Genomic DNA, 102,838 nt, shown 5'->3' with positions numbered 1-102,838 from the left:
AAAACCGAACTAGCCCAAAGACAACACAACCCCTGGCAATTAGCCAGAGAGCAATTAGCAGTGTCGTTGAACGGCAGCCACTGGGCCATCATTTACTGGCTGATCACAGAGCGGCCTGATCGCAGACCAGACCCTGACCGCCAGACGTCAAAGGCAGCAGCCACCAGCCACCAGCCACCAGCGAACAGCCACCAGCCATGGAAACAATATAATTAGCACGAAATATTGAACCAACAAAAATACAATCATTCGTTTTTAACTGCACCTTAAATATATGAGGTATATTCCTCTGGTTTCGGTGGGGTGCCGTTAACAGAGGCATGGATTGTCAACGGGTTTTATGAGCATGTTTGCTCAGCTTTAATAGCTCGCCGCCTGCCAAGAAATATAACTCAACAATAGCCCGGACGGTGTCCATTAATTATAATTAAGCTCGCAATTCATGGCCTGAAAAGTGAGCCAACATCATCAGCAACAATTTCTTGGCTTGCAGAACACACTAAATGTTAAATTAAAGGCAATTTTTGAAGCTTTAAGGTGTTTGTGTAGTTAAATGGAATTTACACGATTGGAAAATGGAATGTGAGTTAACGGGAGAGATGTTTGTGTAGTCTTTGTTTTTCTGAGGTGCTAAATCTCTTTTGAACTCCATCCTAAAGTTAAAGAATGGTTCTCCCATGGTTCCCATTTAAATGCACACCTCTTCAAATAAACCTCGATTCACTTCCAAATGATTCATTCAAGTTGATTAATTTAATATCTAAAATGATGTACATTTTATAATTCATACAATTTTACGTTCAAGTTTGGTGTACTCCTCCCGAAATCAATTTAAATTTCAAGTTCGAAATTCACTTAAAATTTCAGCGAAATCATTGGAAGACAATTAAACATCTTTTGTAATTAACGGATGGGCCAGGGACCGCTTTTGTGGTCCGGTTTCATGCCTCGGGCACCTGCCACTAAACCACAAATGCCACAGGCTCCGCCAGGGCCAGGGGGCGAGACGGCTGCTTGCGCCGGAACTCCAGGGACTGATGTACTCGGCTGTGGGCCGTTCGCTGCTGAATGACAGCCCTAAAGCCCTGGTGGGGTCCGCGTACTTCGTAGTGGACGCTGCGTATGTGTCCCCCAGGCTCCAGGTGGCTGTAGGTCCCAAGGACGTGATCTCCCTGACGCTGTTCTCGATGAAGGATGTGCACTTGACTCGTCGGATCGGAAATGTGATATTGATGGGAGTAGTGGAGCTGCTTGGGTGACACAGAGAACGAAGAGTCACGAATGGATTGATGGTTCCCACACTCACCCTTTCCTCATCATGATTGTGGCCATAATCATTATACGATTCAATGTATGTCGCCATCACACGCTGCGTATGCGCAATCTGTAGGAACAGCCACAGCCGTAGACAGAGTAAGAGGTAGCCAAATGCCATCCTGACCGGACACGTGGTCATGAGTTGCTGCCGAAATTAATTTGATTAGAAACGTAACGAAACGACAGCCGTGTCAGAGGGGTGTCCAAAAGGCTGACCAGGAGGTGTGGCCGGGGTGAAAATCATTTGCACTTTACAGCAGTTGCAGCCGTAGTTGCAGCAGCAGCCGCAGCCGCAGCAGCAGTTGAAAGCTCGAAGCGGAGCAACTTCCTAGCGCTGATGCAGTGGCTGATGCTGATTACATAGTCACGTTGTTAACTACATCTTCACGGTGCAAGCAGCAGCAGCAGCAGCAAGAGCAGCAGCAGCAGCACCGGGAGCAGCAGCAAAAACGAACCTTGCAGCAGAGTGTGGTGTCGAGTGGTATGGAGTGGTATGGAGTGGCAGTGCGGTGCATGCCACAGTTGGGCAATCAAATCGAATCAAAGACCAGCATCTTTCACACTTCGTTAGAGGCAAAGCCATCGCCGCCATGGACATGGATTTAGTCAAGGCAATTTAGTGTCAAAAAGCGAGCACTCGATAAAAAAACAAAAAAACCGCAAAGCGAAAAAACTCAACGGCAATATGCACATTATGGATGGATGCCCAAACCCCATCTCAGGCCCGATCTCTGGCTGTTGGCTAACATGCCCTAACGTGACTCGGGGGCCTCGAATGGATTGGCTTGACCCAGGCGCCTGGGTCCCTTTTTTTGCTGAGATTTTCATGGGTTTGGCTTTGGCTCTGTCCGGAGATTGCCGTTTATGAGGCACGAGTTGCAACTTTCTTTCTCTCTTGCATCATGATGGTTAACGTTTTTCTTTTTTTCTTCTCCACTTTTTGCAGCACGTTTCACTGCAAATGCAAAGATTTGAACAGCAGGTGACGCCATCGCCGTCGCCATCGACGTCGCCATCGCCACAACCATCGTCCACGTTCAGGTCTTCCATTTGGGATGCTCAACAGTTCATAAAAATCAATGCCCTTTTGATTAGTTACAGCTGTAATTGTCCGCAAAAGGTAGATCTTTGTGAAAGGAAACCCCAGACTCGCAGCTGGTCCTCCTCTCCATCGACTGCTCTTCAGTAATAGAGAAATTGTCTAATTAGGAACCCGACTTTGAGTACAACTTTCGATTGGCCATAGGCTGCATTACGCATACGCCCCCTTGTCGATTGGGCAATGGTGTCCAGATAAATCAGCCTGAAATCCCTTTGGGCTACAACATGAAGCACCTCAAAATGCAGTCAAGCAAAACCCCAAAAAAAAAAACTTTCGTTAATTGCAGAGTTCGGGTCCCATAATTCACAGAATCGAACGGATAATCTATGGTGGGTCAGGGCACGTTTTTGGCCCATCTCCGACGCTGGTTAAATGCCAAATGCAATGGGCAAAAACGGGCAAAAAACTAGACCTGGAACTGGGACTGGGACTGGAGTTGGACAGGACAAGTTGTTTCCTTTTGACTTGCTAATTGCTATGAAATGAAAATGAAAATGAAATGGAATGAAATCAAATGGCAAGAGAAATACTATATCGGACGACAAACGATTTTCATTTCTCTTACGAGTCCAAGCCCAGACGCACGCGCTCCATTAAGCCAGACAAACATGCGGCAAATGTTTATTCATAACTGGATCGACTCCGACTTGGACTCCGACTTCGAGTTGGAATCGGAGTACGACGAGTGGTACGGTACGAGTCGCAAGAGTAGTCCAGAGTCTGGGTCTGGACTAGCAGCCTGATCTCCGATCTCATTCGGTCAGTCAGTCAGTTAGTGTCTGCTGGTCGGAAACCGAGTTTGCGAGTTTTATCTGGCTCTCTCGTTGTTCCCCATCAAATAAAAGCACTTTTTTCTATTGATTTGTTGCCAGATTTCTTGTTTTCCTTGCTTTGTTTATATAATGAACACTGCCACCGAGCGGCACTTCCCCTCGAAAGAGTCCACCGCCCTCCCATCCCCCCACCCGTTCGGTGACCATTCGCAAATCTCAGTTATGCGGGTGCTTGTCTCACATAACGCTGCTCAACGTTCGATACGTTGCATTCGAGATACGATTTGATGCGATGCCTGGATCCCTCCCCTCCGTCAATCGGAATAATCGGAATCGCAAAGGGGGAGCGACTGCGACTGCGACTGCGACTCTGACTGCGACTGCGACTGCGATTGTCGCCGGCGTCGTGCTCAAGTGGGGGCCCAACGCTATAACCTTAGTCGCGGTGCTACGAGTATTTGCTGCTATCTTTATATAAATCATTATGGCTGTTGTTGTTATTGTTGCCGTCGCTGGAGGCTGCCTGCTCCATCGTTGCCAATGTCGTCGCCAATGCTAAGCTACCGTTAGGTTGTAAATGGGGGAAGTTACGACAAAGTTCAGTTAATTGCCCTGATGGTTGGAGGAGGGGAAGGGAAGGGAAAAGAAATGTGGAAACTGTGAGCAGAGAGCAACAGAGGTGTCAGAGAGAGCGACTACTTAAGAGTGGGGAAAGCATATAATTCAAGAATAAAACCGGAAATGAGTTAATGTGCAACTAATTGTGGAGTAAAAACTGGTAAAGAATGAAGATCAGGAGAATTGGCTGGAGAAGGATCGAATCTATATAAAAAACGAGAAACTTTTGGAATTCTCAAGACTAAAAGGCTGTCTTAATCGATTGCAACTGGAGATGCCTATGATTTGAAATGGTTAAGACTTTGAAGTGGCAAGAAAACCAACTCGCGGAATGGTTATGAGCAATGAGAATGGTATCTGCATGAAATGCATCTTCTTTTACATATTCGTATATCCTGTTAGGTCTTACTTATTCCTTTGTAGTCTATGTGCTCCTGCTCTCCGCTCTAAGCGATTAAGATCCATATATGAATAAATGTTTGCCTTAAACGGGACCTTAAAAACCGTTGCACTAATCATATTCTGGTATTCCTTCCGCATTTATACTCCACTTCAAGACCAGTAGCTCCGCCAAATTCCCCTTCTAAACAGCAGCACTCCCTCTTGCGAGTCGCTTACATAATGTCAGGGGTACAAAGAAGAAGATGCCGTTCAAGGCCGCTCTCGTGAACACGTTCACCGTTCGGTTGTGGGGACCTTTCTTTGCCATCAGCCAAGTCAGGGACTGTCGCGGCTGAAGGCCTTTTAAGGCCTTTCCTGGCTTGGTCGTGTCGCTGCACTTACCAATTAAAATGCATGGCTAGGACAGCTCCAAAAAAGCACTCGAATGCGATACGAATCGCGAACGGGAACGAGTACGGGAATGGTCGAAACAGAGAGGCAGCACCAGAGAGGCAGCAACAGAGAGGCAGCAACAGCAGGCAGCAACAACCGACAAATTTTAAAACGCTGCGAACCCGTTTTAAATGTACAGAAATTTACATAATGTGCTCCAAATGGGCAGCAGGCAAATATAAATCTCAAGACAGGCCGAACGCCGAAAAAAAGCGGCTAAAAATAATGGAAAAAATAGGAGCCCCCAGCAGCAGCAGCAACAACAGCAACAGCAACAGCAATGACAATGACAATTGTTTGCGACAATTGCGGAAAAAGGCCACAAGTTGCCGAAAACTAAAATAAAATGAAAAATAGAAAAAATGTCCGATCGAAATGAAAAATCTGGCGGGCATGCAAAGTGAAGTTCATGGAAAATCATGGAGAATTTTGCATATGAAAGTTGTTGCCTGGGCCAATTGAAGGGGAACTGCAAATGCAACTGCAACTGCAAGTGAAACTGAAACTAAAACTCAAACTGAAACTGAAACTGATTGAGCAACCCCAGACGATGTCTGGCGATTTATGTTATTGAACCTTGCTTTATGCTTTATGCAAATTGAAATTCAATGAGTAATTGTTACAGATTTCGGGGTTTGTTTTAATAAGATTTTTCATCATTATTTTTGAGTTTTGTTGAGAAATGAAAGTCCCAAAAGATTAAAGAGTTTGTTTCCCCGAGATACTTCCTTCAAGAGGGTGCCACTTACTTTTGCCCAGTACGGGTTGCACGTTGCACGTTGCGGCAGCGCAGTGCAGCGCAGCAGACTATGTGTAGGCAGCAATATCAATGGCAAACACTTGAAAACTGAACCACTTTGCTTAGCCGCCACGCGGGCTCTGAAGTGTTTGGAGTGCACTCTGGGTTTATCAACGCTCACCCAGTCCCCAATTTTGCGAAGGCAGATGAGATCTGACTTGAGATTTTAGATTGTCAACTTGGGGACTGGGGACTGGGGAGAATTCTCTGACAGCACGAAAATCGTGGCAAGACATAATTACATACCCCTCACATGAACATAACATAACTCTATCTATGCCTCTATCTGTATCTACATATATCTACGAGTACGAGTATTGGTAGTCGTATTTGTTTGGTAAATTAGATCATTCTCTGGTGCAATTCTTCCTCGCCTCGATGTGATTTAATTAACTTTTTGCGCTCTGGCAGCGAACAATAATTGCAAGTCCATAGTGCCTCATGCCCCGAATCGGATTCAATAAGCACCCAGGCAAACAACAAAAGGGCATGATGCCGCACTTTGGGACCCGGACTCAGGGTACTCCGGGCACACACACAAAAACGAGCGCCGACCGCGCTTGTAACCGCAAATTAGTTTCAAACATCACACAATCCAGCAAAAGGCACAAAAACAGGCAACAAAACTGCACTCTGCCTGTGCCGCTGCCCCTGCCTCTGTGGAGCAGCCACTGGTGGCAGGCAGCCAGGCCACATAAAGCCTTGCAAAATTTGAAAATCCATTGCAATAATAACCATAACCCAAAGCCCCCTCTGCTATGTCTGTCTTTCGCTCGTCAGCTGTAAAATCGACAAACGATGTTCGCCTTTATTCTGTATTATTTTTGGTTTTTCTTCTCCTTTTTTTTTTTGTTTTCTCAGTTTTGTATACTTTTCAGATTGTTAGTTTTTTTATATTTTCCATAGATTTTTTTTGTTGGTCTCTTTTTTTTATTGCAAGCAAAACGAAGATCTTTCAATGCTGATAGTAAAAGTGACGCATCATATGGAGCTGACGGAGCGACCAGGCTGTGAATGTAACCAGAGGGTGTATGGGGCATATAAGACTAGGGGATAAAGGGAAGTTCTAGGAGAGAACCAATGCTTCAGGTTTCTAAAATCGTATAGCTGCCAAACTGAATGATTCAGTGCCACTTTGAATGGATATAGTAGCGAATTTAATCCCCTAGACCTCACTTGTTAAGCACCATATTCCACTGTTAATTTCCCACTAATAAGTACCACCGCGTCCATCACCCCGCCCCAACGTTCTAATACGTTGTTTCATGAGTCAATGACAGAGAGAGACAAGACACAACCATTTCGTACATGTTTACAACTCATTTTGCAATATTCACGTATTTACAAATACACACCAAAAACGTGCCTCGGGATGCGGTGCCCCGCGACGACAATCACTTTGAAAGGGTCGTGTGGATTTTTCAGATTTTGCATGCTGAAAGCTGTCCAGCATCTAAAAGAATCGAAAGAGGTGTTTTGCAATACATGAATGCTAAATTTGGTAACCATCTAGGCAGCAACAATGGCAGCCACAATAGAAGCTATAATAATCATCAATAATACTCTAAGATGGCAAAGAGCTTTCGGCTTAGCCGGTTTTCAGAGGATCGCAGCTTAGTAAACGATTATGGCTTAATTTTGTAAAGCTTCTCATACAAAAAAAAACACACACACACAAAACAAAAAAATTTAATCTCTATAGCATAATATTCGAAAAACCGCAAAACGGAGTTCATGAGAGTTTGAGAGATGAAAAACAAAAAAAAAAATTAGATTTATTTGCGGTTGCAGAAATTGTTTCAAATGCGAATCGTCTTTGAGTGGGGCACGTGGTTGGGGGCACAATTAATAACTTGGTTTGTTTTCGCCTGTAGTCGGAAGTAATCATGGCAGATTATCTTAAATTGGCTATTAATAAAATTAGATTGAAGTTTGCTATTGAGATTTGTACTATAATAAATAAAAATGTAAAAGAAATCCATAATCATTTGATTGCTGGAAGAGAATTATCGCCAAAATTGTGCCAGCTAAAATTTAATTTATTTTCCAATCTTTTTCCTGTTCAGAATACCAGCACCCATCAGAAATATTTCTTACCATTGAAAAATGATGTCTGCATTATTTGTGAGTACACTTTTCCTGTACAGAATTTTCTTGTTTTAAATTGTGCAATTTGTCTGCAATGTTTCTTTAGGACCACCACCCAACTGAAACATTTCTTAGCCACCGAAAATGAGGCTTAAATTATTGGCTGGCATTTAACATGACAGCCACATTAAATTGTCCACTTGGGCAACCTGTGCCGGTGCCATATATACTTATATATGTACGAATATCCAGCCATATATACTACATACATATATATGCCCATATGTTTTATATAGGAGTCAAGCAGGCTGCTGCTGCTGCTGCCGGCGTTAGCTATAATTGAGGTTTGACGTATCTGGCCGGACCGTGCCAGCCCGGGCTCGGGTTCATACTCTATCTCTGTCTCTGTCTCTGGCTCTGGCTTGAGGCCTAAACCTCTCCTCTGGCTGGGCGCGCGAGGAAATGCAAGCGACGACGACGAGCCGTCGACATCTGGCAGTGGCAAAAAAAAAATTAACTATTTCTATTTATTTAGTTACAGTTACAGTTTTGGTTGAAGTTTTTTTTAATTGTCACTTTCATTGGGACCCGAAAAATCTCAACGATTTTAATTCAATCTTAATGCGCCCAAATGAGTGTGGGGATTGTGTAAGTCAATGTTTGTATCTCTGGCTGGACTCGGGCTGGTCCGTGGCTGATCTCTGGACTCTGGTCTGGTTTCTGGCTCTGGACTCTGGCTGGACTCTGTCTGGTTTCTGGCTCTGGACTCTGGCTGGACTCTGTCTGGTTTCTGCCTCTGGTGTCCCGCCTGATGTAATCACATACTGGAACAAATTATTTTAATACTTTTTACTGCAAATGCATCTCATAACTCATTCCACTCAGATAGCATTTACGCTTATTGAACGATCTAATCTTAGTTTTATGCAAAGCAACGGGCTATGAGAAGTCTTTGCGGCCGGGGACCAGTTATTGGTCTGGATCTAACCTTGGGCCACAAACATGACACTAAGAAGACGCATCCAGTTTGTAAAGAAACCAACATCCGTTGTGCAATGGCTCTGGCCGTACAACTGGTTGCAATTACATCTTGGCCAGAACCATTAACAGTTATTAAGATCAAATCGAAATTCAATTTATTTGTAAATCCAACGTTTAGTTAATACTATGCTGTTTTTATGTACGCAGATTAGCAGCAATCAAGATTATAGAACGGGTAGGCCATAACTGGCTGCGGTGACACCCCCAACGTATAAGTGATATTACGCTGAAACATTAAGTGCACGTTGAAGTGTTGGCATGACCAAATATGACAGCAAATTGGCCAAATCAACGGCTTTGAAATTTCACGGCTTAAGCGAATTTAGTAGTAGTAGTAGTGGTAGTAATAGTAGTAGTAGTAGCAGTAGTAGAAGTGTGTTCCTTATCTAATTTGTTTTAAAAATAAACTGTTAGTTAATAATCGTACAAGTTCAAATAAATAAATTCGTATATACATACAAATTATTATAAAATATTAGTATATACATTTAGTATACATTTTAGTTGAATAGTTGGCATTTTTTTGCCGCACTTGTAAACGCCCTAAAGTAGTCTATGAAAATTGTACAGCTCAATAATTTTAGTATAGACGCAAACCCGGCCATCAAGCCAAGCATTTTACTTGGCCTAAAGCTTTTATTCGTCTACCAGCTGTTACCACTTTTGACCAACTCGTGGGTCAGGCCAAAACCACCGGAAGAGTTGTCTACACAATCAATTAAGCCACAAAAATGGGCCATCCAAACGAATAGCCAATAAGAAAGCAGAAAAAGAGAAGCAAAGCAGTTTATGCAAGCAGTTGAAAATTTGGCAGACTGTGAAAAGTTTTTGTCAACATAAGCTGTTAAGTATTTTTTGCCTTACTACCACCACCCACCATTTTTCAAACGGGACTTTAGTGTATTTGTATGAGCAAAATCGAACAAAATTTAATCACAATAAAGTATGATTTGAGCTATTTCTGTGCATGTGCTACTCATTTTGTGGCTGTGAAAGCCTTGCAAACCGATTTTCATCAGAAAAAATAGCCATTTTGTCAGCTTTTTTTGTGTGTGCTACACTGAACATTGCCGTAGGAGGGCCCAGTTGCACTGTCGAAAAAATAACGCAACAAACAGAGTCGAAGGAATTCAACCAGATAACGAAAATGTGCGTGTGAGACAAGTGCGTCGTTACGTAATTGACACTCACAGAGAATATGGCGGACAAATCCAAAGAGTACATCAAGCATTTACATCCGATTGATTTCTTCGTCTCGCATTCGAGTATGAGTAAAACATTGAATATTCCGCTCATCCGAAAGTTCTGTTTGGTGCTATGAGAACCATATATGTATGTATGTGTAAACAAGAGGATCACGATTCAAACATGTTTCTGAAGTCCATTCGCACATTCAATTCATACTTCCAAATGTCATCGTTTAGAGCAACAGAAATAGTTCACAATACTGCGCCAAATGATTCGGGGCCAGATAGTATTAGTATGTACATTTAGTATACATTTTAGTTGAAAAGTTTGCTTTATTTTGTCTGTCCTCGCCTTAAAGCAGACTATGAACATATTTCTGCTCAACAACTTTAGTGCAGACTAAACCCTGACTTCAAGCCAAGCTTTTTACTTGGTCCAAAGCTGCTGTTTGTCTACCAGCTGTTGCCACTTTTGACCAACTCGTGGGTCAGGCAAAAGCCACCGGAAGAAATGTCTACAGAGCCAATTAAGCCACACAAATGGGCCATCCAAACGAATAGCAGAAAAACACAAGTAAAGCAAACAGAAGCTTATGTAAGCAGATGCAAATTTTGCAGACCGTGAAAAGTTTTTGTCAACATAAATCTTTGTGGGAAAGCCCGAAAGGAAACAGCAAATTTTGAATAAACTCATAGTATGGCTATATTTTCCATTGCAACCGCAAATGAAATAGAGCTTTCATCGCGTTCAATTGGCCATGAGACACATCGATTTAGGCCTGGCCCCAATGGGCCGCAAACTGAATTTATTAATGCGAAAGTGTAAATTGTGACGCCAACATGGAGCGCTCTCAAAGCTGAATTTCGATTGAGACATCTGCTCATTACAAATGTCAGAGACGTAGAAAAGTATATATTATAGAAGCATGATGTTGGTAAAATCTATTTGGAAGTAGTATCCAGCTAGACAGATATTAAAGTTGTGAACGCAGTCGGCAGACAAAAGATCCACTATAAAGCCAGTGCAGATCCTTTGGCCCACTCCAAAAAAAAATCAACATACAGTCTGAAAACCCGTTTTGAGCTATCTAAATATGCGACACTAAACAATCGAAAATGAGCAGTCCCAAAATTCCACTTCCGAACACTTAAAAGGGTGCAGCAGGTGCTTCACAGAAAATAAGCGATTGCAGAAAGATAGAGCCCGGCTTCTCCGTTAACCAGAGCCATGGCCTGGCACCTATCTATATAAAATGCATGGCAAGGAAGGATGCAGGCGATTCAAAGGAGGGATACGATTCCATTTTATATTCTCTGTCTGAGGTTCGGACTCAGAGTTCGAATTTCCTTGGATGATATTTATTTGATTCTAAGAGTCTATGTATATTCCTTTTATTTTGGAATAAAGGACGAGAGTAGTCTTTTGTTTATTTATTAATCGATACGATTTGTAAATATAAAAAAAGATATTCAATAAATCCATCAGAATTTAATGTTAAACAACGAAGTTTATTATCTTTTTCTCTTGAAGTTGAAAGAAAAACACAGTTATTTTCATATTTCCACTTACAAAAATATCTTTTCCGAAACTTTATTATACAGAAATTTTCACATAACTTAAGTAAGATTAACCTCGTCGTTTTCCTCTTCGTTTGTGGTCCAGATCTCGGCGTAGATCTCAAAGATCTTAATGCAAGCTACACTGAGAAAAGCCATCAAAATGTTTTGGGGAAGAGTTAGAACTAAATTTGCTTAACAAAACTAAGAAAAAAAATCGCGGCGAGTGGGCTGTTTAGTAGTGGCCCGCATAAGGACTCGCATAGTGTCCGTAGTTTCCGGAATCGTACTGGGGAATATACTCGTACTGTTGTCCCTGGTTGTAGTAGCCATCGTCATAGTCGTAGTGGATGGGGGCAGCAGGCGCTGGGGCATAATGCTTGGACACTTGAAGATTGAATATATTCAGGCATTAGCATTGGATGTGGGGTTGGGGGCTGGCTTAAATTTATTTCGATTTCTGTGGCTCTTGTTGCAATAATGACCGACAAAAAAAAGTCAGTGTGGTAACAGCTGTTGCCGGCTGTCTTTCTGCTATTGCTGGTAAGTAGCTCCACAAAGCAAACAAAGCCAACAAAATACTATTTCAATGCTGAACAAGCAATTTTCTTGGCAATTTCTTTTGGCTGGCTACTTTTTTTTCTTTGCCAATAAGTTTTTGTGCACGAGTTTTGTTAAGTCAATTGGTCACAGGTGCTGTTCAGATTGAGATATTAGTTTGTTGTACTCTTAAGGAGGGTATTTATGACTTTGATTAGATGTTTGCCATGTAGAGTACTATTTCCCAAAGGTGAAAAGATATACAGCTGAAATTTTGTACAGATTATGATGACAATATCCTGTGTTTTTAATAGGAAAAATGTTTTTGGAAGGGTATCGAAGTCTTCGGGCCCTTTTTTCTCGTTTTTGCTCATTTTTCTAGTTGGCTTTTCTTTATCGTATTTTGTATGCAAAAAGCGTCTGTGATTAAGTTCGCTGCCTAAGTCTTTTGTTTGGGCGTTGGTTTCTTTCGCTGTGCGTTTCGCTGTGCGTTTCGCTGTGCGTTTCGCTGATAATTCTCAATTAACATTGCACCGCAGCACCCACAACAATTATGAGTTTTCACATGTATTCACCATGCATCCACCATGTATTCGTTTCCCAAGCCTCCAACAACAAAGCATTGCGACATTGAGAAAATTATGTTGAAGTCTTTATGGGGGAGTACTGCTGGGACTGGGGAGAATGGAAATTTTTGAAGAAGAGGCAGCAATTTTCCATGAAATATGTGTTGTGGCTGCTGTGTGTGTTGTTTTTTTTTTTTGGAAAGATGATGCACTGACATAATCTTTGTGGGAAATACGAACCGAAAGTGCAACCTGCACAAAAACAAAGCCAGATCTTTGGCTCAGATCGCAGTAAAAGTGAGGTAACCGTTTGGTGGGCGTGTCGTAGATTAGTCAACCATGTTATGTTACACATTCGTGGGCCAGTTCCGCCCCTCCAGGCCATTAGCAAGTGATTCAGCTTAGCCGCTCGAGTGCGCCGCTCGCATATACGTATGATATGTGCAATTTATTGAATGAATTTGACAATGCAACTGCCACCCAAGCTAGAAATCGATGATTACAATGGAATTATGGTAAGATATTCAGTACAAAGAAGGCAGCGACAAACTCAGACTCAGACTCAGACTCAGTAGGCTGCATAGTAATCAACTCCAAGATCATCATCATCAGCATCGTCTTCGTCTGGGCGCAATTTGCGATATTGATTGTTCAGATAGTTGGCATGACGCCTGAACAGCTTTAGCATGCGATAGGTGTTCATGCCTAGAAGAGCAAGCAGAGATCAGGTGGAATTGGGTGGGTGGAACCACAATATCATCAGCTACTACCTACTACTTGGGTGTGGGATTGGGTGAGAAGAAGAAGTGCGACCAAGGTGAAATTGAGGTGAAGGCCAACTAGGAAGGTGCTTCTAATCCCCCAAACTAAGAGCTGTAAAATCTCCTGTTGCAGAAAACTCACCATAGGGCGCCGGGGAGGCAGCCACCACCAGTGGTGCAGCGGCCACAGGTGCCACATGATTCACATAGTGCGGCTGCGGCTCGTAGTGGCTGAGAATGGGCTTGTGGGCCACAATCGGCTTTGCCACCAAAGCCTGGGCATGGACAGTGGGTCCGGACTTGGTCACAACAGCATTGAAGCCATGAATGGAGTCCGCCGTGTAGTCCACAGTGCGGATGGAACCATCGGGCTCAACCAAAGAGTACTGGCCTAAAGGAGGAAAATTTAATGATTAACAAACTGTTTTGATGGAGCTGTTCCACCAGTATTACCCTTGACAACATCTCCATCGCGGGTCTCATGCTGGGATTTCACATCTCCTGTGGTGTGATCGGCCACGCCATAGTTGAAGGCATATTTGGGATGATCCTGATGCAGAAAAAGATAGGATAATATATAGCAGTGTAAGAATTACTTAATTGGAAAAGGAAGCTTAGCTTCGAATTACAAACTATATTGAAATCAATATGGATAGGGATCCTCGGTACACAGAAAATGGCTTCGAAGAGTCCTTGCATTTGAATCAACATTTAATACTTCAAATTTGGAATCAGATTACTTTAATTTATATTTTTTAATTGTGGTTTCACTTTTGGAGCTAATTTCATCTCATGAAGGTCCTCAATTGGCTTCCCACATTCTTTCACATTGATAAACCATTTTTTGTTTGTTTTCATCCTTTATAGTCCTTATTTTATTCCAATAATAACTCACATAGTAGTCCAGAGCATATCCTGGTCGAGCTACAGCAACACTGGCGAACAGAGCCAACGAAAGGATCACAAAGCACAAGATATTTGCCATTTTATATATTGGGCTATTTATTTTCTGTTTCAAAATTGATTTGAGATGGAGAAAATATGTGCTAAAAAAAAAAACACAGAAACAAAGTTCGTTAAAAAAACTCCACGGGGATTTTTAGTCTTTGAAGATTTACTTGGAGTATTTCAACGGCACTAGATACAAACGCTGCGAAGTTGCCCGGAATACTGTGGCGGTTCTGAAAGCCAGTTTCCATTAAATAAGCGCGAAAATGTGCGAAAGCCACTGGCAGAGCAGTCGACAGAGCAGTCAACGGCAGAGCAGTCGACAGAGGCACCACAATGCCAAGACTTTTGATTTCTCAGTCACTCAACTGTGGCGAATGCTGCCCCCACGGCGGTGCTCCAGCTCTGCTCTCAGGTCTGCCACAGCGCTGCTCCAGCTCTGCCTGTCTTTCCGCAACAGTCTGCCACACTCTTCCACACTCTTTGTTCCAGCTCTGATCCACTCTGCAACAGAGTCTGCCATGGTGGTGCCATGTGAATGAAGCTGGATGTTACAGCATGGAGTGGCAGCCATGGGATGTTGCCCCACTGAATGGGGTGGCACGGCGGCCCCCGATTGAATGGGGTGTCGTTGTTGTTTGTTGTCTACCAATTGGCGACACATTTCTCAAAATCAGCTACCAATCCCATGACGTTTCTGAGACAAGACAGTCACTTCTCTTCAGAATTATGCGAGATTAATCATTCGAGTTAATCATGAATTTCCTTGATTTCTGCAAGAAATGATTGTTGGCCCAAAAGCAAGACCAATTGAGTTAACAACTTAATTCTCAATCAAGTAACAAAAACCGAAATCGAAACCGAAAATTAATCGTTAAGTCTCCAAGAACCGAATCTCAAACTAAATCAAATACGAATCGGGTCAAGTTGCAACTGGCAATTGCAGTTGCAGCGTACAATACGAGGGCCTAGTTATTTGGCACATGCGAAATTCTCAGTGATCTACTTCAATGACAGCAATGGCAGCCAGCAACTACAGTAAAAACTGCTGCCACTGGACCTCTCTATGGGGTCTCTGGCTCACAGCATTCAGCCGAAGGTCAAGCGCATTATGCCAGACTCTAGACGTGGCTGCCATTTTGGCCCAGGCCTCAAATGAAAGCAAAAGTCGCTTAGAAACGAACGATTTATGACAATCTGCAAATTAAATGAATCGTATTCCTTAGCTGGTTCTAGAACTGACCTTTCGGTTAGCATTAGGTATTTACTGTATTGAGGGAGAAGGGGTTTCAGCAGATCAAAAAGAAGATACTTGTATGATGTGGATACTTGTAATTCAAATAATGTGGATACTGTGGATTAAGTAAACCTAAAAAGATGTTGCTTGAGATGTCATGACTGTTGCTTAAAGATTCAAAGTTCTAACATCTTCCAACAGATTTTTTCCAATCCCAAACAAAAACCCCAAACTGAGACAGATTTTCAATCAATAATCTTTACGTTTATGCACATCCTTGAACCGCGACGAGAACGTGCCAATTGCGGTCTGTCCATTAGACAACAAACCAATTTTAAATATTGTCGAACCGCAAATGAGTCGGCAGTGATTTGTGCAAGTTTTTGCGGCTCAAATAGTACTCGTAATGTTAGCTGCTTTAATGCAATGTTTAGGTCAACATTTCTTGTGGATTTTCACATAATTAACCGCTGCGAGGGGCGGTGCTAGAGACTCTAATTAAACGCGTGGAGGGAGAGCTTCAGCCATAATCTGAAACTGACCTGACCAGAAAAAAAAAGAAGTAAACCTCCTATGGAAACCAGAAAAAAAGCCTGAAACAACCTTCGGAGTGGCATGAAAACAATTGTCTCCAATTTTTTTTGGCTTCGACTGCGGTTTTTTTAAAACTAAATACTAGATTAAGTCAATTTGCATGCCGCCAAAGTATTTTGCTACCTAGACTTGGGAAAATTCAACTAACCAACGATTGTCGGCGTTTTCCGAAGGTTTTCCATATGCAGTCGGAGTCTTTTTCTAGTTCTTTTTGCTGGCCTGTAAGTAGACATCATGACACATGTGCGTGGCTGGGTATTGTTTCGCTTTTTTGGGAATTAACTTAAACATACTCGCGTTTAAGTTGCGGTAAAACTTGGCAAATATTCATAAATAGGGGATATTTATGACGTTAAATGGGTCTGGGTGAAGGGCAGTTTAGAAGGGGACTCAAGAGTGGTATGCGATCAAGCTGGAATGGATTTGAATGGAGAAATTACTTGAACAAATATCTGTTTGGAGAAATCTTTTATAGATTGAAGTCCTTTGAAGTAGCTCCAGAACGTATTTTCCATCAGCCTCCACCAGCCTCAATGGAAAATCTCTCTTCTCTCTGGAAACCCCGCCTTCAGAGTGAATAGCACCTCATTGGCAAACCAAAGCCATTCTGCAGTCAAGTGCGACACTCAAGGGAATCGGCAGTGCAATTTTTGCCATGAGGCCGCACATTTAGCATTAAGCAGCTTGGATCATGGCTGAAATGGCTCCCCCCCACCCTGAATGGTGACTTTGACTTGGTTTACTTTCGGTCACCTAATTCCAGCTTGTTTGCACACCGACTAATTTGACAATGGAGCGGACAGGGCACCACTCGGCAACGTTCGACAAGGGGCTTGCTTGCAACATGGGGAATGAAATGAGTCTGGAATGACTATCCGGCCAAGGTGCGAATGTTGCAAGTCAAGCGCTTGAGTGTGGGCGGATGGTGTGCTACTCTTTTTCTCTGCTTGCCGCTGTCATTGTTGTCGCCCTTAGTTGGCCATGGTTGAGTGCCCCAGCGCACTGCCGCATCTCCAATTGAGTGACCATTGTTAGCCAGGTAGCCGTAGCCCTGTGTTACAGTATGACCCGTGGCAAATGCGTTCGCTGTAATAAAATGCAAATGAATGGAGCCGCGGGCTGGGCTGAGCTGGGCCGGGCTCCATCTCTGGGCCTGGGCTCTGCTATAAATTTCAAGCGAATTCTTCGCACCTTTTCAGCCAATTTGTTGCAGACTGTTTGCCATGCATCAAATTAACGGCTCAAATAATCCAGTTAACATTGTTATATAATTGACTCTGACAGTCGGTGGGCCGTGATTATGCACGGCTCTCTTCTCTCCAGCGAATAATGGCATGCATTTTCCATTATTTATGCGCGCTTCTACTTAACTTCTATTTGATTATGTCCGATCGGTACTTGTACAACATTATTCACTAATTAATGGAATTTTTCAATTACGCAGACAGCCAGACGACATTTAGCGTTTTTACAGTGGTTTATAGAAGGTTTTCAAAGGGAGATTTCGAAATAAAAGCAGCTCTGAATGAGTATCGCTGGATGTGCGTAATATGGTAAGGATATTTTAATTTTGAATCATAGCTTCATAGTATTTTGTAAAACATATTTTTTCATCCATAGAAAATGCCAAATATGCATAATCAACTTTCATTTCGTTTATATTTTATGAAGTTTATTAAGTTTTTTTCATTGTTTGTAATTCCATTCATAATTGATGCAAATGCATGCCATATGGAAATCCAATCACAACTCCTTTAAAAATGATCTCCATTTATAGAACAAATTTACATGCTCGAACAAATTTTTCAGCAATAGTTTCACACTGTGCCACACAGCCACAAAACAAATCTCTCGACACGACAAGCAAGAGTACGTGTATCTCATCCTCTTCTCGCCGAACGAAACCAGTAGCTATTTTATTATCTATAAATTGTATCGGCATCGATCGATGCATATCTTTGAGGTTGTATCTTAATGCTGCCGCAACAGAGAGACTAGCACAGAGAGATATTCGTACAGAAACTGCAATCGATACCATATAGAGAGCACGTGTTGGCGACAGTTTATTGAGGCAGTCATCTTGAATGTCAACTAGTTATAGTCTCTCGAAAAAATAAACAGCAAAATTGAAAACTAAAGCTTTAGTAACTGTCATTCATCGATGAAGAAGTTGGTGGCTAACTAAAGGTTATTGGAGCACTGCATGTAGATACACATACCGGTACGAGTACTTTTGAGTCCGATTCAAGTTTCCATTCCATTTGGCATTGAGCGGAGTTACATGGGAGTTTTGGCATAGCAGAATCAGTGGATCTCAGGGGGGAAGTAGAATTACTCTCCATACTCGAGTTGGATCTAGTTAGCCAGCGGAAACTTCCTTCCGGCATTTCCCATCAGCCTGACCTTAACTGCTGGTGAATCCGCACCCCAAAGGCGGCAACTGTCGGATTCGGTTCTTCGGTCGCATTTAGACTCTCTAGCTAATTAATGGACTCCACGTATGAGATATTTACCCTTTTGTTTTTTCTGTTTTGCGTACATTTAAACGCTTCGCTGATTCCAGATCTCGGATAAACGCTTCTTCCCCCAACCAGAGCATTTGCACTGTTTTCATGGGTGTCTCTATTCGGATTGTTAGACATTTGTTTAGCCAGGTCCACGTTGTGCCCATTAAGAGATCAATATTTCGCTTTGTTGCTGGCGTTCGCACGTTAAAAGTGACGGAAATGACAAGATTTGTTGCATGCGGAAGCATCTCTTCTGACTTAAATGTTTCAAAGTTATGGTTTATTGTCTTTTGTAGAGAGAGTGACGCCCCCGAACTTGTGACCGCATTGGGTGGCAGCTTGTTTACCAACAGAAAAAGCAGGGGCATCTATTTGTGGTTTTCTTCCAAGGGGAGAAAAATGAGTAAGATGATATATAAGGGTTTTGTGAGTGACTGTAATAGTTATTGACGATTGTTTAGAGTGGTATATGAAATGGAGTTTGGAATTAGCAGCAAAAGTTATATGAACATCTGATGTTCCGATAATTATCGCGGTATTGTTTTACGCAGACTTTTCAAAACGTCCGTGACATTTTGAATTTCCCGCCTATTAACTGATAGACCAACACTGCTTATGTCAACAGGCATCTGTCAGTTGGCTCCTGTCAAAATTTAAAGAAGCTGCGTTACTTAGTATGTGTTTGACAGCCCTTGATAGCAGACTTCCGATAATCACCCCAAAAGTTCCCATTTTTGTGTATAACCCACACAAAATTGGTGAATATAGGACCACCATATCATAGCTGACACAAGAACGAAATATTGATTATAGATATCACCCTTTGGCTTGCTGAAAAAACAAATTTTTTGAACAGGGCGAGCTTTTGAAGTTTTCATCTCATTTAAGTCGGCAATGTGCGCACTTGCACCGGTGCAACGTGTCTGTTTTTCAGAGCTTTTAAATAAGTTTTCCGCTCGGCTTTCGGCTACTTTGTGCGGGTGGCCTAAGTCTACCGTACTCATAGATTGATATTTTCCAAGTCTTTGGCTAAAGCTTTTGGGTCCTCTTATATGATATTTCATTAACTAAAAATTCAGTTATTCAAAAGCTATCTTAGAAAATAGCCTAAAAGTATACAAACATATCAAACACGTATCTAACGGTCTTGCAGAAACGTTTTAAAGCTCAAATTCATCTTTTGAACAAATGATGCCTAAAAGAAAACTATGGATTCCGCTTTAAACAGTTAGAAGGAAATTTTATCCCTGATCCTTACGAATAATCTCGCTATTTCTATATATTTATTAGTGTAATTTGAAATATTGTCCATTCTGTCATTTCAAAAGCAAGTAAGAAATGTATTAACATAAATACCATTGAATTGTAAACCTGAATATAATATGAATATTTGAGCACTAAAGAATCTATGCCAAACTAGCTTTGATAGTCACAATTTGAAGATCAATAGTATTTCCAAAATGTATGTCAAGGCGACTCCAAATCCATCTACCGATCAACATGCACGTGTCTCAATTTGACGGAGACATTACCAGACAGTGTTCTTCAATTTACAGATAATAATAGCTTGTTATTTATTAATTTAATGCTAATCAATTGGCAGTGCTTACCTTCACCTTTTATATCTACCGCCCACAAATTATCCAAGCCGATAATTGTCAATCAACGGACATGATCTCTAGCCAGTCGATCTACCCATCAATTTCCATAACTCTCATAAATTATTGCAATCATAATTAGAGATAGTAAATAGAATCGATTGCTAATCGAAAGTGAATGTGTTCATGACTGTATTCATGATCCAATCAGTTCCGTTGAAGGAAATCTTTGAGTTTCTTGGGTTTTTGTCATTCACTAAATTTTGTATTCAGCTTTAGACTTAAATTAGACAGAAAATTGTTTTTTTTTTTTATAATACAATATATGTATAAATTGTTCATTTTTTTATTGGTTTTTGTTCATTTTTTCTTCATCTTTTTTCAGGTTGGTGTCGTGTGGGCGTGGCATGATGGGCTGCGCTGCTGGGGCTTTCATCGTTCTTCACTCGCTTTTTTTTACAACTTATGTACAACAAAAAGAGAAGTTTAAAATATTACAAACAAAAAGAGAATTGCGCGAAAGCTGAGACAGAGACGGCAATGGTGTGGTGTGAGGGAGATAGACAGATGCATAGAGGTGATAGAGTGCGAGAGAGAGAACAAGGCTGATTATACCTTCTCCCTCGCTCTTATTTACACATGGTAATGATGGACATGACTTGATTCTGTTCTGAGTATTGGAGCAGGCTTCATCAGTAGATCGATCATCCGTTTTCCATTCGGTTTTTGTGAGGTCGTCAACGTGCTTAATAAATTACAGAAGAGTGGTGTGGTGGTGGTGGTGTGGTGGTTGCATGGTGGCAAGTGGGTGGCTGGGTATCCTCCCTCCATTCTCCTTAGTAGTGGGCCACATGCGCGTGGGCGTTGTGGGTGGCATAGCCGTAGGCGGGCACGGCGGCATGATGCGCCAGAGACCCGCCATAGGGCACAGCGGGAGCGGCAGACAGATGGTGAGCAATGGACGGGCCATGGGACAGCAGTGGGGCGGAATGGGCCAGCACTGGAGCGGCATGAGCGACCACAGCTGGTGCGGAATGGTGGATGGTGGGGGCAGTCTTGTGCACCACTGCGTTGAAGCCGTTGTGGTCATCGGCGGTGTACTCCACGGTGCGCACCGAACCATCGGGCTCCACCAGGGAGTAGGATCCCTTCACAACATCACCGTCGCGCACCTCATGCTGGGACTTGACATCACCGGTGTGGGAGTCGGCCACGCCGTAGTTGTAGTGGTACTTGGGGTACGCCTGTGGATAGTACAAGATCCAGGTGTTAATTTAATGTGCATGCCACACGCCACCATCAACACTTGCAACACCGACGCCGCCGCGGGCTATGCTAATGGACAGTCGTGGGAAAATCTCCAAATGTCAAAAGCAAAGGCCCACGACCCTGGCCCACAGGCCAGACCAGACGGTGTTGGAAAGTGTACCAAAAGAATGGTAATGGTCCCATTCTTACATGATAGTCAATTCCCTCATCCTGATGTCCATGGCCAGCATAGATGGCTGGGGCAGCGGCGTAGAGACCAGCACCGCCGTGCAGGACACCGGCGGAGGCCACGCTGAGGACAGCCAGGCAGATCAAGGACTGTACACAGAAAAAAAAAAAGAAAAAAAGGGGTTAGGTTCGAGCACATGAACACGAGAACAGCGAAAGGTTATTGTATGTATATCGTTCGATTGATCCTTTTTCACTCACTTTGAAGAAAGCCATTTGAATGGTTTTGGATTTTTTGGAGTTCGGTTTGTTAGAGCCGCGAGTGTATGCGATGTTGAGCTGGATTCAACTGATAACTAGAACCAGAAGGAGCCCGCTTTTATATACAAGACAACGCCCGAGCTGCCTCACGAACCACAGCGAGCCAAACCGAAGAGAGCCAAAGTTGAACGCAAAGCGAGCGAATCGGTCAGCAAAAACAAAAACAACGAAGCAACGGCTGCCGCTGCGCAGACGAGAAGCCCATGAAGTTGCTCTCCTCTCCTCTCTCTCTGTACCAACAGTAACGTCGAAGCCGACGCCAACGCTGGCTCACAATCATTTTGTGCTTTATGAAAAACGAGAGTGAAGTTCAGTTAGATGTAGAGCACTGCTGTCAAGGTGTGCTAACTAAAGGTGAGGTGCACACTGCACTCGAACAATATTCTTGTGCATACAAAACAGAGACGGAAAGAGGGAGACCGTGTAGTGGCCATAATTATCGAATCGAAATGCATTAGTATCCTCACCTTATTTTAACACACCTTGTGGATGATTACTGTCTCTGCTGCTGCGCTGCTGTGGTTTGCTGCTCTCTGCTTTGGCTGGAAGCTGTCTGATTTGTGAGATAACTGTTGATCGACTCAGGCTGGAAAGGGAACAATAGTTGGGAATTGTGTTGACAAAAGGGAGTACTATGGGAAAGATAAGACAGCCCAAAGCCTTAATTAAATAGGTAAGGAATTTCTACGAAATTAACCCATGAAAATATAATGGAAGCAGGAGTAACAAAAACAATCCCCATTTATTGTGCATTAACAAATCATATTAATTATAAAATCATGATCAGTCTATAACAAAAAATTAGCTTAACTATCTATGAGTATTCGCTTCCATCTCCCATCACGATTAATTGAAATGGCCTCTCTAATCTCCCATCTGGCTGCTCCCTCGCATAGAAAAATCCTCCAGCACGAATAAAATTAGCCACAAACTAAATATATTTATGTATAAAACAAAACAATGGCTTCTATGGCAACTAAAAATTGCATTTTTGGTGGGCGGAGGTGTTGCCCCAGCCGCTGCCCCTGTCCCGCCATCAGATTGTTGCATGTTGCAATTTGTTCGCCGCGGCTCTCTGGCTCTCCCATACAATATTTTGTCTATGTTCTATGGATTTTTTTTCCCTCCGCCCGAATGCTGGGCGTCGTCGATCAGAGCTTCCACGTAATGTTGCTAATGCTAAGAGTATTTTTAATTTTTTTGTTTTTTAATTGCCATGTAGGCCGTTTTGCTTATTAAACCAGAGAGTGGAGTGGGGGGCCTCTGTTGAAGACGTTGCCGAAGTGGGGCGCAGCATGGCGCCACATCATTATGGCCAAAACTCCTCCAATGCAACCCTGACTCATTACCAGGCCAAAAAGTACTTTGTTTTGTCATATTTTGAGCTCTGCCTCGCTTTGTTTTATGTTTTATGGCATATTTTCTGGTCTCTAGTCTTATGCGACGTACTTGCCCTGCTTTGCCTCATTTTATAAATCGTCTCGAATTAGTAAGCTCGACTTTGACTGTGTTTTTGTCTCCATCTACGTGTCTGTCTGTCAGCCTGGCTGTTTGTCTATCTGTCCCGCTCTGGGCTGTACTAAAAAAAATTGAAGCAATCATCTCAAGGTTATCACGACAAAGCGACGACCAGCAGCAAACGACGTGTAACGGATCACTGATCACTGATTACTAACAGTTGTAACCGACACAGGAGTGCAGTAAGAAAAAGGTGGTTAAAAGGGTTTATGGATACAAAAAGAGGGTACAGATTACAGGAGGTATAAAAGCTCTAACAGGATCCCCAAAATGACTCACCACCACTTGAAAAAATTTCAAAAATTGATGGACGATTGACCCATGCTTATTCAGCATTAAATTAAGTCTTTGATAGTTCACAGACAGACTCTCATGAAAAGTTCCTATTTCATACTCTAAACGAAACAGGTTCTATTACCGATTCACTTCCTTGGCAAGAGGTTGCATTTCCTAGATTCAAACAAACCCGTTACTAAAATGTGTGCAAATTCCTAGACAATCACCAAGCGCACTCTTAGTTCAGAGCATAGACCAGACCAGTGCTGACCCAACAATAACAATAACCAATTTTTGAATGCGAAACCTCTTTGGCCATACTGCTCGTTTCCTTTTTGATTTAATTATTCACCCCATGCTATTCCACTCAAGATTGCAGTACTCCACGTAGATCCGTTCCACATATGAATCTATGAGTCAGGCGAGAAGTTCCAGAAGCCGGGAGACCACCCAGACCAAATCCGATCCAATCCGATCCGATCAGAGCAACAGCCGGATTCGCAGAAATGCAACGCCCAAGTGGCCCGAAGCAGTCGCAATCTTGGCTCAATCTTGGCTCGTCATGAGATCTCTGGGGCTGGCTGGTCACTTGAGGCTGACTGGAGTGCTGTAGAGTAGAGTGGAGTAGTGCGATCTAGGCATATTTTTCTAGCTGCAGTCGTCGTGATTTGGAGGTGTCAGGTAAAAAGTCAGAGAGCATTTGCTTAGCCCACACTGAAAGAAATCTGTTACTAAATATAACAGAACTTAACAGAAGTTAGCTAAATATTCCCCATGTTCATTTACATCCTTATATAGTAAGCTCTTTCAAATATATCTGAGTATTGACTGCACATTTACTTAAATATATTTTTTCTCAGTGTTTTTTGCTCAGAAATGCCTCTAGTTGATATATATTCAAGCAAATTTGTTGTAATTAAAGCAATTTGTGTGCGTTGCCTTGTTGCTCAGTCTGTTGGCCACTGATTGAGTGGCAAATGTTTGCAGCTTTCTAGTTACAGTTTTTGTTTCTGTGTGTGTGCAACATGCGGCAGCAATATACGAAACAAGTTCGTTGCCTAAGTCATTCGTTTGATTTGAATTTTTGTTCTGTCAGATCTTTTGCGCAACATTCCCCAGATGGATGTCGGTTCACAAGTCAACAGCAAGCATCACCAGAGTATGAGTATGGCCTGGGCTATAATTTAAATTAATTATGCAAAATTCCAATTGTAATTAACGTATTGAGCTAAACAATACCTGCGATCGACTCATGGCAATTAACATTTACTCATGATTTTTGACCAGCGGCTACCGATCTTTACAAATGCCACAAAAATTGTGGCTGTGGCTTTTGCTATGGCTGTGGCAACCACAATAAAAAAGGGGGAGTAAAAACTGAATAAAAAATGTATTAGCTGCAATAATTGAACAAATGTCTGACCTTGACCAGAGCTCGGCTTGGTATTCATTGTAAGCCAAACTGCAATCACTGAATAAAGAGTAGGAAAAGCTTAATTGATTAATGAAATCATGGAATATGCTTGTCATACAGATTCCGGGGGAATGGGGTTCCATGAAATCTTTAAAGAAAATCTTTCGAACTTCCTTCTGCACCACTTTGAGCCACTTTTCAGCTCGAACGGTAAAGTGCACCCACAAAAATACCTAAGACAACCGCAAGGTCGAATTGTCTATGGGTTTAACCCAAACTTTGATTTCAATTTGATTGAATTTTGGTATGGTTGTGGCTGGCTCCACGCTTTTCCTTTACAAATTGTAATTCCAGTGGAAACAATTTTCGAAAAATTGTAGATTTTAATGCGGGATTTGGGTTCTCTGACAGCTCTTTCAGTGGGCGTGTGGCTTATCAGCTGTCCAATTATATATATTTGGGGGGAGGAGGGGTGGTTAGAGATCCCAAACAGTCAGCAAACAGACAACAGCTTAATCCATGCAATTATGTCGCTCGAAATTTACATAGATCACCTCCATTGTTCGACCCAAACCAGAGGCTTGGACTGGAGACCGAAGACCGACCTTCGGGCCTCGGCCAGGCTTAGAATGGAGACACTCCAAGGCAATTTGCCATGACCAGAGCGGAGCTGGAGCTGGAACAGGCCTGCTCTTAGGTCGAATTTGGCTTGCATTCGGTGGGTTTTTTGCCCCGGCATTTTCGCAATGCATTCACCACCGCCGCCGCGATCCCACAGAGCAGAGTGCAGTGCAGTGCAGCCCCAGAAAAACACTGGGGCTCTGGGCTGAAGAGGGGGCGTGGCAGCTTTACAAAATTTCCGCTTTAGATTTCTCGTATCGAATTCGCTTTTATATGGTTTTGTAATTGTTTGCCCATTGTCATACTCGTACTCACAGTCGTACTCGTAGACGTAGTCGTAGTCGCAGTTGCTGTTGCTGTTGAAATTTGTGGCTCAGTTTGCTGATTTATTGGCTCTCGATAATGTCGGAGATCTCTGTTCATTGTTCAGAAAGGCATGTCCATAATGTTTATCGCATTGTTCTCATTGCCATGTACATATCCGGCTTAGCATTCTAGAAACCAACTTATGATCCTGCCTCTAAAGAGAGATATAAACCGATTGGACTTTGTGTTGTTGCAACAATTTTGAGTGGCAAAACCACAACAGAGATGTCTCAGATGCCGCTTCTTATGATCTGTCTGTGCAGCGCACTCACTCCCCACTCCTCCTCTCTTTGGTTAACCGCAGCACAATTGTTGGCAATCGCTTCTTGCACAACTGACGTGTGGCTGCCCTGTAATCAAAGATTGAAGTCGGCTATAGTACTCGTAGTACCTTTTGGATCTCTGGGGATCTCTCTTGCTCTGGCTCTGGATGCGTGGGTGTCGACGCCTTGTTTCTATCGCCATCATCCAGTAAATTCAATTTTCAGCCACAACACGGCAGACATCAGACAAGTCTGCAAGTCCAGCTACTCACATAGGGTTTAGCCGACAGGAGTACATGCTAGAGGTGGTCCGTGTCTGGCAGAAGGCGTGTTCCTGGTTTATGAACTTCAAGGTGTTGATTTGACTGAAGATTCTAGAGAAACTCACAAAGAACAATGGGTGCTTGAGCTCCATCATGGCTGAGGGAGTGCTGAAATATCTTTAATGCACAGAAAAACCAACCATTAACTACCAAATTTCCTATAATTTCCTTCAACGTTGCTCAAGTCTTTTGTTTGGTTTTGCATAACAAATATTTTGCCACTTGGCAAAACTACCAATCCAACGGGTTAGGCCGGCCCGAACCACTAACTGATTATCCATTGTAATGTAGTTCAAACAGCACATTCACCCATTAACCCACAATTGCCAGCGGACAGAGCCTTTACCCCATTTTTCCCCCATTTTCCATGTTTTACATTTTGACTGGACACACCCCACAGCCCAAGCCATGATTGTCGCTCCCTACAGACTCCCTCCCCCCCCTCTCTTGGAAGATCTATCTATCATATTTAGGCTTGGAAACGATGGCTGACCATTTCTGGGGCGCCCCCAAGGAGCAAATTCGTGAGTTTTTACTATGCACAGCAGATTGCTGGCTGGGGATTATTTATTTTTAAATATTTTAATGACTTTTTTATATGCAGTCGTAGGCCAACACCCTCGCGATAATACCGCTGTCGTTTGTCCCCTGTCCCCTGTTCCCCTGTTCCCCTGTACCCCTGTACCCCTGTCTGGGTTATGCAAGTCCTCTATTTCTATTCTCTACCCCCCCTCTCTGGAGGGGGGCGGCAAAAGACTTTCGAAAGTGGCGGCTGGAAAGACCAGGCGGCTGCAGCTGCTCTGTTGGATTTCGGTTGGATGCAGGCACCGAGGAGATCGAGACAGTTGAGTCGGTTACTCGGTTACTCGGTTGCTAGCAGCTCCACATGACACAATTTGTTAACTAGATTATTATGTAAGGTCTCTCACTCTCTCTCTCTCTCTCTCTCTCTCTCTCTCTCTGTCTGATCAAACAACATGCAAACAGCCGCCTGAATGCATATGCAAAAATAACAATTAGCCATCATTTTGATGCCGGTAACAAGAGTTTGGCTGACTCCACGCTCGAATCTCCACTCCAATTGCAGACAGGCGGAGATGATAATTAAATCTCTTGCGTTTGATGGGTTGCCGGGCGAAATTGAGTTGACATTTTGTGTGAGCCTTGGCTAATTGATGGCCATTCACTTTGATGGAGTTGTGGGGCATAGAAATATATAGCTTTAATAATTAGAAACGCAATGGATAGCCAGTAATATCCTTACAAGGAGCTTCATTCTGTCTTCTTGGTGCATTGATGGATTCATAAACAGTGATTCGCAGTTATTTGCGTGCAAAATTTAGAAACTCTTCTTTCCGCCTATTACATTTGTATATTTTCGAACAAAAATATATATATATATATATTCCAAAAATACCGGCTATAATTAAGGTAAAATCTACTAGTATGATAGACATTCGATAGACATTCATTAGACACAAATGCGGAAGCTGTTTAGTTCTTACTAGAAATAACCCTAATTTAAATTGTTTTTTTTTTCACACTTAATGGATCATTAATTATATGAAAAACAAAAGCCGAACAACACACCTTCGAACATTCATTTCAATTTCGTGCAGACAAAAGTCATAAATAAATATACTCGTACAGCGTATCGACAAAAATCTTGACCAAATTGATCGACAGTTCTTGGCTTATAATCTTTGATATTAAAAGGCAATTCATTTTGGTTTTTCTGCCGAGTGTGTGAGAAGCATTGCAACTCCCAGGCAGCCATGGACAGGCGGTATGATTAATGGGGCTACGCCATTTGAATGTGCCCCATCTGGGGATGGGTCTAGTCTCTTGCTCCCCCTCTCTAATGGCCCGGCAATTGTGGCAATCGCTGTAATTAGCCATCAAGTATCTGTTGTGCAATAGTCCCCGTGTCTTAATTAGTTCATTTGCACAATGTTTGCACTGTCTGAAGCTCCGAAAAATGTGTCAAGTTCATTGTGGAGCACCAGTGGAACACCGGTGGAGCGGAGAGTTCCACGTTTGCTCGGGAAACTTGCTAATCTTAACTGTCGGTTTTTTTATGGGTTTTCCTCAGAGTTGTTTGACCAGCTTGACATTATTTTTCCTCGTTCGCCAACCGAAACGAGTTGTGCGTTTACGCACGTTTTGTGCCATGAATGAATGAGTAAATGAATGAATGAAAATGAAAATAGCTGCGGGCAATTCAATGAGTTGGACAAATGCGCGGCACACGTCGAGCGGCTGGGGCTGGCGTCTTGGCAAATGTCATGTGCGTCGTTAATTTGATCTTAACCAATATCTGGTTTATCCTTCACATTTGGTGGCTCTGCAAGAAATGCTTTACGGAATCCGGCTACGAAAATTACACATTTTAGAGGCAATCCAGCAAAACACTTTGCCTAATGCATTCACATGAGGCACCACCACAGGGCACTGGCACTCCATCATACTCCAACTCCAACTCCGACTCCGACTACAAGTGTGGCCTTGTCAATGCCGTTTCAGAACCATACAAATAATAATAAAACCCGCGCATATCTGGTGCAGACAGCGGCCCGAAACAATTGCGATTGTCTTGCGGCTCTGTGGCTGTGGCTGTGGCAGTTGCAGTTGCAGTGGCACTTGCAGTTGCAGTCTAAAATTTTCTCACACGAGGGATTGAGTCAGGCCCCGCAGAGTGTGTGAGAAATGCCACGATCCCCACCCATCCAACCCAGGCAATTTGTGTTACGATTCCAATTTAATTCTGAACAGAGCCCAGAGCCCAGAGCCCCAGAGTTGAAAAGTTTATGAACATTTTTGCCAGGGCTTAAGACGGCGCTATTTCAGATTTGAAAGTCCAATTAACAAGCAACTTAAACAACTGAATTAAGTTAATTAAATGATCAACTCTATAAGTATTCCCCCGTACTCACACTCACACTAATACTCATACTCGTATTTGGTTTACTTTTACTTTCGTCAGTTTACGTGGCTCTGCTTTGGCCCGCTGATCAATTAATGTGTGACCTTGACTCGGCCGAAATCCAAAAATATTGCCCAGCACTTTGATGCTTAATTATCCGTAAGGTGTGAGGTGTGAGGACGGTGTGGATGGTGAGGGACTCCCCACGGGGGAGTTTAAGTGTAATTTTCAGCCCCAAGTTTGTTTCGGCGGCACTGGGGATCCAAAAACTGATTGTTGTGTCTGGGAAAACTATTGAAATGATTTGATTTGAAAATTGTTTCTATAACTTAATATAAGCAGGCAGGTTGCGCTTTGATTGATGAACTTGGATTAACAAATACTTGGAGTCTTATAAGCATTCCTATCCAATTAGCTGAACGCATCATAAGCTTCCATTTACGCCTGTGTGTGGCCAATTATCATTTGCCACTGAGCTTCGTGGGAAGCTTATCCGATTGGCTGCGATCTTTACAAGTATATTGACATGTTGGGCTCATAACTCTCGAAGTCAACATCTCCGACAGCACCAGAAGCGGCAATCAAAAGCAAGCCAAGCAATTTGTCGAGTGCCGCGCAACGAATCAGGCAAAGCACGTTTAATTGTAATAGCCATAGAATTTGCATTCGAATAGAACAGACACAACAGATGTATTGCCGGTAAGTACTATACATGCATATACTCGTAGTTATAGCTGAGCATGAATCACTTGAGAGTCGTTAATTGCGAACAGATCGAAATGCATTTCGTGTAAACTGTTAAAGAGCATAAAAGTGAAGCACAGTCGAAGGTCTCTGGCGGTCAGCTTCAGCTACGTCAGTACTACTCGGATTTGGAGTCAGATTCCGATTCGATCTGCCCAGCTGTTTAACATTTTCCCACAGCCCGCGAACGCGTTTGGGCGTTTACTACCAGAACTACGAGTACTCGTACCACCAGTGGATTGTGCTGGCTGTTTGCTTTCTGGTTTAGTCAGCGTTTCAGTTCGTTCCGTTTTTTATGGCTAACGGCGCCGCCATGACATTAAGTTGCTAACCATAAACGCGATCGATTTCAATATTTCATATCCTGTAGCCAGAATTCTGATGGTTCCGCAAACGCCAATGGAAACGTGCAACGCCCACTAGCTTCTGAGCTGACTTTTCCAACAAATTTCAGTGGCACTTGGCCTTTGCAACCGCAGCCTGGGGGTCGGTCTATGCATGACTCGGATTATGGGCTACTGCCAGAGATGACTGCGTGATATTATCTGAGACTCAGAAACAGATACTCTGAAGAATATTCTTGGAAGTATCTATCAGGTATCGGTCTACTATTGGTTCTCACGCCTGCATATTTAATTAATGCAATGAGCAACTCAATCAAAATCTAATATGTAATTAAAACATCAGCGAGGCGGACTACCAAAAACAATTAAATCAATTTAATTGGTTCTCGGTGGTCCACATTATAATTTACATGTAAAGCAATCGCCTGAAGGGCAACCACATCCGTAAGATACATATCTGTATGACGAAAATGAATGCATTCGAAAAGAAAAACATCTACAAGAAGTAGAAGAAATAGTGGTATATGTATACAAGGTTACAAAAGTATCTGAAGATGCAAAAAAGCCTGAAAAACAGAGAAGCACATACAACTAATAGGAAATTCCTAATCGGAAAAATTCCACAAAAAATCAGTATGAAGAGCTTGAAAATCTATCATCAAATAAAGTCTCTTAAAGTAGTATCTGTGTTTTTTTAAATGTGTCGTAAAGCTGCAAAATCAACCATTCCATTCTATATTCCACGCATCGCCTAAAAGCAGACTTTACTTTTTTACACAAAAATTCGTTATTTTCGGGAGCGTTGCCTGCTTCTGGGATACACCATGATTTGAATTAAAAAACGAAAACGATTCCGATAATATTTTGGGCGACCCCTTTCGGGTCTTTGAATACCATAATAATATAACATTTATTTATTCAGGAAACTTGGCAATATAATATATCATTCATTTTTGTTTTTCTTTGTTGTTTTTTTGTTTGTTTTCAATAAATATTTTGTAATATATAGGTTTTTGCTTAATATCTAACAACATTTTGTTGGTTATTATAATTGAATGTATTTCGAATACAAAAAAATTCATAGATAATATTCATATAACTAATATGGAAATACTTTGTAAGTGTTCATATGGGATGGGGGAAAGAGAGACACAATCGCTAAGGAGAGGTGTTTTGGAGTTGTGTAATGTGTGTCTGTGTGTGTGTGTTTGTGTGTGTGTTTGTTTGTGTTAATGTCGAGACATTTGTTAAAAATACATTATAATCATAATTACTAATTCTCAAACTAAATCAATAGACAATACTTGGCATTTGAACGCGTTCCACAAATCTGTGATAATGCAAATTCTGTTAATTTTTCTGCTTTTATTTTACTTTGGCTGCTTTTGGTTTTTCCATTTTTGTTTTTTTTAGGGTGGAGATGGGGTTTACTTTTCAGTTTTTTTTTGGGGGGGTTCTGCTCTTCAGATCGCTTCAGTAGGGTACATAGGAACCGGCATTGCGTTTGCGGCCCATGTTGCAGATCTTAAAGTGGCACGGCGACATGTCTAAGGAAATTACAAATACATACAAATGTTAGTTAGAATAAAATAGATTTTGAATTGCTTCATGCAACACTTACATTGTTTACGAACTAATTTTTGGGACCAAATAATAAACATGAAAATAAAAATGTTTCGAATCAAAAAATTAGTCAATCATGCCACATTGAAGGTAGTATTTATAGATATATCTTAATAAATATAGATTATAGATCATTTACTTACATTGCACATTCTTTTTGGTGTTGTGCTCCTTGAGAGAAGGACTGGACACCACCTTCTTGGAGGGCATTTCAGTTAAGTCGTTGACCAGGTTGTAGCGCAACTCCTCGCCGCCTCCATTCTCGCTGAGCTTGTGCAGACGCGCCAGGAGACGGGAACTGGTGACCACTTCTCGCTCATTGCTGTCCTGTGGCACGGCAAGGTCCTCGTAGTCAGCGGTCAGCAGGAGATCCCTCAGCGAAGGCCATTTCCTGGCAAACGAATGCAGTCGTTGCTGTTTCTGTTCCTGCTGTTGCTGGTGCTGATACTTCTAGAAGTCAAAGTGGAGCAAGCAGGTGGTTGAGTCTCCATGTAGATTCCTCAATAAACCCATCTATCACTCACCAGTTGCTCGCCATAATAGGTGTTGTCCTCATTACCCGCTCCAAGCAGTTCGCTGAACAACAACTGCGTTGGCAGCCCAGTACGTGGCATGGCATATCCTGGCCCGGCAGCGACTGACAGCAACACAATGGCAATGCCCCACTGGACGATTGAGCAGCCGCACGTTGTGGACATCATGTACTGCGGAATTGAAAGGCCACAAAAGTGTGAATATATTGTGTTGAAAGTGCAAACAACAATTTGGCTAGAACAATTAAGCACCTCCCTCAAGCCAACCCTAGCCCATTGAGTGCTTACGCAAAAGGGTTTCCCATTACAAACAACACAAAGTTTTCAAAATATGCGCAAATGTTTCGAGGGGTTTCGTCGGCCCTCTCAAGGTGTTGGCTTCACTTTAAAACAGTCACGTTGCATTTTTTCCCATTCTCAATGAAATCTAGGACACGCACCAGTTGAAAGTTTTGGCTTTCGCAAAAGTCTCCCCCTTTCCATTTCGGTCTATAAATGGAAAAGGCTTCTTTGATGACTGCTCTTGAAATCAGGTCACATTGCAACATCATCATTTGATATGCCACGGACTATACCCCTCTCTCAGTGACTTTGTGTGTCTCTCTCTCCCTGTTAGACATCCCTTAATTGACATTTATGAAATATTAATGCCTAATTAAGCTCAAGCTCTGACGCCACAAGCAGCCACAATGTTAAAGGTGAGCGGTGAGTGGGTTAATGTACGTGGGTGGGTTGGCTTTTGAGTGTTAAAAATTACAAGTCATTTAGGGTGTTCAGTGCTTAGGGGTTGGCTCATTTAGAGGCAAGTTCAATTGTGATTGATGGAGTATTTTAAAAGAAATGAAACTACTTAAAGAAGATGCAGTGAAACGGTTGCGGACAAACGAATGAAACTATGTGGGATAATGGGGGAAAATATTGGTTACAAATGAGAAAAACTAAACCTAGAAAGAAATAAGAGAACTCTTTCCAACTCAACTCATTCATACTTTTTCTTCCGTTCCTCCCCAATCAATCCCCAATTTCGTTTTAGAACTCACGGTTTTCCTTATAAGTCTTTTTGATGTCATACAACATACATACATATTTCATCTACGAATTCAACTTATCAAAAATCCCAAAAATACTTTTCGTCTTTAATTTTTGTCGTTGCCGACTGAGCTAGATTTGACCGCTTCTCCTTCATGGCCCTCTCCCTGAATCGTCGTCCTCCTCCTGAATCGAATCTCAAGTGCACGGCGATAATCTTTTGCCAAGCAATGTCATCCGTTCCGTGACTTACACGCTCTGCGATTGCTTCCAGTGATGATTGATGATTGATGGGGGCAGCGTAATCGCAGCAAACGCATTTTAATGGCACAATGAACATTAAAATGTTTGCGTTTTCGGCTTTGAACGTTCGGCGTTCGGCGTTCGGCGTTCGAGTGGTGTCGATAATGAGCTGATAATGCATTGGGTGTCGTGGCTAATTCATGGCGATCCCCAGCCAAGATTCATCTCTATATCATTTATTATTAGAGTCAAGGCCAGGCGCGTACAAGTTTCATTGAACTCTCGAGCGGTGCAAGTGCCACGCCCAGTCGTTAAACAGTCCACCATAAAAACTATGCAGGGAAGAAGGTGAAATGGCGATGGGAACGGGAATGGGGATGGATGGAATGCCGAATTTATTTGACAGCTGCCCCAGGTTCGTGAGTGTTCGATTTCGATGGTTATTAAAAAGCTGAAACCGAACAATGATCAATAAGCGATAAGATGATGACAAGTTAGGGCCCAATTATGCTATTATAAATGCGACAACAGGCAGAAACTAGTTTTATTTAGCTATTCAGAGAATGAGAGCAATTTCCGAGCAATGTTCTATACGAAGCGCCGCGGGTTTCGCTATACTGAGAGGATGAATTTCATAAAATGTACTTTAGATTTATTCCATGAATAAGCTGAAGATTAAACTGCGAGAATGTAAAAAACAAATCACCAACAGAATTCGCATCATAACCAGGCTGGGGGGTCTTTGCTGCTGTGACCCAAAATCGTATCATCAAGTGGGGAGTATATAATAATAAAATCGTATAAATGGGTTTCGTTCTTTTATTTGTCCCACAATAAAGTGCGTCATCAGGCACGTCATAAAATATCGGACCACAACCAACCAACACACACAGAGAGAGCAGAGCTTTCAGTACTTTCTTATCAACGACAATAAGTTCACATCTACGATTGACACGCCCTCTTTTTTCTTTTGCTTCGTGTAAACAAAAGCTATCTGGATCTGAACCTTAGTTGGAATCCCCCCAACACCACTAAACCGTTGCATCGTCAAATCAAATAAAAACTACGCATTTTATAAATGATAGATTCACGAGACTTTCCATTGAACATCTATCTCTGCCACCGTTCCTGCGCTGATAAGCCGACTACAATAATTTCTTTGGGGCATAAAAGAATTTTAATTGAAATAATTTTAATCGAAAATCCCGCAACGAAATGACATTGTTGAAATGTTTGCTGATAATTGAGTGTCGTAAAAAAATATAAATAAATATATGAATGTTCGTTATCAATAGGCGAAAAGTACATTTTCTTGGCGCCAGTAGAAAAATGGAACTTAATAGATCGCTATTGCATATTTGAGAATTCAAAGAGGACAGGATTGGACCAATATAGAACGGCTTAAAACTAATACTAAAAATGTATTTGAATTGAAAGGAAAGTTCCCCCAGGTCATTATTTTTACACTGAGAGAAAAATGGCATAGTAAAAAGCAACAAACCTATATTTAAATTCAATATACTGGTCTTAGATTGAAACATAGTGAAGTTAAATCTAGAATTCACTTTGATTGAAATGTAAATGTATCTAATAGTTTTTTTAACCATATTTAATCAAAATATTAAACAAAAAATATTTATTTTAAATATTAAATCTATTCATTTTAAAATATATTGCGATCAGAAATTTGCATATTAATATACCGATATATATCAAGACTTACCTCTTAAAAATTCAATTCCTTTTCAAGTAATTCAAGTTCTTTTAAAGAAATTTTCAAATTCTTATTTCTCAAGGTTATTTCTTCTCTTTTCAGCACTTTTCACTGTAACTGTACTTTTTTACTATAAATGTACTTTTTTACTAAGTATTGTGGTACTTTTTTTGTCTATTGAAATTTCCAAAAAAAAATATATAAAATAATTCAGATTGAAAGTGTTCTTTTTTTCTTGCTCCGCTTTGGGAATCTTGAGCGTTAGGTGTGACAATGCAGAATAAACGCAAATCCGTTGAGAGCACTTGTTTATATAGGCGCTTGACCGACGCACAAAAAGGGTAAGGCAACAGGTAAAAATACTCGTAGACCTGGCTAACAACGCGGTAACACGACCACAACAACACCATACAGCCGTCGGAAACCCGACGACACTTCGGATGCTACAAAAGTGTATTGGGTGTTTTGGGAGGAGGCGTAGGTAGGTTCCAATGTTCTTGTGGGCGTTTAGTTATTCCAACCGAACAGAGGTTCGGTTTTGTGGGGGTGTAAATGGGTGAATGGGAATGGGAGCACTTGAAAAGTTCTTATAATTATACTTTTGTTCGCCGAAATGCGAGAGTAATCAAATGGCGTTCGCGACGTTCTTCTTTACGGTGCGTTCGAAAACTAAACACATCGGATCAGATCAGATCGGATCGAATCGGATCGATCTCGTAGTACTACTGTTCGTGAGGCTCTCTCGGCTCTGGCCTCAACAGAAACTGAATTATGTTGGTTCTAGTCGCGGTACTCGGGACTGCGCGATTGTGTACCATGCCACGCTTTTGACAAATCGTCCGATAAAGCCAAGATTTATGATCAAGCCATATAGATTTAAGCAACCGAAAAATTAGACTGCGCTACAGCGTAGAATGTAAGGTATATTAGTTTGTTCAAGCTCTGTATATCAAGAGGTTAAATCTCATTTGTCCCACTCGCTGATCACGCTCTGTCTTGGAGCTTGCGTTTACTCCCTCGCTTGGTTCATTGACTCGATTCCGGCGGCAGTTTGCCAAGGATCTTGAGTCAAGGCTTTGGACACAATCTACAAACTGTACGATAGTAGGCGTATATTCGTTGAATTCCCGAAGATCAATGCCCCCATCACTTTCAATTATAGGTCATTAAACCCGCAACGATTTTGCTAGAACATTTCAAATTTAATTGGGTCAATGTCGGTTCGCAGTTTTTTCCACTTAGCGGATGCTGAAATGTTTAGCGGATATTGCAAACTCATGAAATTTCGCCCTAAGAAGCTATGGAATCACATGATTATAGGTATTTTGGGTTCCATCTTCAGTAGGGGATCTCTGGCATATGTACTTTTAAATGATATCAACAAAAAGTGTTGACCAAACAATACGAATTAAAATAAATTCGCAGTTACGGAAATTCATCTAAAAATAGAGTGGAAATTTACACTTGTCCATCGCAGAGATAACCAAGCTGATCTTATCTTTTATGCTATAAGTCAGACCTCCGACCCTCTCTCTGCTCTGTGAGATTTTTTGGCAGAATAATGTGATGCAATATCTACCAGAGATTAAATCAGACAGAAACCCAAAGCTAAAATAAAATAAATGGTGGGTGGCAGAATAATTAAAAAATAAAACTTTTGCAAGTTTTGAGTACATTTTTTAACACCCAAAAAGGTTACTTCTAATACAAAGAATTTCCCCTAGTCATTTGCGTTTCTTCGTATTCCAGTAGACAGTAATTAATTTTGTCTAGAAATGTTCCCAAAAAATGCTGATTATTCCAATTAAATCTAGTATATTGACACGCCTAACCTTTTGTCTGATCCGAAAATATCGAAAGGTTGCTGGCTAATCTCTCGCCCACGCTTCATTTGTAGACAATGTGATTAAATTAATTTTTTTTGTTACATCACCCGGAATCGATGGGGGTGGAATAATCGGAATCATCACTTGTCTGACAGATATGATATACATAGATAAGCGTCTTACTTTGGAAGCATAGTATCGCTGATAGAGTATCAAACGACAATCATATCAGTGCTAATTGACACTTATTAAAGAGCGGCAGACGGAACTGGCTTTGCATGCCGGAACCGAAGCAAGCACGTGCCGGACAATTATCAGCAGTTGAGACAATCACGTGAGGGTAAGGCTTCCACCATGCGTTGATAAATGTTTATTGACTCATTTGAAAGTGTAACTGTACAGGAACCCACATAAAAATGCATTTGATTGTGATTTATTGATACAGTCATCAGATTTAAATTTGATTTCCCGCCTTTCCTGCCCAATGACTTACTACCACGCAATATGGGTTTCAAATATATTTTTTGAATAGCCCGAAATTTCTTTAGGGCAGATTGGATATATGTATATACATATGCACATTTAAACATACCAGCAATACTTACAAGGAATGAATCATGCTGAACGAGACCGGATAGGAACATGGTCCGGTGGAGACTCTATTGGCGGAGTGCGAAACTGGCCTATCTAATGTATACATTTACAGACCTTTCCCAATCTATACCAGAAAATAGTATTTTGAGTCACAGATGTGATTCAATTTGAAATAACAACTCGACTCGAGGTATATTTCATCGATTCCGTCAATATTTTAAATTTCATTTTTACAGTTTTACCAAAGAACGGAGGGTATTGAAACATACATATGCACGTTGTTTTTAATTTTCGCTATGTCAACTCGTGCTTCTTTTCATCATTTATTCCACTGGTTTGCATTCATATCCTTGTCACTCATTCACTCTCAAACAATGCCACTGTGGCGCGCAGCTCTAGTATCCTGTCGTGCACAGTGCATACCCTTGAGAAAAGGATATTATTGAATTGAGGAAATTTTTGTTATCTAGTCTCCTATGAATGCAACTACCTACGAAATTTTGCAGTTAATGGTCCTCTTACAGAGACGGAATCAAGACACATATGCATATACATATGTATGTACATATGTAATATATAATCTGCACAAATCAGATGCATAAATAGGTCCATAAATTTAAATCTGTAAGAAGGCATTATTTATTACATTTCAAAGCAGGTTGGAAAAAATAATTTTTGCATTACCCAAAGGAAACAGGATATACAAATGTCCATATCATAACTGATACCGGTTGACCAGCAAGAATGACGTATCATTCCAAACACACTTGCATTAATTCCGTACATGTGTACGTTTTGTGCTGTGACCTTTTTGGTTTAAAGCTTATTTTAGACACAATCAAATAAAAATAAATACTTAAAATTAACCAATCTTGTAGGAAATTGATTCATCAATCGTATACAGTTATGTGTTTAGGGCTGAGGGTCCTAGATAGCTAGTAATATTAAGCCGAATATCAATATCGTGGAATATAATTTTCAATCATGGGACAGAGAGCGATTAACCCATTGTAGACCAATGGGCATTCAAATACAGTGGTTATTAAACATTTTTAAACTTGAAGAATTTAAGCGCAGTTCAGGTGAAAGATATCGTGATAGCTTTTATCGTAGGGAAACAGAAAGGATGGATTTACAAGAAAAATTTACAAACGGTATTATTTTCCCGATTTAACTCAAGCTGTTCACCTATTTAAAGAGAAGGGGGTCAAGTGGGCTAAGTTCGTTTTGTCATTGGTATATTTTAAAAATTATACGGTATTTTCTGAGGGTCAGCTGGAATATTTTAACGATAAGTTCGCGGGGTCACACTGGAGGAGCCAAAAAATATTTTTATTTTTCGAAATGTCGACGCTGCAACTGGAATTTTCGCAGGCCATGGCCGATTTCAAGAAGATGTTTCCCGACATCGATCGCGAGGTAATTGAGGCCATACTGCGGGCAAATCTGGGCGCCGTGGATCAGACAATAGATGCCCTATTGGCCATGTCCATAGATAATCAGGTAGGGGTCCGTGTGTGCGTTTGTTTGTGTATACTAACAGCAGCTACTATACTAACCTAACCGCATGTGACAGAACGAAAAACTGCGCAATGAACTGGATGCTAATGTCTCCCCACAGCAGAGTCTCATCAATCTCAACGATTCGGACAAAGACCTACGGCGCAATGTCCAGCTCGTTGACACCACGGATGGCATTGGGGACAGTGGTGCAGCCGCAGCAGCAGCCAGCGCTGGCGCTTTACTAACAACCGCCAGCGCTTCGCCGAATCATCCCAACACGGGTGCCTCGCCCAAGATGCGGCCACTGGGCACCTCGAATCGGATCAATAGCCAGAGCAGCACGCCCACAAAGAGGAGTCAGAGTAGCAGCACAGCCCGTCGCTGGAACCCACCCATTTTGGGTGTGCTTCCGCCAGGCTTTCTACGCATTGCACCTGCTGCTGGCCAGCAGGACTTTGAGCTACCCGACGAGCAGTTCGCCCTCATGCTGCAGAACGAAGAGTTTATGAATCAATTGCGCTGGAATCAAGACTTCATGAACGCCCTCGAGAAGGAGCAGACGGGAAAGACCAAGGGCGAGGATGATGCCCCGTTTCAGGAGCGTCTTAAGAACATGGGAAAGATGTCGCGCAAGAAATTCCTACAAATGGCACGCGTCTTCACCTGGCAGCGCAATAAAAAGGTAACCACCGCCAAGCAAATCGACTCCTTACCGTTGCGCGAGGAGCCCAGCGACGATGAGGACCACCACCATCATCAGCAGCAGCAACAACAGCAGTCGAGCCAACCGCAATCCCAGCAACAGCAGCAGCAGCAGGGCCAGTTGCAACTACGCAAGTGAAGCGCGTACGGGTCCAGCATTTTGTTATCTTATCTCAATGGCCATACCGTGACGATCACGTGCGCTTGTAATCTCCTTTAAAGTAATCTCTAAGCAAGAACGAAATCTCCTCCCAATCTCAAAAACAAGATGCGAAAAAATTGTATTATTCTAGTTTTTAAACACCCCCACACATCATAACCAAAGTGCAATTTTTACCCCTCGTAAACATCCCAGTGCAATATCTCGTTTTACAATATGATTTGTATAAAATTTTTTTTCAACTTTCGTTGTTGCCAAATTAGCAAAATTAAGTTTTATTGATAATTTTTAAAGAAGACAAGAACCGGGCGTTTCTTTAGAGCCCTAGTTTGCAGCACACAGTTGGACTGATTATTGAATGCGTTAATTAATTGAGCATCACACCAAGAATATAAAACTCTGTAGAGCACCTTGCTTAGCCCAAAAACCTAGTCATTATAAAGAAACCCAAAACAAACTTATTGTACAGTAATCGAAGCTAAATATTCATGTAAACGAAAACTCTTTCTCCCCTTTTAAATCAATGTGGTCCTGCGCTTAACTGGCTTCCACCCTATGCATGGCTATATTATATAAATATGTATCCCGACAAGTCGAGTCTCTCAAAACTATGCATTCGTGTCCAGACACCATATCAAATGCAGTTTTACCAGCCTACCCCCCATGGATGACAAAACTTCAAGTAGCTCCAAAGCGGACCTATGGAAAATCTTTCAGTGAATATGCGTGCTATAAAGTAGCAAAACATTATTATAATTATAAAAGGCGGCTATTTGATTGTAATTGTATGTATAAATATTTGAATAACTACCTTGTATTACTATTCCAAGTATCAAATACAGATATTTCAAAATTTCAATTTAAAGTGTTTTTCCTCCCAAATGACTGTACCCATTCATATTTGAATTTATTTAATTTTTATTTTGTTTTTGCATTTCATTTTTAATTTTTTATAAACATAATACATTTATTAATAATTAAAAGATGCTCGAACCTGTTAAGTTACTTCACCCTCGACTTCAGGACTGACAAAACTTCTGTTCTGAAGTATCGCAGATCCTGAGCGGACGGCAAGTAAGGGAACAAGTTCGAAAAAAAATTGTTTTTCAATTACATTCATTTCACACGCTCATTATTACATTATGTTATTGTAACGGTTGGTTTTTTTTTATTATATTCAAAAATGATTTGTATCTTTTATCATATATGTATATAATATATACGTTTGGGCTTAGGTTTTTAATTAGTTTCAATGTTGGTTGTTGGCTGTGTTTAGACTTTGATTTAAGGGCATATTGGTTACTACGCGAAGTTTATGTTTATGTTTATGCAATGTTTATTATGAAATATTTATAAATTTACTTCGTTTTAATATTTCTTTTCATTTTGGGATTGACACGACCATTTCGTATGCATAAATATACTAGAATTTGTGGCTTCCTTTCTTTTTCTATGTTTCTGCCGAATATTTCTTCTGATCCGCAAAAAGGGTGCGGAAGTAGCTATCGTAGGTCAATGTATGTTCCGTCCCACTTCCGCCTTGGTATTGGCTCTCTGAGAGCGTGCCGGAGTGTATTTGTGTGTTTTGTATATATGTTGGGATGTAGCATGCATGTGTGTGTGCAGGTGTGTTTGTGTGTGTATGGAGGTGTTTACAATTTTGGATTGATTGATCGTATTAAACAATTAGTTGTAAATTTGTTTTAAACTAGTTACTAAATGGATCTCATTACTCTTCTGGTTGTTTGCAACATTTTGACATCATTTGCAGACAATATTTTTATAAAATATGTTCTTATACATGTTTACTTGTTGTTTCTCAATTTTATTTGCTTTTATCTGGATTCATCATTATGATCATCATCATCATCTATCAGGCTAGTACAAGTTAATATTTAGCTTAATTTGATTTTGAGTTGAATTGGTTTTCTTTTCTTACTTCTTTGTTTTTGCAATTGGTAGAAGAGCAACGACATGACATTAGGTATACGGCTCTATTTATAGATATTACTTGTTGTTTCTTTGTTGGTTTTTGCTTTTGTTTTGCTTTGTTGTATATAAGACGTATTGTGTATAGAGTATAATCGAAAAGAATCAATAAATACGAATGTTTTAGTTTACGAATGTTTCATTTGTTGCATAATTTAAAAAACGGCTCAAAAAACGAACGACAAATATGTATATATATATATATGTGTGTGTATAAGTATATTAAATAATTCCCCATATTGATTAATGGTTAATCAGCGAAAAATAGTACAATCATAATAGTAGTAAATAGTAATAATTACAAAAACTTTAAACAGTTATAAAACATTGTCAGCATATGTACGTTTTTTGCTCATTCTCTTGTATTGTATATATAGTAGATTGGTTATTTCAATTTTTTGTTTGTTTGTTTGACAATTTTTATATTGTGTTGTATTGTATAACTGCATATTGCATTCGGATCGAAAACGAAACAAGAACGAAAAAAAAATTGAAAATGTTTTTAACTTTACTCTTATACTTGTTCTCCTCTCCTTCCCTCCTCTCTTAACCGCTCTTCTCCTATACCCTTTTTTATTTTGTTTTTCCTTTTTTTTGTTTTGTTGGAAGTCTTATAGCAGAACACATAGGGACTTTTTCGGTTTCTTTTGTTTCTTTTCGGGTGACTTCTTATTGATCTGCCTAACCAAATCGTAGAAAATATCGTTCACATTCACTTTGGCTTTGGCTGAGGTCTCCATGAAGGCGCAATTGAACTGATTGGCCAGGCTCTTGCCCAGCTCCTTGCCGACGACCCGCTCTTCCTCGAGATCGCACTTGTTGCCCACCAGCACCATGGGCACATCGTCCGTATCCTTTACCCTCAGTATCTGCTCGCGCAGGTCCTGTAGATCATTGAACGTCGACTGCGCTGTTATCGAGTACACCAGCACGAATCCCTGGCCGTTCTTCATATACAGATCCCGCATGGCCGTGAACTGCTCCGTGCCAGCCGTGTCGAGGATCTCCAGCATGCACTGCTGCCCGTCCACCTCCACCTGCTTGCGGTAGCTGTCCTCGATGGTGGGGTCGTACTTCTCCACGAAAATGCACTGCACAAACTGCACTGTGAGGGCGGACTTGCCCACGCCGCCGCTGCCCAGAACCACAATTTTGTATTCACGCATTTTTCACTGTAGCTGTCTGTAGTTTGTGTAAGACCAAAAAGCAGGTAGGCGGTAGGTAATACTCGGGTTCAGGTGGGTTTCCAGTTACAAATTCCTCTTGGAGTTATTGAAGTTGCAAATGTTTAATTTTAAAACGCGGGGCGGCTCTCTCTCCTCTCTTACTCTCTTACTCACTTCTCACTCTCTCGTTCTCGGTCTTGGTCTCTCTCACAAAAATCACTAGTTTAGGCGTTGTTCGGCGATTGCTTTTCGGTTGCAGTTTTGTGGTTGTTCTTTTAGAACGTTTTTTTTTTTGTTTGTTTTTTTGAACGTTATATATGTATATATATTTATATTTAAAGTAATTTTGTTGTTGGTTCTGTTATTGATGATAACCTTTGTGCCGTGTACGAGTGTGTGTCTGTGTGTAGTGTGGAGAGAGTACTTGTGTTTGTGTCTGTGTGTGTGTGAGTGTTTGTGCCTCTCCCTCGCTCTTTCCGCTCAGGTTCTCGTGGAGGTGCGTGCGTTCCGTCAATTGTTGCTTTCAGCGATAAAAGAAATTTCCGCTGGCGCTTCTGCTTTTCCGCTGCCACCGCTTTGCCACTGCCGTTGTCACTGTTGCTGTTACCGAGAGCGCACTGTGGGAATAAAGAAAGCAATTTTTTGTATGTTGAATAAAGCTCGATTGCACTGTAAATTCGTTTGTTGCGTTTCGTTTCGTTTTTTGGTTTGGTTTTGGGTTGGTTTTTGGTTTGTATGCTGTGCTGGCTTCAAGAACTGACTGCACTCTTCTTTTTTGTTGCTCGTTCTCGTCGCTCTATCTTGGTCTTTTATGATTCATTTTTAGAGTTGCTAGCAGGCAACTCTATTCGGAGTTTTACCTTTTCTTGTGTGTTAGCTGCGACTCGAGGGCAGATATGGTTGCTGGATTCTCGATAAAGCCAAGAAAACGGTAATGGCCGCGAATTCCTGTACTTTGTTGTATTGATAACGTTTTAATTCTAGGCAAAGACAATTTTTCTCGCCCGTAACCCGCACCGAAAATGTTTGGTGCAGTGTGACCAGAGGACTTATCGAACAAATATACCGTCTGACACTCAGAAATATACCGTCAATATACCGATGAAAATCATATTCCTCAATTGTGTTATTCAGTTTAATATTAATATTACTAACAATTTCACTGCTCCAACGACTTTTAGAACTGGTTCAACTGTTTGTTTTATATTTAGCAAAATATAAAAAATATGTAACTAAAATTTATAAATTTCAGCAGCCCCCTCAGCTCAGCGTATCTTTGTGACCATTCCAGCAGCAATCGTCACACCAGCCACCCGCAACATGATGCGACCCAGTTCCTTGAATTCGGCGTACCGCTCTATGCAGATGGGGCGACTCGTCTCCAATTCGACCAGGGCACACGAGTTGCTGCCTAGGCAACGGGGCTTTTTCTTTACCACCTCGCCGGTGCTCTTGTGTATGGATGCCGTCAGTTTGCAAACAACAGCCGGCTCGATGAGCGACTGGTGGTGGAGCAGCACCGGATACCCCATGGTGATGGGCACCTTGACACTGAAGACGATGATGCGGGCCTGGAAGCGTGTGGTCACGGGAATAGGTGTCTGTGGGTCACTGATGATGCAGCCGACGGTTATGTTGTTGATATCCACGCCGGCCAGCGTCACCGAAATCTGATCGCCAGCAAAGACGCTCGTCTGGGTGAACTCATCCATGGTCAGGGACTTGACCTGCGCCTGCTCCCTGCTTGCGCCGACCAGCACCTTATCATTCACGCAGATCATACCAGTCTCAACTCGTCCAGAAATGCAGAATCCCGAACCAGTGCCCTTGTAGATATCCGAGACTGACATCCGCAGCGGTCTGTCGATGGCCCGCTCCGGTATTTTGAAATTCTCAATCACGTCCAGCAGGTTGCGACCACTGTACCAGCTGGTGAGTGCGGCCTCCTGGGCTGTCTTGGTGAGATTCTCGCCGGTCAGGCCAGAGCACGGCGTGAAGCTTACGTCCGACTCCTTGAAGCCCGCCTGTTTAAGGAAGGACTTTAGTTTGGTGACAATCTCCGTGAATCGCTGCTGGGACCAGCCAACAGTGTCCAGCTTGTTGATAACCACGCCCAGCTGGTTGACACCCAGGGATCTCACCAGGATGGCATGCTCGCGCGTCTGTCCACCCAGCTCAAAGCCGGATTCGAATTCGCCCCGCGTGGCATCCACCACTAGGAGGGCCACATCCGCCTGTGTGGCACCGGAGATCATGTTGGGTATGAAATCCTTGTGGCCAGGCGCATCTAGCAGAGTCACAATCTTTGTCTTTGTCTCGATGCGAGACTGCCCCACGTCCATGGTGATACCTCGGGCACGCTCCTCGCCGGTCTCGTCCAGAACCCAGGCGTACATGAAGCTCTGCTTCCCAAGCTTCTTGGACTCTTGCTCGTGCTTGTGCATCACGCGCTGCGAGACGTTTCCTGTGTCGTAGAGTAAGTGGCCCATCAGGGTGCTCTTTCCCGCATCTACATGGCCGATGACGATCATGTGGATGTGGCTCTTTTGGTCGGATCGCTCCTTCTCGTACAGTTGCTGGGCATTGCGTTGGGCCTGGTCCTTAGAGACCTTGAAGAGGCTGGCGGAAGTGCGGGACAAATCGCCTTCTCCCACCTCGATGGGGCTATTCCTGCCAGAGATTACAGGGGAGGACGGTAACTTGGGAGAAGCTATTTCAAAGCCACGCCGCGGCTCCTTTAGGCTGATTTTTGCCGGGGGCGGGGGCTTGCTGGCAGACTTCACTGTAGTGGCTGCAATGGGGACAGGCACCTTCGGTCGGAGCGTAGGTTTGGCCGACTTCTTTGTCTCTCCGTTTAGGATCTCGTCCAAAATCTTCTGTATGTCGTAGTCAAATTTCATGGAGGTCTCCACAATGCGGCGCTCGGACACGGTGTCGCCCACCACACTCCGCACCTCGTCCACGCAGGAACTCAGCTTGGCCTGGTCCATTTCGTTCAGTTCGGGCATCTGGAAGCTCTCAGAGTCGCGTCTGGCCTTCTCGTAGGCCTCGTCCTCGGCGTCCTCGTCGTGCTCCCCTTCCTCCTTGATGTCTTTGTTCTTGCTAATGAAGGCGGAAATGCTCTGCCTGCCGCGCTCCCGGTCGTACAGCCATTGTTGGGCATCTGTGGGTGAAATGCAGTGGTCATCATCAACGGAGTGTCCGTAGACGTCATCGTAACCATCGTATTCGTCTTTGTAATCCATCGTCCGAACAATCCTGTGGCGCGACATCTTGGCGGGCCTTCTATTTAACAGTCGCTCACTATTTCACAATTTTTTTTAAATAAAAATTAATTTCATCAAGAGAATGAAAATAAATTAGAAGTGGGATCAGGGTTCCCCTTGTTTCATGTATTAACCCACTTAAGCCACCTTTAAAAAACACCTATGTATTTAAACATGAGAACAACTTGACTTAAGCCGCGGAAAATAATACTGTTTGTAAATTCTTCTTGTAGACCCATCTGATCCTGCCTCTTTACTTACTAAAAAAAACAACGATATCTCTTACCTGAACTGCGCTAAAAGTCTTTAAGTTTTAACATTGTCGTAGAGTATATGTATTTAAATACCATTGGTCGACAATGGGCTAATCGAGCTCTGTCCATGATATTTTGATATTCGGCTTAATATTACTAGCTATCTAGGACCCTCAGCCCTAAACACATAACTGTATACGATTGATGAATCAATTTCACACAAGATTGGCTAATTTTAGGTACTTCCTTTTATTTGATTGTGTCTAAAATAAGCTTTAAACCAAAAAGGTCACATACATACAACCGTCGTTGTTGCTGGTCAACCGGCATCAGCTATAATATGGATATTTGTATACCCTATTTCCTTTAATAATTTATAAAATTCTGCTGTCCAACCTTCTTTGAAACGCAAGTAATAATGTCTTTTTTACAGATACAAATTTTTGTAAATATTTATCTATTTTATTTGTGTATATTACAAATTATATGTACGTATATGCATCTCAATCCCGATACATACTAATCTCTGTAAGATCGTAGCTTTGAAACAAAGACACTAGTCATAGGAGCCTGAGAAGAAACACATTTCCCAAGGGCATGCAGAGTATAGCAAACTTTAATATCATAGCATAACAAAATTATCAATATTTTCGGCACCGATAAGTACAATCAAAAGTCTCGGCCATACATGATTTAGAGACGTGAAACAACAGAGAAATAGTTTCGATTTGCCCTAAATTAAAAAAAACCAGTTCCATGACATCTCACATTCATAAAAATATTTTCGACAGGACAAAAAATATGCACCCTATCTATTTCATACACCTTGTCATATTTATTTTTTTAAAGTATTTTTCTAGCAGTACAACTATGAAGTACTTCGTATATTCTGTGTGTTCAGTATTTCTAGTGTTCATGAGTCACCTTGTTGTACTAACGCACCCAAAGTAATGCCGGCCGTTGTAAAATTCCATGTAGAGCCGCCATACTAATTAGTGAAACGATGCTTCAGGAAGAATTGGGTGATTGGGTAGGTCCTATACGAATTTAATGACCTGTAATAAATTACAGCAAGAGGGACGCCGCCGAGGAGGAGTTTGCCGAGTTGGCTGAATCGCTAGAAAATGATACCAGAGCTTCTAGACCGTTGGGTGAAGAAGACGTCCAAAGAGCAGAGGCTGGGGGCGATATTGGGGCTGCTCAAACTGCTAAACAAAATTTTTTAAACTTCACTGGAAAATCTCGAAAATCAGTTCATGTAACTATCAATAGATGGCGCATATGATGCGTGAAGGGTGACTGTTTTCGGTATATTATATTCTTTTCGGTATATACTGAAAATGAGATGGTATAGTTTATCGATAAAGGTCACACTGATGTGCTGTCTTCTTTTGTTAAAAATAAAAAAATAAAGAAAAAATCACTTTCGGTGCGGTTACGGGCTACAGAAAAAGCGTCGAACAGAGCCCGAATACGGTGTGCGGAAAAATGAATTCAAAGTAGCATTACAAGTGCCGCTTTTCTCTCCCCCAACGACACAGTGCGCCATCGTTGGCACCTACAACGTACATCGTTAATAATACACAACAATAGCAGCAGAGCAGGCAGCACTAAAAATATGTACAATAACGGGGCGAGGGGCTTCTCCATACACGACGCGTTCGAGGAGGAAACAGACGAGGCGATACGCGTATATGGCTCCACAGTGATATCCACACCCATGCGGGGCGGAAAACAAGGTCGCTCCACCGAAGATGTATCCATACGCATACAGGATCCAAAGTGAGTGGGGCAGTGGTCATGCCTTGCGATGTGATGCCAAAAACGGGTCTCGTTCGCTGGTCTCATTCTGATGTGTGATCTGATCTGTGGTTGTGTTTGCATGCGTGGGCTGTTATTGGCACCATTTTGGAGTTCGTTCTCTTTGTGAATCACAAAAGACAAGAAATTCAGGCCTACCCAGCTGTTGGCATTGCCAGATGCGCTGGCTACATTGTAGTCTCTGCCGTGCTCAAGTCGCACTTCCTTATTCCCGCCGGAAGCACCTAAACACTTGAATAATTTACCTAAACTTTGATGCCGCAGGCGCGTGCGTGCTTCTTGCCTTCCTTCCATTCATTTCTTTTTCTCTCCCATTACCAATGCATGGCGTGTCGCAACAGCAACAGAAACACCAACAACCATATGTATGTAATTATTGAGATTATAAATGCAGACGTCCAGCCTAATTTGGCATTCAATTGTAAAAAAAAAACATTGCGCATAAATTTCGTCATAAAGGTTTCTCATTTCTTGAAGAGATTGAAGCGTTATTGCGCGAAGGGGGGATGGCCTTCGCCTGCGGTCAGCTGGAACCAGTTAACAGCTCAACAACCAGCCTCGTCTGCACTTGTCGGGTTTCGTTGCCAATATAATCGAGTATAATATGCAATAATTGATTGCGTCTTGCTTTTGGCGGCAGTCCAACCCGCGATAACCCCTCAATTTGATTGATAAGAGCTTTTTAAGTCGCTTTAAATGGATTTTTTTGTATTGTATTGTAATTGTCCTCTCTATCCTCCCCAGGGGCTATAACAAATACGCCGAAGACACAACCTCCAGGGACAGCGACTCACTCATCCAGGAATATGGTAATCTGCCCACGGAGGAGACCAACACATATTGCTGGCGACATCCGAAGGTGCGCGAGAACTGGCGCACAGTGCTGGCCGCCTTCACGTTGCTGATTGTGGGCACGGGCCTCTTTGTGATGGGCACCTTTGCCATTGCCGATCCGCAAAACACATCGCAGGGTGTTGTGTTCTTTGTCGCTGGACTTATTTGCTTTATACCAGGAGCCTATCATGTCGTCTACATTTGGCTGGCAGCCAAAGGCTATCGAGGGTTCGATTTCTATCACCTGCCCCTGTTCACATAAACAAAGGAGAGCAGCTGCATTGGAGTGAATTGGTTGATCCAACAGAAGAGAGAAGAGAGATAAGCAGTGAAAGAGAAAGAGAGAGAGAAAGAGAGAGAGAGAGAGAGGGAATGGGAGAACCCTGTCTATAAATATAAATCTAAACATTTGTTTATATTTTCTGTAAGCGAATCTTATGTTCTATAACGTAAATAACTCCAAACTCGTTTTGTGTAACGCACGTTTTTTGTTTAGACCAAGCTTCCCGAGAAAAACCCCTCAGAACCCGAATCGAAATTTAGCAATATATTTATATAAATGATATATACTTTACAAGAAATTATACTCAGTAAACTGTTTTTGTATCCCCTCGAATCCCAGAAGAAAGTGCAAAACAATTCATACCATACGTACCCTCGAAATTGATTTAAGCAAAAGAGATAAAAGGTAGTAAACACACAAGAGAAAGACTTTGTATATGATGCTAACACGTTGAGGAATCGCTAGAGTTATAACATATTATATATATCTATATATACGTATATATTGTAATGTAATTTATTGAAATTTAATTGCACCAAAAAAGCAAACGATCGCGAGCGTAACGAAAAATGTTTTACGACTTTCCAAAAAAGAAACTCACATAAAACTCAACCCCAAAAACCCACGAATCTATGTACTATACGATTAGTGAGCGTCTGTCCAGGGATGCGCCTTAAAGAACTAGAACTAGACTTTAGTCAACGTCGAATTACGAATATAATTTAGCGGATTGTAAAGCGAAAAGAGAACTCTTAAGCAAAACCCCATGATAATACCTAGCTACTACTCGTTCTAGTGATGTAAGTCGATGACCCGATATTGCAATACGTTCTTTTTATGAATATACTGATGACGCGACTCTATTCCGCCTTTATCCCATTTTATCCCCCGCATTCTTAAAAACCTTACCCGTCCTCTAATGAAATTACATCTCACAGTCATTAACATTTCCTGAAACTGAAACTGATTCACCTCTTCACAACACACCTCTCATCCGTTTAGTTCTTAATGATGTATAATTTCTTTTTTAAGAAATGCTGAATATGGTTGTATTAATACGAAAAAGAAACAAGAAAAAAAACATAAAAACACAACAAAAACAACAATAAATTTAATGAACAGACACATAAATACGATTTATGGATAATCTATCTAATCTAATACAGGACTACTTTATCTTTTCCAAAATTTACACGAAATTTGTATGTATGTTTAGTTTTGTATATCTCTGTAGTTTTTGTGACTTTTGTATGTATATTTTCCTATTTAATGTTGGTTTTTATGCAAATTAAATAATATTTTTTTTGAAAAACCTGATTTTAATTATATTCATTTATTATACATATACAAATGATATGTATATCATTTAAGTTACTTCATCCGAAAACCGAGATTTGACTGGGTTTAATTTATTTATGTTTTCTCGCTATCGAAGTTATGATAGTGATAAAGGTGAAGTTTTTTATCAACTGTTTATGGTTTTTTCAACGTGATTTATCATTGGTTCAGTCTTTTTTTGTTTTAATTTCTGCCCTGTCTTCGGGAAATTGATTTCTTTTACTGGCTAAAAATATAGCGATAACATTTATCTTTAATTTGCGGCATTCCCACTGAAATTCATCATTTGCCCCAAGAACACAGTGCGTTTCAAAGCTGTAAGAGAAAGATTTAGACTCCATACTGCCCAAAACTGGTTGTTCTGATAGATGCAATCAATCTAGTTTATTCTATTCCCAAAATAGATCAAGTTCTATTAGTAAAATTTCGAACACTTAATTCTGTAGCTTAATAGATTTCCTTCTTGTTCCAAACCTGAACACAGATCGAACTATGTATAACATAAGATAAACTCCCATATATGTATGTAGAGAGCTCCAACCTGTTGTCCCACACTTATGAAACGCACTGTGGACACGCTCCAGTTCCAGCTCTAGCTCCCAACCCAACTTCAAAGCCCCACTCGAGGGTACTCTTAGGTTAATGGATATTTCAGTTGCCTTTGGCCAATGGCGAAGCAGATGAAATGAAGTGAAATGATATTATATGAATGTATGAAACAATCAAATTGGCAATGGCTTTGGAAAGAATGAATAGTACTTTTGCTCAATACAAAGTTAACGACGGCTCTAATAGGTTTAATTATATTGGTGTTGTGCGTCTCCCCCTCGAATCGAATCGATTATTTTTGTAGCTTCGAACTTATTTGAATTGAATTTGAATATTGTACGTATAATTGTTGCCTCGACCCGACCCGATCCGACCCCGACTCGGTGCGGCCGTTGATGATTAAGCTTTAAATGTGCTGCTTAGGAATGTAAGTGTGGAAATGATATGGAATAAAGTGCATGGAAATAAAAGCCAAACAGCAGTGTTCTTGTTTCTATCCAACCATCATTCGTAGTCCCCATTCAATCACTTGCCGAATCCCATCCAATCCAACCCCTGTACAGAAGAGACAATTTGTCACCAGGCATCGATCAAACAAGAGGACATCCAGAGCGTGCGGCCGCCTGGCAACGGGCGCCATTGAAATGCCTGATGGCTGGCCATAACCGCAGCGGCAGCGGGAGGTGCCGGAGGAGCAGCCGCTAATGTCTGGAGTGCACATCCCCATATCCATATCCAAGTTCATTAGACTTTAATGGGTGCTTGGCCTGTGATGGGGCCCTGAGCGGGGACTGCGGCTCCTCTGTGCTGTGCTTTGTCGCTTTTGCACGCCACGAAATGGAAAGTTTTGGCGCCTGCGAATCATAAATCCTGTGTGGCGTCTAAAAATATCCCAACACTCGAAGGGAATCGATGCGAAAGCCGCCACCGCCGCCGCCGACAGAGATGAGCGAGCACGAGGCGGAGTCGGACGAGGATTGCGAGGTCTATTGTAAGTCGCCACTGCTGGCAGCAGCATGTCTCTATTGATGGATTATTCCGCAGTCCTGAAGCCCGTCAACGAATACAACATTGTGGACAAGATCAAGGAGGCCAACAAGGAGCTCTTTGCACCCGACGAGGCCGCCAATGGCAACGGAAAGGTGACCAAAGTGACCTTCGCCCTGAACTTGGAGGATTACGAGCCTACGGGGGAGCAGCCGAAGGAACAGAGTCCCAGTCCACCTGACGAGCTTCTAGAGCAGTTGACGCAGCTGAAGCTGAAGCCCATTGCAGAGGAGGAGGCATCGTCGTCGCCGCCGCTTCCAGCTCCAGAGGTGGCCATGAATCCAGTTGAAGCTAAGATAATTGCAGAGCCTTCAGCGGAAGAGTCCGAAGTGGAGGTGGAGGAGGAAATATGCGAGGAAATCCTAGACCTCACGGAAGTCCCACATAAGCCAGCCCCCGAGGAAGCCATCGTTGTGGAGGAGGAAGACGACTTCTCCGGCGTGGATGAGGCGGATCTGGATGATGACACGCCCCTCAAGAACGATTCCTCCACGGTTTCTGCACTTCAACGTCGCCAGAATACATTCGAGCACGACTACGATGATGAGGAGTCGGATCAGAAGAGTCTGACCAACCTGCTGACCGAATCTGACTGCGAGGAGGAGGAACGCACTTTGAATGAGGCGCGCCTTAAGCTGCGTCAAGCCTACAAGAATCTCTACAAGACCCTGGATCCCAAGGGCCAGGCACAGATCGATAGGCTGACCGGAGTGGAGGATGAACATGAATTTCCTCCACCAGTGCCGCCAGCAGAAGACCATGACAATGACGCAGAGGAAGACGACGACTTGTCCATCATTGTAGCCAGCTACATCCCGGACGACTTTGAGCTGAACGAGCAAAGCATTTACTACAAAAGGGAGGACTCAATCCCACCTAACGAAGCTAACGAGGCCACCGCCGCCTGCCCCAAGTCCAGCTCCAAGACTTTCTTCAATTCACGCCGCTTTAGCTTCCGTCGGAGGGCCAAGCCCACCCCAACACCTTCTTCGGCCTCCGCTTCGACAGCATCGCCCTCGATCCGGATGAACTACAAGACCTGCTGCGAGCATCGACACTCGCTGCAGGAGAAACTGCCTCGCTACACCGGCTACATGTCCGAGTACGGGCTGAGCGCACAGCAGCTGCAGCGAAGGGAGCAGAAGCTCTGCCGAAAGCAGCGATACGTGATGGAGCAGACGCTCAGGAGCAACGAGCACGACCTGAAGAAGATGCAGGACAACGAGCGCGCCTTCACCACGTGGCTGAAGAATAAGATGCGCTATCCCATCAACAAGACCCGCAACATGTTCGATGCTCATCGTCGTAGAGGTAGTGTGGCCGCCGCAGTCACTAGTCCTCACTCCCATTCCCGGCAGGAGCATCCGCATCCGCATCAGCATCAGCGGCAGCAGCACTCTGGTCTCCGAAGGGAGGACAGCGATGACATGCTCCATGTCTATCGCAAGCTCTTGGGCAGCTGGAACAAGTAAAGCCAGCGACAGATGGTATCTTAAATTAATTTATTACATGTATTATCGTATTATAATTATGAAATTTGTAATACAACTTTGAAGCGGTGAAAATGAATGGGGGATTAGTGCAAAAGAAGTTGGAGATGGCCAGAGGAAGGGAGTTCGGGTGGGGGTGGGGGTGGGGGTTTTAACAGATAACAGGAAAGTTTGAAACAGACAGCAGTTGCTAACATAAACCACATTTAACGACGAGACTTCTTCGCCTTGTGACCATTGTCACGGCTGTCCTCCCGCGAACGCTTCCGATCATGGTCCTTGCTCTTACTGCTGCTCTTGTGACCAGAAGATGAGGAATGATGCTTGTCCCGATTGTGGTACTTATCCTTGGACGACTTCGAAGGGCTTTAAAAATAAGATTGAGAGTAGGTTTTGTTATTATTAATATATTATTGACGCAAGCCGCATAACTTTGTTTTATAATTTTGTAGCAAGCAACATTTGAAGATGATTTGGTTTTTTTTTGGAAAAGAAATTTCGCATTAATTTATGAAGTATTTTTAAGAAGCTATTGGAATTGTCGTATTATAAGTAGGGGGTTTTTTTTGGGTGCAGTCAAAGAAGTTGGGCATTAGAAAGCTAAAGTCATAAAAAAAAAGAGAAAACGATAAAAAATGTAGAATGTAAAAGTCTATCCCTATTTCAACTCTCTTAGTCTTCAACCTTTTCATGTACTTCATAAATTTCTTAATATCAAAATCCAATCTACAAGCCAATCGTATTGTAATTTTCCCATTTTGTATGGGATTTGTTTTGTGTGGAATGCGAATGTAGGTGTATGGTATGCGATGCTCTTGCGTTATGCCTGATGATGTTAGAGGTTGGTTGGTGGGTTTTCGTTAACAAACCTAGATGAGCTGCCATGTTTGGAGCTGGAGGATTTTAAATGCGAAGAGGAAGAAGAGGAATTCGACTTATGCTTTTTACTGTGCGATGACGATGATCGCTGCTCCTCGCGGTCTCGTCGACTGTGTTGGGTGTACGTGTGCGTAAATGGGGGGAGAACAATTGATAAAGATAAAACAGAGGAGAGCTGAGGTTAAGTCACATTCGTGGGGTGGACGCCATTCTGGGGCCATTCGGCTCTCTCTCATACCTGTGTTTGGAACTCATGTCGCTCTTTTTCGTCTCGAATTTCGTGCCGTTGCGCTTGTCATCGGTGGGCTGGTAATCGTGATTTCGATCTTCCTCGGCCGCCTCACGCTCCAGATCGGACCAGTCCTTGCCGGATTCTTCATCGGAGCCAAGATCTTCTGCAAAACGAGCGTATGGTTTAATTTGGGGGAAAACTATCATGAGAATAGAATCAGTATATTACCATCGCTGTCATCGCTCTCATCTTCAGAGGCTTCTGAGTATTCGGAATCTTCTTCGGACTCCTCATCTGTTTCGGCATCTGTGGGATTGTAGGCTTCATCCTCTTCCGATTCGGCAGTTTCATTGTCCTCTTCGCCATCGGATTCGGGGTCCAAGAAGGACCAACCGCCCTGCTCGAAGAAGCCCTGCGGATCATCTACAATCGTCTTCATGATCTTTTGCCAGTTCAGAGATTGAACGCCCTCCGAGTAGCGAATATCGCAAGAGCTGAAAGAATCAGCACAATTGAAACACGAGGGTAAACAAAGTCAAATTTTAGACCCACTTTAGCCACTCCTTGACGTGGTCCAGCATATTCATGGGAATGGCATTGACCATGGCAACCTTCTTGTTGTACTCCTTGAACACAAATATCATGTCGAAGTTGCGCAGATGGAATTGGACACGCTCAAAGTGCACCAGCTCGACATCATCCAGGGTGATGACGAATGGCGGCCATTCTGTTAGATTAACCAGCGATCCAGAGGTGGGCTGCAGCGTGACGGTACTGCGGAAGGGCGCCCCGGGGAAACCCAGTTCACGGAATGGCGTATCGAACTCCACAATAGACTTGGTCATGGTCTCCACCTTCTCGCAGAAGCTCTTAAAGGCCGTCTTCAGCTTGTGGCGCAGCTCTCGCTCCGCCTGCTCCGCGGCCAAATCGTCGCGATCGTGCATGTGCTGATGCTTGCCCAAATCCGTGGTGATCTCGCCCACCTCCGTGTAGAACTGGACATCCACGTGCTTTTTTTTGCCAAACATGATGGCATACTTGAGGTGGAAATGGAGCAGAATGATCATTTCACCGTCGCAGGGCTGGAAGAAGGCGCTCTTGATGTTGTTGTAGAGGATATCCACTTTGTCGCCGCGCACAGAGATGTAGCGGAAGCCATTCGTGTGCGCCTCCAAGCTGCCCGTCATTCGTTTCGTTACAATATTGGGACGAATGTACAGATCTTTGAGCTTGGGATTTCCCTTGTTCTGGGACAATATCAGCGTATCTTGCTTGACCAGATCCTCCTTTTCCCGCTCCTCGGCTTCGCGCGTTTTAAAGCGTTTCTGCACCTCCTTGATCAAGCGGAAAGCGTTATTCAGATTGGCCGACGGAGCAACCACCTCGCCATGCTCCTTCAAATTCGAGCTGCGGTACGTCCTGCAAGGGAATGGATGGAGATGGTTAGCCAATGTTCAATCTAAGCAGGATCAACACTTACACTTCCTTAACGAATGTGGCCTCTGGCTGGGGATAGAGACCACCCTCATTGCGCCCCATTGTGGCACCCGGATGAAAGAAGTTAATACGCAAGTAGGTGTACTCGCCCTCCACGGACTGTGAAATGTTCTTGATGGTGGAAATGTGGAAAGGCACCTGGATGCCGAACACGGGCATAATGACTGTCTCGTATTTCTTGTCCACGTACAGCTTCAGATCCTTGACCTCGGGCTCGCGTGGCATTTGGCTGATGGACTTGTAGGATACGGTGTTCTTGCGCACCTTCTCCACTTCCTTGGAATTTCCCTGCTTCGCCAGACGCTCCTTGGCGCGAGCGTTCAGCTGCTGGGCTAGCTCCCGTTGATGCTCCTTGCGCTTCTCCTCTGTGTTGATCTCATTTCGCAGCTTCGAGTCCAGGACGGCGTTCCTTTTACTGCGTCCCAGGATTTCAGAGCCCTGATCCTCTTTGGAGGCCTTTTTATCATCCACATCCTCCTCCTCGCTGTCGTCCTTGATGAAAATGCCGACATTTTTTATCTTCTTTTTGGAAGGGGTCATCACACTGGCTGGCGATTGCTCGCCCACCAGCACAGTGTCTCCTATGAACAGGGCATAGGTTTTACCCTCCTTGTCGGCAGCTTCGGGATTGGTGAGATTGGAGATGCCGACATGCAGATTGAAGACCATATTCTTCTTGATCAGCGCCTGACACTTGGGTCCAATGACAATGGAGTTCTCCCGGAACTCCAGGCCCATGGCAAAGCCGAATGTCTTTGTGAGATTATCCACCATATTCGGTTTTTCCTTCTTCACGTGGGCCAGTGTCTTTTCGTAGACCTCGCACAGCTTGGCACCTGGCACGAGCAGCTTGAGAATCTCCTCCTGTACATTTACCAGAAACGTGTAGTTTTCCTGCATGGCCTCGGTGGGGTTGACAAGGAAAGTCCGTGATATATTGGAGCAATACGATTTGTAGCGGGCGCCCAGGGAGCAAACGATCACGCCAAAGTGCAATACATTCTTATCAGACGCGGCAGAGAACTTAAGGCTGTAGGATCCACCCGATTGAATTATAGGCGGATAGGCCATGTCCAGTAGCCTGGGATCCAGGCCACTGGTGTATTTCTTTTCGGCAATAGCGGCATCACACCCATCCGACAGCTTTGTGTGCTTTACTTTCTGCAAGGGAATTGGGATGATTACAAGAGTACTCTTGGCATGGCTGATTCTAGAAAAGACCTCACCCTGTCTGAATCGATAATGTCCATAATTTCATCCTTGAGATATTTGTTGAAAATGTCCATCGACACCAGTGAGGCCTTACGTATATTGTTGATTTCGGACTCATCTTTGGGGCACATCAAGTACGCGATGATCGTGCTGATGTCCACGTGCTCGAACTGTGACTCCATTAGTATCTTTTTCCACGACTCGCAGTACTCTCCCGGATAGGAATCTTTGCTGAAGACGCCCAAGCGCTTGCCCTTCTTCGAGTTCTGTATGCTCTTGATGAGCTTCTCAAAGTTTCCCTTATCCTTGTCGGTCTGCCAAGCGAAGTAAGCATGAAATCGAATTGAACTTGGAAAGGGTCCCTCTTGTCCCTTACCCGGTCCCTCACAAGCAGCTTTATTTCAGGCACGCCCTCTTCGCTGATGTTCTGGGCCTGCTTCAGAAACTCGATCTTCTTCTTGCTTGTGAGAAAGTAGATGGCATCGGAGGCAAACACTGAGATAGTGTCCGTCAGTTCGTAGCCAAGCAGCCAGATCTGAAGGGCCAGGGACTTGGAGTAAATCACATCTTCGTCGCAGCCGACGACGCTCATGATACAGTCCAGATTGCCCAGGGCATCGTCGTGTCCAGTGCTTGGTGCCTGGGGATGATACACACACAGAAAAACATATATACTTAAGCTGATTTGCAAATCTCCACAAGGCAGCCGCGATAGTAATCTCCGCACGCCTCCTAACCTAACTCGACCCAGGGATATGAAAATCCAGATTCGCTTGTGAATTTCACAACAATATTCAACTGTTTCTTTATCTCAGCCACATGTGAAGGCTATTTATCACTGGAGAACTGACTCGGGCGCTCCTGTGGACACAAGACAACAGACTGAGACGCGCCAGAACCGCACTCACCTTCCATTCCGTGTAAAGCCGCTTTACGCGACGCACAAACGCCTCTTTATCCAGCACAAAGCTCGACATGCTGCTGCTCTAGCCACACCAACTAGTAGATAATTCCGATCTTAGTTATATTTCAGCTAAATTCTTTTTCACACATTTGCGAATTCCGCCGGATGAAAAAATTGCGCGGCAGCGGCAAGGGTAAGAAGAAGAAACAGCGTCTGCAGTGCAGTGCTGCCAGATTTTGAGCGCCAAAATAAGCTAGATTTCACAAAAATACAAGCTAGAATAAGCTAAAAATTGTAAAAAACAGGAAAAAAATAGGCTAAAAATAAAACAACACATAGATATATACATTTCTAATTGTGTTATTATTTCATCCAATTCGCTATTGCTTGAATCGGTATATTTATCGCTGGAACGTATTAAATTTAAATATTTCTGCGGTAATTGATAGTTGTGACAACATTTTCCATGACGGCGCAATCCATATCTGTAAAATTCAAAAGAATTTTAGTCATATTCATGAAACAATTAAATATTTCTAAAACAAACCTTATATTTAATATTGAGTTTAAGGATTTAACGGTCATTTTGTTCCTTAGCTTGGTCTTAACAATATTCATTTGACTGAATACACGTTCAATAGCAGCATTTGACCACGGTAGACTTAAAATGCCAATGGCAAATAAAACGATTTCTTCAAAAGGCTTGTTTTTGCCAGCATCTTTATAAGTCAGTACTTCTGACCAAAATTGTATCGTGTCATCTGTACTTTGCCAAGGGACTAATTGAATTTTGCCATATTGGGCAAGAATTCCATCTATATTCTTATAGTTAAAGTGTTCCAATATGGAAATGAGATCATTATGATTTTTATTATGTTTGAGTACATTTTCTGCTGCAAAAACTTGCAGTTTTTCTAATGTCTCAAAATTATCTGGAAGTCTGAAATTAAGCATCAGATTATTATTTATTTTTAATATCAAATCCAATTGAAGCTTACCTTTCTCTGAGTTGGATAATTAGCTCCTTTATAAAATCCTTGCACATCTCTTTGATTTCGTTAACTTCATTATTATAATTTTTCTCTTTAATTTCCTTTTCAAATAAATATCCCATATATAATGAAGACACAGCAAATTCATCCAAGTCATCTTTCAAGACATCAATCTTTGCATCAGGCGGTATTATTTTATTTTTGAGGAAATCGATGCTTTTCGATGAAAGTTTTGTTTGTAAACTGTTTTTGGCATGTTTTACACATTAACACATTAACACATTTCACGATCACCAAGCAAGTTTCTGTATAGACCGAAGCTTTTCAACGAAAATAAACCATAAATAAATTCTAAAATACCATGATACACCAAAATATGTACTACAAATATACTTTTTGTTCGATTTGTCTTAAAAAATACCAAAAAATACATGTAGGATATAAAAAGGAAAAAATAGGCAAAGTGAAATAAAAAAGGCTAGATTTAAAGCTATAAGCATTTTCATAATTTTTCAAGCTGTTCCGTTTTCAAATAAGCTAGATCTAGCCTTAAATAAGCTAAATTGGCAACACTGCTGCAGTGTGACCGCGGATTTATCGATAAAATATACCGTCCGACCATCAGGAATATACTGAAACATACCGTCTCATTTTCAAAATTTACCGTAAATATACTGACGAGTTCAAGTTCTATTTTACATATTCCGATTTTGATATTCCGTGGAATATTATTAGATAGAACATTTAGCCATGCCCACATAATTTTATACAATTTATGAATACATTTTTTACTTAACTGGCTTATTATAAATAATTGCTTTTATTGGATTTCTATATACCGTTGAAAATGAAATTTAATAGATTGATGAAATTGACATAATATACCATTATATACCGATAAAAAAAACGAACTAGCTCACTTAAGCTCCCTTTATTTAAACAGTTCAACGACTTGAGGTAAATGGCGGAAAATATTACCTGTTGTAAATTATTCTTGTAGATCAATGCCATCCTTCCTCTGAACTTAAAAAAAACCGATGTCTTTCACCTGAACTGTGCAAAAAATTATTCAATTTTCATTATTTGCGGTGGAATTTTAAAATCCTTGACCTACAATGTGCTTATCGTTCTCCGTCAAAGATTGGAAACCATATTCCTCGATTTCGTTATTCGATTTGATATCACTAGCTAGCTAGGCACTTCAATATCTGAACACATAATTTTATCCGATTGATGAATCATTTTCTAAAAGATATTCCCTATTATTAAATTTGGTCTTAATAAGGTTTAAACAAATATGGTCAAATCGTAAGTGTGAACGTCAGTCATGATTCTGGATACTAAATATAATTTTATAAGCGCAAAATAATTTGGTATATAGGTAACTCTATACCCCGCGGCAAGGGCATGAAGAAAAGAAGAGATCGTTAGGCGGAAGAACTAGAAGAAGAAAGTTTTTGTGGCACACTAATTCCAAATATGCCAAATTGGCCCAACGTTCCGATATTTGTTATTTGTTCGATATAATGTTATCGCGCTTATCGATAGCAGCCCAAAAAACGATAGACGGGAAAAACGTTTCGTTTAAATATATTTAAGTTTATTATTGTATTCATTCAGTATTATCAACATTTGCAATTACGTACTGTGACGGCTAATATGTATTTTCGTTGAACTAATTCATTTCGTTAGCAAATTCTACGAATTTAGAGCTGGGTTAATTCTTTGTGGCCGTTGGACTGCCGGATGATTCGTCTGGTCTGGCTACCTGTAGATACTCCTGGATATCGTAGTCAAACAGCTCGAAATCATATCTTGGAATAGAACAAAGACTGTTAGCGCATTATCAAAAGGGGTATTAGATTGTCCCACTCACTTGTAATACTCGTAGAGCTCCAGCATTTCGTGCCTTGTGAGCTGAGCATAGAACTGCTGCTGGAGTTCGTGCGTCTTGCGGCCACCTTTGCCCATGTTGCGCCACACGGGCGCTATCACCCTTTTCAGGCCAGTCTTTTCGATTAGATATAATTGATCCTCTGTGAGCGACTCGAACTTCAGTATCATGTCGAAACGAATCAGACAGGGTGTGCAGAACGACGTGGCCGCCACAAAGTGCATGTCAATGAAGCTGCCCCGCTTCACCTGGTCGAGCAGCCAGTTGACAAACTCCGGAAACGAAGGATACTTGGTGTTGGGCGCTCGGGCCACCAGGGAAGGCTGTCAGGAATAATAGATGATAGATCAGGGCAATAGTTCAGGGGGTGTTCCGTCAGTCTTTGATTCCCTTCTTACCTTCTTGCGATAATTGCGCACAATGCTGCGGCCCAGCTTGTCATGGAAGGAATAGGGCAGGGCGAACACCATCTTATCGCGATAAGCGCTCAACAGCCTCTCAAAGGGATTGCGTGCAATGATAAAGGTTAGCGAGTCATTCTGCGCCTCGCGCAGCTGCAAATGAAAAGCAAAAAAAAAAAATGTATGATGCAAGTTTCCTTTCCATTTCCGCACTCACCTCGTCGAGGGTCACTCGCGGATAGCGTTCTCTGGCCAGATTCAGGAGAATCTTTTTGGTTTTGCGCAAATAACTGGGTGAGTAACCGGCCAGAACATTGAAGTTGAACATCCACGATGAGGAGGCAGCCTTAAACACATTGCACCTACACAAAATTCGTGGCTTTAGTGGAGGAGTTCCTGTGAATGTGATGTGATGTGTAATTTGTATACGCACCATATAATGTGATACTTTTTGTTGACCAAAAACTCCCATGTGTTTGGGGTGTGCCACGAGTCGTGACCTGTAAATAAGATTGATGTGAAGGAGAAGTTCGTTCTCACACTCTCACTCCTCCTCTCTTTCTCTCTCCCTCTCTCTATTTATCTATCTCTCTCTGTGGCTGTGGCCCCATGACCCACCTAACACATCCAGGCCATAGGCCGAGCACTTGTCCTTCAGTCGCTCCCTCCGCTGATCCATTCGCTGCTCCACCTGAAGCATTTCCTGCGGCGAAAGTGTCTGCACGGCATACTCGGGAATGAGGGGCAGGCGTGTCTGATTGATGTCCTGTTCGGATAAACAAATTCAGAAATAATGAAACTTAATGGCAGCCATAAGATATAGTATGGTTATGGCTATGGTTATGGGGTATGCGAATCGAATGCCGAACCCAAAAGGCCTGCCAATATATATTATAGTACAACCACGAAAGAATCGACTCTGTTTGGTTTTTTTTTTTAGAATTTTTCTCCGGTTACATCATTAGTTATACTTTTTCCCTGTTTGTGCGGTTGTGGGTGGGTGTGCTTGAGTGTTTGAGTGTGTGTCTGTGTGTGTTTGTTCTGGTTACATATTTACTTTATCAACATAGCGCCACTTGTTCTTTGTCTTGCCCGTTGCCACCACGGTCAGATCCTTGTTCTTGTTCTTGTTCAGCAGCAGCACCGGATATCGAAATGTTTGCCCCTGCGACTGCTGTTGTTGCTGCCGCTGCCGCTGCTGTTGCTGTTGCTGCTGATGCTGCTGTTGTTGCTGCTGCTGCTGATGTGGCGGCTGCTGCTGCTGCTGTTGCACATTAAAGGCCTAGAAAAGCAGTGGCAGTTTGGGTTTTCTTTGTATTTAGTAATAGTGTTTCATGTGGTGGCTGTCTGTATTTTTCTAGGTTAAGAGCTTAGAGATGACATGGCGTATGCGTATTATGAAAGCGTTTCTAATGGCCAAGCACTGTCAAGGTCGCAGAGAGTCGCAGTCGCAGTCGCCCACTCGGCGGCCAGCAATCTCAATTAAAACTACCAGACAGCAGTGTCAACTTTCATCTAGAGATCGCCACATGAATCAAGTGGCACTGCGGCCATGGGACTGAGAAGCCACTGGACAAGCTGTCAGACAGTCATGGCAGCCACTTTGCATTTTACTCGCGTACGCGGGAGCAAACTCTTTAGTTACATCTACTCTACTCTGCCTGGGGGGTTGGGGTACATTTGTTCTCGGCAGAGGGGTGGGAAACATATAAATCTCTTGGTTATATATGTAGGGTCTATCTAGATTGGTGAATGAGGAACGCTTTTGGAATAATGATTGTTATGGAATACTACTTTACATACTCGTATATTGGCAGATTAATAAAAGCTTGAGTGCTCGAAAATGGCAACTTCTATCAAATATACTTAGCACATTTTCGTAGGGATACCATTGAGGCAAAAGAGTATCCCACCATCGGCTTGTCAAAAAATCCTTCAAATTCCTTCTCATCCCCATCTAAAGTGGCGCTATGTGCATGACGTATACTGTGCGGAAATGGGTTGGTAATTTGCGATGGGGTTGGAATTTTAGGGGAGGCGTATCTACTGCCTTATCAGCGTGTGTGTGTGTGTGTGTGTGTGTACGCGTGGGTGTTTTGTGGAATGCTGTGCTTAATTATGCGTGTACGAGTATGCCGGGCAAAACAAAAGCTTCGAATAAACTAGAGCATACATCGCGCTGTATGCCGTATGCCCTAAGCCGTATGCGTGTTCTGCAAACTTTGCTCTTTTTCGGGACTGCCTAAGCATTTGTCATTTGTCATTTGGGTAATGTTATGCAAATTAGCAGTGGGAAAGCGTTTATTGATTGTGGTATCCCACCAGCAGAGCAAGTATTAGTACCAGTAGCAGTCCTAGTGGTAATCCTAGTAGCAGTCCCTCCGGATCGATTTTCATGGGACAGCTAGCCAGGCAGCCAGCATTGATGATTTTTTTATGATGCCACAAGTAATTAAGAGTAATTTAAGCAAATGTTTTTTTCTTCTTCCTTTTGCCAACCATTTGGCCAAGGCCGGGCACGGGCGCCTCCAAGTCTCCGGCGACCACGCAACGCATTGCAAATGACGGCAAAGCGGATTAACCCGAGCCCCCTTGGCAAAAGGGGGGAAAGGGTTGGCCAGAGGGCGTGCCCGGAGGCGGTCCGGGCCAGCTTATGTGGTTATAGGCCAAGAAAGTTGCATGCTTGTGCTCTTAATTGTTGCGCTATTAGAATACTCCCGCTTTGTTCAGCGTTTGTTCAATTTCAAGCACAAATAGGCGATAAAGCTTGCGAAATCCCCCAGCTAATTTCAAATTAATTTGCACCTAATCAGGCGGTCTAACAAATGCTCTCGGATCTAACTAGTCGTATGTATAAGCTGTTCAAAGATCGCAGTCGTGCAACGAAGTGTGAAAGGCAGAACAATGCTAAAATTGCTAACAACTTTTATAAATAAACAATAAAAAAATGCTTTCAATTTCAAATATTTGGTTCATTTTCATTCGCCTCTCATGTACGAATAGTATTTATAGAGATTATACCGATTGGAATAATGCTAATGCCCTTCACACAACAAATTGTTTATAGAATCGGAATGATTGTACAGAGATAGTGGACTTATCTTTCATAAATATAGTAATATTTAAACAATTTCAGATGGTTTCTATTTCTGGTTTTCTCCGTTTCACTGACACGGACACTTGGGGCAATCGATTTGCCTGCAATTGGTTTGTAGTCAGGCGATATGAAGGGTAAAAGGCAGGCGTGCTGGGCAGGGCAGGCATTCTCTACAAGCTGCTATATATATATATATATATATATATATATGTATATATATATGTCTACAATCTATAGCTAAAAGCAAGGGCACATGTTTGCTGGCCACTCAAAGGGCTACAGAACTACAATATATTCTCTACCGAATTGGATACTGGAGTGGTTCTGGCAACCCACACACTCACTCTCTGACCCACTGCGCCACTCACCTCGAATCCACGTATTTTCTGCAGCTGCTCGTTCCACACCAGGTAGACCAGAGAGAGGGGCAGTAGCAGCAACGAGACGGCCGTAAAGATGAGCAAATATCGCCGGATGGTGCGACAATTTGCCAGGCTCTTGCTCAATTTCATTTAAACTCGAATGTAGCTGCATAGGAACTGATTTCTTTTGGATCGTTTCTTCTTTTTGTTGGTTGTTCTTTGGTTGGTTGATTGGTTTTCTTGGATATATATAGTATACACTATATATCTATTATTGATATTCATGAGACATTTCCGGGGGCTACGCGACCGCAAATTTGGCCTGCAGTTGGCGACAATATTTGTAAATGTTGCTCATGGCTTCTAAGCGAAAGCTAAATTTAGTTTTTCTGTGCTAAATGTTCTTTAAAAAAAGTATAAAAAAAAGCAACAACAAAAAGTGGGAGAGGAACAGAACCGAAGAGTAAATAGATCATTCAGCAATGGAATCCGGCGGTGTGTGTGTCTGACAGTCTGATGACAATTCTGTTTTATGGTCGAGTGCCTTTCGGGCCAAATTGTGTCACTGCACTGGGCCTGATATTTCAGGCCAAACAATTGTACGCTTTTCTCTTGGTTTCTGTCGATGGGGGTTTGTTTTCCTCTTTCATTATTTTTTTTTGATTGCAAGTCCGGAAACAACAAACAATACTTATTTTATTGATTTTCTACTCCATTTCCTAAACAACTCCATTCTCTTTCGTAGATGGAGGGGAAGTGCCCAACAAAGAGTGCAACCAGAGAGGGGACTAAGTGACGGGGAGGCAGGGTGTGATACTCTAGAGGGGTTTCTCGCCAAACACATTTCAATTGTCGATGTTCAGGGCCTTTTATTGTTGTTTTTTTTTTTTTTTTTCTAATTTATTTATTTTAAATTCATTAAAGGCACTCACACGCACACAGTCTCACACTCTTCCACACACACTCTAACACTCAAACACACAAAAGAGACCAAAAGTTGGCAAACAAAATGCTAAATGCGGGGCGTAAGAGGCGTATACGTAACGTGTTGTCCATTGCTTTGCTTTTGCATTTGTGCCTTTTGCCTTTGCCTTTGCTCATTCTTCACCTCTCCCGTACAGCACTCTCTCTCGCTCGTTGTCTCTCCCCCGCAACAACAACCACAATGGAGGGCAAAATTTTGTTAGTTTTTTTTATTATTCAATTGTTTGCCAATTGAAGAAAAGCGCGCAATCAATATCAATTTGCAAAGCGTGCCGTGATATATTCCTCCTCTCTCATTTTCTCTTATTTCTCTCACTCTTTCTCTTATGGTTTCACCAAACAAAAAATATAGGTGATGGGGAAGGGGTAGGGGGTGGTGTGATTGTAACGGGGGAAAAGTCACCAAACACAAGCCGTCGCCCGTCATCACCGAACGACGCACATTTCACGAATGAAATCAAATGCGAAAAATACAAAATACGAAATGAGCAGAGGCCCAGGCAGGCATGCCCTCTCTGCACCCTGCACTCTACTCTCTATCAACGAGAACGTGGCAGTTTCAGTTTCATGCTGCCGCGTCTCTGCCAGCGCATGCGATTCCTTGAGCTCGGCTTTTTATGTTGTCCACCCTACCTCCCGTCAGAGGGTATGATGGCTTGGAGCATAGTTTTGCGAAGCAGAAAAGGATTCGCGTGCGACCGAGTAGAGAGGATAAACTCTATCTACCTACCTATCTATCTATCTATCTAACTTTCTATCTATATATCTATATCTATCTATATCTATCTACATAAATAATTTTGAGATTTGGAGCTCCATCTGCTAATAAAAAGATTGTCAAATCGTTCTTTTGGGGTAGATTTAGGGTACATCATAAACTGACAATGGTGGTCGTTGAACTCCCAGGGTATTTGTTCTTCGGCTGGATAACTTTCCTGCATATTTGTTTATTTACGGTTGTTGTAGTTGTCTCCCCGCCAGGGTGGCGGGACAAACCCTGCCGGGGGTGGTTGGGTTGGTTGTTTGGCCATTTGATTTGTTTATCGGAGAGAGAAAAAGTCGCATTCTTAACAGCACGCAGGGAGAGTGAAATGCGCAGTGAGAGAGAGTGAAATGCAAGGGTTTCTTTCTCTTGCATTGGAGCAACAGCAGGATGGCGTGGGTGGTTTCAAAAGTTATCGGTTATTGCATACGATTTAGCTGATCTTTTCAAAGTTTTAAACTTAGAAGCTGAATAAATAAGAGAGATGAATAGCTACATTTGGCTAGAGTCGCCAGACATTTGATTCTGAGCCTTATTTAGATCTATTTTATGTGGGCGGAAATGCTTACTTCGTTGCGTTGCAAACATCTATTCAATATCATTGTAATCTTTATAATAAAAGGCATAACAATACGGAAATTACCTTCATCCTTAAATAGAACACGCTCAGACGATTCCATTTGATACAAAAATATTTTACTATATCACACTCACTAAACAGTTAAATGTTGGTAAAAATATTGCTAGTTGAACAGGACCGCTTTGAGGTAAGTAAATGCAATTATGGAAGGCCGGCAGTAACTCTCAGTACTTGATCAGGGAGTGTACTTTGCAGTCCAGCTTCTTGCGGCCGTCGAGGCCGACCAGTTCCATCACCACCAGGCTTTCTAGCACAACGCCACCCACTTTACGAACCAGCTCGGAGGCGGCTAGCAGGGAACCACCTGTGGCTAGCAGATCATCCACAATGACGACTTTCTGGCCAGGCTGGATAGCCGTACGCTGCAGCTCAAAGGTGTCCTATAAAGGGAATTGTTCTCGTATACTCAGGAAATATATATAATCATATGAGGCTACTCACGCTACCGTATTCTAGTTGATACTCAACGGAGACGACCTCGCCGGCCAGCTTTCCCTTTTTGCGTATGGGCGCACACCCCACGCCCAGTTCGGTAGCCAGCAGCAGGTTGAAGAGGAAGCCCCGCGAGTCCAGTCCCACGATGACTTCCACCTCAGGCTGGCTCTGCCTGATGTACTGCACCAGCAAATCCTTGAGGTAGACACAGGCTTTGGGATCAGTCAGGGCGCCGAATATGTCGCTGATGGGATAGACGGAAGAAGAGTACAACACATGTTAATGAAGAGATAAGACTTTAGCAGTCCATAAAGATAATAATCACACTGTCGCTGGCAAACCTTGATTGTCTGATAACCTCCAACCCACCGAAATAGTATCCCCTCTTTGGGAAAGTTGGGATATTCGCCAATCTTGGACTTCACATAGTCCAGTTTGTCTTCCGCACTGATTTGGCTCATATTTCTTGGTGTTTTAATTGTTAATAAGGAAAATTTTTAAGATTTATTTATTTGTATTGTTGTTGTAAAATTGTTAACCTACTTAATCCCCCTCTATTCAAACAGGGGAACAACTTGAAAATAGTACTGCCCGGACAATAGTACTGTTCGTAAATGATTCTTGTAGATCTATCCTAACCTTCCTCTTCAATATAAAAAACGATTACTTTTACATGAACTCCGCTAAAAAGTCATACAATATTCGTGTGTGCATTTAAATATCCAATGGTCGACAATGGGTTAAACGATGAACAGCTGATTAGCTGCTTATCGATAAGCTAGAGATGGTAGAAAGCTGTGCGATGAATTCAAGTTGGCGGGGGATTTGAATTGTACTTGAAATACAAATTTGAATTTAAATTTTAGTTGAACTCGAATGAGGAGTGAATAAGGTGTGTTTTCTTATAATTAATATTTATGTTGAAGATACATTTGACTTAATGTTGTTGTGTTTACATACTTTATGTGAAAATGGCTATTTTACCTGCCCTTTCTCTCATTTTTCTATTAATCTTATCTTGTCACGACTTGTACAAACACTATCAGATATTCCCAGGCCAATTGTTTGCCTGGCATTTCCTTGCACAAAGAAAGTATTCAAAGGAATTCGTCAACATCCTGCAGGTAGCAAGCAGTCCCGTCCCTCACCAGGTATTTCTCTTGCATCTCTCTCTTTTCTCTATCTCACCGATAGCAGGAGAAATTTCAATAATTCTTCGAGGGAAAAATAATCATTCGCTGCATTTTATCATCAACAAAATAATTGAAAAGAAATGCCAACAATTTTCGCTGCACTTATCCAGAGGCAGCCACGATCTTGCACTCTCTTTAGCACTCTCTCTCTTACTCAAAAACTCACAGATATACTCAGGTATGCCTCAGTTATACCTGTGTGTAGCTTTGTACCCCAATGCCAAGCCCGACCAGCAACGAAAACCGTCTCACACGTATTTCAAGCGCTGAACGCGACGGTTCTTTTAGCGGGTTTCACCAGAAGAAGCGGATCTATCTCTCCCTAAAAATAAATTCAGCTCACTCGCGAGTTTTATTTTTTTTTTTTACTAAATTAATGCAAATAGAAACGCCAAACAATAGCAACAAATTATAATACCCACAACCATATAGTATATAAGCCGTGATACAAATCAACCGCTGTCCAGGCGAAACCTGTTCTCGAGCACTGTAAGCAAATGTTGTGCGAATCTCGAATTAAGTTCAAACTTAACGGCAAAAGTAAATGTCAGCCAAAGGTGCCGACAAAACTGCACTGCGCCCCTTTTTGCCATTTTAACATTCTGCAACAAAAGCATACATATATCAGAGCAACATAAAAAATGTACAATAGCCAAGGCAACCATACAGCCATGCCGCAGAAAGCAACAATAACTGCGGCAACAAAGTTCATCCAACATAAAAACGTGAAAACCTTAAAAAAAAAAATACAACATTAGGCACAGCAACAATATTGCAGAGGTGCAACTGCAACTGCAACATTCACATTCGCACACAAACTATCACACACAAACACACACATACACACATATATATGTATACATGTATGCATATGCCTTGTGGAAGCCATGCGTATTGAAAGTGCAACAGCAGCAGCAGCGACTGCGGCAGAAACCGCGCGCGCGCGCGCTCAAGTAACGTGAAAAACCAGAAAGAGGCACAGTTTTTGTTGTGTTTTTTTGTTTGTTATTTGAGGCAACGTACATCTCCGTTGAGGCTTCTGCATCGGCGCAGTGGCGGCGGCCTTCGTTCTGAAGGGCACCGAAATAGGGCGCTGCAAATAATACCCGTAGAAAGAAAGAGAGATAGAGGGGCTTGAAGAATAGCTAAAACTTTGCCAATAAATGTTTTAGAAAACTCTCAAAATACATATTTTGAAATAGAATAAAAGAAGGGCTACAATTCTTAAAAACACGATTTATAATCAAATAAAATTGTCTAAATGAGGATTAGAAAAATACTTGGGAGTTCAAGTTTTTGTAAGATGCCACAAGAGCACCAGAACCCTAATGCACCTTGGCCCCAAGTGCGCCCCTGTCTCCGGTAGGCAAAAAGCCGAGTGAAGAATCTCTCGGTGTGAGTTACTATTATGTATGGACCTGGACCCCCATTGAAGTTTTTTAGTTGTTTTTCTCCTGGATAGCCTACGCTCTGTGTTGGCTTTTGGTATGCGCGAATGTTTGCCAACATCAAAATCGTGATCTAATAAAACAGCACAAAAAATAGAGACACATACCTTAGCACACAGATAGACCTGGGACAGACGGACGGGAATGAATGAGTGAGCGGACCTGATTGGACTCGACTCTGGCAGTCGAGAGTGGAGAAAACAAACCTGAAGATTCTCCAAGCCCACATTTGGATGGATGGCTAATGGGTTGGCAGCTGTAAATGCTGTCAATGTATTGAATAACTGACTGCAAAATAACATTTGCCGGTTCTCCGGTTCTCCGGTTCTTCAACTCTCCCTCCGTTCACTCCTTCGCACTTCGATACGATCCGATGCGATCCGTTCTCCCTATTGAAAAAGAAATCGTCTTTCCATTCAAGATACTATATGTATATGTAGTATGCAAAAGGGGAACCAAAAGAAATGGGCAAAAGCGAAAAAATTCCAAATAAAAACAAAAATGTTACCACAACAACATTCTGGTCGAACACAATAGCCATGTTTATAAGCCATTTCCGCATAATTCTGAAATGTTTGGAACCAGTTTCTGGTTGGGTGTTTTCTGTTTTGGTGCCTGAAATTTAGCAACGGACAATATTTGTTTTTTCTTTTTTCCTTTTTTCCCCGAGCAACTTCTGCGAGTATGAGCGTGTTAATCAAGCCATTGGCAGTCTTCCACTTGTTTTAGGTTCCACTTTGATGGCCAAAACCAGCCCCATAAACACATACGATGCGGCTATAACAAGCCAGTTACAAGACTCGTCCAAAAAAAGCAAACAAAAATGTAGACTCCCCTCGAAGCGGTATGCGGAACAATGAATACTTTTTCCTCCGCTTAGACATAATTAGCTGAGCAAAGGAGGGAAAAGCTGTGAAAATGTGAAAATTAATTGTCGGTGCGTGGCCAATTGGGGTGAGGGGTGCCGTGCCGCCACAGACATGGGTCCACTCACCTCACCCTCACCCTCACCCCGTGTGCCTGTGCCTAATGTGAGATTAATGTTTGACAAAGTAGAAAGTCATCTCGGTCTCGGTCTCAGTCTCAGTCTCAGACTCGGGTGGAGATTGAATGACCAATGTTGGATGTTGCAAAAAGAAAGCCCGTCGTCCAAGGCAATTTTCGCCAATGCAATTGCACTCGCAGTGGCATATTTCACTTAGCTTTTAGCCACGTTTAAGGTAACAACCGCCAGCGGCATTACCCAACTGACCTTATTCCAATTTTTGGCTTCTGAAATTTCATTAAATGCTGTGCCAGCGCTCAAATTCGAGTACTGGCCCCTCTGTTATTTCTGTTAATTTAACTTTGATTTTTCTGTACGTATATTTCTTTCCTGTATTTCTTGGCTGTAAGTGAAACTCGAAGCCGAAGTCGCAGCTCAAGCTGAAGCTGAAGTCGCCGCCGGCCGGTGAGCGGATGTAACCCAAGTCTTGCCCATATATGTGCTTCGTCATAGCAGAGTTTCGTTGCTGCTTTGGTACTTCCACTCGAAGGCTTTTTGCTGGTCACTTTCTTTTTGGTCACGATCGATCCCATGGAAAAAGTTATGTACACCCAAAACCCATCTGAAGTCGCATCGAATGAATGCACTTACAAATTACACCACAGAAAATTCGAACAGAAATAAAGGAAATTACTATTCGTCTGCGGTTTGTCTGCATTTGTGACAGAGACTCCGACTCCGTCTGCGTCCGTGTCTGCGTCCGTGTCTGGGTGTGCGTCTGCGTCTGGCTCTGGCTCTGGCTCTGGCTCCAAACACCCCACTGGTCCACTATAATTTTCCAGAGGCCCGACGCGCCTCGCCTCGCTTTTCATGTGACTCACGGACACGATTTTCCAACAAAACCATCATTGACTTTATTTATCACGTGCCACTCGGGGAGTTTCTTTATGTTACTGGGTTGTGTTTGTTCTGGATCGACTCTCTCTTTTGTTATTAGTATTATAATGCTAATCGATTAAGCTTTGCCTTGGACTCGGACTTGGACTCGGACTCGGAATCGGACTCGTAGTCAAACTCAAACCATAATTGAGTCTCATTCTCTTTGTTTGCTTGGGTTTTAATTCACTTTAATGAACTAATCTTGACCAACACCAAGAGAGCGCTTGTTTCTCACAGTCTTTTGTGTTATAATTTCCACAGTTCCCTCATGAAAAGAAGTGTAATAAATTAAGCATACGCAATGGGAGTTTGGGGCTGGGAACGCTGAGAGACAAAGCTAATGAAAATGCATTTTAGTCGGCCACATTTTCTCTCAGACAAATCTGATTTGACTGAAAGCGAAACACGTTTATTATTGATAGGCAGCTTGGCTCGATTGTGGCTGTTGGCCAGCTAGAGCCATGAATCATGGCTAAAATTAGACCCTCAAGACGGATTGCCGCAGACTCGTTCAGCAATATTTTGCATAATGTCTTTCGCTGATCTCTGACGCTCTCTCTCTCCCTGTGACATAGAATAAGTGGCAGATGTGAGGCAACCGTGGAAAGCTAATGGCTTTTAATAATTATCTGCTTGATTTACATAAGCCACTTGGCCGTTGAGAGAGTAAAACCAAAAACGTTGCCCCAAGCTGTATCTCTATCTTTTTTTTACGATTGTTGTTGTCCGCAGCTGAATTGGCAAATGCGAATGTGTGTTTTTTTTTGGAGCTGACTTTTGATTGAAGTGAAGGGGAAAATTTCATAAAAACCATGTTTAATGATTTGAAAATGCTTTTGAGTGGCTATGACAGATGTGGTATTGCAGTAGTTGCATAGAGAAAGGGTATGGGTGATGGATCATCATCAAAGCATCCTCTTCTTGCATCATAGACGGAGATGCATGGCTCCCAATTACAAGCCCTAGATACCAGACGTAAGCCCATTACTGGGAGCGAGGTCATCAAACCGAAAGCTGGGCAATTTAATAAGCTTAAAAACCGATTTATGACCGACAAAAACGCAATTGTTGTGGCTGCTCTGGTTGCTTTGGTTTCCTCTTCCAACATCGTTATTAAGCTGAAGTCAGACTCCCAACATTTAACCATACTTAACTCCATTCACAGACACAGTAATCAAACAAACAAAGAGGCTCCTTAGTCGACTTTGCAAAATGGGCACAAAGATCGAGTACGTGGACACCACACATCTGTACGCCTCCAAGTACATACGCAACTCGAAGGCGATTGGAGTGCTCTGGGCCATCTTTACCATCTGCTATGCCATCATTGGCATTGTGGCATTTGTGACGCCAGGTGAGGGGGGCCTTCGGCAAACAATAAATCTGCCAGGCTCTGGCCAATAATTCAGCAACTCTCTCCATCTCTCCCGTTTGTTTTTCTGTTGCAGAATGGATTGGGGATCCGGACAATGACGGGGCTGGCCGGCTGGGTCTGTGGCAGCAGTGTCAGCGCGATGAGATCTTTGACAATTGTCGCCGCCGCTGGGAGAACGTATTGGTGGTGCCAACCTTCTCGTTTCAGGTGAGTGGACTGGCCATCGCAGCTGGAAAACAAATAATATACGACTCTTTCTATTTTTTCTTCATAGTTGGCCACATTCTTCATGATGGGCGCCATTGGGCTTGCCTTGCTAACCATCTTTTTCTTAGTCTGTTTGCTGTTTATGAAGTCGACGCGTGTTTTTCATATTTGCGGATGGATGCAGATAATATCAGGTGCGGCTTACGCTTACCTTCCCCAACCTATCTCCCAACCCCAAATCGAATAGGGCACGTTCTGTTGTCAGACACATTTCTGTATTGTACATTCTGATGTCTCTATCATGTCTTTGCTTTTGTTGGTTCTAGCTCTGTGCATGATTGTGGCCTGTGCTGCTTTTCCCTTTGGCTGGAATTCAGATGATTTCCGCAAGATCTGCGGCCCGGAAGCGAATCGATTCGAGCTGGGCCTCTGCGGAATTCGTTGGGCTTATCCCCTTGCCATAATCGGCTGCGTGGACGGTGTCGTGCTGGCCACTCTGGCATTCATCTTGGCCACGCGGCACGTGCGTCTTCAGCCGGATCCCCTCTATCAGACTTCGCTATACAAAGGTAGGTCGGGAATTACATTGCTTTTGATGGAAGTGTCAGCATCTTATCTTACCTTAATGTTTCTTCTAGGTGAAATCAATAATGCCTATCTCACGGATGCCATTAGTTTGGCAGGGTCCCGGAAGTCGAATCCTCATATTACGGGTCTGAATCTGCAGCCCATTTTGTTGGTGGCGCCGCCAAATGAGGACAGCATATCGCAGTTTTCCCGCTATCATTGAGGATCCGATTATTTTTTCGAATCCCAACGAATCAGTCAAGACAGCTACCATGCTTAGCACGTACAACCACCTGGAAATGTTTCGCTTTGGTTAAGAGCTTAGCTAAGCGGTTATTTAGCGGTTGAAAGCTTGCAGCCGTTTCGTTTTGAATTTGAATTGTGGGTTTGTTTCTCTGTTTTGTGCTTGCCCCTCTGTCTCTCTTCCTCGTGTGTGAGTATCTGAATGAATAGTGTGTAATTTTTTTTGAGTGCCTCTGCCCGACTGAATGCCAATCTTTAGTTGTAAGCTCCGATTAATTTAACACCTTTGTATAGCTTGTGCCTAAATGTAAACTTTGACTAAGAAAATGCAGAAAAGCGAATTCTCTGCCTGTAAATTATATACCCATAAACAATAAAAGATGTACAAATATTAAACATAAAGCACAGACCGATTTTCATTTCGACCACAATGGCAGCCTCAATTATGCCATCATCATCATCAGCATCAAGGTCAGCCGCTTTTGGGCAAACAAAAATGAAATTATGCCCTGGCTCCGAGGACCCTGTTCTTATTTCTGTCCATAAAAACCAATAACAGCCAACTTAGCGCCCAATTTGTTTGTCCCTGGTCCGAGATCTCCCTTCTGCCAATAACCATTTGGCACATACTTTTCCAATAAAGTATTTACAGCAAAGTTTTCCTTCTTTTCCCGCTTCTTCCGTCTTCTACTCTCTCTCTGTGTCTTTTCGGTGGCTGTGGAGAGGGGAGGCAATTGAAATATTTCAAGGCGACCAAATAGAGCAAACAGATTCGTGGCAAGTGCAAGTGGATCTCCAGGCACGTTCTAATATTCTTGTATAATTCATAAGCAATTCCATCAACGGCCTAAGTGGCCAACCAGCTGGCGCCTGAAGCGAATCAGGGAGGCATTCGACAGCCAACGAAAGAAAGCAACCCCCAGGCTGTGCTGTGATTTCCCGTGACTTCTGTGGATACTCTATGATGGTTGGGTGTGATTCATTTATCATGCTGCTTGTTACGAGCATATTTCAACATTTTAGGGACAACCACATTACCATGATGATCCATATCGGTGCATATATAATAGCTATAACATCTATATATATCTCAGCTATGTGCTAACAGCTGAATGTTAATGATTTATTGGTGCGCCTGGCAGACAGCTGCAGCCTAAAAGTATGCCAAGCACTTTTGATACGGCGAATGCGAAATCGAAATCCATTAAGAATACATATTTCCACTATCGTAAGAAGGTATACCACCTCTATATCGTCCATATCGGCTTAGATACAAGGGAGTTGAATCTCTTCTATATCTGAGAGTATCACAAGCTTCAACTTGGTCAGGCTATATTCTTCGATTGTTTTTATTTACTTCAGCCATTTCTTTTGGCTGCTTTTTGCCGCCTGCAACATATGGCCAGCATTTTTTCAATTGTGCTCAGGCATGGCATTTTCCATGGAAATCCTCCATTCCGACACCCTACTCGAAGTGGCAATGAAGATCTCTGGCATTCGGTGCGGATTTTGATGTGCCAATTGTTTTTATTCGATTTTATCGCTCGCCATAAACGAATTTTTAACTTTTGTTGTCCTTGAGGTTTGGCGGCCATTTCATGCGATGATATTGCTCTTGGATGATGGGGATGGTGTGGCTGTGAGGAGCCATGCAGGATGGCAGTGGTGGTGTGGCAGTGTGGTGCGGTGTGTGTGTGTGGCATACATTTATGACGCATTTGGTAGCACATGCTGCTGGCGAATATTAGTTTATCACCCGGCTTTTTATGCATTTCCAAGTGCCTGGCGGAAATTAGAGACGTGAAACAAGTTTTTTCATGGTTCATTTTCGTGGATAAACTGTTTCAATTATATATGATAATAGAAGCAGGCTCTTTGCCGCAGCACTGCGTTACAGTTCTGCCAAGGCAGCCCAACCCCAACCCCCTTTCGCAGGCAGCCACCCATACCCCCGGCCACAAACAAACACACAAAAACTGAAGAGAAAACTGAAAGAGATGGAGGGGAAATGAATTGCGCCTTAAAGGTTTTCGTTTAAGTGAAATGTCAGCAACAGAAATTGAATCGAAAATTGTAAAATTGGTTTTGTATAAACATTTTTGCCAAATGAAATGAAAACGCTTTTCTTATAGCTGCCACATGCCGCAATTGTGCCGCTTGCCGATTGCCGTTTGCCTCCTGCCTGCCATGAAATTGTATTCTCTTGATATGCTCTCCTTTTTCCTTTTCCGTTTTACTTGACTTTTGAGGCAACATTGCAGAACATCATATTTCTTCTGACTGTTTTTTATTCCACTTTGGGGCCGAAACAAAAGCACTGCTGCCTGGCCAGAACTGGCCAGAACTAGCCATCCCATCCAGCCATCGAGCCACCCACACGGCGTCCCCTTCTCTGAGAACTTGTGTTTAATTTATTGCTCATACGACCCGTGTGGCTGTGTGGGAGAGTAGGAAACTGCTGCGCTGTGTGTGGAATTGTGGAAACGTCAAAAGTGCGTCAATCAACAGAAGCTCGAGGGCACTTTCCTCCGTCCATTTGCCAGTGCACTTTTTACAGAGTTCTTTCCTTTATTTAGTTTGATTTATAAGATCTGGAGAATTGTTTTTGCAATTGCCAAAGTCTGGAGCAGGAGAATCTGCTGTTAACAAGGAGATTTATGTTTAGGCAGCAGATTTATTGGGTCTGAAAAGGAGTAGATTCTTCGAGAAGGTTTCAAGAGTTTGAGAAGAGCCAAAGTCATAAAGAGACTTGTTCTAACTAAAAATTCAACCAGAATCTGTCCAAATCCTATTCCAAGGAATAGTTTCTTTCTTCTTTCTTTCAGTTTACAAATTCATATTATCAATTATAATTTCATACATCCTCAGCCTAAAAATTATTTAACATATACATACATACATACATAAAATAATTAATATCTATGACTAAAAGGTAGTTACGTCTAACGAAACTAGATATGAGCGCTCGCATTTTTCACATTGTAAACTTTGACTAGTGAATTATTTGTAGCATTTAAAAAAAAAAAAAAATATATATGTACTCTGACATCTATCTACAGGATGAACGAATGAGTAGAAATGAAAACTGAGCTGAGTCATGGTTATGCATATCCAGTGGCAAGAACTTGAAGTATATGCCACAATTTTGGCCAGAACGAAACTAGAACTAGGTAAAAATATTCCCAGACACACACACAGGTACACAGGTACACAGGCACACCCACTCAATAAAAAAAATAAACACACACACTCTTAAATCACTATCAAAATCTCTTGCTCTAACTATGACTCCTGACTGACTGTCCCGCTGCTCTCGAGGCTGCCGTCGATGATGGGCTGGGCGTCCTCTCCATCGTTATCCCCCATGCAGGCCGCCATGGGTCCGTGTCGGAGAAGTGAGTAGCTATCGCGATGGTGCACCAGCAGTCTGTGCTGCTGGTGGGCAATGAAGCTACTGCCACGCCGCAGTGATCGGCGTCCCATCTCGAGGATTTCCAGCGTGGGATCGCGGGCAAAGACAAAATTCTGGTAGGCCCGCACAAAGCTGAAGATCACAGCAGAGGCACCGCCCACTATCATCAGATAAGAGCCAATGGGTACGGCATTGGGGGCTATGACGGTGGCAAGATATATCCAACGCTTGATGGCCGGCGTAAGCTCAGAGATGCCCTAGGCGATTGGGAAAAGATACAATAAAGAATGATGATATTACGGGAGCGAGTGTTGATCTCTTACCTCTTCCAGCCACATGACCGGAAACACAAAGTCACGGAAGTCACGCACTGGATAGACGTCCTTGGCACGCGTCACCTTCAGATTCAGCTGGATCCGCACCTTGCCCTCCAGGGGTACTCCAAGTTTCTGGGGAAACATTAGAAGAACATCATTACAGGAAGGTGTTTAATGGAGTTTCACTGTCTATCCACTTACCGGTTGTATTTTGAAGTACGTTTCATGCTTCTCGCGCTTTGGTTCCAGACCCTCTACAGAGTCAAGAAGGTCCGGATGGGCATCGTAAAAGTGCGGATTGGATATGTAGACAGGTGCACCGTACTGGCACGGACTGATGTTCTGCAGACCCCGCACCGGTTCATACTCGTTCGAATCGAAGCATTTGTTCTCTGGATTGTGGGCGGAGTCACCGTACGAATTGTTTGGCAGTCTAAACAGATCCGCGGCAATGCCATCCTTCTCCAAAGTCTGATCATATTTGAGTGGAATAATGCGGCACAGATCCTTGTCGTAGATGTAGACCATCTCCGACTTGGTGATGTCCCGCGGCGGGAAGAAGGATCCCTCAGATCCGGCCACACTGGTGCAGGGCTCCTCGTTCCAGTGCGGCAGGCGATTCATGCCATTCAGGGAATCGATGTAGCCAAACTGATCCATTCCCTCGTAGCCCGTCTTGATGGTGGATACCTCGGTGAGGGTGCCATTGCGGCCCAACAGGAGCCCCATCCGCTCCATGGGCCGCATGTGTTTCGGGTAGAATCGATGGGCGAGACTCACTAGGGCGTCGTCATAGCCAAAGACCAACTGATCTGCTGTCACGTTGATGAAGGGCTTGAAATTGGCTGCCGTGATCACGACGGAAATGGTTTTCGACAGAAGATAGCCCAGTTTCGGACTGAGGCTGGTCAGGGTCTGTCCGTTACAGAGAAGGGGGGCATTAACAATGATTACAGGAAGCAGGTAGTTAGAGCTACTTTCACTTACCAGCAATGGGATGTTGGGCGTGACTATGGGCGTGTTCTTATCAATACTCAGTTCAGGAACAAATTGCAGTATCTTCTTATGCTGATATGACACGGTGTAGTTATTCTCATGAAACTTTACATTCACCTTCTCCATGTCTTCCCTGTAATAGATAAAAGCAAAACATTATCACCGATCGTCACGTGCTGCGGTCCCCGCTTCGTGGTCCAAAGTCAGGGCCAACAAAAAACCAAGCAATTGAATGTCAAGTTCAGTTTCGTTCATGCCAGAGAAAAAGACGTTGAAACGAGGCGAAACGAACATAAAAAGGTACAGGTAAAAAAAAGTAACAACGGATGACAGGCAGTTTGAAGCATCTTTTTTGTTAGCTACCGTTTGTCATTGTGGTCCATCAACGGCGCCAGTCCGAGTGCCAGTCCCAGTCCCAGACCCATCCCCAGTTGTCAAACAGATTAATCTTTAAACTGTGGACAATGCGATGATTGATCACTCGGACTGACTGCCAGGTTATCCTTCATTTAAACGGGTTCGCAACTTATGATTATATATTGCATTACATTTCCATTACGCGATCTAGATGGTGTAATCCCCGTTCAACGGAAACAGCATGCATATCTCAAGTGTAGCCCCAGGCTAGAGAGCCTCGGCTTGATGTGGGCTCATGGTTTAATTGGCCAACTAATTGCATGGTGGTTCATGGCGCATGATCGCCTTGATTGGGTGTTAAAATAGTTAAGATCTATTCAATTGTTTCCCATTCGTTGCGGTTCAAACGGAGTTTAATCTGATTTGGATTAGGCACTTTTTGTTTAAGTGATTTATCAAACAAAATTGAATCATTTGGGAGAAATACGATTATTTAGGGCCCTTCTAGATGTTCTTTGAACCCATAATCGAAACAAAGCAATTTTAAGCTTTCTAATAAACGAACTTTGATTTATTCCGTAAGTTGAAAGCCGCAATTATTCTTCCTAGAATCGAAACATTTATTTTTGTTTTTTGGCTAATTTCCCAACAGTTCGAGTATTGCATTACTTTAAGCCACTTTTAGCTATTCTAATTACAGTCATTAAGGCATCAACTTCCCAACAAACCATGACCAATCGAGCACTTTGCCAAAGCCACCATGAAAATGTATCCAAGTATACCCCCCAAATAAACTATATATATATAAATATATGTATAAATGTGTATGTAGCTACTTTTAAAGACCAAAAGGCGTAACGAATAACTCAATTGCAAAGATGAATGGTGCTTTGGGGCTTACCTGTAGACAAAAGGACCAACCTCTTGGAGCTTGGGCTTCTCGCCGCTGAGGAAACCATCTGGATTGGTCACATTATAGATGTAGACCTTGGTCAGCCGTATGACGCCGGGTCTTTGCCAATAATGATAGCTCAATGTATCATTCCACAGCCTTAGGTTCTATAGAAGGGAAGCGAGAATGTTACAGAGGTACTGTATGTCCTTTGAAAGGTTCTTGCTTGGGAGACGGGACCTACCTTTAGTATGAAATAATCCAGCCAGGGTATGGAGGTTAAAAGTATGCCTAATATTAAGGTTATTATACCAATTATTATCACAGCTAGTCTATCTGAAAGAAGGAAGATTTAAAATTGGATTAGTATATCAAGATTTCATCGAGTCGATGCAGGTACCCCATGCCTGGCCCTGCCCTCAAGCTTCGCTTGATTTCAGTTGTAAATGAAATACGTATATGTAATTTTGATGCGAATTTCATGGATCAATTTAACGGATGTCACACGCAATTTACAACGGTCAACAGTCTCTCATGCTCTTGGCCGACTTATCGCCAGGGGACATACAGACATACGAGTGTGTACATATTTCTGACAGCTGCGGAATTTACGATCCTCTCTTATCACTAATTGAAATTGAATCTGTTTTCGGCTCATCTCTCAGAGACAAAATGCAATGGCAATGCATTGCTAATTGGCTCATGCACTTAGCCCCCGACTTGGTTTTGGTTTTGGTTTTGGGCTTGGGTTTGGGTTTGGGGCTTCCTTCCATCACCTTGTTGGCATTTTGTGGCAGTGGGCGTGGCAAGTCGCATATCGAATCCGTTGACGAATCCACTGATGTTAATGATGATGATTATGATGACTGCTATGATGATGGGCGTACAATGCCAACGGGTTCTCCGGCACGGCGTCGGAGCGCCCCAAAACAGTCAACGAACCGATCGCCAAACCGATCAAGAAAAACTGTTTTCGCCCATAGCCGAAAACCGACAACCGAAAACCGAAAACCCACTATCGGGAGATAAAAAGTGCAAGGTGAAGCATTTTTGGGGAAAAACATAAATTTCAATTTTATATATATTTCATTTTTATGAAATGCAATTTGTTGGTTCTCTTTCCCTGTTTTATTGCTCGCTGGCTCGCTGGCAGGTTGGCTTGCAGTTCAACGCCGTCAGCGCGTTTCGATAATGTCGAAAAAAATAAGTCAGTGAAAGAGGGAGAGAGGGGAGAGGAGCAGGGAGGAGATAGACAGAGCTACATACAGAGACAGACATCTACATTGTGAGTGCCATAAATCAGCTTGAAATTCATTAAACTCACATTGGAAATGGGCGCGATAATTGCTGTCAAAATACCGTCGGATTATATATTACATACATACATATGTATATGTATATGTACGACATGTATTTTTTTATGCTTTTTTGTTGTTTTTTTTGCCAGGCAAAGTTCAAGCGGCTTCTTTTTGGTGTTCCACTGACCCTGAGGAGCTCTGACGCTCTGAGGCTCTGTTTGAGAGAAAGTTACGCAAAAAAAAAAGACCCCAAAAAACCACGATACGAGTAACAACAACGAAAAATTGTCATAAAACGAGGCACATAACATTTACAGCTCCAGTCGCAGTCGCAGTCGCAGTCGGGGCTCAAGGTCAAGGGAAGACCCTGCCTTTGCTCTTCCCGCATCACAACAGAAAAGCTCCATTCATGTCTGAACTCTTTCGCTCTTGCGCTCTCGTTGCGCCAGCGTTAGCTATCGATAATTGTACATGTTACTGCAATCGAACATCGCGATTGCAACGTAATCGGTGCGGCTGGCGGTGGGGGCAGAGTGGGAGTGGGAGTGGGAGTGGAAGTGGGGGCAGCTATGGCGATATGGTCACTAAACATTTGGCACACAATTGATACGTCAGCGCCTGCCTCACGGTTGACAATTATGCTGATCTCTGACGAGCTGTACTTGTGGATATACTCGTATATAGTAGCCATAGCTTCTAGTCTGGCTACTCCAAGCAATTGCTTTGGTTTTTGTTTTTGTTTTTGATATTTCTGTTTTGCGATATGTTTTCTTCGGGTTTTCCTTTTGTTGCTTTCGTTTACTTGTACGTACACGGGGTGAAGTTATCAGTTACAACGGCGGCAGGGGTGTGGTATAAGGGGAGGAGGTATAACCACAGATAACAGTAATCGCAGGTAATCGATATAAAATCGATGTGCGACAATGGATTTTATGAGATGTTTCACACTGAAATATAGGAGGAAACGAATATAGGCTCGAGAGTAAATTTTTATATAATTCGTATTCCCATGATATAGTCCATTTAACAACGGGGGCCCCTTTTCAGCACGCCGCTGCCGCCATCAGCACCCATATCTGGTGTCATATGCTCGTTTCTTTAAAATTACAGCTTAGCACGCGATATTCATATTTCCGAGCTTCTAGACCACGCACAAAACGAGTTAAAGCCCCCAACAACAATCACAACAGAAAGAACAGAAAAAAGTTAAGTGCAATGGAATCGAGTAGACTTTGAAGCCGTTTAGATGGGATTTTAAGCTCCGTCTAGAGTGAATTACTTCGAACTATGAGTACTATAAGTGTTTGCTGGGGAGGCCTCTGGAGATTAGCTTCTATTTCCAACACTGTGTCTGGCTGCAAAGCAAAGACCAAGCAAAACATAAGAATAAACGTACATTTGCCAATCGCCTGCTAAAATTAACGCTCACAATTACAGGCTATGGAGCTGGGGCTGGGGCTGCAGCTGCAACAGAAACCGCCACAAAGCAACCATTTCAATAGAGTTTTTCTACTGCCAGGCGGAACTGTTGTCTCTCCGGACAATGGATCCGACAATAGACCCCAGCTAAACAGTTGCAACGCCTCGCGATTCAACAATCCAGTCAGTGGAGATTTCGTTTCAGAACGTGCCGCCTTTGGGGGTAGGCAGCGTAGGCAATAATGCGAATACCAGATCTGATCCGGCTGCCCCTCATCTTTGTTTTATATGGCTTTATAGCCATGTAATCACTTTTGTTTAAGCAAATAATTGGCGTTCCTTACGGTCCGAATTCACTTCCTTGTACGCGCTACAATTTGCATCACGTGTGCTCACATCTCTCTCCTCGATCTGGATAGTGGATTGGGTGGATCGACTGGATGCGATCCCCGAACCAATTAGCTGAAAAACGTAGAGCGGAAACAAAGGGCAATGGGCATGTACCACGAAAGATAAAGCCAAACCGGTTGACCCACCCGGGACGTGCCTTCGCGGCTATTTTGCATTTAAGTTATCGCGTTTCGGCCCTTAATTAAAGCATTTACAACTGATTTTTGCTCTGGATAAGGACCCCAAGAAAAAGGGGCTCCATAAAGAAAAGGAGAAGCGCCAGCCGAAGGTTAAGTCGGACGCTGGATAGGAAAGTTTTTGCCTGGAGATGAAAGCAAAGTGGAGGAAATCTTGGGGAGAAACCCATCATGGAAAGCGAACAATGGGAATGTTTTCAGGGGCCGGAGTCGCTGGAATTTTAGATTGAGATTGCAAGACTTTTAAAGCAGGAAGTTCTGTAATGGAATGGAAATGGAATGTGGAATAAAGTTAAGCTTGTTCCTACAATCGCTATATGCCCCACGATTGTGGTGTCTTCACATCAGACTCAATCTCCCAAATCTTAGAGTCAACAATCTCTGAAAAGCTGCATTTCGTTGACTTCTTGTTTGTTCACTTTTGCTTCTGTGTGTCAACATCTTACGAATTCCGTCACAGAGTAGCCAAAAGCTGAAGCACGATCTAAGCAAGGCCTTAATGCCAGCATCTGGTTATATAATCGCAAAGCTCACACACAGACACACAAAAAGCGAACTGCTATTGCTAAAGATCCCAAAGTGGCGGAGGGGCAATGCAGTTGGGAACTTCTTCTTCTTGAGGCGGCACTTGAACAGCATCGGCATCGACATCGACATCGGCCACTGGCGCGTCTGTTTTTGTTTGAGCCGGGCTAACACTTGGGTCTATGGCCCCCCCCTATGGAAGACATAGAATTGGCCAGAAGCAAAGGCCTGAATGGCTGCATGTGTTAATTTATGCTCAATCTCTCGATGTGGGGTCCACTGTTCGTATACTCGATTCCGCAGCCAGCCATGTCCATGTCCACTCGACAACCTCTCTACTCACTGTCGCTATCGCTGGCCTCTTGAATGCGAGTACGAGTACTCATATGTATGCACCCAGACACTCACTCTCCACTCATTCACCGTTTTGCAGCTTCAGTTTTCGGCTTGGTATTTTCCTCCTCTCTTGCTCTCACTATATCTTGGACTTTTGAGGTCTTGTCTATTGATTTGGCAACATTTTCATATTTGCTGTGTGTATTGGTATCTGTGTTAGTACGAGTATTTGGAAGTTGATACTACGACTAGTAGTTGTTAGTGCTAATGCTGCTGCTGCTACTGCTGCTGCTGCATTGGTCAGGCATTGGCCATAGATTTTTCAATTGCCTGTTTTTATTTTGCCTTTGCCTCACTTCTGTTTTTAATGCTGTTTGCGGCCGTTGGCAATGTTCAGGCATTGCATTAGAATTGCCCAAGCATAGTGGTAAGAAAGCCATTTGTAACAGCTCAGAAGAGAGGGAGGATTAAGGTGGAAGAACAGGTCAAACTTCCCTAATGACTCAGCCACGCTAATTGTCTTAGAAGTTGTCGTCCCGCGCATCTGAATCATCATAAGTGGCCTTAATTAAAAAGTTTTTGTTTGAGACAAAGTGAAACAATCCTTATCCGTATCTCATCACGTATCACAGAAGTACTTAAGCCCAATAATTGCCATCTCAGCGGAGAGGACCATGGGCATGTCATCATCTGGGCAAGGCGACAGCGGAGTGCCAAAGCCAATAGCAAGGCATTGGCACACAGCAAACATGGCTATAAAGCCAGTTGTGGACTGGCCGACAGTCAAGTGCAAAACGCTTAAAATATAATTCTATATAAGCGACAGAACGCAATCGAAATCGAATGAAAACCAAAGTGAAACCGAAATCGAAACCCAAAACCTGAAAAATAAGAGAAAAGCAGCCTGGCAGCGATGTCTAAGCCAAGTTCAGAGAGCCAAGAGTATATCTCCGAGTCTCCGAGTCTCCGAGACTCCGAGACTCTGTTTTTCTCTCTTGACAAATGTTCTTGGCCATGGTTACTTGGTTCGCTGGCTGTTTGCACACTTGGCTGCCTTCGGATCTCGTCTAAGTGTGGCCTGTGCGGCGTATACGCAATGTCGGCCATTGCAAAGAACGCAACCGTCGACACAGCCGTGTGCCTCTCGCTGTCTCTGTATTGGTGCGTATCTGTGTGTTTCCTTGATTTACATCTGTTGGTTAGTTAGCTGCTTACTTAGTTGTGTTTTGTATTTTGTTTTCGACTTTTCGTGTTCAAGTCTGCCTCCCCTCAGGTTGATTGCCTTTATATTTTGCTGGTTTTTCTTTTAGCCAAAGACTTGTTTTCCATTTTTCGGCTGCAGTTCTTGGATGACCAGTTTCGTGCCCACACATTGCGGTATTTTTTAAGCTATCTATCTATTTATCTTTTATAATGCTGGCCGACTACTGCAACAGGTTGGGGGGCTTTTGTTTTTGGCCAAATGAACAAGCCACTCTCCAATTTGGCAGTTGATATTGACTTTTAGTCACTTAATTAAGCTTTTAATACGATTTTTCCTTAATTGAATTTTCTAATTGACAGTAAGAGACTTTTCATAAGTTTTCAATAAAGTGATTTTCCTTAAAAGGAAATTTATGAAAAATATTTGGATAATATGGATAATTCTTTTGTCGAAAATACTTACTATTACTAATCTTAACTCCATGAGATATCAGCATGGAGAGGGGCGTTCCTCTGTGTGTTACATGAGGGCGTGACCGCCTCCCCGTGGCGGTGGATCCCTGGGATGGCTGTGACTGTTGTTGTTGTTGATGTGGCTGTTGCAACTGTTGTTGTTGCTGTTGTTGTTGTTGCTGCTGTTGTTGCTGTTGTTGTTGTTGTCGACGACCACGCCCACAGGTGGCCCAGTCAAGTATATGATCTCTAGCAGTGCGTCCATATCTCAGATAATGTTTTTCCAGGCCCATAATTCAAGTCTATCTGGAGAGAGAAGCAATAAAAACAGAATGAAATAAAACTGGTTGGCTAAGGGGGATTACGAGAGTTCAATGCAGTCGTAGATGATGGAGGGGAACTACAACATATCGTAGTACTTATGAGGCGTAATTATAAGTTAATTGGTCTAACCGTGTCGTTCAAGTGCTTCCTGGGGTCAGTGTCTAAGCCACTGGTGGCAGCTTTTAAAGTGCGAAGAGGTTCTAGAAAGCGGAGGTCGTAGAACCATCAGCCCAGCCTTGGCATACTCTCCCTAAGATAATTCGGCTATGATTGGCCGGAGAAGCAGCTCCGTACTGTACTATACGTACAGTAACCGCAACAGTTCGTGCCATTAATTAATTTACAACAATAAAAATACATATTTTTATTAGCCCAGCGCCTGATTAATGCGCCATCGGATAGAGGTAAATACGTTTGTCACTGGCTACGTGAGGCACGGGGAAATCTGTTGAATAGCAGCTCGTTTTTATATGCTAATTGAAAATGCAGCTACATAAAGGAAATAAAGTGAGTAGGCGATTGTATGGCGGGAAAACGTGAAGATCGCCAACAGGTCTCTGATCTCTGACAATCCAAAGCGGAATCACAACACGTGAATGGGTGGCAGACAGATGTATGTAGATATGTATGTATGCATTTTATAGAGCAAAAGGTAGTCATGTTCAAGGTTATCTGGGAGAGAAATTTTTTCATTGGGGAATCACCTTAGACCGGATAAAAAACAAGTGACTTAAGCGGCGAACTTTGCCAGGCTTGGACTTATGCTTGGATTGGACTTTCATTCGCTTCTGCTTTATTTCTCTCAGACAGAAAGATTTCCATTTAAAAACCCATCTCATCTGAGGGCAAATTATATTTAAATGACTTCTGACATAACCGAAATGTTAGCCAAAACATTTTTGTACGCTGCTGTCACATTTGAGCGATTTCTGAATTATGTAAAACATAGGGGAAAAAGACAGCAAGAAAAAAACAAGAAAAAACACAAAATATTTAAACGAAATTAATGACATTTACATTTGTTGTTGTCTTTGTTTTAGTTGATTTTTTATTTTGGTTTTGCCTCGGATATATATTTTTTAATTGCAGGCTGCCTTTAAAACTGCAGACTCACTTGAGACTCTGCCTTAATTTGTGGCATTTTGGCAGGGCAAATATTTTGCTTTTGTCGCGGCGTTTTCGCTTAATGAGCATAAAATAATTAAGGCCGCATTTAATTTGCCAACATTTGTGCTGCTGCTGCAGCTGAAAAAAAAGAAACAGGAGCAGGAGCAGCATCAAGGAAGCAATCGTCAAGGGTATTGGAAAGAGAAAGGACTGGGAAACAGGAATTACTCCGCAAGTGTTCTCGTTCTCGTTCTAGCTAACGACTTCATTCGAATCGGAAGTTCCTGGCATTTATTTAGTTATCATCTGGGGGCCACACCCCCACCAATTAGCCCCTCAGACACACACACACACACACAGACACACACTTTTCCCACAATTTACGCCTCATCAGCGGCCAACGACCAGCGCCAATCCATTAAGAAGTTGCCGTAGAAAAAAACCAAGTGGGGGGAAAAAACGGCAGAGAGAAAAAATAAAAGTGAAACACGTTTTTACAATTTTTGTGCTTATTGGCCACGGCTTGGTCACCTGGACAGCGGCGGCGGCAGCGGTGGCGTGGCCTGGTCGATGGCTTCTTTGGCACATTATGTAATACAAATGAGAGACCAACTGCGGCTCCGGCTGTCGCTGTGGCTGTGGCACTGGCACTGGCATAGGCAGAGGCACAGGCTCCGGCTTTATCTGTGGCTAGGACTGGGGCCCGGTATAGTTAGAAATCATTAAAAAATAGCACATGCATTTGCGTAAAGAAATTTCAAAATGCCGAATGCGAAATTTGATTGACCTAAATACGGTTTTATAACCACACACATCCAGAGCGGCGGTCTATATGGCAACTGGATATGTGTTGCAATTGCCACATGCCACACGCTCCTCCGCTCTGTACTGTCCGAGGCTTTCTAACAGCTGACGACGATATCCAACCTGATTCCAGCTCTGGTCTCAGTCTCACTTTCGATTGCAGTTGCAGCAGAGACAGAGACAGAGGCACAGCCAGAGCCAGAGCCAGAAGTAGGTTGCCTGGCCAGCAGGCCACTAAGCCACTGAGCCACTGAGCCACTAAGCCACTGATTTCAGCCACTTTGTCTGGCTGTGGCGTTCGTTGGCATTTGCCGGAGTCGCCTCTCCCGCTTGCACCTGCGTCTGTTCCAGGTTCCAGTATGAGTCAAGAGCTGCGCCTTTTATGGCGCCTTGGAAAGGGTATTGCCATGAAGTCTTTTTGGAGGATATCAATTTGGGAAAAACCCAGATTAACTTTAAAGTCTTACGATGAACTTTCGATACACAAATGGTACAAAAAGGTAATGATAGATTGGCGTTAATCTTGTAGTGTTTTTGTGTGAGATTCATAGCGTGACCGTAAAATTCAGAGATGACAAACAACTTTTATATTGCTCTTTAATTGAATGATTGGATCTGTTGGTTCACTTGTTATTGATGGTTATTATATTGAATGGGCTGTAGCATTATGTGAATTATAATATCAGAATACTCAGTTCATTTTCGAAGATATATTCCTCCTAAAGTATGGATTCCGCCTAGATATCAGCATTGTTCTTTCTTTGGACGGATGGATGGATCAGCTGCTGCTCATCTTCATACACATAGTCTTGATGTCTATCTACTCTCAAGTGTATTCCAAGTTCTCTTAGTTCCTTGACTCATTCGCCTGAGGCTGTTGCCTCTTGCCAAACAGTAGCAGCTCGCTGCAGCCGTCATATATCTCTCTCCATACGTCTTTCCTTGTGCCATTCCGTATGTCTGCCAGACTTCCAGTGTCTGCACTTGTTTGTTTTGGCTGCTTGTGGCTGTTGCTGCGGCTTTTGCTGCCGCTTTTTATAATTTCACACAACTTCAGATTCAGCTTCAGGTCGCATTTTGTGTTGGTGGCTGGTTGGCTGGCTGGCTGGCTGGCTGGCTGGACGTTTAAGTGGTTTTTTTTGTTCAGTAGTGCGAAGGTCACGCGCCACTTTTCTCTTTCTCACATGTATAATGCAACAGGCTCTTCAGCTGCATGTGCATCCACATCCCCAACTCCTACTTCATCTTCAACTGTTCCCCCAAGATCCAGTTTTGAGTGTGTGCGACTTTGCTTTCGGCTCGTTTTATGCATTTTTAATAAATTTCTGCTTAATTTTCGGCAGGCAACGCTTTATAATTTTTGTATGATTATTTTTTGGGGTTTAAATATATTGCATATACATATATAAAATATCAATTTTTTAGCATCATCAGCTGCAACGCTTCCTTTTTCCCTTTTTTCTGTGTTGGGTCTGATTACATGGTGCGGGATGGCTTGCAGCGTGTGGAAAGGGACGTGGCACTTGAATGGCTTCATAAGCCATGGCCAAGTTGCTGGCGAAAAGAGTTGCGCCCACAGAGGGCATGTGCATGGACATGGGCCTGGCATTTCATAATTGGCATCGTTGGGAACGCGTTGATTGGCAAATTGTATGCAATTATTGAAACCATTTTTTGTGGGGGAGGGGGCTCACGGCGGGATGTTCGGGAAATATTCGATTTCATATTCGGAAAGTTCGTTCATCTTTCGGCATGTTGACATTGAGATAAACCAACTTTACGGAAGTTTCCAATCGAACCAGAAGCAATTCCTCTCATTTAACTCTAATTGCCGCTTACACACACGGTGCAGGGCATTCATTCGGTTGCGCCTCCCTCCTGACTGGAAGTTTTCCGCTCTTGCCACGCTTGGTAGCGCCACACGTTCCGTTCCTCCAGAGGCTCTTTGCTCTTCTTATGCCATCGTTTTGTTCAGCTCAATTAAGGCCCAGGCTTAGCCCCAGCCCCAGCCCCAGCCCCAGACCCAGACCCAGACCAGACGCATCGAAAGCAATGGAGATAGATAGAAATAGATACAGATACTTATGCATATAGGTGACTCCCACTCTCCCTCTTCCTCCTCCTCTTCCAGCCAGGCCAAGCGCAACAAATCGTTCTCTAAATGCTACAACAACTAAGAGCACGGCGATGCGATGTAAACAATTTAAATGGCATTAAGTAATTCAACATTAACATTCAGCTAACATTCATGTTATAATTATTGTTGTTTTAGAAATTGAAAACAAAAAGTGATGCAATTTGCCAGCGAAGTGTGCAGAAAAGGCGCAAAGAAGAGCACAGCCTTAAAACAAAAGACTGAGGCAACGAACTTGACATTTCTATGGGGTTCAGAATGCGTTTCAGGGTGATGGTTGATGGTTACTAAAAGGAAAGGTTTGGTTACTTGAGGGCAGATGTCAGGGACAGGGACTTGGTACAGGTACTTTTCATGAATGAATCTCAGATGAATTAGTCAGATGAAACTATTAGAATCTCTCGCTACCAAATACTTTTGAATGAAGTTGTCTTAGCTCTATTAAATTCTATGCTCTTCTTGACTGCTTTGGAGCTCTGTTTCCCTCACTCCCCTCATACTTCACTTGATTAATGCGCCCCCGAGCATTTGACACGCGCTCAAGTCGAGTGGAGTTTAAGTCAACAACAAATTGAACAACAATGTTGTTAACGTCATAGAGCCTCGTCTCAGTCTCAGTCGCAGTCGCAGTCTCACTTCCAGACACAGTCCCAGCCCCAGCCCCTGCTTGAGCCGTATCCAATCGCTGAAGCGTGGCCAGCCGCTCCATCAACTATAAAATTATTGGCAAACATTTTCCAATAGTCAGAGGTAGCAGCCACAGCAGCAGCAGCAGCTGCGTCGAATGTTGTAATTTATATACTCTCACTCTCTCTCTCTCTCTTTGTCTCTCTTTTTGTCAGTCTTTATATGCATTTATATATATATTTTTGGGGCATAGTTTATGAACCATTTTCGCATTCGCGAAATGCTCCAATTACGCCCGAGAATTTCCCACTCTCCCAGCCATGAGCTGAAAGACATTAAACCCTTTTTCGGGCAAGCACTTCACATCGTGCCATGAATCAATTTGGCTCGTTTTACGGGTATTCGCCAGTTGAGAAGGGTCTGATCTGGTTGTCAGAGAAATGAGGCTGGCAAGGTCGTATTCGTACGACTATATACAAGTATCTGTATCTGTAGTCGAGTGTGTGTGCGAGCTGGGGCCGGCAACATCAATCCTGACCTAAGTCACTGGAGACTTCGATTGAAGTGACTTGGAGTTGGTTTCGGTTGTCTACCCTCCGGCTGCTGGGGATCGGCGATTGATGGATCTTTTTCTCTCTCCGTCTCGCGTTCATAAACGCCGGCAAACGGCAATTTGCCAATTTTACGGCCTTATCAGTGTGGTTCCAATCGATTTGTTATTAAAGAGCATGCCTCGCTCATTATGTAAACGTATCTGCAAGACACCTTCATGGGTTTACGGATTGTGTGTTTGGGGTATTAGCAAGTGTGCCCTGCCTCGGGGCCCTTGGCTGTCCCCTATCTCCTATCCCCTAACCACTATCCCACTATCCCACATCCACTGTCCACCGTTCAAACCAACTGATTCACAAAAAAGCTTGTGTCAATATTTCAATTTAACGGTTAAGAAAACACCAAAAGTAACGCAATAAAAACTACAGCAAAAACTACATACAACAAAGCGATCACTCTGTTGCCTTTTGTGTGACGTCTATTGCTCTTAAAGAGGTTTTTTTTCGCTCTTGGCTACGAGGCTCTTGCGGTTAATTAAGACAACTTCTGTGTCCATGCCCAGGCCCAGGCCCGGACCCAGGCCTAGCCAATTGGTGGGCGGATGGATAGCAGATAGCTATAGCTCTGGATGGCGGGATGGCTGAGTGATGGGATGGCTGGCTGTCTGGGGCTAAGTGACTAAAGGTGTAGACAGCGTTGGAAATTTCGCTAAAAATGTTGTCTGCGGTTCGCTTGAAAGTGAAACTGATTGGGGTTAAACGAGAAGGTGGCGTGATTGCAGGGGCACGATGGGAAAGGGCTACGAAGTTTAGAGATACTGCCAACTGTATGTTGTAAGGCCACCATCTTATGGAAGATAAAATAGCAGAATAATCGGGAAATAGGCTAAGAAGATCGTAGATTGGCAAAGATCGTCTCTTTGATACTCTCGAAGGAGAATAAATGGTTTGGGGCAAGCTCTTCTTTATTCAGTACCTGCCCGAAACCTTCTCCAAGTGTAACTCTTAACCAAAACCGACGCTTCGAAATCATTTAAGCATTTCATCATTTACAAAAAATAAGTATTTTCCATACAAAATATACAACAAAACTGTTGATTAAACACTTCTTAAGCCTGAAATTTCACACCATATCATCTCAGCAAAGTGGTTTTCCTCTCTTCAGAGTATTTCTCTATTTGCCTTCTGGGGTCATAAGCTATTTCGCAAGATTCAGTTAAAAGCCCTAGTCTTAGACACTGGACAAATTAGTCAATAATCAATTGCGATATTTAACAGATACACATGAAAGATCCACATTCGTGGAGCTCTAATTGAGCACCACCGAATGCAAATAGCCGACTGAAGGGAAATCCACTCGGTCACCTTTGTTTCTCTTTTTCTTTTCCTTTCCCTTTCTGTTTCTGTTTTAGTTTTAGTTTCTGTTTGAATTTCACCTTAACATTGACCTGAACTCTGCCACCAAGTGGGTCAAACCTGATCAGAGCGGGGGAAATGGCAACGTTTTGAGGTCTTTGGTACGTGTCTGCGGTTGCATACTTGCGAAATGCCACCGAAAAAAATTCAGAAAAAATAACACTGATCCACAGACTCCGAACATGGATTTGGCCAAGAGACAAAGCTGAGGAATTACCACTCATAACCACATTGCCGCTATTTTGCATAGCTTGCAAAATGATTCAACTTGATTGCAGACTGCAAAAATTAGCCAAAAACCCGAAAACTATTTTAAAACAAAAGCAAATCAAACCCAGTTAAGATATTGCCCTTGCTGTGTGGCCGAACTTTGGCGAAGGGTTTTTCAAGCCAATCCTTGGCTTAGGGTTTTCAAACTACGCTTTGCATTTCTGATTGCAGACACTTCCAAGATTAATTCTAAATGAGATGTCTGGGGTTGCACCGGGCTGATAATGCCTGCTGTTTATTGTTCGGAAATCATAATCAGCTTAATTGATTTGCTCTTGTCGGTGCATTTAATTGGGAATTTTTTGACAGCTCCGTTAATGTTCGCAATCCAATTAAAAAATGCACATTGAACGGCACTTGGGCGAGAGGTGCGGCATGGTTTGTTTGAGTTTGGATTTATATAAGGGCACACCACCGTTGATTAAATTGATTAGCAAATATTTGATTCAAAAACAAAAACAATTGTATAATTGTTGATAGATTTGAGCAGCATTTTGAATTGCAAATTGAATGTAAATTGAAATTAATTTCACAAACAAAGACGCTCAATGTTTTAATAGCTACATATATGTATACATCACGTAAGTAGATTTTTAAACCAAGAAAACTATTGAACTATTATTTTCTATTTTAAATTTGCACACTCCCAGATGTTGGCACAGCCACATTCAATATTAATTATTTACTAATTCACTGAACATTACACATACGCCCCCTTTGGCAGGGAACATGGAAAACAATAACTCATGCGCCCCTCATACGTCTGACACTTACATTTGAGAATTCTTGGAAACTGCACAGCTAATCCAATGTTGGGAAAGGTTGAGGAAGTCTATCTGGCGATTGGGGTTGGCTTTTTATGGTTTTTGGGGGCTTTCTACAAATCAAATCAGCCGCATATTCACTCACTTAACGAATTGATTTAGAGCCAATTGTAATTCGTGTTCCGTTTAAGTTTAGTCACTCATATTATCCTGAAGCACAGAGACTTTTGGGGTTCTTTTAGTGCCTCTGAGGGGAGATGCATGGACTGAGTGGTATATGACGATCGCGCACGCTCCCGAGCATGTGTCGTTTTAGAGTTGACGCGTCGGAATGAAAAACTCGCATGAATGGACCGTCGTCTGGGCAAGACGTTTTTGTTCAAAACCCCAAGACTTATAGCGACGTCGTATAGCAGCAGCAGCAGCAGCAGCGGCAGCAGCAAGTCGGCAGTGATCGGACGCCGACTAAGTACGAGCCAGCGCTTAAGCCGAGCTCTGTTTGTATATGTGTATCTGTGCCTGTGTATCTATATCTGTGAATATCGGCGTGCCTGCTGCAATCCTCGCCGCTATTTTAGATTCAACTTAAACCTACAAAAGTTTGGCAATTGCCTGAGAGAGAGAGACGCATGCGCCACTGCCGCCACAGACGGCACGCAGGCGGCGCTGTTCTCGCACCCTCCGAGGTGGGTTTTCGGCAGTGTTGAGTTTTCCTTTCGACGGTTGTACGAGTAATTAGCCCGAAGACTGGAACTTCGAATCGGGGGACTTTTTTTGGAGTTTCTGCTGAGTCAGCAGTACTATACGACTTTCGTTGTGGTTGCTTCTTTTATGTCTCTCTGTCGGGTGGGTTCTGGTAAAGTAAACTTGTCGGCATTTTATAGCTTCCTTAGTATTTCCGACTTTTGGGGTTTTTCTGAGCGATATGCGGGGCGACGGAGTGGAAAAAGATTCCTCTTACCCAGGATGTGCATGCGGCAAGGTCCAAGGCTGACGCATGATGCAAGGCTTGTTCATTCTGCTACCAAATCGTAGAAATGGATTATCAATTGCCCTGAAATTAACCCCAAATCATAAGGCTTGAAGGGCAAGACTTGTGAAAACTTCCACGCCACTAAAACCAAAAAAAAGGCCCCTCTCCCTCTCTAAACGACCATCAACAGTGGAAGTGGAAAACTTTGTAGGCAGCGCAATTGTTTTTATGGTCACTAGTTAACCGTCCAGATCAGGGGCCTGACTGGGTTTGCTTGGCTACCAGATCATTCCAGCAATATATAGGCGATTGGTGCAACTACGCACTGCCATCGATAATAACAGCACAGTTATTGATCTGGCCAGAACCTGTATGCAGATGACCGACTAGTTTTATGGCCAAGAACTTGACAATAAATTGATTTTAAATGATCGATTTGGCATACAGTGAAGGACATCCAGAAGCCTAGTGGGGTTCCGTCTTAGATCATAACTTTCTCATGCAAAAATGTCAATAAAAATATGCAGTGTCGGGTAATTAGCATGGCTTGCCTGTTAAGACCTCAACGAAACGATCTCTAGGCTTTACATTGTATTAACGTACGAGTACTTGTATGTACATATAATGATATGCTCTGGGAGAAGCTTCGGCTTCAGACGGAGCTCCGCTGATGATTGATGACACCTTTTGCTTACTTAAGATTTCAGCACATTAAACAGCATGACCAGTGCCGGGCCAGTGGTGGAAGTGACGGAAGTGTGTCCTTTGTGGCAGTTGCCGACAATTAGCCGGAAAGGAATCTGCCCATTGAGGCGGCGCGAAGTGGTCGATTCAATGCAAAAGGTTCAATGCAGTGGCTCGACACTCACTTGAAACTCCTCGAGTGCTGAGCAAATGCTTCTCTATCCCTCCACTCGCACTCGGAAATAGCCGCTGCAATTGCCGCCGTTTATGGCTGACACAGTTACCGATTTTAGCCAAGGATGCCGCTGCACTTATGAATATGGCCAAAAGACCTTAATCTAATAAGCCATAGTCGGAGCTACCCCATGCCCCATACTCCATACTTCCATACTTCAATGAAGGTTGCAGTTGACAAGAACGACTTAATTGCAATTGTGAAACCGAAACTGAAACAAAATGTTTTTTACATTTGACAACGATACTCGAAGCTACAGTCCGCGAAAGACGCGAAGACACATGTTTTCGGACAAGTTGCGGCCGTTTCGGGCAAACAAAAATTATAATTTATATTGCTTATAATTATAATTGCCAGCATTTTGCGGAAAAGGCCACAAGGGACATTAAAAGTATTCAAACTGCCACCGCAGCGACTGCCGCTGCTCCACTTGAATGGCAGGGGGATTTTGATACTTTGAATGACTTCAGGTCGGACCTCAGCCCAGACTTACAGTCCATCCACAGTCCTCCACAAGTTCAAGTCCGAGACGGAGTCAGAGTTTAAATGGGTGATTAGTTAGCGGCACGTTCGATTTAACTGCTCTGTGATAGACATCTTAAGTGCATGATCATGATTGGTACTTAATCTCTAGACCCAAACCTAAGACAAGTCCCCAAAACCAAAATGGTTCGAGTTGGTTTAACCAACGTGTGACATTTTTAAGGGAGAAATTTTTATTTACTAAGAAATTGTTCATTTGTCATCTTGAGAACTGCAAACAGAAATCTTTAAATATACTCATATTTAAGTTGTGATGAAGATGACGTGGATTTCCAATACATTTACAACAAGTCAATTTCCACATGTACACAATATTGTTTTCACAGCAATCATCGGCCTTTAATTGAACTTTCGTCAATATAGGGGATGTATGTGAATCCCTAGAACCTGGCAAGCCCTAATCTTGGTGTTTTCTGACAGTCGTAACTATCTTTGGATTTGTTTGGCAAGCACTTGGCTCAAACAGGAACAGGCAGGGGCCTTGATGTAGTGTCTCACACGCTGAATTTGTATAAACTTTGAACTCGAGATGCCTTTTGCGCGCTGCTTTTTCGTTTTGTGTGTCGCTGACATGGAACTTCAAAAGGGTGTGACCAGAACGAGCACAACAACAGCGCGACACGGCAAGGCAGAGCACAGCACAGCACAGCACATCATCCTTCACATTGAGAGTTGATTCACCTGAACAAAAACAGGTCTCGAGTGTCGTCGATGTCGAATCTCTAGGTTCCCCCAACCATCATCCAGCGGGCTCTAAAGATCGAGGAGATCAAACGGCATCTCATTGCCAAACAAATCGGAAATCAGACAGCGCCTCAGCACGAGCCAGACCCATGAAACATGACCTAGCTATCGGATGTACCAGCGATATGGTGTTCCTCGTAACATCAAAACGAAATGATTGCCAAAATATGACGCGAAGTGCAGAAATTTTTTACATATCCATTAATTCAATTACTCAGAGCTCATACACATACACATACACATACAGATGCTCAGCCGGTAAGCAGGGCTTACAAAACACCAGCTCCAAGGGTCATAATTCACAGACGACTGGCCTAGAAGCAGTCCCCTTACCCTTCCCCTTCCCGCCCTCTCGAGGAGCTGGTCAGAGAGTACGAGTATTTCCCAATTTTATATTTGTTTCTTTCAATCACCGCTTGAAGGACAGCAGCGAAGACAGAAGAAGCCCTGCAGGGTTCTGCGCAATCGTGGCTAATGCCAGGCAGACAAATCTCTTGCTTTTGGCCAAGAAAATTAAATGAAAACTTTGTCTTTACAGCGTTAAAGGCGTTGAAATGGAAATAATTACCCGCAGAGGCTGATTTTATGCTTTAATTTATGGGGAGCTTTTATATTCATTTTTAAAGATTTCTTATTTGCCTTTTGATGTATGTACATATTTAAATTTCAATTAATTTGAATAAGCTTAGCACTTTTTACTGGCTATAAGAGATCTCCTTCTTCACTGGATTTCATAATATTTCGATAGAATAGTCACTTAGAAAAAATAAGTTAAATTTTGGACGTATGTATATTAAAGGACGTAGGTATGTATATCCGGTACTCAGTCAGTATCTTATAATTTATGTAGCCCATACAATATATTTCATAGGTAATTATTCGTAAACGGCGGAATTGTTATGGTAGCCGTTGACTGAATGTTTTTCTGTTTCCAATTTTTTTGTAAATCGGTCTCTCTATGCCTCTCTCTCTCTTCTCACACTAACGCCAGTCGTTATATTTCGTTCCCCTCCGCCAGCCCGAGCACTGCACGATTAAGAGTGGGATAGAGAGATATAGAGATTGAGAAAGCGCGTGGAAGGGGTAGCCACTGCAATTCAAATTGTTCTTTCATATAATAATGATCCGATCTGATCCAGATTCTGTTTCCTGGTATCTTCTAAATTGTGGATGCGGATGGGCGGTGGGTACAATTTGGCAACAAACTTCATTCAGTGTGATATCACAGAAGTCTGCGCACACAATTTGGTTACTGTCAAAGAAGATGGACAGACAGGCATAGCTATATCGGCTCCTCTATTGATGATCAATAATATGATCAATACTACATATGCTCTTTGGGGTCGGAAACGGTTTCTTCAGGGTGTTACACCACACACTTCCAAAACAAATCTTATTAGATTTACCCCTAAACTCCTTCAGACAATAACAGTCGCTTAACAGTGTCTTTGCCATCGGAAAGGTTTAACATGGTAATGTTAGCAACATCGTGAGCCGCTGTAATGTTAGTCAAAAACGATTGCCTACTTTTGGGGCAACCGCATTAAATCAATTCAATGATTTTTAAGATTATTCTTATATTAATTAATTTTCTTATTTTAATTAATTTAATTTAATTTAATTTGTTTACTGTCAATGGATGTTTATCCATTCTGTTGTGCTTGAATCGATTGATCCAAACTGAAATGCAAGCAACCCTATCAAGTGTGAAACGAGTGAGTTCCGCCCCTAGATAGATGGAGGCGTGGCCTGTCAGATATCACCGTTGCTTTGCAAAACGAAAACAAAACTTTTCCATGATTTGCCCGACTTTGATATCCGTTCTCATTAATTATTAACAAGATTTCCATTGCAATTATTGAAGGCATTCATGAATGTGGAGGCCCCACTATACGATATGGTCTATAATGACGATTTATGGATTCGGTTTACGACACTGCTCTGACGACAGCAGCTCCTCTTCGATTGCCATATAATTGATCGAATCTGTAAACGATTTATGGAACCTGGAACTGGTTAAACTTTACGACGTCAGCCGGGTCATTCAAAATAGGCAGTGTCTGAGGCAGACACCAAACATTAAACCTCAACTTCAGGTCTGGGGTTGGGGTTGCCTGACCTCTCCGTTTATTTGTGTTTGGGTGGCGATGGTGGTGGTGGTGGTTAAACAAAGCTCGTTATATTTATTGCACTTTTTGCTGCTCTCAATCAGTCAGTCAGCCAATTAGTCAATCAGACAATCAGACAATCAATTGTCATTCAGTTTGATCGATATATGCACTTCACTCACCCATGGCAGGTTCTTTCGTCTGGCGATGATTAACTCTCTCATTGGTGTCCGCGTCCGCATTTGCCTGATAATTAATTATGTTTCCATTTTAAATTTAATTATTATGCAATAGTTTTTTATGCTTTTTTACTGCACTCAATTAATTATATTTATACGTATTTATTCGGAAATCTGTTTTGTTGGTTGTCCACATGCAAAGCTTCGGTCTCGACTGTGCGGCATGACTCGTACTCGTAAGTGGAGAGAGGCTGTGGCCCTTGGTTTTGCTCAATTTTCAGATTTCTTGCCGCCAGAACATCATGTATCTGTGGCAGGAGCGGAGCGAGGGTGAGTGGGGCTGAGAAATGTAGAATGGAAGCACAACATTCGGCGGTTGTTTGACTAGTAAGTATTTGCATTATAACATTGAGAGCTCACATGCTTATCAGTCCATTTATTGGAGGAATGAATTAGATCTGAGAGACCAAGCGATTTGTACTTTTATAAATGCCAAGTAAATCAGTCAATCGTCTCTCGCATCCCTGAAAACACACATTCTCTACCCATTTGCATATCTTTTGGGCCCCTTCAACCTCTGCTGCGCTCCTGTCTCTTGAGCACACTTAATAAGCCTTAATTGAACTGTGCGGCTGACCTGGTGGCATGCGTGTACTCACATATATAGAAGCATACCAGATAGCAGATATTTATGCTCTGGGCAGATCGGACAAATGTTTGCTGGCAGAGCTCGCCATTCGCTGCTCTTTCCAATTGCTTGCTTGAGATAGGATAGTTTTCCTTAATATGATATCATTTGAATGGCATTCAAATTCAAACCTACCTCAACCGCAAAGCAAATAAAAAGTGAATTCTGTAATTATGGAAACTTCAACCCTTCAACTTCACTTCACTGTCCCGGACAGCGTGCAAATGTCAATCATCTGAGGGCAAACAAAGTTACAAAAATATATAACATTAATATTTTGCATAAACGTAAATAATACCATAATATCATTTTGATTTGGTACTCTTTCCCCTTTTTCCCTCCGCCTATGCAAACAGTGAGAGATGGATGGGAAAAAAATTGAATCGGAAAATGAAATTAAATTGTGCAATCAAAAATTGTGATGAGCGAGCAAAAACCAAAGCCTGGCAAATGCAGAAATTGTTTGACGTTTGCCTTGTAGCTGGCGCTGCCTCTTCCTGCCTCTTCTGCCACTGCCACTGCCATTGCCACTGCTGTTGCTGTTGCCTCTCTCTCGTTGTGGGCCTGGTCAGAAACAGATGCCAAGTGTCCATCAGAAATGCATCCAATGGATTTGCTAAAAAGTGACAGGTGCTAGCCGGAATGGAGCTCAAAGTAGGAGGTACACCACTACCACCACTACTCCGCTCTGGATTAATTAAAAATGTTGCGCCTCCGGCCGCAGGCCTTCACTCAACGGCATCCACGGTATTGGCAGGAAAGTTAATTGAAATGGCTTCTGGTTTACGGAGGTTATTTTCTATTCCAATTAGAAATAGTAGGCAATTTAATTCATATTTTCAACTCTCTTCATCGAACAATTCTCATTTCATAAATAATCATTTCATATTTCCCTAAACACGTGACCAAAACTAATTTTATTTTCATTATCCAATTCCGTTTCTCCGGCTAATCCCCCATGCCCTGCCCTACATATACGTATCTGGCGATCTGTACGCACAGACATATGACAATGGCACCCTTTCGCTAATTTAGAGCTGCGTGTCTAAATGGGTCCAGCAT

At 42.7% G+C, this 102,838-nt stretch overlaps 14 protein-coding genes and 1 long non-coding RNA gene across 25 annotated transcripts; 4 read left to right on the top strand and 11 right to left on the bottom strand.

Annotated features, from left to right (window-relative positions):
• Nucleotides 1–886: 886 nt before the first annotated feature.
• Nucleotides 887–1,456, bottom strand: LOC108150935. The gene is made up of 2 exons (XM_017279265.2): nt 1,307–1,456; nt 887–1,247 (listed from the first exon to the last, which is right to left on the bottom strand). The coding sequence occupies exons 1-2, from the start codon at nt 1,454–1,456 to the stop codon at nt 963–965; spliced, it is 435 nt and encodes a 144-aa protein (XP_017134754.1). The 3' UTR covers nt 887–962.
• A 9,854-nt stretch (nt 1,457–11,310) lies between these two features.
• LOC108150821 (larval cuticle protein A2B) lies at nt 11,311–14,394 on the bottom strand. Its single transcript, XM_017279128.2, has 5 exons — nt 14,302–14,394; nt 14,079–14,229; nt 13,637–13,733; nt 13,326–13,574; nt 11,311–11,703 (listed from the first exon to the last, which is right to left on the bottom strand). The coding sequence occupies exons 2-5, from the start codon at nt 14,166–14,168 to the stop codon at nt 11,552–11,554; spliced, it is 588 nt and encodes a 195-aa protein (XP_017134617.1). The 5' UTR covers nt 14,169–14,229; nt 14,302–14,394; the 3' UTR covers nt 11,311–11,551.
• Nucleotides 14,395–20,395: 6,001 nt separating this feature from the next.
• On the bottom strand, nt 20,396–21,874 carry LOC108153740 (cuticle protein 7). Its single transcript, XM_017283870.2, has 3 exons — nt 21,766–21,874; nt 21,526–21,654; nt 20,396–21,311 (listed from the first exon to the last, which is right to left on the bottom strand). Exons 1-3 carry the CDS (start codon nt 21,778–21,780, stop codon nt 20,904–20,906), a joined length of 552 nt encoding a protein of 183 aa, XP_017139359.1. The 5' UTR covers nt 21,781–21,874; the 3' UTR covers nt 20,396–20,903.
• Nucleotides 21,875–31,468: 9,594 nt separating this feature from the next.
• LOC108153687 lies at nt 31,469–36,054 on the bottom strand. 2 transcript variants are annotated; one of them, XM_017283810.2, is made up of 5 exons: nt 35,769–36,049; nt 32,765–32,944; nt 32,384–32,690; nt 32,239–32,250; nt 31,469–32,164 (listed from the first exon to the last, which is right to left on the bottom strand). In XM_017283810.2, exons 2-5 carry the CDS (start codon nt 32,939–32,941, stop codon nt 32,091–32,093), a joined length of 570 nt encoding a protein of 189 aa, XP_017139299.1. In that variant the 5' UTR covers nt 32,942–32,944; nt 35,769–36,049; the 3' UTR covers nt 31,469–32,090. The 2 variants fall into 2 exon arrangements, with proteins under 2 accessions (XP_017139299.1, XP_033243713.1); XM_033387822.1 differs by lacking the exon at nt 32,239–32,250 and having other exon boundaries at nt 35,769–36,054.
• A 2,119-nt stretch (nt 36,055–38,173) lies between these two features.
• On the bottom strand, nt 38,174–39,231 carry LOC117186689. The gene is made up of 3 exons (XR_004471636.1): nt 38,864–39,231; nt 38,670–38,801; nt 38,174–38,603 (listed from the first exon to the last, which is right to left on the bottom strand). It is a non-coding gene; the product is annotated as an uncharacterized LOC117186689 (long non-coding RNA).
• Nucleotides 39,232–39,432: 201 nt separating this feature from the next.
• LOC108152173 (CUE domain-containing protein 1) lies at nt 39,433–41,403 on the top strand. 3 transcript variants are annotated; one of them, XM_017281297.2, is made up of 2 exons: nt 39,433–39,682; nt 39,804–41,403. In XM_017281297.2, the coding sequence occupies exons 1-2, from the start codon at nt 39,524–39,526 to the stop codon at nt 40,521–40,523; spliced, it is 879 nt and encodes a 292-aa protein (XP_017136786.1). In that variant the 5' UTR covers nt 39,433–39,523; the 3' UTR covers nt 40,524–41,403. The 3 variants fall into 3 exon arrangements, with proteins under 3 accessions (XP_017136786.1, XP_017136784.1, XP_017136785.1); XM_017281295.2 differs by having other exon boundaries at nt 39,756–41,403; XM_017281296.2 differs by having other exon boundaries at nt 39,434–39,682; nt 39,801–41,403.
• Nucleotides 41,404–41,928: 525 nt separating this feature from the next.
• On the bottom strand, nt 41,929–44,729 carry LOC108152172 (ras-related protein Rap1). The gene is made up of 2 exons (XM_033386448.1): nt 44,560–44,729; nt 41,929–44,316 (listed from the first exon to the last, which is right to left on the bottom strand). The coding sequence occupies exon 2, from the start codon at nt 43,697–43,699 to the stop codon at nt 43,145–43,147; it is 555 nt and encodes a 184-aa protein (XP_033242339.1). The 5' UTR covers nt 43,700–44,316; nt 44,560–44,729; the 3' UTR covers nt 41,929–43,144.
• Nucleotides 44,730–44,874: 145 nt separating this feature from the next.
• On the bottom strand, nt 44,875–47,098 carry LOC117185868 (HBS1-like protein). The gene is made up of 2 exons (XM_033386447.1): nt 46,920–47,098; nt 44,875–46,862 (listed from the first exon to the last, which is right to left on the bottom strand). The coding sequence occupies exons 1-2, from the start codon at nt 46,969–46,971 to the stop codon at nt 44,965–44,967; spliced, it is 1,950 nt and encodes a 649-aa protein (XP_033242338.1). The 5' UTR covers nt 46,972–47,098; the 3' UTR covers nt 44,875–44,964.
• Nucleotides 47,099–48,570: 1,472 nt separating this feature from the next.
• LOC108153135 (transmembrane protein 134) lies at nt 48,571–50,460 on the top strand. The gene is made up of 2 exons (XM_017282930.2): nt 48,571–49,001; nt 49,785–50,460. Exons 1-2 carry the CDS (start codon nt 48,838–48,840, stop codon nt 50,134–50,136), a joined length of 516 nt encoding a protein of 171 aa, XP_017138419.1. The 5' UTR covers nt 48,571–48,837; the 3' UTR covers nt 50,137–50,460.
• A 921-nt stretch (nt 50,461–51,381) lies between these two features.
• Nucleotides 51,382–54,579, top strand: LOC108152728. The gene is made up of 2 exons (XM_017282266.2): nt 51,382–53,035; nt 53,089–54,579. Exons 1-2 carry the CDS (start codon nt 52,957–52,959, stop codon nt 54,561–54,563), a joined length of 1,554 nt encoding a protein of 517 aa, XP_017137755.2. The 5' UTR covers nt 51,382–52,956; the 3' UTR covers nt 54,564–54,579.
• On the bottom strand, nt 54,577–59,509 carry LOC108152727 (FACT complex subunit spt16). 2 transcript variants are annotated; one of them, XM_017282263.2, is made up of 9 exons: nt 59,310–59,509; nt 58,778–59,041; nt 58,416–58,715; nt 57,173–58,350; nt 56,245–57,111; nt 55,921–56,186; nt 55,699–55,855; nt 55,451–55,570; nt 54,577–54,947 (listed from the first exon to the last, which is right to left on the bottom strand). In XM_017282263.2, exons 1-9 carry the CDS (start codon nt 59,376–59,378, stop codon nt 54,788–54,790), a joined length of 3,381 nt encoding a protein of 1,126 aa, XP_017137752.1. In that variant the 5' UTR covers nt 59,379–59,509; the 3' UTR covers nt 54,577–54,787. The 2 variants fall into 2 exon arrangements, with proteins under 2 accessions (XP_017137752.1, XP_017137754.1); XM_017282265.2 differs by lacking the exon at nt 55,451–55,570.
• Nucleotides 59,510–61,895: 2,386 nt separating this feature from the next.
• On the bottom strand, nt 61,896–67,530 carry LOC108153320 (carbohydrate sulfotransferase 11). 3 transcript variants are annotated; one of them, XM_033387196.1, is made up of 9 exons: nt 67,439–67,530; nt 66,058–66,411; nt 63,650–63,874; nt 63,211–63,358; nt 63,026–63,092; nt 62,810–62,954; nt 62,590–62,745; nt 62,174–62,514; nt 61,896–62,111 (listed from the first exon to the last, which is right to left on the bottom strand). In XM_033387196.1, the coding sequence occupies exons 2-9, from the start codon at nt 66,199–66,201 to the stop codon at nt 62,015–62,017; spliced, it is 1,323 nt and encodes a 440-aa protein (XP_033243087.1). In that variant the 5' UTR covers nt 66,202–66,411; nt 67,439–67,530; the 3' UTR covers nt 61,896–62,014. The 3 variants fall into 3 exon arrangements, with proteins under 3 accessions (XP_033243087.1, XP_033243086.1, XP_017138722.1); XM_033387195.1 differs by having other exon boundaries at nt 66,058–66,454; nt 67,439–67,471; XM_017283233.2 differs by lacking the exon at nt 63,650–63,874 and having other exon boundaries at nt 66,058–66,454; nt 67,439–67,464.
• A 942-nt stretch (nt 67,531–68,472) lies between these two features.
• On the bottom strand, nt 68,473–69,507 carry LOC108153323 (adenine phosphoribosyltransferase). Of its 2 annotated transcripts, XM_017283239.2 has the most exons (4): nt 69,417–69,507; nt 69,243–69,338; nt 68,880–69,117; nt 68,473–68,818 (listed from the first exon to the last, which is right to left on the bottom strand). In XM_017283239.2, exons 2-4 carry the CDS (start codon nt 69,332–69,334, stop codon nt 68,603–68,605), a joined length of 546 nt encoding a protein of 181 aa, XP_017138728.1. In that variant the 5' UTR covers nt 69,335–69,338; nt 69,417–69,507; the 3' UTR covers nt 68,473–68,602. The 2 variants fall into 2 exon arrangements, with proteins under 2 accessions (XP_017138728.1, XP_017138727.1); XM_017283238.2 differs by lacking the exon at nt 69,417–69,507 and having other exon boundaries at nt 69,243–69,410.
• Nucleotides 69,508–70,313: 806 nt separating this feature from the next.
• Nucleotides 70,314–76,232, top strand: LOC108153215 (LHFPL tetraspan subfamily member 3 protein). The gene is made up of 6 exons (XM_017283037.2): nt 70,314–70,555; nt 74,604–74,792; nt 74,887–75,020; nt 75,088–75,214; nt 75,347–75,589; nt 75,659–76,232. The coding sequence occupies exons 2-6, from the start codon at nt 74,651–74,653 to the stop codon at nt 75,808–75,810; spliced, it is 798 nt and encodes a 265-aa protein (XP_017138526.1). The 5' UTR covers nt 70,314–70,555; nt 74,604–74,650; the 3' UTR covers nt 75,811–76,232.
• Nucleotides 76,233–78,606: 2,374 nt separating this feature from the next.
• On the bottom strand, nt 78,607–96,075 carry LOC108153534 (lysosome membrane protein 2). 4 transcript variants are annotated; one of them, XM_017283598.2, is made up of 8 exons: nt 95,633–96,075; nt 87,636–87,927; nt 82,049–82,140; nt 81,814–81,971; nt 80,547–80,688; nt 79,761–80,474; nt 79,566–79,691; nt 78,607–79,499 (listed from the first exon to the last, which is right to left on the bottom strand). In XM_017283598.2, the coding sequence occupies exons 2-8, from the start codon at nt 87,916–87,918 to the stop codon at nt 79,113–79,115; spliced, it is 1,902 nt and encodes a 633-aa protein (XP_017139087.1). In that variant the 5' UTR covers nt 87,919–87,927; nt 95,633–96,075; the 3' UTR covers nt 78,607–79,112. The 4 variants fall into 4 exon arrangements, with proteins under 4 accessions (XP_017139087.1, XP_033243376.1, XP_017139086.1 ...); XM_033387485.1 differs by having other exon boundaries at nt 87,636–87,931; nt 95,768–96,075; XM_017283597.2 differs by having other exon boundaries at nt 87,636–87,931; nt 95,633–96,071.
• Between the last annotated feature and the right edge of the window lie 6,763 nt (nt 96,076–102,838).

The sequence above is a fragment of the Drosophila miranda genome, chromosome XR, assembly GCF_003369915.1.
Source record: "Drosophila miranda strain MSH22 chromosome XR, D.miranda_PacBio2.1, whole genome shotgun sequence".
NCBI classification, from domain to species: Eukaryota; Metazoa; Arthropoda; class Insecta; order Diptera; family Drosophilidae; genus Drosophila; species Drosophila miranda.
The sequence above is the reverse complement of the archived record's forward strand: the minus strand, read 5'-3'. Positions and strand labels throughout refer to the sequence as shown.

What these genes read in the sequence shown, in the direction of transcription:
- LOC108150935 (XM_017279265.2), bottom strand. Translation starts at nt 1,456, where the DNA reads ATGACCACGTGTCCGGTCAGGATGGCATTTGGCTACCTCTTACTCTGT. An exon ending in ACAATCATGATGAGGAAAGG is followed by an intron (nt 1,248 to 1,306) that starts GTGAGTGTGGGA and finishes TCACCCAAGCAG; the next exon opens with CTCCACTACTCCCATCAATA.
- LOC108150821 (XM_017279128.2), bottom strand. Translation starts at nt 14,168, where the DNA reads ATGGCAAATATCTTGTGCTTTGTGATCCTTTCGTTGGCTCTGTTCGCC. An exon ending in CGATGGAGATGTTGTCAAGG is followed by an intron (nt 13,575 to 13,636) that starts GTAATACTGGTG and finishes TTCCTCCTTTAG; the next exon opens with GCCAGTACTCTTTGGTTGAG. An exon ending in TGCCTCCCCGGCGCCCTATG is followed by an intron (nt 11,704 to 13,325) that starts GTGAGTTTTCTG and finishes TCAATCTTCAAG; the next exon opens with TGTCCAAGCATTATGCCCCA.
- LOC108153740 (XM_017283870.2), bottom strand. An exon ending in ATGAGGGAATTGACTATCAT is followed by an intron (nt 21,312 to 21,525) that starts GTAAGAATGGGA and finishes TACTATCCACAG; the next exon opens with GCGTACCCCAAGTACCACTA.
- LOC108153687 (XM_017283810.2), bottom strand. Translation starts at nt 32,941, where the DNA reads ATGATGTCCACAACGTGCGGCTGCTCAATCGTCCAGTGGGGCATTGCC. An exon ending in CCTATTATGGCGAGCAACTG is followed by an intron (nt 32,691 to 32,764) that starts GTGAGTGATAGA and finishes TTTGACTTCTAG; the next exon opens with AAGTATCAGCACCAGCAACA.
- LOC108152173 (XM_017281295.2), top strand. Translation starts at nt 39,524, where the DNA reads ATGTCGACGCTGCAACTGGAATTTTCGCAGGCCATGGCCGATTTCAAG. An exon ending in CCATGTCCATAGATAATCAG is followed by an intron (nt 39,683 to 39,755) that starts GTAGGGGTCCGT and finishes CGCATGTGACAG; the next exon opens with AACGAAAAACTGCGCAATGA.
- LOC108152172 (XM_033386448.1), bottom strand. Translation starts at nt 43,699, where the DNA reads ATGCGTGAATACAAAATTGTGGTTCTGGGCAGCGGCGGCGTGGGCAAG.
- LOC117185868 (XM_033386447.1), bottom strand. Translation starts at nt 46,971, where the DNA reads ATGTCGCGCCACAGGATTGTTCGGACGATGGATTACAAAGACGAATAC. An exon ending in TTACAAAGACGAATACGATG is followed by an intron (nt 46,863 to 46,919) that starts GTTACGATGACG and finishes TTTCACCCACAG; the next exon opens with ATGCCCAACAATGGCTGTAC.
- LOC108153135 (XM_017282930.2), top strand. Translation starts at nt 48,838, where the DNA reads ATGTACAATAACGGGGCGAGGGGCTTCTCCATACACGACGCGTTCGAG. An exon ending in ATACGCATACAGGATCCAAA is followed by an intron (nt 49,002 to 49,784) that starts GTGAGTGGGGCA and finishes TATCCTCCCCAG; the next exon opens with GGGCTATAACAAATACGCCG.
- LOC108152728 (XM_017282266.2), top strand. Translation starts at nt 52,957, where the DNA reads ATGCGAAAGCCGCCACCGCCGCCGCCGACAGAGATGAGCGAGCACGAG. An exon ending in CGAGGATTGCGAGGTCTATT is followed by an intron (nt 53,036 to 53,088) that starts GTAAGTCGCCAC and finishes ATTATTCCGCAG; the next exon opens with TCCTGAAGCCCGTCAACGAA.
- LOC108152727 (XM_017282263.2), bottom strand. Translation starts at nt 59,378, where the DNA reads ATGTCGAGCTTTGTGCTGGATAAAGAGGCGTTTGTGCGTCGCGTAAAG. An exon ending in GCCACATTCGTTAAGGAAGT is followed by an intron (nt 57,112 to 57,172) that starts GTAAGTGTTGAT and finishes ATTCCCTTGCAG; the next exon opens with GACGTACCGCAGCTCGAATT. An exon ending in CACGTCAAGGAGTGGCTAAA is followed by an intron (nt 56,187 to 56,244) that starts GTGGGTCTAAAA and finishes TGATTCTTTCAG; the next exon opens with CTCTTGCGATATTCGCTACT.
- LOC108153320 (XM_033387196.1), bottom strand. Translation starts at nt 66,201, where the DNA reads ATGAAATTGAGCAAGAGCCTGGCAAATTGTCGCACCATCCGGCGATAT. An exon ending in AGTGGCGCTATGTTGATAAA is followed by an intron (nt 63,359 to 63,649) that starts GTAAATATGTAA and finishes TTATCCGAACAG; the next exon opens with GACATCAATCAGACACGCCT. An exon ending in CGCGAGTGACCCTCGACGAG is followed by an intron (nt 62,746 to 62,809) that starts GTGAGTGCGGAA and finishes TTTCATTTGCAG; the next exon opens with CTGCGCGAGGCGCAGAATGA.
- LOC108153323 (XM_017283239.2), bottom strand. Translation starts at nt 69,334, where the DNA reads ATGAGCCAAATCAGTGCGGAAGACAAACTGGACTATGTGAAGTCCAAG. An exon ending in AAAGAGGGGATACTATTTCG is followed by an intron (nt 69,118 to 69,242) that starts GTGGGTTGGAGG and finishes CTATCCCATCAG; the next exon opens with CGACATATTCGGCGCCCTGA. An exon ending in ATCAACTAGAATACGGTAGC is followed by an intron (nt 68,819 to 68,879) that starts GTGAGTAGCCTC and finishes TTCCCTTTATAG; the next exon opens with GACACCTTTGAGCTGCAGCG.
- LOC108153215 (XM_017283037.2), top strand. Translation starts at nt 74,651, where the DNA reads ATGGGCACAAAGATCGAGTACGTGGACACCACACATCTGTACGCCTCC. An exon ending in TGCCAACCTTCTCGTTTCAG is followed by an intron (nt 75,021 to 75,087) that starts GTGAGTGGACTG and finishes TTTTCTTCATAG; the next exon opens with TTGGCCACATTCTTCATGAT. An exon ending in ATGGATGCAGATAATATCAG is followed by an intron (nt 75,215 to 75,346) that starts GTGCGGCTTACG and finishes TGTTGGTTCTAG; the next exon opens with CTCTGTGCATGATTGTGGCC.
- LOC108153534 (XM_017283598.2), bottom strand. Translation starts at nt 87,918, where the DNA reads ATGGGCCTGGAAAAACATTATCTGAGATATGGACGCACTGCTAGAGAT. An exon ending in TGGAGTTAAGATTAGTAATA is followed by an intron (nt 82,141 to 87,635) that starts GTAAGTATTTTC and finishes TCCTTCTTTCAG; the next exon opens with ATAGACTAGCTGTGATAATA. An exon ending in CGTACTTCAAAATACAACCG is followed by an intron (nt 79,692 to 79,760) that starts GTAAGTGGATAG and finishes ATGTTTCCCCAG; the next exon opens with AAACTTGGAGTACCCCTGGA.